This window comes from Rhinoderma darwinii, chromosome 1 (genome assembly GCF_050947455.1).
Source record: "Rhinoderma darwinii isolate aRhiDar2 chromosome 1, aRhiDar2.hap1, whole genome shotgun sequence".
Lineage (NCBI taxonomy): Eukaryota > Metazoa > Chordata > Amphibia > Anura > Rhinodermatidae > Rhinoderma > Rhinoderma darwinii.
The window spans coordinates 303,921,554-304,065,732 of NC_134687.1; the positions used below are offsets into that span (position 1 = coordinate 303,921,554).

Genomic DNA, 144,179 nt, shown 5'->3' on the forward strand with positions numbered 1-144,179 from the left:
CTGGCGGCCTTTATTAGACCCCCCGGCTGCCATTAGAGACACAGACACTCGGCGATCTTATCGCCGGGTGTCGGTGGGAGAGAGAGGAAGCTCCCTCCCTCTCTCCAAAACCACTCAGATGTGGCGCTTGCTATTGAGCGCTGTATTTGAAGGGTTAAACTAGCAACCTCGATACTGATATGGATCTCACCCGTTAGAGCAGGGACGCCCCCAGCCCTCAGCTACCAGAGGTAGCTGAGAACTGGGAGATTTAACGGCTCCCTGCTCTATTTGTTTATTCCAATGCAGTGCCGTAAAAAGGCTATTGTATCGGAATATAGCCCGTTAGTGGCCGCCGTACAAACACTAATGGGCGGTCACTAACGGGTTAAAGCAGGGCAGAATTTCAATGAAGGTCAGCATTTGTAAGGCCTAGTTCACATCTGCCTCCGAGTTCGTTCCGGAATTTTGAGGCAGATTTTGAGCTGCCTGTGCTTCTTTCCCCCCGTTCTTCACTGCGTTTTTTGCCTGAGGCCATGGAATCTAATACAAAGACCTCGTTCAAAAAACGCAGTGAAAAATGCGGTTGTTTGCAAAAAAGGCGATTGCAGACTTTTTGGTGCTGATTCCGACAAGGTTTCCACATCACAAAACTGAACTAACCCTTACTTTTCCTGCAAAATCAATAAAGTTGTTGTGGTCAGGATTTTCCTGTGATGTTTTCACAAAAATCATTCCAAGAACTGCTTTTATGGGAGCCCCACAAATTATATATAACGGCAAACCATACACCGGTCTCTCACCGATGCAGCGCATCGAGAAAAAAAGTGTTGGAAATCCTTAGACGGTGACTACGAAGCTCCTCCCCCTTTGTGACACCTATGCTTTGGAGAAAGTGACGCAGCGACTTCACAAATATAAGAAAACTGTTGTGAATACATTGATATATCTTTTTTTTTTTTTCTTTACACCCATGCGTAGCTGCGTTTGGGATACTGGATGCCACAGGTCTAAGTAACAGCAACATTTTTTTTTTTTTAAATAAAAAATGTCACATTTTACGGTAATGTGTGAATGGAGTTTATAAAAATCTCACTCAGGTAAATACATCTTTTCACCCTGGTTTTCCTTAACGACAAAAATGGTTGGAGGTTTTTCCAAACTGGAAATGTGAGGTAAAGTAGTGATAATGGGTCTCAATGGATAAGGGTCGCTGTCCCTATGAGTGCCAGTGCATACACCCGATCAAGTTATTCGCGCTATTCTTACACGTGTTCTCTATGGTGTCCATTACATATAACCATCATACGCAACAGCTGCATAAAGTCATACGTCACAGCATCGCTCAACACCAGCCGTCCACCCCCCTGGCAGCCTCTTCTACCGAAGCCACAACCCCCTCAGAGACGTCACGGGCCCGCCTCATGAGCTGCTGGGAGTTGTAGTCCGCACCTCCGTGATATCCCTCACTCTGTTCCTTCCTCTACTCAACACCGCAACCATTGCCGCGTTCAGTGACATGTCCTGACAGAACGTCCTCGTTCACGAACAGAACTACCAATCCCAGCGTGCTGTGCGTGAAGGAGACCGAAGGCCCCAAGTAGGATATCGGGGAGCAAAGTCGCTATGTCCCGGGGAATACTGCTGGTGCCCAGCTCCCAGAAGGCGTTGTTGTTCGAACTGAAGGGGCTGCAGGAGGAGCCAGTGGAGGGGTTCCGGGTCACCCTGGTTGATGAGGCGGATTTGTACAACTGGGAGGTGGCGATATTCGGCCCCCCCAACACCTTCTATGAAGGGGGCTACTTCAAGGTGAGGAAGGGCCAGGTGCCACAAGGGTGGGCAGTGCTATTCTAATATTACATAATTAATGGGGGGCAGATAATTGGGGTGACCATAGGACGGAGCTGACAACACCAGCACTGGGCTTTGTGGAGTAGACAATAGAGCTGAGGCCCCTATACTTGAGTGTGGAGTGACGGCACAACAAAACCTGTCTAGTGCTCTATCTACATCACATGGCCTGAAGGATGTGGCCATAATGTAGCAGCCTGCACTCTGCACTACTGTATGTGCAGGGACTCTCATCTATTCGTCCAAGAGCTTTAGGGTATGTTCACACGGCCTATTTTCGGGCGCTTTACGCCTCGAATTACGCCTGAAAAAACGCCCCTAATACACCTACAAACCTCTGCCCATTGCTTGCAATGGGTCTTACGATGTTCTGTTCCCACGATCCTTTATTTTACGCGTCGCTGTCAAAAGATGGTGCGTAAAATGACGGCACGTCAAAAGAAGTGCAGGACACTTGGGACGTTTTTGGAGGCGTTTTTCATTGACTCCATTGAAAAACGGCTCCAAAAACGGCCGTGAAAAACACGAGTTGTTAAAAAGAAAAAAAAAAAAAAAAAGTCTGAAAATCAGGAGCTGTTTTCGCCTGAAAACAGCTCTGTGTGTTTGGTCACTGCGTGTGAACATACCCTTAGAGGGTCAAGAATAGTGGGTGATAAAGCTTGGCGTGCAAAACATTACTAGGGTATGTGCACACACAAAACAAAAAACGTCTGAAAATACGGAGCTGTTTTCAAGAGAAAACTGCTCCTGATTTTCAGACGTTTTTTTATTCAAAGTCGTGTTTTTCGGCCGTTTTTGCAGCAGTTTTTCTATAGCGTCTATGAAAAACTGCTCCAAAAAACGTCCCAAGAAGTGACATGCACTTCTTTTTCGCGGCTGTTTTTTTTTCCGTGGCTGTTTTGAAAAACGGGCACGTAAAAAAACAACCCGTCGGAACAGAACGCTGTTTTTTCCCATTGATTTGATCTGAAAATATGCCGTGTGAACATATGTTCACAAGTAGAAAAAGAAGTGGCTGAAAATTACGGAGTTGCTAAAAACACCAGTTTTTTTTTAATTTTAAGCTTATTTTGAGATATCCTTCATAGTGTCAATGGAAAACCAGCTCCAAAAATTTCAGCAGTCGGACCGCCAGCTCATGTGAACCGCACCGTGTATTTCTCATTGAAATCAATGGGAAACTGTTTGCAGGCTCATTTCAAGTGTATGTTGGAGTGTAAGGGTATGTTCACACGAGGGCGTCCGTAACGGCTGAAATTACGGGGATTTTTCAGCTTGAAAACATCCCCGTAATTTCAGCCGTAACGGCATGTGCAGGCGCTTGAATGCCGCGTCCATTACGGACGTAATTGGCGCTGCTATTCATTGGAGTCAATGAATAACGGCTCCAATTACGGCCAAAGAAGTGACAGGTCACTTCTTTGACGCGGGCGTCTATTTACGCGCCGTCATTTGACAGCGGCGCGTAAATTACGCCTCGTGTGAACAGACAAACGGCTGCCCATTGCTTTCAATGGGCAGATGTTTGTCAGCGCTATTGAGGAGCTATTTTCGGACGTAATTCGGGTCCAAACCGCCCGAATTACGTCCGTAAATAGGCCGTGTGAACATACCTCAATATTGATGGGCGTTTTCACAGGAACAAAGGAGGCCAGCACTATTCCTAAAACCTTTACAGGGCACCATACCTTTAGATAAGAGTTGGTCAAAATAGCTGTTCATTGTTAGAAAATTTGGGATGAACAATCGCTTACGATGGTCAATGACCAATGTTAACCAATAAGGTTATTGGTCAGGTTTGTTTTTTTTTTGTTTTTTTTTTGGGCCAGTCACTGGCTGAAACAACGTGCAATTGGCTTCTTACTGACAATAGTAGGCCACTTTCCACAAGCAGATTTGGTTTGTTTTTTTATTTTTAACTGGTTCCCGACCACTGGCTGTGTTTTTACGGCCAGCGGTCAGTGTCCTTAAAACCCAAGCCATAGACTTTTTATGGCTCAGGGTTTTAACTTGCTGCCCACGTGATTGGGCAGCTGAATGTCGGGTGTCCGGCTGTCAGTGACTGCCGGGGACCCTGAGGAGTGGATAGAAGCATCTTTCGCTGCTTCTGTCTTCTCTGATGACTTGTACACAGCGCTCAATGAACGCTGTGTATAGGAATAGAGGCAGCGGCCGCGCCGCTGTCTCTATTCCTCCTGGTGTTCATGTGACTGGTCACATGATCACCGGGTGCCGTTACTGACAGACTGCTGCTGGGTCTAACTAGACCCAGCACAGCCCTATTAGTGACAATAGTCACTATGAGAGGGCTGATTTCCCCTGTAACTGGGGCTGCTGTGCAGCTCCAAATACAGGGGAAAAACATGGTGTAAAAGAAAGAAAAAATATATATAAAGTTCCCCAAAGGTCTTTTCTGACCTTTTGAGTGACAGACCATAGTAATAAAAAAAATAATAAAGTCAAGTGCAAAGAAAAATGAAATAATAAATACACATAAAATACCCACCCCAAAAAAAACGTTCCCCCCGCCAATCATTGTTGTAACGCTAGCGCTGACCCAATTACCCTAATATAGACATGTAATATATTAAAATTTACGGTAGACAATGACGATCACAAATAAAAGGTCTATTTTAGGGTAAAACTATGTTATTACCAAAAAAAAATAGCTGAAACGTAAAAAAGCTTATTTTTTTACTATTTTCAAACTTTATGAATAAAAATGCTAAAATAGCAAAAAAGATGTGTATAAAAACAATAAAAAAAGAAACCTGCATTGTCTACGGAAAAAAAAACGTGGCAAAAATCACGTAGTTAGCCCAACAAATAAAAAAGTTGTAGCCGTTTAACTAACACGTTCTAAAAAGGGCTAAACGGTGTCTGGTCCTGAAGGCACAAAATAGCCCGGTCCTGAACTGGTTAAACTAAAAAATAAATTTAAAAAATGTCTCTGATTTGCCTGGCATGCTGAGGGTCAGATTAGTTGTACGATTGATCGGCCGCATGGTGGCTTAATGTGTATGGCCATGGCAATAGCCAAACCCAGATTAATTTGTCCTATTGACAGGCAGTCATTAAAGGGGTTCTCCCGGGTTTTTATATTGACGGTCTTTCCCCAGGATAAGTCGTCCATATCAGACCAGTGGGGGTCTGACCCCTGGAACCTCACCGATCATCTAACTGAAAGGACCTCTTCATAGTTTGCCAGGCACAGCGCCATACACTTCCATAGCGGCTTTGCCTGTGATTTCAGTTCCAATCCCATTCAAGTGAATAGGACCAGGCTTCAGAGAACTGCAATCCCAGTCACAGCCACTACAGAAGTATACGGCGCTGTGCCTGCCAAACAATGAAGAGGCTGTGCCATTCGTCGCCGAATCCCCTTTAGGCCCCATGCACACGACCGTGCTCGTAATTACGGGCAGCCAGACGTTTTTCCGAGCCGTGCTCCCATTATAAAGTATAACAGCACGGCCCGTAAAATAAAAAAATAGAACATGTTCTATCTTTTTCAACAGCACGGGCACCTTCCCGTGAGAAAACGGGAAGGTACCCGTGGCCAACAGAAGTCTATGGGCCCGTTATTTCGGGTCGTAATTACGACCCGTAATAACGGGTGTTTTTACGGTCGTGTGCATGAGGCTTTAGGCTGTGTTCACACTGAGTTTTTTTGCAGGAGGAAAATTCCTCCTGCAAAAACTGCTCCAGACGTTTTTTTGCACAGTGGTTTGACAAAAACTCGTCAAAACACTCGTCGAGGTGTTTTTTTTTTTTTTACCCTTTCTGACTGATTTGAAATGGGGTTTTGGAGGCGGAAACCGCCTCCAGATACGTCATGTTGCTTCTTTTTACCGCGACACGTTTTTTTTTGCTTGTGGTAAAAAAAACTCGTCCAACTCCCATTGAAATCAATGGGAGGCATTTTCGGGCGGTTTTTCACGAGTTTTGCGGAGCGGTTTCCGCGCCAAGAAACTCGTCAAAAAAAACTCTGTGTGAACAGGGCCTTAGTCAACTGATCGTTTGGGGAGTCGGGCTGCCACCAATATAATATTGATGACCTATCCTAAGGATAGGCCATCGATATAAAAGAGCCAGAGAACCCTTAATTACGTTGTAATTCATTACTTTGGTAAACTAGAGGTTTTGTGCATGACTTTTTCTTTGGTCTTTAAGTTCCTGAGTTGGGCACCGACATCTCAGGCCCTGCACTAGCCATAAAGCAGTGAGTTAGATTGATCAATATCTGTCTCTCCCACTGTAACATACGACTGCGGGACCTGCTGTTGTTTTTTGCCACTTTTCTAGATACACTTTTCTAGCCCACTTTACTGACTCGCATGTTGGGCTTCATAAACATGGTGTTTGAAAAGCCACTTTATTCTATGTAATTACGTCAGGTGTTTATATATATAATATATATATATATATATATATATATATATATATATATATATATAAATTAGATAGATCTGCCCCAGTCTATCAGTTTTTTGCCTGGAGTGTTCCTTTTATTATGCCCCATACTCGAGGGGGATCTGGCCTACACACTTTTAGGTCATTGACTTGATGATGATCATTATGTTTTAACCGCTTCCCGACCACCCACAGTAAATTCACGTCGGAGCTTGCTGGGCTCTGCAGCGCCAACGTGAATTCACGGTGGGTGTTAAAAGCGTGATCCGGGTGTCTGAGTAGCGCTGACACCCGGATCGCGCTGTTAACCCCTGCCTCTAGTCCCGGAGACATGACTGGGACCTGATTGGTTTAGGTCCCGGTCATGTGATCGCAGGGAAAGTTTGTTGTAGCAACGAACTGGAAAGTTTGTTGCTACAACAAACTTTCCCGAGGACCGATTGTGGGTGCTGCCATCGGTTGTCATTGCAAAACCGGAGGCCATACAACGGCCCCCGGGTCTGCCATGCACAGCAGCCTATGAGTACCAGCCAGAGGCTGGTCCTCATAGGCTTCCTGTCCGTGTGACTTTCAGCGCCACACTGACAGTTTATAATACATTATACTACCTAGGTAGTGTAATGTATTATAGCAACGATCAATACTACAGGTCTTCAAGTAAAAAGTAAAAAAAAAAAAAAAACTAATAAAAATGTTTTATAAAAGTGTCAAAATTAAGTTAGAAGTCACAAAAACAAAAAATGCTTTTTTTCCTATAATAAGTCTTTTATTATAGGAAAAAAATGAAAATGTTAAAAAAAAACCACATATTTGACATGACACTTCTTAAAACGCCCGAATTGCGTCCGTAAATAGGCCGTGTGAACATACCCTTACCATTTTTAGGTACATGCGACTTTTTCATCTCTTTATTCCATTTTTTGGGAGGTAAAGTGACCAAACAATTGTGATTTTGGTACGGTTTATTATTATTTTCTTTTATGACGTTCACCGCGCGGGATAAATAACAAAATAATTTTGTACTTCAGGCCGTTACGGGCGTGGCGATACCAATTATGTATAGTTTATTTGTCTATCTATTTTTATTAATAATAAAGGACTGAAAAGGCCCTGTTCACACAGTTTTTTGGCGCGGAAAGCGCTCCGCAAAAACCACCCGAAAATGCCTCCCATTGATTTCAATGGGAGGCGGACGAGTTTTTTTTTTTTTGTTAAACGCGAGCAAAAAAAACGCGTCACGTTAAAAAGAAGCAACATGACCTATCTTGAGGTGGTTTCCGCCTCCAAAACCCCATTTCAATCAGTCAGAAATGGGAAAAAGAAGCCTCGACGAGTGTTTTGACAAGTTTTTGTCAAACCACTGTGCAAAAAACGTCTGGAGCAGTTTTTGCAGGAGGAATTTTCCTCCTACAAAAAACTCAGTGTGAACACAGCCTAAGGGAAAAATGGGGATTTTCACTCTTAAAACTTTTTTTTATTTTCTTCTTTTTACACAACTTTTTTTTTTTTTTTTTTTTTAACTTTATTACTTTGTCCCAATAGTGTACTTGGGGGCAGGAGGCCCTGATCGCTATTCTAACACTCTGCACTACATTCGTAGTGCAGTGTATTAGAGTTGTCAGCTACTCACTGACAGCAGCAAGCAAGGGGCCATTTTTTACGGTGTTCACCGTGCGGGTTAAATAATGTAATACATTTATAGTCGGGGTCGTTACCAAATATGTGTAACTTTTTTACTTTATTTTGTTTTTTTTAATAGTAAAGCATTTTGTAAGGGGAAAAGCTGGGTTTTTCATTTTTTTTTTCAAATTTTTTTTTTTTTACTTTATTAAACTTTTTTATTTTTTACTAGTCCCATTAGGGGACTTAAATATGCGATTCTCCGATCGCTATTGTAATACACTGCAATACTTTTGTATTGCAGTGTATTACTTACTGCCTGTCCGTTTAAAACGGACAGGCATCTGCTAGGTCATGCCTCCGGCATGATCTAGCAGGCATTCGCTCCAGGCAGACCTGGGGGCCTTTGTTAGCTCCCTCCCTCTCTCCAAAACCACTCAGATGCGGTGCACGCTATTGAAGGGTTAAACGGGTGAGATCAATACTAATATTGATCTCACCCGGCAGAGCAGGGACGCCCCTAGCCCTCAGCTTCCTCTAGCAGCTGAGAGCAGGGAGATTTGACGCTCCCTGCTCTGTTTACTTTATCCTGATGCAGTGCCGTAAAAAGGCATATGCATCAGAATAAAGCCCGTTAGTGGCCGCCGTTAAAAGGCGTATTGGCGGTCACTAACGGGTTAAACAGTTAGTATATAAATGATTACACATTGTTCTAATTTTTTCACAAGTCAGGAAATATTATAAATTAGATTCTAATTTATAACCTTTCCATGTGCTGGTCACTAGAGGGAGCAATTCCCAAAATTGCAGCATTGGCATGTGGTAGAGCAACCTCATTGCTTTATGCTGCATGCGCCGTTCCATTCACTATAGTGTACGCCGTCTGTGTGGGAACGGCTCCCGTTCGCATTCTCTATGGGGATGTATGTGCCATATTCCATCTCTGTATGTGTCGTTAATCGTCACATACAGAGATGAAAAAAAAAAATGGCAGCTCCGATAGAGAAGTAAAAGTCAGAAAAAAGTTAAACACACAAACACAAATAAATAAAATTAATTTTAATAACATACTAAAATCCAAAACATATAAAAAAAATTTTTGACACCTTCCCTTTAAGGCTTTGTTCACATCTGCGTCGGGGATGGGTTCTGTCAGACCATTCCGTCAGAGAAAAAAGTAATGCTTCCGTTGCTAATGGTTTCCATTTGTCTCCGTTCAGTAAGTTTTCCATTTTAGTAGTCGATTTGCGCTATTGATTCCTCAAAAAAAAACGGAAACCTTATGGAACGGAGACAAACGTAAACCGTTAGCAATGGAAGCATTACCATTGAAATCAATGGTAATGCAAATGGATAGCTATGGTTTCTGTTCATGGGTTCCCCTGAAGGAAAGGTCTGACGAAACTTCTGAACGGAACCCCGACGAGGATGTGAACGAAGCCTAAACAGCCTTTTACACCGGCCTACAATTGGCCGGTGCAGCGAACGCCGATTAACGAAACACTGTTGATTGGCGCTTGTTTGCTCCTGTCACACGGAGCTATGGATGGTGACGAGCGGTCGTTTCTACAATTTCTCCTCCCCATAAATTATCATTGTCACAGGGAGACGCGCTGCCGACAACGATAACATTTCACTTTTTTAAAACGATACAAACAGAGGATGATTGAGCGTTTGCTCGTTCTTTCTGCTGATCGCTGCCCTGTGTAAACAGGGCAATTATCGACAATAAGCGTTATACGAACGCTCGTCTGCACGATAATTTCCCAGTGTAAAAGGGCCTTATGATGTTACACGAAGACAATTAGTACATTAGGTGATACATCATTAAGATAAGCCGGGCCAATGAAACTGAGGTTATAGGGGTGATGACGAAGGACTCGTTCAGACGAGCGTGTATCATGGCCGTTAAAACAACGGCCGCCACAAGGACTTCTGTATTTCAATGGGGCCGTTCACACAGCAGTTCTAGTGATTTACTAAAACTAGTAGATAAAAAGAAATGGAGCTGTTGCCCATATTAACCAATCGATTGGTTGGTATGGGCATTTGGCCCATTTTTCATTTGCACTAGTTTTTGTTATAATTCTGTCACGATTATTAATTCCTGTGGATACATGCCGTGTCTATGGAGTAGTATATGTACACTGAGTTCCCACGTAGCGTAAACTCTGCGGAATTTCGGCAACGGAATTCTGTACGGAAATTCCGCAGCATTTACAGTAGCAGCAAAGTGAATAAGATTTAGAAAATCCCAGCCACACGCTGCGGAAAGAAAAAGCACAAATGTCGTGCGGAAAGTGTTCTGCGGTTCGGTTTTCAATTCTGCAGCAGGTCGACTTATGCTGCCTGTTCTGTGCGAAGATGCTGCGTGCTTGGCCTATAGACTTCAATGGGGAGCAGAAATTCTGCAACAGATTTATGTTGTGGTTTTTACAGTGTTTTCGCAGCTGGAAATCCGCAGGTACGCATATACTTTGCTATAACCAATGTTTAAAGAGTCTCTGTCACCAGATTATAAGTGCCCTATCTCCTACATAATGGGATCGGCGCTGTAATGTAGATAACAGTGGTTTTTATTTTGAAAAACCATCATTTTTGAGCAAATTATGAGCAATTTTAGATTTATGCTAATGACTTTCTTAATAGACAACAATATTTACTTTGGTCAGCGTCATACACTTCTCTTTACAACGCCCACTTGGTCAAATCGGTGACCAATCAGCGTCATACACTTCTCATTGTTCGGGTATGTTCACACGGTTTATTTTCGGCCGTTTTCCGTAAACGGCCGAAAAATTGGAAGCAGAACGCTTACAAACATCTGCCCATTGCTTATAATGGGAAAACTGCATTCTGTTCTGATGGGCCGTTTTTTTTACGCAACCGTTTTGAGAAACGGCCGCATAAAAAAACCAGCTGCGAAAAAGTGCATGTCCCTTGAGCCATTTTTCATTGACTCTATAGAAAAACAGCTCCAAAAACGGCTGTAAAAAACGCTGCGAAAAACGCGAGTTGCTAAAAAAAAAAAAGCCTGAAAATCAGGAGCTGTTTTCCCTTGAAAACAGCTCTGTATTTTCAGACGTTTTTGGTTAAGCGTGTGAACATACCCTTACAGTGTGATTGTGCAGTGAAAGAAGCTGGGCTGGAACAATGAGTAGTGTAGGACACCGATTAGTCACTGATTGGTCAGCCTCATACACTCCTCTGTACAACACCCAGTTGGTAAAAAGTAAAAACACGCCCAGTCGTCTATTAAGAAATGAATTAGCATAAATCTAAACTAGCTCGTAACTTGCTAAAAAAATGAGTTTTTCAAAATAAAAACCACTGCTGTTATCTACATTACAGCGCCAATCAGATTATGTAGGAGATAGGGCACTTATAATCTGGTGACAGAGCCTATTTAACACTAAATCCGCAGAAAAAAACGCAGCAATATGAGCAGGAAAAACGCACTGTTCGGTGCAGATTTCTGTGATCGATTTACCAGCGTTTCTCTAGAGATTCTGCTGCAGATTTTCTGTTGCAATGTATCCTGTGTGTGGGAACATACCTTAAAGAGGCTCTGTCACCAGATTCTCAAACCCCTATCTCCTATTGCATGTGATCGGCGCTGCAATGTAGATAACCGTAACGTTTTGTTTTTTTTAAAAACGTTCATTTTTGGCCAAGTTATGAGAGATTTTATATATATGCAAATGAGCTTTGAAATGGACAATTGGGTGTTTTTTTTCCGTTATGTCCAACATATGTGTATTGTGTTTTTAACGGGGCGTGTTTACGTGTATGACGCTGACCAATCAGTGACCAGTCAGCATCATACACTCATCTCCATTGATTTACACAGCAGCGATGTGCAGCCACATACACAGAGATTAACCCCTTCCCGACATGCGCCGTACATGTACGGCGCTGTCGGGAGGTGCTTCCCGCAAAGCGCCGTATATGTACGGCGCAGTGATGGTGCGGGCTCAGAAGCAGAACCGGCACCATCACCGCGGGGTGACAGCTGTATTGTACAGCTGGCACCCTCCTGTAATGCCAGGACCGGAGCTACTCTCCGATCCGGCAGATTAACCCCTCAGATGCTGCGCTCAATAGAGCGCAGCATCTGATAGGTTTTCACCCTACCGGCAACCCAGTGATGCAATCGCTGGGTTGCTGTGGCAATCGGACACCAGAAAATGGCGTCCGAGTCTGCCTTGTACGGGAGCCGATGAGGAACCGCCTGCGGCGCGTCCTCATAGGCTTTCTGTCAGTGAATAACTGACAGCGCTAATACACTGCACTACATATGTAGTGCAGTGTATTAGAGTAGCGATTGGGGCATCAGGCCCTCATGTCCCCTAGTGGGACGAGTCAGAAAAGTAAAAAAAAGATAATAAAAATGTGGTAAAACAATAAAAACACACGTTTCAAATAAAAATAAAGCTAAACTGACTTTTTTCCCATAGTAAGTCTTTTATTATGGGAAAAACCGTAAAAATTAAAAAAAACTATACATAATTGGTATCGCCGCGTACGTAACGACCCAAACTACAAAACAATTATGTAATTTATCCTGCACGGTGAACGCCGTAAAAAAAAACATGAAAAACAACGCCAGAATCTTTGTTTTTAGGTCACATCTCCTTCCAAAAAATGCTATAAAAAGTGATCAAAAAGTCACATTTACTCAAATGGTACTAATAAAAAACGACAATCCGTGCCGCAAAAAATAATCCCTGACACCGCTTTGTGCACGCAAAAATAATAAAGTTATGGGTCTTAGAATATGGCGACACAGAAAACAAATGATTTTATAAAAAAAGTGATTTTTATTGTGCAAAAGCTGCAATACATTAAAAAAAACTATATAAATTTGGTATCGCCGTAATCGTATGGACCCGCAGAATAAAGCTAACATGTATTTTAGGGCGCACTGTGGATGCCGATAAAAAAACCAATAAAAAACTATTCCAGAATTGCTTGTTTTTGGTAATTTCCTTTACCAAAAAATGAAATAAAAAGTGATCAAAAAGTCGTATGTGTTCTAAAATGGTACCAATAAAATCTACAGCCCGTCTCGCAAAAAACAAGCCCGCACACCGCTCAATCAACTGAAAAACAAAAAAGTTATGGCACTAGTAATGCGGTGATGAAAAACATCTCAATGCGCAGGCCGGAGGGGAACATTCCTGCAGTTTCAGGGCCCTAGTATTTAGGAACTAGGAAAGGGAATGGACATAGCGCATCCGCTGGAAGCGAGGGTGCCCGTATTATACCAGCGCAAAACTTTCCCAGTAATATTTCCCAAACTACGAAGGAGAAAAAGTCCCCAAAAGGTGCAGAGCGTTACAGAAGGGGATAAGAAAGAAAACCGTTTATCAGTCTGACACCGGCCTGCGCATAACGGATCGCTTCACAGCGTAACACACATCTATGCATAATTGTATTATTTACCCCATTATTATACCCTCTTATTATGCCCTGATGTACTCCGCACAGATTACATATACCCCTGATGTACTCCGCACAGATTACATATACCCCTGATGTACTCCGCACAGATTACATATACCCCTGATGTACTCCGCACAGATTACATATACCCTGATGTACCCCGCACAGATAACATGTACCCTGATGTACTCCGCACAGATTACATATGCCCCACATTATAAACGGAAATACCAGCAAAACTCAAACAAAACTACCAAGCAAAATCCATGTCCAAAATGGTGGTCTTTCCCTTCTTAGCCCTACAGTGTGCCCAAACAGCAATTTATGGCCACAAGTAAGGCATTACCATACCCGGGAGAACCCGCTTAACAATTTATGGGGTAAGATTCTCTAGGGGCACAACATATTGTGCGATGAATAGGCAGATCAGTGGAGAAATTGCAATTTTCACTTTGCAGCATCCACTGCGTATTCATTTCTGAAAAACACCTGTGGAGTCTAAATTCTCACTACACCCCTTGATAAATGCCTTTAGGGGTGTAGTTTCTAAAACGGGGTCACTTTTGTTTGGTACATCAGGGGTTTTGCAAATGCAACATGCTGTCCGCAAACCATTCCAGCAAAATCTCTTCTCCAAAAGATAAATACCGCTCCTTTTCTTCTGAATGCTCCCATATATGTAAACAGCTGATTATAACCACATATGGGGTGTTACCGTACTCGGGAGAAATTACTTTACAAATGTTGGGGTGCTTTTTCTTCTCTAATCCTTGTAAAAATGAAAAATGTTGATCTAAAACTACATCTTGTTGGAAAAAATATATATTTTTCATAGCTTAATTCTAATTAATTCAGCAAAAAACCTTTGGGATCAAAATTTTCACTATACCCCTAGATGATTCCTCAGGGGGTGCAGTTTCCCAAATGGAGTCAATTTTGGGGTGTTTCCACTGTACTAGTACTACAGGGGCTCAGCAAATGTGACATGGCGCCCAGACACTATCCAAAATCCAAATGGTGCTAGTTCCATTCTGAGCCCTACCGTGTGTCCAAACAGATGTTTGTGACCACATGTGGGGTATTGTTTTACTCGGGAGAAGTTGCTTTACAAATGTTGTGGTGATTTTTCTCCTTCAGTCCATGTGGAAATGAAAAAAAAAATACCTAAACCTACATTTTATTTGAAAAAATTTAGATTTTCATTTTTACGGCCTACTTTCAATAAGTTCTGTAAAACACCTGTGGGGTCAAACTGCTCACTGTACCCCTAGATAATTTCCTCATAGGGTGTAGTTTCCAAAATGGGGTCACTTGTTGGGGGTTTTCACTGTTTTGTCTCCTCAGGGACTTCGTAAATGTGACATGGCCTCCGCAAACCATTCCTGCTAAATTTGAGTTCCAAAAGCCAAATGGCGCTCTTTCCCTTCTCAGCCTCGCCGTGTCTCCAAACAGCCGTTTATTACCACATGTGGGGTATTGTTTTACTCGGGAGAAATTTCTTTACAAATTTTATGGTGCTTTTTCTCCTTTAGTCCTTGTGGAAATGAAAAAAAATTAGCTAAACCTACATTTTATTTGAAAAAAATGTAGATTTTCGTTTTCATGGCCTAGTTCCAAAAATTTTTGCAAAAATACTGGCCGGTCAAAATGCTTGCTACAACCCTAAAATTCCTCGAGGGGTGTAGTTTCCCAAATGGGGTCACTTTTGGGGGGTTTCCACTGTTTTAGTTCCACAAGACCTGTTCAAAGCTGACATGGTGCCTAAAATATATTCTAATAAAAAGGAGACCCAAAATCCACCAGGTGCTCCTTTGCTTCTGAGGCCGGTGCTTCAGTCCAGTAGCACACTAGAGCCACATGTGGGATATTTCCTAAAACTGCAGAACCTGGGCAATAAATATTGAGTTGCATTTCTTGGGTAAAACATTCTGTGGTACAAAAAAAATGGATTCAAAATGAATTTCTGGGAAAAAATAATGAACTTTGTAAATTTCACCTCTACTTTGCCTTAATTCCTGCGCAATGTCTAAAGGGTTAAGAAACTTTCTAAATGCTGTTTTGAATACTTTGAGGGGTGCAGTCTTTAAAATGGGGTGACTTATTGGGGGTTTCTAATATCTAAGGACCTCAAAGCCACTTCACAACTGAACTGGCCCCTGTAAAAATAGCATTTTGAAATTTTCTTGAAAATGTGAGAACATTTTTTCACTAACATAAAGTACAATATGTCACGAGAAAACAATCTCGGAATCTCTTGGATAGGTAAAAGCATTCCGGAGTTATTACCACATAAAGTGAAACATGTCAGATTTGAAAAATGAGGCTCTGTCAGGAAGGTCAAAAGCGGCCAAAGAGGGAAGGGGTTAACGTTAATCAAGTGTCCTGATAATGAATACACATGAAATCCAGCCTGGACGTCATGTGTATTCAGAATCCTGACACTTCTGACTCTTTTCTTTGAGATTTCCAGCAAGGGAAACGAAATCTCGTTTACCTCCGTAATCTCGCGAGATTACACGTGGCTTGCTGGAATCTCACAGAAAAGATTCTGAAGTGTCAGGATTCTGAATACACATGACTTCCAGGCTGGATTTCATGTGTATTCATTATCAGGACACTTGATTAACCCCTTCAGGACTGAGCCTGTTTTGGCCTTCAGGACGAAGCCGATTTTTAAAATCTGACATGTGTCACTTTATGTGGTAATAACTCCGGAATGCTTTTACCTATCCAAGCGATTCCGAGATTGTTTTCTCGTGACATATTGTACTTTATGTTAGTGAAAAAATTTGGTTGATAAATTCAATATTTATTTGTAAAAATTTGCTTTTTTCTCAATTTAAATGTATCTGCTTGTAAAACAGATAGTAATACCACACAAAATAGTTACTAGTTAACATCACCCATATGTCTACTTTATGTTTGCATCGTTTTTTGAACATTCTTTTATTTTTCTAGGACGTTACAAGGCTTAGAACTTTAGCAGCGATTTCTCATATTTTCAAGAAAATTTCAAAAGGCGATTTTTACAAGGACCAATTCAGTTCTGAAGTGGCTTTGAGGGCCTTATATATTAGAAAGTCCCCATTTTTTTCTATACCACAGAAGGTTTTACCCGAGAAATGTAACTTATTATTTATTGCCCAGATTCTGCAGTTTTTAGAAATACCCCACATGTGGCCCTAGTGCGGTCATGGACTGAAACACCGGCCTCAGAAGCAAAGGAGCAACTAGTGGATTTTTGGCCTCCTTTTTTTTAGCATATATTTTAGGTACCATGTCAGGTTTGAAGAGGTCTTGTGGGGCCAAAACAATAAAGACCCCCAAAAGTGACCTCATTTTGGAAACTACACCCCTCAGGCAATTTATCTATGGGTATAATTAGCATTTTGAACCCACAGTTTTTTTGCTAAATTTATTTGAATTAGTTTGTGAAGATGAAAATCTACTTTTTTTTTCTGAAAAAACGTAGAAATTTTTAATTTTTTCAAGGAATAAAAGAGAAAAAACACCACAATATATGTAAAGCAATTTCTCCTGATTATAGCAATACCCCATATGTGGTAATAAACTGCTGTTTGGACCCACAGCAGGACTCAGAAGGGAAGGAGCACCATTTGGATTTTGAAATTCAGATTTTGCTGGAATAGTTTTCAGTGCCATGTCGCGTTTTGAATTGCACTGGAGGGAACAAAATAGTGGAAACCCCCGGAAAGTTACCCCATTTTGGAAACTACACTCATCAAGGAATTTTTCTAGTGGTAAAGTTAGCATTTTGACCCCACGGTTGTTTTGCTGAATTCATTGGAATTATTCTGTAAAGGTAAAAAAAAAATTTCAGAAAAAAGGTAGCCATTTTTAATTTTTACAAGGAATAAAGGAGAAAAAGCACCCCAACATTTGTAAAACAATTTCTCCCGATTACGGAAATACACCATATGTGGTAATAAAGTGCTGTTTGGACCCACACCGGGGCTTAGAAGGGAAGGAGCGCTATTTGGCTTTTGGAGCTCAAATTTAGCTGAAATGGTTTTTGGGTGCCATGTCGCATTTGCAGAGCCCCTGAGAGCCCAAAACAGTGGAAACCCCCCAAAAGTGGAAATTACACCACTTAAAGAATCTATCTAGGGATATAGTGGGCATTTAGACCCCACAAGTCTTTTGCAGGATTTATGAGAATTAGGCCGTGAAAATGAATATCAACATTTCTTCCACTAAAATGTTGAATTTTTTTCAATTTTACAAAGGATAAAATGGGTAAAAGCTGCCCAACATTTGTAAAGCAATTTCTCCCGAGTACAGCAATACCCCACGTGTGGTCATAAATGGTTTTTCATTAGAAAGTAATTAACCCTTTCTGGACTGATCCATTTTTTTTCTTTTTTAATTTTTTCCTCCCCGCGTTCCAAGAGCCACAACTTTTTTTTTATTTTTCAGTTAATAGAGCGGTATGAGGGCTTATTTATTGAGGGACGAGCGGTCGTTTTTATTGGTACCATTTTTTGGTACATACAACTTTTTGAGCACTAATTTATTACATTTTTAGGTAGAGCGAAGGTGACCAAAAAAACTGAGATTTTTGCAGTTTTAAATTCTTTATTTTTCACGTGAGACGCTCCATACATCACCCCCCACACTAAGACATGCTATGTTGTGGTGCGCGAAGGGGTTAATGCGCAGCGCATGGTGCGGAGTGAAAATTAAAATTTTCCACTCATATGCCATTTTAGTGCACTATATGTTATGCCCAGTTTGTGCCACTGAAGACAAATACCTCAAAATATTAACCGGGTTCTCCCGGGTATGGCGATGCCATATCTGTGGACGTAAACTGGTGTTTGGGCACGCTGCAGGGCTCAGAAGGGAGTGACGCCATTTGGCTTTTGGGGCGCAGATGTAGCTTGGTAGTTGTTCTGTTTGGGGTTTTACTGGTGTTTCAGTTTGTAATGTGGGGGCATATGTAATCTGTGCGGAGTAAATCAGGGTATATGTAATCTGTGCGGGGTACATCAGGGTATAATAAGAGGGTATAATAATGCAGTAAATAAATAATAATCCGCAGATATGTGGCCGGTGTCGCACTGATAAATGGCACCCGATCTTATGTGCTTTTGGACACTCTGCACATTTTGCATCGCCATATTCTGGGAGCCAGAACGGTTTTATTTTTTGTCCACCGGAGCTGGGTGAGGGCTTATTTGTTGCGGGACAATCTGTAGTTTTCATTGGTACCATTTTGGGGTACCAGAAATTATTTTGATCACGTTTTATTCCATTTTTTGGCAAGCAAGGTGACCAAAAACCATCAATTCTGACAATGTTTTTTATTCGTTTTTTTATGGCCGTCACCCTGGGCTATAAATGACCATTATATTTTATACTGTGGGTCGATACGATTACGGCGATACCAGATGTATATAATTTTTTTATGTTTTGCAGCGTTTGTGCAATAAAATCACTTATTTATAAAATAAATTATTTTTTGTGTCACCATATTCTGAGAGCCATAAAGTTTTTATTTTTCAGTCAAAAATGCGGTGTAAGGGCTTTTTTTTTGCGGGACGGGTTGTAGTTTGTATTGGTACCATTTTGGCGTACATGCGACTTTTTGATCACTTTTTATTGTATATTTTGGGAGGGGTGGTGACCAAAAAATTGTGATTCGGGCACTATTTTTCGTTTATTTTTTTCGCGGTGTTCAACGTGCGGGAAAAATAATATTACAGTTTTATATTTGGGGTCGTTACGAACGCGGCGATACCAAATATGTGTACTTTTTTTAACGTGTTAATTTTTTTCCTATAATAAAAGACTTATTATAGGAAAAAAAGCATTCTTTGCTTATGTCACTTCTAACTTTTTTTACACTTTTTAAAAACATTTTTATTTTTTTTTAACTTTTTTTACTTGTCCCACTAGGGGACATTTAGACTTGCAGCTTTGATCGCTGCTGGAACACATTACACTACACACGTAGTGTAATGTGTTCTAACTGTCATTGTGACGTAACTGTCACACTGACAGGAAGCAGAGGAGGAACGGCCGGAGGCTGATCCTCCGAGGCTTCCGTACATGGCAACCCGGAGGTCATTGTCTGGCCTCTGGTTGCCATGATAAGGATCACCAGCCCCCGCAAATACATGTGGGGGGGCCGATCCGCTGTAAACCTCTTCGATGTGGTGATCGCAATCGACCACCGCATCGAAGGGGTTAATTGCCGATTTCAGCGGCAACAGGCCGCTGATCGGCAACGGGGAGAGCAGGGCTGACACCCTGCACAGTTAACCGCCGCTGCGGTGTAGCGCCGCGCGGCGGTTAACTGTTAAAGCGCGGACGTAACTGCACGCCCAGGTGCGCGAAGTTACTGCTCACCTGGACGTACAGTTACGCCAAGGTGCGGGAAGGGGTTAACGTTAATCTCTGTTTATGTGGCTGCACATCGCTGCTGTGTAACTGAATGGAGATGAGTGTATGATGCTGACTGGTCACTGATTGGTCAGCTCATACACGTAAACACGCCCAGTTGGACATAATGAAAAAAAAACGCCCAATTGTCCATTTCAAAACTCATTTGCATATATATATATATATATATATAAAAAATAGCTCATAACTCGGCCAAAAATGAACGTTTTAAAAAAACAAAAAACACGTTACTGTTCTCTACATTGCAGCGCCGATCACATGCAATAGGAGATAGGGATTTCAGAATCTGGTGACAGAGCCTCTTTAGCGTAAACACTGCAAGTTTTTTGCAATGGATTTCATTGCGGAAAATCCACAGCATAATACAGTAGCAGCAGAGTGGACAAGATTTGAAAAAAAATCTCATCCACACGCTGCGTAAACAATCAGCTGAAAATACTTTTATAAATTGACCTGCGGTGCAGTGTTTTTAATCTGCGGTATGTCAATTTATGCTTCGGAATCGCTGCTCTTCTGTTGCGGGTTTTCCCAATTGAATTCAATGGGGATGTAAAACCTGCAACAAATAGCAAATTAAGATTTTTGGATTAAAATCGATACAAAAGTTTATCGTTACAACTCGGGCGTTGTCATAGCGACGGTACTCACATGGGCTGCAGCTTCCTCCTAGGAGTCTGAAATGCGCGGTCAACAGAGGGACACGTCGCCATGACAACACAGACCGCGATTAGTATAAACTTTTTTTCAACCACAATTTGGTGCGTTTTTTTCCGGCGGAATTCCCTGCTTATCTGCCTTGTGTGAACGTGGACTAACACTGATGCCCCCTACAACTGAATACTTAAAAATGTGTGTGAATAAAGTATTTAGCTAAGAAATAACATTGTGAAGTTTTATCTTTCTAATTTTATTATGCATTTCACAGGCTCGCCTAAAGTTCCCCATTGATTATCCATATTCTCCCCCTGCGTTTCGATTCCTAACAAAAATGTGGCACCCAAACATCTATGAGGTAAGTATATGAAGATCTGAATTTACATAGGACATGTTATTGCACTATAAAACTAGCCCCATATTATAAGCAAGATAATATGTATACAAGTAAATGAGAAAACAGACCTTATCCTGAAATATTGATATTGATTTTATCTACACCTTTTTCCTTCACAATTAGGCCTGATTCACATGAGCACTGCACATCTCGAACATGAAAAACTGCAGTTTTTCACGTCTGAGGTGCTCAGTGCTGTGAGACGCGATGTCACGCATCCCCCATAGTTGAGTCTATGGAGGGATGCGTAATGCGCGAAAAGAACGGTCATGTCCTATTTTCGCACAGACCCTTCACACGGTCCGTTGAAACAACGGCTGTGTGAGCGGCCACATTGAATTACCTAGGTCCGTGGGACAGCCGCTGTTTCAACGTCCGTCCCACGGATGTTTAACACGCTCGTGTAAATAAGCCCTAAGACAAATGTCCCCAAAAAATTATTATCTGGATGTTTCAGAGCTCCTATCCTAGCAAATGAATACCCTGCTATTCCCCTTAAATGGACACTTATCAAACAACTTATGCTGATCTAATAGTATTCCTGATATATATATCAACTTTGTACTTTACTTACTGTTAAAATGTAGTTTTATCCATGCAAAGTTTGTGTTGTCACTGCCACTAGGTGTATCCATTCCTGTAATCTGCTGTACACCCCCTGTAGTCAAGCAAAATCTCTAGTTACAGAGCAGAGGTGACAGACTGCAGAAAGTGGAGGTGTGTCTCTTCACAGTCTGCCCATAGAAGTCTATGGAGAGAAGAGGGGGGAGCAGAGAGAGAGACAGACGGACACGCTGCCCATAGAAGTCTGAGGAGGGGAGGGGGTAGCAGGAGGCGGGACACACACTCTTCTGTATAGAGCCTGCAAAGGTGAAAACTGCAAAAAAATAAAAGTCCTATAATGGCCAGGTATTATATCTCATGTACACACATATGACTGCTTATTCTGAAAAGTCATCTAAAAAGTTAGGTACACTTTAAACCTTTTGCTGCCAGGGGTTTCTGGGCATCTTGTACCTCTGGTGACAACAATTGCTATACTTTTGACATCTACAAATAAAACCGAAATTGCTAAAAAAAAAATATCCTACTAATCCCCAATACCTATATACTTTCTGATATAAGGCAACTGGCACATTCTCAAATTGCCAATCAGTGCTTTATACCCACAGCACCATCATGGAATTTTGTTTCAAAGTGCAATTGTTTTTTATAAAATGTAGAATATTTGTGGCTAAAACTGTGACCCAGGCAGATAATTAGATTCTCCACAGAGTCTAAAAATATAATTTCATTATGTGCAAGAGACCAAAAGTCTGGTTTTAAACTAGAAATTTTAAAAAATAACAGCCCATAAAATACAAGGATTACACAGCTCGAAAAGTGAGTGCAACCCCAAATATCTCCTAAATGTAGACAACCTGATTGCCATTGTCTTGATGTGCTTGTGGCAGTCATGTCAACCTCCACGTAACTTTGTGGCAAACTGGAATGAAAAAAAAATTGTTTACTCACAAAAACAATGTTTGAATAATAGACCAATGTGCAAAATTAATATATACCACATACATCTACATCAGCGTGTGCTATCAAAAACACGAGTCCATGCAAGATTTGGCCATCATCCACAATTGTTAATATACTGCACGTGATGAACAGCTACTTTGCTACCAAAATCTACATTTGAGCTCACAATATACTGTGCATAAAAATAACAAGTAATCATTTATACACACAGCCACCTTCACACAACTTTGCTTTACACCGTGATCATGAGCAAAAATTACATAAATTCAACTTTGTGACTAACATGCGTACTCAGGCAGACAGTTTATGCAAACAAAATGCACTCTGCAAGGAATTGTAGGATGTGAGGAGTTAGAGGCTCTGTCACCAGATTATAAGTGCCCTATCTCCTACATAATGTGATCAGCGCTGTAATGTAGATAACAGTGGTTTTTATTTTGAAAAAGATCATTTTTGAGCAAGTTATAAACCATTTTAGATTTATGCGAATTAGTTTCTTAATCCACAACTGGGCGTGTTTTTTACTTTTTACCAAGTGGGCGTTGTGGAGAGAAGTGTATGACGCTGACCAATCAGTGACTAATCAGCCTCATACACTTCTTATTGGTCCCGCCCAGCTTCTTTCACTGCACAATCACACTGTAACAATGGGCTGGAACAATGAGAAGTGTATGACGCTGATTGGTCAGCGTCATACACTCCTCTGTACAACGCCCACTTGGTAAAATGTAAAAACACGCCCAGTTGTCTAAAACTAATTAGCATAAATTGTTTATAACTTTGTCAAAAATGATCGTTTTTCAAAATAAAAAGCAGTGTTCTCTACATTCCAGCGCCGATCAGTCTATGTAGGAGATAGGGCGCTTATAATCTGGTGACAGAGCCTCTTTAATACATATGTCAAATGTTCACAGTTGCTTGTGTAGAGCTAAACTGCTCCATTTCATTGTCTGCGAAATTCGCTGCAAAAAAAACCAAATTGCACGCAAGTTTTGAACACTGCCTAACCATCGATAATCGTAATTCCCTAAATTAAATCCAATGCATTAACGAATACCCGTTTTTGTTTTTTTTAGTGGAACTATTTGGAAACAAACGTTTATGGCAACTGTCGGTGGATGAAAATGTAGTTTCTGATCGACTGATATAATTTTCATCCATCAGAAAAATATTAGACGTTCCTTTCTAGTAGTAATCTTTATTGCTATTACTGTAGCACTAAAGAAGTAATCCCTGGATTTTATGCTAAAGATTGAGTAGGGACAGTGTCAAATATACACATTTTATTGATGTTTGTGCAACTTATTTCACACCGCGATCTGGACGCTGGTAAAGGTCTGGGTCATGGAGTCCATAAACTGTCTATTTAGACGTAGAGGGGTGATTAGATCATCTTCTCACTCCTTTTCTGAAGAAAAAAAAAAGACCCCCACTTTGTGACAATAAGAGAGCAAGGATGCGCTCTGATTGATAATGGGGGTGATAACCTGAAGAAAAGTTAATGTTACCTCTGCCCCTGGAGCCCTTACCCTGGGGTCATCTACAGCCACACAGGGACAGGAAGACGATGACAACTTCTCTTCCTCTCCCTGAATGTTGCCTGCACCCCCCCCCCCCCCTCCTTTACCGCATGGGCTGAAGTGAAAGCTGCAAATATTTGCATCTCCCACTTCAACCTGCTCTAACCCAGACTGTGTTGCAACACTTTGATTGCAGCTCTAGCTAAGACACAGCTTTAGTTAGAGCCGTTAGTAGTAAGGACAGATCAGATATGTCATTGGTTACTGAAGTCTATACTTGACGTATGAAATACCTCCTTGGCAGGGAAAGTTTTAATGGGGTTTCCTATCCAGTATTGCATTCAAAACGTTTTTTTACGCTTGTCTAAAATGTCTGTGTGATACCCATGGCTATGAATTCATTATTTTTGTCTTCTTTTCTGCTCTTGTAAATTACACCAAAAACGGTGAACATCACTGAGTATCTTGATACTGCCTACACATATAGGGGAATCCCAGGTAACATAACAGCTCAGTTTGTCTAGTACAGAGCCTGCCATGGCAAATGGTATGATTTATTTACTGGCAGGAAGGTGAGCTAGGATTGTGCTGGTTTAAAAGCAATCTGTGGTGACACAGTCCATACTATACTGTACAAATATGTTGCCTTCTAATCATATTGCATAGTCTGGCTTTTCTTGCTACACAGGCAAGCCCACATGACCCTTACTTTTTGCATGTATTTGTTTTGATAAATCGTTCCATTTGACTACAAATAGGGGGGCGTTAAGTTACACCCTTATTCGTTGGAAAAGACTGCGACTGAGAATGGTGTTAAAGGCTTGAGAGCAAATGTTAACATTTACCGATGCTAGTAACCAAAGTGATTGGTTAATTGTATTGGTATGATGGGTCCCCTAAATGCCTGATAAAAATTTAGCGCATAAGTATGCAAGGATAAATTACCAAAGCAATACTGTAGATATTTGTGTATTTTTGATGGCGCCACCCTTAGAGTTGCACTGATTTCTGACGTGAAGAGTATTGCGTTTTCATTTTCACTCTTTCCTTTTGTTTTTTCCAGAATGGTGATGTATGCATTTCCATCTTGCATCCTCCAGTAGATGACCCACAGAGTGGAGAACTTCCTTCAGAGAGATGGAACCCAACACAGAATATTAGGTAAGCCGTTGTGTACAGGTTCAAATGTAGCTCCATCCAACACAGTTCTCGGCGTAAATATGACCTGTGAACATGTAAAAAAAAAAACTCACATAAACAACTCCCTAAAACACCATAACGTCTTGCAATTTCTTCATTGAAAAAGAAAAATTAAACAACTATGCATAGTCCCGATCCATAGGTATGTGGACCCACTAGGCCGCCCTGCCGTAGGAGCTGGGAAAACAACAGTATGCAAAGTCCTAGCACAAGAGTACCTGTAATAGTCCAGACAGTAGCAGAGGCTTGGGCACAGACGAAACTTGACGGTAGATAACACCAAACATGACGGATGATGCCAGACGTGGTGTATGACCGCAGATGGCACAACACTACTTACGCCCCCTCTTCTTGGGTCCAGAGAGAGAGAGAAACTTTTTAACAAGGGTAGGGGCATTAAGGTTCTCTTCTGGTTCCCAGGACCTCTCCTCAGGACCAAACCCTCTCCAGTCCACCAAATAGAAAGTCCTTCCGCCTACCGTTTTGCAGTCCAGGATCTCCTTTACCTTGAACACATCAGAAGAACCGCTGGGAGCAACTGCAGTACTAGGAGCTTTACTGTAGCGGTTCAGAACCACAGGTTTCAGGAGAGACACATGAAAGGAATTGGGGATTCTGAGGGTAGGAGGCAGCCGAAGCTTATAGGAGACAGGGTTTATCTGTTGCAGGATCTCAAAAGGACCGAGGAACCTGGGAGCAAAGTTGAATGATGGCACCTTCAAGGGAATATTCCTTGAGAACGATCAGACTTTGGTTCCAGGAAGAAACTGAGGCGCCTCTCTTCTTCGTGTATCCGCTTTTCGCTTCATGCGATTGACTGCCAGCAGAATAGAGGACTGGGCCTTCTGCCAGATTTGTAGAAAGTCCCCAAATGCAGAGTTCGCTGCGGGTACCTGAGATGTAGCCGGAACCGGAAGAGGGATTCGTGGATGTTGGTGTAGACAATATAGAATGGCGTTGAAATAGTGGACTCACTTGTGTAGTTGTTATACGAGAACTCGGCCCATGGAAGAAGCTGTACCCAGTCGTCCTGCATGGAAATGAAATGACGAAGATAATTCTCCATGATTTGGTTAATCCTCTCGACTTGACCATTGGACTGGGGATGGTAGGCCGAGGAAAAGTCCAATTTCACGTCTAGGAGTTTACAGAGGGCTTTCCAGAATTTTTAAGTGAACCCCTGATTAGACCTTATACAGCTATGCCGACGCAAAAATAAAAAAGTTACAGCTCTTCGAATGTGACAATGGAAAAATGTAAAAAATGGCTTGGACATTAGGGCCCAGAATGCAAGCAGAGGGAAGGGGTTAAAGAAATAATGAGCAAAATATTTGCAAAAGTAGAAAATCTTTATTAAATATAATATACAATAACATAAACAGAATAAAAAGGATGGAACATATACGGAGAAGAAAGACAATGTGGTCAGATGTAAAAGACCAGTAACATATAGTAACAACCGACCGTCAGCGGCCAAAAACAACTCCTGTAACCCACAATAAGAAAATATGCTAAAGTATTAAGCCCACTTATAAGTAGTAACTAGTGGTAAAATGTCCGCTTATAGAAAAAGTGCGACCGGAGTACAATGCACATAGAATAGTGTAGGATGTCTAAATAGCCCAACACAAGAATGCAGGCAAAGAGACAAGGAGGTAAACTGCAGTGATCGTAAGACAACAATTTAAAGACATGAGCACATACCCTGAGACATGGTGGGGAGTGGAAATGGCAAACTCAGGACTGGATGAAAAAAGCGCCTCGACGCGCGTTTTGCCCACGCATCATAGGACACGCCGCACGTCAAGATGGTAGAGTCCCGCATGATTACCTCAAACATGGGTCACCGACGCTAAGCGGCACTCCCGCATGGGCGATCGAGCGTCTGTGCACACACCACATCCGCGGCAACCAGGATAAGGATAGAAATGTATGTATGGAAACTATTTAAGTGGGACGAATATGGAAACGGGGGAATATGAGTAAGATATAATATGATAATACCTTGGAGAAATGAATAGCAGTAATCATATATTAATACTGCGGATGATAAATAAATAAAGAAAAAAAAAAAAAAAAGATATTACAAAAAGTCCTGAAAAAATAAATATGTGTGTGTGTGTGTGTGTGTGTGTGTGTGTGTGTATATGTAGAGATAAGCAGCACTCTGCAACATATTCCAACACAGTAATGGGTGCAAGCAGGTAATCCAGATCCGTGGATTATAAGACCTAAACGAAAGAAATCCCACAGCACTCCGATGGGTCCAAAAAGTATGTGATTTAATCAGTCAACAGCTGCAACGTTTCAGTCCTGCTATGGGACCTTTTTCAAGCATGCTGTTGACTGAATAAATCACATACTTTTTGGAACCATCGGAGTGCTGTGGGATTTCTTTCGTGTGTGTATATATATATACTTTCCTTTCATATTACTGGTTAAACACTGAGGATATCCCGGTCCGGGATGAAACGCGTCAGCTGATCAACTCGCACCTGGCAGGTAGTGACGTCAACCTTGCCTTGTCTTGCAGTCTCCAGCGTTGCCAAAACTCAACGTGGAAACCAGCACAGCACGATACTGACTCTTCTGAGTAAGAGTGCGCTTCTCTTCCAATTTAATTCACCTTTGTGTGAAATCTCGGCTGCCCCTGAGTACAGGGTGGGCCATTTATATGGATACACCTAAATAAAATGGGAATGGTTGGTGATATTAACTTCCTGTTTGTGGCACATTAGTATATGGGAGGGGGGAAACTTTTCAAGCTGGGTGTTGACCATGGCGGCCATTTTGAAGTCGGCCATTTTGTATCCAACTTCAGTTTTTTCAATGGGAAGAGGGTCATGTGACACATCAAACTTATCGAGAATTTCACAAGAGAAACAATGGTGTGCTTGGTTTTAACGTTACTTTATTCTTTCATGAGTTATTTACAAGTTATGGGTGACATTATGGGTGTCAGGTCTGAGCATTCCTAGATGAACAGTTTCCTGGAAAGTGGATTGGTCGTCGTGGGCCAGTTGAATGGCCCCCTAGGTCTCCCGATCTGACCCCATCTGAAGGCAATTGTCTATGCTGTGAAGATACGAGATGTGCAGCAACTGAAACTACGGATACTGGAAGCCTGTGCTAGCATTTCTTCTGCGGTGTTGCTATCAGTGTGTGAAGAGTGGGAGAAGAGGGCTGCATTGACAATCCAACACAATGGGCAGCACTTTGAACACATTTTATAAGTGGTCAGAAACTTGTAAATAACTCATGAAAGAATAAAGTAACGATAAAACCAAGCACACCATTGTTTTTCTTGTGAAATTCTCTAAGTTTGATGTGTCACATGACCCTCTTCCCATTGAAAAAAACTAAAGTTGGATACAAAATGGCCGACTTCAAAATGGCCGCCATGGTCAACACTCAGCTTGAAAAGTTTCCCCCCTCCCAAATACTAATGTGCCACAAACAGGAAGTTAATATCGCCAACCATTCCCATTTTATTTAGGTGTATCCATATAAATGGCCCACTGTGTGTGTGTGTGTGTGTGTGTGTGTGTGTGTGTGTATGTATATATATATATATATATATATATACACACCTATCCATACATTTGAAAAAAAAAATGCTGTATACATATAACAGGCATACATATTAATAAAAATATATAAGGACATAAAATTGAAAAACCAGTAATATGAAAGGAAAGTATGGAAAAAAAAAAAATATATATATATATATTTCATAGGACAATGTATTCAATAAACCAAGATGGTAGACCTAATCTACCGAAATATCCCCAGATGGAGAAAAGAGAAGACACCAGAAACACTCAAAATAATTAGCATTATCTGATCGAAAATACAGCAAATAACCGATTCAGCATTGCAAGCCTATACTAAGGAATAACACAGGGACAATATAGTATACACTAAGTTGCAATATACATTAGGTCATAATAGCTGGGTGTAGTCCAAGGCTTGAACGATGCGACAGCTTGTTATCAAGCAACCTTGTTCTCCAGTCGGATACAGATCTCATAAGAACAGTCCCACTAACTAGAATGTATACTAGAATAAAAACAAGAAAAAACCCATAAAAGGATAAAATTCACGCAAGGTTGGAAATTAACTAGTGGCCTCATTCAACCCAAATGGTGCCACTGTATTGAGTAGAGTGATCCACTTAGGCTGGGTTCACACGACCATGTTACGTCCGTAAAGTACGGAACGTATTTCGGCCGGAAGACCCGGACTGAACACACTGCAGGGGTCCGGGCTCCTAGCATCATAGTGATGTACGACGCTGACAGTAAACTTTAACGACACATACAGACATGGAATACGACAGCTACAGTCCCATAGTGAATGCGAACGGGGCCCGCAGTTGAACTGTGCGACGTCCGGCGCCATTTTCCTGTGGACCGGAAGTCGAGGCCGGACAGTAAGATTACTACTTCCGGTCGCGGCTTCCGGACTTGTGCACTTGGAGCGGCGGTAGCGGACGGACCGGAGGGAGCGGCGGCAGCAGGAGCAGGTAAGTTATTTCTATGTATGTTCGTGTTTTAGTGTGTGTTTACTACTGTATGTTAACCTACTACACGGTGTTGGCTCAAAAAATGGCGACACACAGTGTAGGAGGTTTGACCGTTCAATCCCCTCATTTCTCCCGGCACTAGCCAGGATAAAGATGGGGGGGTTCTGAGAGCTCACTAGAGCGAGTGAGTTTTCTCAAATTTTGCAGCATAAAGCAATGTGGTTGCTTTACCACATGCAATGCTGCAATTTTGGGAATTGCTCCATCTAGTGACCAGCGCTGGGAAATATTATAAATTAGAATCTAATTTATAATATTTCCTGACTCGTGGAAAAAATAAAAAATTTGAACAATGTCTAATCACCTATACACTGTTTAACTAAAAAAAAAAAAATGTTTTTCTAGCGACACATTACCTTTTAAGGCTCAGTGCCCATTTTTTAAATCTGACATATTTCACTTTGTGGTAATAACGTCGAATGCTTAAACCTATCCAAGCAATTGAGATTGTTTTCTCGTGACACTTTGGGCTTCATGTTCGTTTGCAAAATTTAGAGAAAATGTAGAAAAAATAGCATTTTTCAGAATTTAAAAACTAGACCCCTCAAAGTATTCAAAACGGCATTTAGAACGTTTTTTTTTAACCCTTCAGGCATTTCACAAGAATTAAAGCAAAGTGGAGGTGAAATTTGCAAATTTCATTTTTCTTGCTGAATTTCAATTTTAATAAAAAAATTTTGTGTAACACATAAGGTTTTACCAGAGAAACACTACTAAATATGTATTGTCTATATTCTGCAGTTTTTAGAGATGTCCCACATGTGGCTCTAGTGCGCTCGTGGACTAAAACACAAGCCAAAGAAGCACCCAGTGCATTTTGAGGCCTCCCTTTTTTTTTTTCTTCGAATATATTTTAGGCAGCATGCCAGGTTTGAAGAGGTGTTGAGGTGCCAAAACAGTAGGAATCTCCCAATAGTGACCCCATTTTGGAAACTACACCCCTCAAGGAATTAATTTATGGTGGTTATCGTTTTGACCACACAGTTTTTTCACAGCACCTATTTTAATTGGGCTGTGAAATTAAAAAAAATTCATTTTTTCCAATAAGATGTAATTTGTGATCAAAATGTCCTATTTTCTCAGGGAACAAAATGCCCCATTTTGTTGCCCAATTTGTCCTGAGTGCAGCAATACCCCATTTGTGGTGATAAACTACCGTTTGGGCCCATGGGAGGGCTCAGAAGGAAAGTGTTTGTTGGAGCCCAGATTTTGCTGGAATGGTTTTCGGGTGCCATGTCGCATTTGCAGAGCCCCAGAGGTATCAAAGCAATGGAAACCCACCAGGTGACCCCTTTTTGGAAACTACACCCCTCAAGGAATTCATTTATGGGTGTTGTGACCATTTTGACCCCACAGTTTTTTCACAGAACTTATTTGAATTAGGCTGGGAATTAAAACAAATATTTTTTTCCAATAATATGTAGTTTTGGCTGAAAATTTCTTATTTTCACAAGAAATCAAATACCCCATTCTGTTGCCCAATTTGTCCTGAGTGCGGCAGTACCCCATTTGTGGTGATAAACTGCCGTTTGGGCCCATGGGAGGGCTCAGAAGGAAAGGACCACCATTTGGCCTACTGGGGATTTTTTGGTGCTAAGTCGTGTGTGCAGAAGCCCCTGAGGTATCAGTACAGTTGAAACCCCCGAGAAGTGACCCCATTTTAAAAACTACACCCCTTAAGACATTCATCTAGAGGTGGTGTGAGCATTTTGACCCCACAGGTACTGTGTAAAAGATAATGCGCAGCAGATGGTGCAGTGTGGTATTTGCAATTTTCTATATATCTATGCCATTTCAGTGTCCAATATATTGTGCCCATCATGCGCCACCAGAGATATACACCCCATAAACTGTAATGTGGGTTCTTCTGGGTACGGCACTGGGTGGGCACTTCTGTGCGGAGTGCGTCCGTGTAGATGAAAAATCTAAGGGATCTATGATAAATTTTAAAACTTTCATACAGAGCCCTGGTTTTTCCGGACACGTGTCACATTGATATATTGTGTCCTCCCTTATCCCCCTCTTATAGCAGACTTTGCACCTCTTTTGACTTTTTCCCTTCTTGCCAGTTTGGGGAACTTCTTCTGGAAAGTGTTGCCCTGGTACGATGCCTGTGGCCTCGCTTCCCGAAGTACTGGGTGCGCCCTACTTGGTCCCTAAAGGTTAGGTTCTTGATAATGATGTGCACGGCCAGCTTCTTTTACCACACCGCATGGCGCTGTATGGCTTCAGGACTTGATCTGACAAGTCCACCCCTCCTATGTACCTATTGTAGTCCAGGATGCAGTCTGGTTTGGGGTTCTCTGTACTGGTACCTCGTACAGGTACTTGGGTACTGGAGTGGCCATGTATTGTCAATACAATGACATCTCTCTTGTCCTTTTACTTGACACACAATATGTTGCTGCTAGATTTTGCCCTGCTCTCACCCCTTCTGAGTGTTTGCCCAAGCAGAGTCTTGGGGAGGCCTCTCAGATTTCTTCTAGCAGGGCCGCATGCCGCAGTACTTCTGGAAGCGAGGCACTTGAAGAGCGGGACGCTGGTATAAAAATTATCCAGGTAGAGGTGGTAACCCTGGTCCAGCAGTGGGTGCACCAAATCCCACACAATTTTTGCATTAACTCCCAGTAAGGGGGGGGGCATTCTGGGGGCTGAATAATGCTGTCCTTCCCTTCATTTATCCTAAATTTGTAGGTATACCCTGATGCACTCTCGCAAAGCTTATACATCTTCACGCCATACCTTGCCCTCTTACTCGGCAGCTACTGGCGGATTGAAGCCTCCCTTTTTAAAATGTACCATGGACTCATCAATAGAAATACAATTCTTGGGGGTGTATGCTTGGGAAAACCGGGCACTGAAACGGTCTAATAGGGGTCTCCGTTTATACAAACGGTCAAAACTGGGGCCATCTCAAGGTGGGCACTTCTCATTATTGGTATAATGTAAGAAGCGAAGTATTGCCTCATTTATTTTTTTTAGGTTCCAGTTCAGTTCTGAAGTTGCTTTGAGGGGCCTATATATTAGAAACCCCTATGAAACACCCCATTTTAGAAACTAGACCCCTCAAAGTATTCACAACAGCATTTAGAAAGTTTATGAACCCTTTAGATGTTTCACGGGAATTTCGAGCAAAGTAGAGGTGAAATTTACATTTTATTTTGTGCGAAAATCCTTTTTTATACCATTTTTTTCTATAACACAAAAGGTTTTACCAGAGAAACGCAACTCAATACTTATTGCCCAGATTCTGTAGTTTTGAGAAATATCCAACATGTGGCTCTAGTGCGGTAATGGACTGAAGCATCGGCCTCCGAAGCAAAGGAGCACGTAGTGGATTTTTTTAGGCACCATGTCCGGTTTGAAGAGGTCTTGTGCCAAAACAGTGGAAACCCCCAAAAAGTGACCCCATTTTGGAAACTAGACCCCTTGAGGAATTTATTGTAGTTTTTCATTGGATGCAAGCGGCTTTTTGATTCGTTTTTACTCTATTTTTTGGTGGCGTGGTGACTTAAAAACAGCAATTCTACAATTTTTATTTTTATTTTTTTTATTCTATTTTTTTTTTACAGCGTTCACCGAGCCCTATAAATGACATATTCACTTTATTCTGCATGGCGATACGATTTCGGCGATACCATATGTTTATATTTTTCTTATGGTGTTTGCACAATAAAATACATTTTGTAAAAAATCATTTACTTTTTGTGTTACCTTATTCTAAGAGGTGAAGTGACCAAACAATTGTGATTCTGGTACGGTTTATTATTTTCTTTTACGGCGTTCACCGCGCGGGATAAATAACGAAATAATTATGTAGTTCAGGCGGTTAAAGACGGGGCGATACCAATTGTGTATAGTTTTTGTTTATATATTTTTATTAATAATATAGGACTGATAAGGGAAAAAGGGGGATTTTTACTTTTATCACTTTTAAAACTTTTTTTTTTTCTTATTTTTACACCATTTTTTTTTTTTTTTTTTACTTTATTACTTTGTCCCACTACGGGACTTGAGGGCAGGAGGCCCTGATCGCAATTCTAATACACTGCACTACATGCGTATTTGTCAGGACCCACTAGGCTTCCGTCAATGGCATAGCCGGACGCCATTGTTAGGTGTCCGGTTGCCATAGTCACCATCGCCGGCCGCTATCGTGTAGCAGGCCGGCGATGGTAGCTTAACCCCTAAAAAGGCGCAATCATTATGGAACGAGGCTTTTAAGGGGTTAATCAGCGGGGACACAGATATCGGTCCCCGCTGTAGGAGCTGCGGCAACTGCTGTACGAAACAGTAGCTGTCACAGCTCCTGTATGTGTCTGGAGGACGGCCGAAATGGCCGTTACTCCCGTGACGTGCTATACCGTCATGGAGCACAAACGGGGTGGTTTCAATGACTGAATAGTACGTCACTGAGCGTTAAGGGGTTAATAGTTAGCTTTCTTCACTCTCCAGGAGTGAGAAGACTAAAGAGTTAAAACACAGCTTTTACTATGTTATCTGCCCAGATAGCAGCACACTGGCTCCGTTATCTCTAGGCTTCTGCTGGATGGAGGGAGGAGGGGGGGGGGGGGGGAATAAGTACAGACTGCTTCATTGTGAGCATTTCTGCACTTGCAACTTTAGTTTCATTAAAAAAAACACGTTTGTTTTATGAAGAAAAGTCACAGAGGTGTCGGCACTTAGAGAGAGCTGACACCTAGATTAGTGCCTTGCTGCTCACGCTGAAGCATCCCTGCACTCATTAAACCTGTTCCAGGCTGTCGACGTCTTTACACGTGCTAACTGCATGGGGCATCCAGCAGTTAGAACGTATATAACCGTATGGCAGTTGTGAAGGGGTTAACCAATTATGGGGTGTGTCTCTCTGGTGGCACAAGTCCGACACAACATAATGTGCACTGAAAATTGCAATTTTTACTTTGCACCATCCACTGCGCATTAATTTCTGCAAAACACCGGTCCTTTACAAGATGTCTCAATTCTGGGGGTTTTCCACTGTTTTGGTATCTCCGAGACTTTCAAATGTTGTGACATGGCCTCCGCATACCAGTTCAGCAAAACTTGAGCTCCAAAAGTCAAATGACGCTCCTTCCTTTCTGAGCCCTGAAGGTGTCCAAACAGCAGTTTATGACCGCATATGGGATATTTTTGGGAAATTGCTTTACAAATTCTGTGGTGCTTTTTTCTCCTTAATTCCTTGTGGAAATGAAAAAAATTTGAGCTAAAACTACATTTCATTGTGAAAGCTTTTCATTTTCACGGCCTAATTCCAATAAATTATGTAAAATACCTGTCGGGTCAAAATTCTCACTATATCCCTAGATAAAGTCCTTGGAGGGTGTAGTTTTATAAAATTAGGCTCAATTTTGGGGGTTTCCACGGTTTTAGTCCCTCTGAGGCTTTGCAAATCTGACATGGCGTCCGCAAACCATTCCAACAATATTTGAGCTTCAAAAGCCAAATGCCGCTCCTTCACTTCTGAGCCTTGCCATGTGCCCAAACAGCAACTCATGACCACATATGGGGTATTGCCGCACTCTGGAGAAAATGCTTTACCAATGTTGGGGTGCTTTTTTTCTTTAATTTTTTGTGGAAATGAGAAAATGTAACATTTTATTGAAAAAAAAAATTGCTTTTCATTTCCACAGCCCAAATTTAATAAAATCTATGAAACACCCGTGGGATTGAAATGCTCACTACACCCCTAGATGACTTTCTTGAGGGGTATAGTTGTGTATTTTTGTTTTTGGGGTGTTCTTTATGTTTTGGCACCTCTTCAAACCTGACATGGTGCTTAAAATAATTTCTAATAAAACAGAGGCCCCAAAATCCACTAGGTGCTCCTTTATTTCTGAGGCCGGTGTTTCAGTCCACTACCACGCTAGGACTACATATGGGATGTTTCTAAAAACTCTGGGTAATAAATATTGAGCTGCCTTTTTCTGTCAACAAATGCTGTTACAGAAAAAATGTATTTAACCCCTTAATGACAAGCCTATTTTGGACCTTAATGACCAAGCTATTTTTTACGTTTTTCAATCGTCGCATTCCAAGAGCTATAACCTTTTTATTTTTGCGTCGACATAGCTGTATATGGTCTTGTTTTTTGCGGGACAAGTTGTATTTTTTAATAGCACCATTTTGAGGTACATATTATTTATTGATTAACTTTTTTTTGGGGGGGGAATAGAAAAAAATCGGAAATTGCGCCGCTCTTTTTTGCGTCCTAAATCTACGCTGTTTACCGTGTGGTATAAATAACACTAACTTTATTCAGCGGGTTGTTACGATTGCAACGATACCAAATTTGTATAGATTTTGTATGTTTTACTACTTTTACACAGTAAAAACGCTTTTTTTTCAAAATTATTTGTTTTTGTGTCTCCATATATGAAGAGCCATAACGTTTTTATTTTTTCGCCGATGCAGTTGTATGAGGGCTTTTTTTTTTGCGGGACGACTTGTAGTTTTTATTGGTACCATTTTGGAGTAGATGCGACTTTTTGATCACATTTTATCAAATTTTTTTAAAGTCAGTATTCACAGAAAACAGCAATTTTTCCATAGTTTTTTATTTTTTTTACGGCGTTCACCGTGCGGGTTAAATAATGTAATAGATTTATAGTTGGGGTCGTTACGGACGCGGCGATACCAAATATGTGTAACTTTTTTTTACTTTTATTTTGTTTTTTTAATAGTAAAGCATTATGTATGGGGAAAAACTGGGTTTTTCATTTTTTTTTTTTTTCACATTTTTTTTTTTTTAATTAACTTTATTAAAGTTTTTTTTTACTTTTTTACTAGACCCACTAGGGGACTATAATATGCGATTCTCCGATCGCATTTATAATACACTGCAATACTTTTGTATTGCAGTGTATTACTGCCTGTCCATTTAACACGGACAGGCATCTGCTAGGTCATGCCTGCGGCATGATCTAGCAGGCATTCACTCCAGGCAGACCTGGGGGCCTTTATTAGGCCCCCGGCTGCCATAGGAGACACAGACACTCGGCGATCGTATCGCCGGGTGTCGGTGGGAGAGAGAGGGAGCTCCGTCCCTCTCTCCAAAACCACTCAGATGCGGTGCTCGCTATTTCGCACCACATCTGAGGGGTTAAACGTGTGAGATCGATACTAATATCGATCTCACACGGCAGAGCAGGGACGCTCCCAGCTGCCTCTAGCAGCTGAGAGCAGGGAGATTTGACAGCTCCCTGCTCTGTAAACTTATTCCGATGCCGCGACGTAAAAAGTCTATGGCATCGGAATAAGGCCCGTTAGTGACCGACGTAGAAACACGATGGGCCGGTCACTAACGGGTTAAAGTTGAATTTTTTTAGTTCCTGTGAAACGCCTGAAGGGTTAAGAACTTTCTAAATGCTGTTTTGAATACTTTGAGGGGGGCAGTTTTTAAAGTGGGTTAATTTTATGGGGGGTTTCTAATATGTAGACCCCGTCAAAGCCACTTCAGAATTGAACTGGTCCCTGAAAAAAAATAGGTTTTGGAAATTTTCTTGAAATTGCTGCGAAGTCCTAGAAAAATAAAATGACATTCAACAAAACAATGACAACAAAGTAGACATATGGGAAATGTTAACGTGTAACTATTTTGTGTGGTATTACCATCTGTCTTACAAGCAGATACATTTAGATCTAGAAAAATGCGCGTTTGCTATATTGACCAAATTTTATCATTAACATTGTACAATGTATAACAATAAAACATTTTCAGAATCCCTTGGATAGGTAAAAGCATTCCAAAGTTATAACCACATAAAGTGACGCATGTCAGATTTGAACAAATGAGGCTCTGTCAGGAAGGTCAAAACTGCCTGCAGTGCGTGCGTGCCTTGTTTCATACACTTGTACTGAGGCGTTACTGTGGGACCCCTCCGATGTCAATTGAAAGTTCTCATTACATTATGTAGCAGTAGCTCCAGTTGCAAATGACTACTGCCGCTGAAATTATAGTAGCAAGTTAACAATATTTTAAGTTGCAATTTGGAGCCCTGTTTAATATACATTTTGTCAGAATTCTATTGAGGTTGCCTTATGTAGAACCATCTGACTGTATAGCCTTCCAACCAAAATGAGTTGTGCCATTCCAGTTTTAGATCGGTCCATGCCGGTGAGATGCCACATTTAGTCTAGTGAAGAAGTTGGATATACAGGCTCTACTTTCCTGACGGTGCGACAACTTGACAGACAACTGATTGTTTAGGATTTTGGGTCATGATTTATTCCTTGCAACACTGGCTATTTTGTGAGGTTGTCTCCATAATATAACCACTTGCCATATGCTCTTTCGGGGAATATGAACTTCAAAGAGGGGAAGTTCCTGGCAGACTCTACCTGGCCATCTATTAAATAGTTCTCCATTCGTTTGGTCGCTGCAGGTGAAATATATGGCCAGCCACAGTTGCTCGTGGCAGTTCACCAGGTGTTTCAGAAACCAATACAATTATCTGTTAGGCCAGCCAGCTTTATTTAAAATAAAATAAAATGTCGATGTTAAAGGGGTTGTCAGCTATCGGACAACTGATGACCTATCCACCAGATAGGTCATCAGTATATGAGCTGTGGGGGTACGACACCTGCGGGCATCGGACGTCCATGCCGGAAGCAGATGGCTCCGGTCATGGAATAGTGGCTGAGCTGCAGTTCTGCAGCATGGCCGCTATACAACGTATGGAGCCAACTGCTTCCGGCTCCGTACATCAGATACTGTGCAATGACGTCCGGTGCCCGCAGGCAGCCGGAGCAGCTGATCGGTGCGGGTGTCGGAGCCGCACCGATGATATACTCCTGACCTATCTGGTGGATAGCTCATCAGTTGTCCGGTAGTGGATAACCCCTTTTAATGTCATTTTTTTTCCTTGAACTGTGTAAAAATTGAATGGTTCTTTCAGTGTCCACATCTCTAAAAGTAATGTGGATGTATAAATACATTATGTTCCAAAAAATGCTAAATGTTCCTGAATTTCACTGTAAAGGAACTGCTTTTGTCAACTTCGAAATACAGTTTAACAATGAAAATGTTTCTACACAGGACAATCCTCCTCAGTGTCATCTCTCTCCTGAACGAGCCAAACACGTTTTCTCCAGCCAATGTGGATGCATCTGTCATGTACCGGAAATGGAAGGAAAGCAAAGGGAGTGATCGGGAGTACATTGACATTATACGGTAAGCTGATGGCTGTAGTCTGAGGTGGCAAAAATGTTGCCATTGGATGTGGAGAACTTCCATTTTGGTGACCATAATATAGCCCTCCAACGAAGTCTATACACAATAATGGAGGTCTATTAACCCCTTCCCGACATTTGTCGTAAGTATACGACATGGAAAGCCAGTGCCTCCCGCAAAATGTCGTATACTTACGACAAATGCATGGCATCGGCTCAGAAGCTGAATCTGTGCCATCATCCCCGGATGTCAGCTGTATCGGACAGCTGAAATCCTGCTATAACGGCGGGGACCGAAGTTGGCTTCGATCCCCGCCATTAACCCCTCAAATGCAGCAATCAAAAGCAATCGCTGCATTTAAGGTGTTTGCAGCTCATCGATACCCCAGCAATGAAATCGCTGGGGTGTCAGTGGCTGCAATGGCAACCGGAGGCCTAATACTGGCCTCCCGTTGTGCCTAGCACGGAAAACTTCCAGCCCCCGCCCGGAGGTGGGGCCTGAAAGTCTTCTGTAGCCGCCGGCAAGATGGCGCCGGCTCAGGAGATGAGCCGTCGTCATCAGCGGTGGATATCCGCTGTATGTTACAGCTGACATCTACCTGTAACGGCAGGAAACCGCTCCGATCTCTGCCATTAACCCCTCAGATGCAGCGATCGGATGCGGTTGCTAGCAGATCGGCAGCTGTGCCCTGCAATCGCACGACTGCCGACTGCTATTATGACACCAGGAGACCTAACAATGGCCTCCTGTCTGCCATTACTGAAGCCGATTAGGCCCCGCTCGGAGGCGAAGCCTAATCGGCTTGCTGTCAGTGAATGACTGACAGATCTAATACATTGCACTGCATAGGTAGTGCAATGTATTAGAAAAAAAAATCTGACAGTTGGACCTTCAAGTCCCCTAGTGAGAAAAAAAAAAGTTGTAAAAAATATAATAAAAGTTTTAAGTAATAAAATAAAACACAATCGCCCTTTTTCCCTTATCAAGTACTTTATTATTGAAAAAAATAAACCATACATATTTGGTATCGCCGCGACCGTAACGACCTAAACTATAAAAATATTGTTATTTATTCCACGCGGTGAACGGCGTAAAAAATAATGACACAATTTCTGGTCGTTTTGCCCTACAAAAATTGAAATAAAAAGTTGCATGTATCCAAAAATGGTGCCTATAAAAACTATAGCTCGTCTCGCAAAAAACAAGCCCTCATATAGCTCTGTCGACTAAAAAGTTATGGTTCTCACAACATGGCGACAGAAAAAATACATTCTTTTTACAAAAGTAATTTTATCGGGCAAAAAGTTGTAAAACATAAAAATGTTCTATAAATTAGGTATCACCGGAATCGTACTGACCCGCAGAATAAAGTTAACATGTAGTTTATAACGCATGGTGAACGCTGTATAAAAAAGCCCTTTAAAAAACATGCCAGAATTGCTGTTTTTTGGTCACCTTGCCTCTCAAAAAATAGGATAAAAAGTCGCATGTACCCCAAAATGGTACCAATAATAACTACAGCTCATCCCGCAAAAAAAACAGCCCTCATACCACTACGTCTATGAAAAGAATTAAATTAGTTATGGCTCCAATAAGTCCGGAAAGAAGAAATATGCAGTTGTGCAAATCGGAGGGGAACATTTCGTCTGTTTCGAGAGGCGATTTATCGGGGCCCTAAAATTAGGGAACCAGGAAGGTGAGGGCCCAAACATATTTGCTAGAAGCGAGGGTGCCCGTATTATACCAGGACAACACTTCCTAGCAAAATTCCCTAAACTGCAAAGGTGCGGAGTGTGGACCAAAAGGGGGATAAGGAAGGACGCCATCAGTGCGACAACGGCCTGTGCATAAAGGATTGCTTCACAGCGTAACACACATCTATTGATTATTTTATTGTTTACCCCATTATTATACCACCTGACTATGCCCCTGATATACTCTGCCCGGCTTACATGTACCCCCACATTATAAATGGAAACACCAGCAATACTCAAACAAAACTACTACCAAGCAAAATCTACGCTTCAAAAGCCAAATGGCGCTCCCACCCATCTGAGCCCTGCAGTGTGCCCAAACAGCAGTTTACTTCCACATATATGGCACCGCCATACCCGGGAGAACCCTTTTAACAATTTTTGGGGTGTGTGTCTACAGTGGCATAAGCTGGGCACGACATACTTGCCACTGAATTGGCATATCTGGGGAAAAATTTTAATTTTTACTTTGCACCATACGCAGCACATTTATGGAAAAGACCTGTGGGGTGAAGTTGCTCACTACACCCCTTAATAAATGCCTTGAGGGGTGCAGTTTCTAAAATGGGGTCACTTCTGGGGGGGGGGGGTTTCTTTTTATTATTTACCATCTGAGCCTCTGCAATTGTGAACCAATTCTGTGTAAATCGACAAATTAGGCCTCAATTTCGCATGGTATTCTCTACCTCCTGAGCCCTGTCAAATGTCCAGGCAAAAGATTAGTGCCACATGTAGGGTGATTCTAAAATTGGGAAACACCGCATCATAATTAGGCTGGATTCACACGAGCACATTACGTCCGTAACGGACGGACGTATTTCGTCCGCAAGTCCCGGACCGAACACACTGCAGGGAGACGGGCTCCTAGCATCATAGTTCTGTACGATGCTAGGAGTCGCTGCTGGACAATGCGACATAGCGCCCAGAAACCAATCCAGCAAAATCTGTACTGCGAAGCCAAATGGCTCTCCTTCCCTTCTGAGCCCTGCCGTGTAACCAAAAATGAGTATATAACCAAATATGGAATTTTGCCGTACTCGGGAGAAATTCCTTAACAAATGTTGGGGTTCTTTTTTCTGCTTTTATTTTTTTTTTGAGAAAATGAACAATTTTGCGCTAAAGCTACGTCTTATTGGAATAAAAATGTAATTTTTATTTTTACTGCCCAATTCAAATAAAATCTATGAAACAGCTGTGGAGTCAAAATGCTCACTACATTCCTCAAGAGGTATAGTTTCCTAAATGGATTAACTTTTTGGGCGTTTTCATTGTTTTGTCCCCTCGGGCTCTGCAAATGTGACATGGCCTCCGCAAACCATTGCTGCTAAATGTGATCTCCAAATGCCACTCCTCTTCTGTTCCTTGCCGTGTGCCCAAACAGCAGTTTATGACCACATATGGGGTATTGCCGTACTCCAGAGAAGTTGCTTTACAAATGTTGGGGTTCTTTTTTTCCTTTATTTGTTGAGAAAATTAGAAAGTTTGAGCCAAAGCTACATCTTATTGAAGAAAAAGGATTGTTTTTATTTTCACTGCCCAATACTAATAAATTCTATGAAACACCTGTGTTGTCAAAATGATCACTACACCCCTAGATGGATTCATCAAGGGATGTAATTTCCTAAATGGAGTCACTTTTGGGGCGTTGTCATTGTTTTGTCCCCTCAGGGGCTTTGCAAATCATTCCTGCTAAATTTGAGCTCCAAAAGCCAAATAGCGCTCTTTCCCTTCTAAGCCCTGCCGTGTCTCCAAACAACCGTTTATGACCACATGTGGGGTATTGTTTTACTCGGGAGTGCTTTTTCTCCTTTTAGTCCTTGTGGAAATGAGAAAAAATTTGCTAAACATACATTTTCTTTGAAAGAATGTAGATTTTCATTTTCACGGCCTACTTCTAATAATTTCTGCAATAAACCTGTAGGGTCAAAATGCTCACAATACTCCTAGATAATTTCCTTGAGGGGTGTAGTTTCCCAAATGGGGTCACTTTTGGGGGATTTCCACTGTTTTGGCACCGCAAGAGCCCTTCAAACCCGACATGGTGCTTAAAATATATTCTAATAAAAAGGAGGCCCAAAGTCCACTAGGTGCTCCTTTTGCTTCTGAGGACGGTGCTTCAGTACATTACCGCACTAGGGCCAAAAACTGCAGAACCTGGGCAATAAATATTGTGTTGCCTTTCTCTGGTAGAACTTTGTGCTACAAAAAATATGGATTAAAAATCAATTTATGCAACAACAAAAAATTGAATTTGTAAATTTCTCCTCTACTTTGGTTTAATTCCTGTGAAATGTCTAAAGGGTTAAGAAACTTTCTAAATGCTGTTTTGAATACTTTGAGGGGTGAAGTTTTTAAAATGGGGTGACTTATTTGGGGTTTCTAATATATAAGGCCCTAAAAGCCACTTCACAACTGAACTGATCCCTGAAAAAATAGCCTTTTGAAATTTTCTTGAAAATTTGAGAAATTGCTGTTCTAAGCCTTGTAACATCCTAGAAAAATAAAAGGATGTTCAAAAAATGATGTCAAGCTAGTGTGGACATATGGGGGATGTTAATTAGCGATTATTTTGTGTGGTATAACTTGCCTGTCTTACAAGCAGATACATTTAAATTTCGAAAAATGCAAATGTTTTCAATTTTTCACTAAATTTTGGTGTTTTTCACATTTAAATACTGAATGTATCGAGCTAATTTTGCCAGTAACAAAGTCCAATGTGTCATGAGAAAACAATCTCCGAATCGCTTGAAGAGGTAAAAGCATTCCGGAGTTATTACCACATAAAGTGACACATGTCAGATTTGAAAAATGAGGCTCTGTCAGGAAGGTCAAAAGTGGCTAAAGAGGGAAGGGGTTAATAATGCATGGATGTATTAAAGGGGTTTTCCCACGAGGGACATTTATGACATATCCACAGGATATGTCATAAATGTCAGATAGATGCGGGTCCGACCTCTGGGAACTGAACCTATCTCTAGAACGGGGGCCCCCTAAACCCCGTTCTAGTGTTTTGTTCTCACGCTGCCTCCTGGCCACTTCCTGAATTTATGGTCGGGAGTTACGGACACAGCGTAGCTCACTGAGCTACGCTGTGTCCGTAACTCCCAAAGTATTGAATAGCAGTTACGGAAGCAGCGTAGCATGCGAGCTATGCTGTTTCCGTAACTACCATTCATTTATATGGGGCTTTTTTTTTTTTTTTACCTTTTTATGGTCCGAAATCAGCCAACACGCACAGAGGTAGAACTGGTTTTAGGGGCCCCGTTCTAGAGATAGGTGTGGGACCCGCATCTATCTGACATTTATGACATATCCTGTGGATATGTCAAAAATGTCCCTCGTGGGAAAACCCCTTTAAGCTTGCTCTTTCCTGTAACGTCCTTTTGAATGAAAATAGTTTGTTCTTCAGGTATCGGGAGTGGATCCATTTACGTTTCGAATACCCATGGAACATGTTTAGTTGACAGATGCACCATTAAAACCTCTCATGAATATGTTAAAGCGCCACCTTGCAGCCACTTTGACCATTCTATTGGGGGAACTGTGTTCTCATTCATTCTATAAAATAGATCCATTTCCAAATGAGCTCACTATGGCTTATAGGGTCATTTTGGTAATCGAGAGTAGTAAAGCAGCAGGGATGTCATTCCTGCAGTAGAATACAGACATTTACAGCAGCAGGTGTTCTCTGACAGGAATTGGCAGAGGCAGATTGTGCTTCATTTTAAAGATTAATATAGATTGACGGAGGTGCTAGATTATTACCAAAGTTGCTGGTACTGTTCAGCAATGAAAGGAAACTTCCTGCTGTTCCACAGAAAGATTCCTTGTAAGTCATACACGATTATAGCAAATTACTAAAGATATCCAGAATGCCATTGGCATAGCCTTCTCTATCTACTGTGTTCTCAATCACCTGTCTTTATTTCATAGGAAACAAGCTCTCACCACTAAGGCTGATGCAGAACATGACGGGGTGAAGGTTCCTACCACACTAGCTGAATACTGCGTGAAAACCAAGGCTCCAACTCCAGATGAGGGATCTGACCTTTTCTATGATGACTACTATGAGGATGGTGACATGGAAGATGAGGGTGACAGCTGCTATGAAGATAAGGATGATTCTGGCAATGAAGAATCCTGACAACCTGTTCCTCCAGTACTTGCATAGATCCCTATCTTCTTCTCATCATCAATAAAATAGACACTGATGATTTTCCACTCTTTATTTCTTTGACCATATTCTCACCTGGCACATGTGGTACAAGAGAAATAGAGGAGAGATTTGAGGCTTTGGCCTACTGAAATGCCAAGGATGGTTCCTGAGCTTACAGTAGAGGTTGGCTTAATGCTTGCAGTAAAAGCTTGTGCCACAGGATGGCAGTAGAGTGCTTTGCAAGTCCTGCTGCTATACTTACTCCACACCCTTTACCTTTGCTATTTCAGGCTGCAGTGCAGGACTGAAATTAGGCTTAAGAGGGTTGGTGTGAGAATTTTTTTATTTGGTTGCTTTTTATTTTGGGTGTGGGTGGAAGGTAAAGAGGGGTGCTTTGGTTGTGAAGATTTTCTCTTGGGCTCTGTTCACACCTCTGTTTGTTCTTTTTCGTCAGGCTTCAGTTGCTTTTTGTTAGTGAGCATAGCGTAGCATACTGCAGTATTGTATCCAGCAAAAAAAACTGATACCTGACAGAAACATGACTGATCCATCATAAATTAATGGAGAAAAAAAACGGATATATTGTAACTGATCATAACGGATCCGTCGTGGTTCCTGTTAACACGGAATTGATGACGCAAGTGTACACAGAGCCTTATTGTCTGACACTGTATTTACCGTATGGTGGGGTTGGGTTAGTAGCATTATTGTGTGGTTTTGATTTCTCTGTGTGGGATTTTCTGCTATTTTTCTGGTTTGTTTTAAGATAATTGAATAAAAAAATAAAGAGAAAATTACTTTTGCGTCTCTTATTATGTGTGATCTGGAACAGTGTAATATTATTCCCGAACAGGTTCTGCTGGTGGAGTTTATATATTTCAAGTATATAGTTTCTGACCTTTAGTGGAGTAACCTGTGGGTGTGGCAGTGCAATAAGACGTGCTTTCAACCTCTGATATAACGTATAGAAAATAAGCACTAATCACGACCGTGTCAAAAAGTAGAAAACTGGATTAAATATTTCTCCATGTCCATTGACAGAAAACAAAGGCATCACAATTGCCAAATGTGTACAAAATATTTCACCCATCTGGTGAGTCCTGGAAGTGTCCTGGTTATAATTCTGTCTTCGTCTTCCCAGTTAGATCCAGGGCTTTCGCCGATCGTTTATATATTACAAGTTATAAAATACTAGTGTTATCGTCCTTTCATTTTTATGGAGTGTTTTAATTGCTACGTGGAAACTTTTTGAGGTGAAGTGTATGCCATAAATGCAGAGCATGGATTATACTGGAAAAGTACTTATACGGACATCAGGTCTTAAAATATTGTGCTGACAGTAGACCGTATAATGAAAGGCTAGTAAGGGTTCACAAACATCAGATCATGATCTAAAACTGATCAGCTCTTCTACAGTTAGATGTGTGCCACATGCTCCATCCAGCCTTGTGAACGTTTTACCCCTGCACTAACACCGTAAATGATCTCTACTAGAAGAACGGACAGGCCAAAAGCCTGAGCGCTTCTGACAATATTCTCCACTTTTGTCGGTGCAGGGTTGTCATGGAGCTCAAAACCACTATATATATATATATATATATATATATATATATATATATTGCCACATATACGCATACCTGCCACTATATTCAAGCCAGGTATGATGTAGAAATTGTTGTATATGGTGATTTGTGTCCGCACATTCCTCTTTAAAAAAAAAAAAGGCAATAGATCTTTTAGAAGTGGCAAATCTGCCAAAAAAATGCAGTGATAGTGGCAAGAATAGTATTAGTGTCTAACCTCCTGGTGGGAAAAAAAATCAGTGACAACCCCTATACTAGCTGTAAAGGCTGCCAATCTTGATTGTCACTTTTGGAAAATTTAGAGAGTACTATCCAAGGGCTTATATTTTGTTATGTACTTCTCTATGGATATTTTTATTCTATAAAATATTATTAAACTCAATAGAACCAAGTATCTATACCAGTTTCCATGTGAGAATGGACTCTTAAATCTAAGGCCTGTAATATGGCCACATTTTAAAGCCCATATTACAGACCTAACACACACAACCTCATCGGTTCAACTGAACCGAACTTAGATCATGGATTCTACATTTTTCAATGCCTTGAGTACATTTTTAGCTGCTTGAATAAAATGGCCTGCTAGTGACGTTTTATATTTAGGGATTGCTGTGGGTCTCATAAGGAGCAGGGCCTCTGGCATGTTAGTCATTAACCCCTTCAGGACCTGGTCATTTTCTGGATTTTAGTTTTCATTTTTTCCTCCCCACCTTTAAAAAGCTATAACTTGCTTTATTCTTCTGTCATTATAGCCGTATGAGGGCTTGTTTTTTTGTGGGACGAGTCGTAGTTTTAACGGTACCATGTAATGTAGTGGGAAACTGGGGAATTTTTTTTTTTTTTTGTGGGATTGAATAGGAAAAAAAAACAATTACTGAATCTTTTGAGGGTTTCATTTTTACAGCGTTCACTGAGCTGTAAAAACTGCGTTAACTTTATTCTACCGCTCAATACGATTACGGCGATCCCAAACTTATATAGTTTTGTTTTTTTTTTAAATGTTTTACTACTTTTAAAAGGAAGAAACAAAATTTTTTTTTACTGAAAAATGTTATAAAACATTAAATAATGCTATAGTGTAATAGTTCATCATTTTACAGACGCAGCCATATCAATTTTGTAGGATTTCTTTATTTTTTTACGTTCCTTCAGAGGAAAAATGGGAAAAGGGTTTTTTGTTTTTTTTAAACTTTCAATTAATTAAATTTTTTTTTTTTTTTTTACAATACTAAAAACTTTAAAACAATTTTACACACTTTAGTAGTCCCTCTAGGGGACTCGAACCAGCGATCGTTAGATTAGAGTTACATTAGACTAATGTATTGCAGTGTATTGTCATTTTTACAGGTTCCTGTTAGGGTATGTTCACACGGCGGGGGTCCGTAACGGCTGAAATTACGGGGATGTTTCAGCCTGAAAACATCCCCGTTATTTCAGCCGTACCGGCATGTGCAGGCGCTTGAACGCCGCGTCAATTACGGCCGTAATTAGCGCTGCTATTCATTGGAGTCAATGAGTAACGGCACTAATTACGGCCGAAGAAGTGACAGGTCACTTCTTTGACGCGGGCGTCTATTTACGCGCCGTCTTTTGACAGCGGCGCGTTAATATACGCCTCGTGTGAACAGACAAACGTCTGCCCATTGCTTTCAATGGGCAGATGTTTGTCAGCGCTATTGAGGCGCTATTTTCAGACGTAATTCGGGGCAAAAACGCCCGAATTACGTCCGTAAATAGGCCGTGTGAACATACCCTTAAGCTGTGCCAGAAACACGGCTTAAGAGGAGATGAAGAAAGGCAGCCCTGGGGGCCTTCATTAGGCCCCTGGGCTGCCATGACAACCATTGGTGCCCCCCGATTGCTTTGTGGGGGGGCCGATGAGCTGTGAGAGGGGTTTGTAACGTCTTAGATGCTGTGATTTGTGCTTGATTGCAGCATCTAAGGGGTTAGACAGCCAGGAACAGCGTGATCGCTGTTCCTGGCTGTTATTCCCAGGTGTGAGCTGTAAAACAGCGGACACCCGCTGCAGACGGAGCGGGCTCAGTGGGTGAGCCTGCTCCGAACATTACCTCCCCCACCACGATGCAATAGTAAGTCGTGACGTGGGAAGAGGTTAATGACCTAGCAAGATTTGCAAACCCTGTCTATTCCTATTACACCTAAAGCCCGTTTTACACAAGCGTAGAGACCTATGATGATAGTTCGAGTCATCTGACCCGCTATAATTTCTGCGCCCATATTACACTTGTGTAAAATCAGCCTTAGGCCACTTTCACCCAGTGCAGATTTGGTTGGTATTTTGAATCCGAATTTTTAGCCCAAACCCAGGGGTAAAACACAGAAAAAGTTTGTAACGATTAAGGCTGGATTCACACGGGACGGAAATGCTGCGGAATTTCCGCAATGCTTTAGGTGCATGTTTTGCTGTGGATTTCACCCCTTCTACATTGAAAAGACTGAAATCCACAGTAAATATCCAGAACAGACTTGGGGCCTGTTCACATCAGCGTTGGCTTTCCGTTCCGGGGTTCTGTCGGAGGTTTCCGTCAGGTGAACCCCGCAACGGAAAGTCAAACTGAAACCACAGCTTCTGTTTCAGTCACCTTTCATATCAATGGTGACGGAAACATTGCTAATGGTTTCCGTTCATCACCATTCCGGCAGGTTTCCGTTTTAACGATGGAATCAATAGCTGAGTCGAATGCGCTATTGATTCCGTCGGAAAAACGGAAACCTGCCGGAATGGTGGCGAATGGAAACAATTAGTAAAGTTTCTGTCACCATTGATATCAAACGGAAGCTGTGGTTTGTTTGACTTTCCGTTCCGATGGAACCCTGGAACGGAAAGCCAACGCTGATGTGAACAGGCCCTAAGCCTGTTGCGGTTTTGAAAAAAACACAGCATACTCTGATTTCCGTCTGGAAAATGTTCAGCAGTATGTAGATGTATTTTTATGCTGCTGAATTAATAAACGCCTCGTAAAAATACGCGTTGTAAAAAAGTAGACACTACACAAATATGCTGTGAAAATACTGCTCTTGTTTTCAATGCACTCCTGGTTTTTGCCTAAAAATACAGTTGCAATAAGCTGCACTATGTGGAAGTGGCCTTAGGCTAAATTTGGGGTTTACTTTCATTAAGACGGTTTCGTGTGTGTGTGTGTGCACGCACGCACGCACGCACGCACGTGCGCGCGCACACACACACACACACACACACACACACACACACACACACACACACACACACACACACACACACACACCCCGTTCAAAAGTTTGGGGTCACCCAGACAATTTTGTGTTGGGAAAAAAGTGTTATGGACAGATGAATCGAAGTTTGAGGTGTTTGGACCACACAGAAGAACATTTGTGAGACGCAGAACAACTGAAAAGATGCTGGAAGAGTGCCTGACGCCATCTGTCAAGCATGGTGGAGGTAATGTGATGGTCTGGGGTTGCTTTGGTGCTGGTAAAGTAGGAGATTTGTACAAGGTAAAAGAGATTTTGAATAAGGAAGGCTATCACTCCATTTTGCAACGCCATGCCATACCCTGTGAATAGCGCTTGATTGGAGCCAATTTCATCAAATTATGCAAGAACTATTTAGGGAAGAAGCCGGCAGCTGGTATTCTATCTGTAATGGAGTGGCCGGCGCAGTCACCAGATCTCAACCCCATAGAGCTGTTGCGGGAGCAGCTTGACCGTATGGTACGCAAGAAGTGCCCATTAAGCCAATCCAACTTGTGGGAGGGGCTTCTGGAAGCATGGGGTGAAATTTCTCCCGATTACCTCAGCAAATTAACAGCTAGAATGCCAAAGGTCTGCAATGCTGTAATTGCTGCAAATGGAGCATTCCAAGACCAAAGCAAAGCTTGAAGGAGAAAATTATTATTTCAAATAAAAATCATTATTTCTAACCTTGTCAATGTTCTGACTATATTTTCTAGTCATTTTGCAACTCATTTGATAAATATAAGTGTGAGTTTTCATGGAAAACACAAAATTGTCTGGGTGACCCCAAACTTTTGAACGGTAGTGTATATTAAGTAGATTGTGTAATGATAACACATTACTTTTTTCAATTATATTTTATATTCACATATAATGTATCACGGCTAAGGGGTATGTGGACCCACAAGGCCGCTCCGCCGTAGCGGACTAGCAGCTGGCCAAACAATAGGCGTGAAGACACTTGGCACAGATTACAAACTCAACTCCAACACTATACTTCGTACGGGAACAAACACAATTACGGGATACAGGCTACGGGAACAGGATGCAACTAAGTGACCATTTGCTAAACGAACATGGGCAGACACAACAACCCTCAGGCACAGGAAGGGCAGGACAGATTAAAATAGGACAGGGAAGGATATAGTGGTGCACGCGCTGGCTCTTTAAGAGGTCAACAGGGCACGCGTGCGCACCTTATGGGAGCGGGCAGCAGGCAGGAGCAGTACATGCCGGCCTCCCCGGGGAGGGGAACGCCGAAAAAGAGGTAAGAGATGCCGGTGACCCCCAAGGGAAGCCGGAAAGCGGCAATCGACGGCCGCCAGCGTTACAGTACCCCCCCCCCCCCCTTTACGCCCCTCTTCTTAGGACCAGGGCGTAGAAGGAACATCTTGATGAGCGCATGGGGCATCAATGTTCTCTTCAGGTTCCAACGATATCTCCTCAGGACCAAACCCCTTCCAGTCTACCAGGTGGAAGACTTTTCCTCCTACCCTCTTGTAGTCCAGAATCTCCTTAAAGAGGCTCTGTCACCAGATTTTGCAACCCCTATCTGCTATTGCAGCAGATCGGCGCTGCAATGTAGATTACAGTAACGTTTTTATTTTTAAAACACGAGCATTTTTGGCCAAGTAATGACCATTTTTGTATTTAAGCAAATGAGGTTTGCAAAAGTACAACTGGGCGTGTTGAAAAGTAAAAGTCCAACTGGGCGTGTATTATGTGCGTACATCGGGGCGTTTTTACTTCTTTTACTAGCTGGGCGCTCTGATGAGAAGTATCATCCACTTCTCTTCACAACGCCCAGCTTCTGGCAGTGCACGGACACAGCGTGTTCTCGAGAGATCACGCTGTGACGTCACTCACTTCCTGCCCCAGGTCCTGCATCGTGTCGGTCACATCGGCACCAGAGGCTACAGATGATTCTGCACCAGCATCAGCGTTTGCAGGTAAGTAGCTACATCAACTTACCTGCAAACGCCGATGCTGCTGCAGAATCAACTGTAGCCTCTGGTGCCGATGTGTCCTCGCTCGTCTGACACGATGCAGGACCTGGGGCAGGAAGTGAGTGATGTCACAGCGTGATCTCTCGAGAACACGCTGTGTCTGCACTGCCAGAAGCTGGGCGTTGTGAAGAGAAGTGGATGATACTTCTCGTCAGAACGCCCAGCTAGTAAAAGAAGTAAAAACGCCCCGATGTACGCACATAATACACGCCCAGTTGTACTTTTACTTTTCAACACGCCCAGTTGTACTTTTGCAAGCCTCATTTGCATAAATACAAAAATGGTCATAACTTGGCCAAAAATGCTCGTTTTTTTAAAATAAAAACGTTACTGTAATCTACATTGCAGCGCCGATCTGCTGCAATACCAGATAGGGGTTGCAAAATCTGGTGACAGAGCCTCTTTAACTTAAGATTTAAATAGGACAGGGTGCACAGGGATAGGCTAGGGAGGGATATAGTAGTGAGCAAGCTGGCCCTTTAAGAGGTCATCAGGGCGCGCGCACACCTTACGGTTGCAAGCAGCGGGCAGGAGCAGTACACGCCGGCATTCCCGGGGAGGAGGGGAACGTCGATACGGAGGTAAGAGATGCTGGCGGCTGCCAAGGGACGGTTACCTGGACCAGATATTAAAAATTAGTTGACAATACTGCCAATTTGATCTAAGTTTATTTAGTGGATGAGAAATATGTCTAATAGCGAAATCTAGATATAATATATTTTATTTATATGATAAGTTAAAGCGATTTGAAGAGATAATGTACAGTTAACTATCTATATTGTGAACCTATGGTACCACCATGCTTCGGTTATATAGATAGCCACACTGATTGTACAATTGTGTGTATGACTTTCTATGAATATTAAATAATATAGACACTGGCTTTTGTTGGGTTGTATACTCTATTATTGTACCTCCACTTTCACTGAAAAATGATTATAGTCCAGGAGTGTGAACAATAATCGTTTTTCTAAATAACATATTACCGTTTCTGCTTCTGACAGACACATGAACGGTCTATAGTCTCCAGCCCTAGGGAAGTCATTGGGTAGAGCATCAGAAACGCTCTGCCCGAAGACTTTGGTTCTGGGGAAGCTTCGTAATTCACTGTCTATATATCAGGAGCCTCCCCAGGGCCATTTTCACCCGGGCCGAGGGAAGCTACCCGATATACACCGCGTTCCAAATTATTATGCAAATGTTATTTTTCGCTGATTTTCCTAAATAGTCGATGCAAATGACAGTCAGCCATCAACCGTTGGAGTATAATGCAAATTTTATTGAACAAATCTCCCAATGATAACAGATTTTTTTTTAGAAGTAAAAAACTCAAAATGCACTGTTTCAAATTATTATGCACAACAGAGATCAAAACATTTTAAAGGTTGTAAAGAGAACTAAAATGGTAATTTGTTGAATTTGCAGCATCAGGAGGTCATATTTACAGAAATCAAAAGCTCTTTCAATCAAAAAAAACTTAACAGGCCAAGTCACATGTTAGCATAGGACCCCTTCTTTGATATCACCTTCACAATTCTTGCATCCATTGAATTTGTGAGTATTTGGACAGTTTCTGCTTGAATATCTTTGCAGGATGTCAGAATAGCCTCCCAGAGCTTCTGTTTTGATGTGAACTACCTCCCACCCTCATAGATATTTTGCTTGAGGATGCTCCAAAGGTTCTCAATAGGGTTGAGGTCAGGGGAACATGGGGGCCACACCATGAGTTTCTCTCCTTTTATGCCCATAGCAGCCAATGACACAGAGGTATTCTTTGCAGCATGAGATGGTGCATTGTCATGTATGAAGATAATTTTGCTACGGAAGGCACGGTTCTTCTTTTTGTACCACGGAAGAAAGTGGTCAGTCATAAACTCTACGTACTTTGCAGAGGTCATTTTCACACCGTCAGGGACCCTAAAGGGGCCTACCAGCTCTCTCCCCATGATTCCAGCCGAAAACATGACTCCGCCACCTCCTTGCTGATGTCGCAGCCTTGTTGGGACATGGTGGCCATTCACCAACCATCCACTACTCCATCCATCTGGACCATCCAGGGTTGCACGGCACTCATCAGTAAACAACACGTTTTGAAAATTAGTCTTCATGTATTTCGGAGCCCACTGCAACCGTTTCTGCTTTTGAGCATTGTTTAGGGGTGGTCGAATAATAGCTTTATGCACACTTGCAAACCTCTGGAGGATCCTACACCTTGAGGTTCGCGGGACTCCAGAGGCAGCAGCGGCTTCAAATACCTGTTTGCTGCTTTGCAATGGCATTTTAGCAGCTGCTCTCCTAATCCTATTAATTTGTCTGGCAGAAACCTTCCTCATTATGCCTTTATCTGAACGAACCCGTCTGTGCTCTGAATCAGCCACAAATATTTTTACAGTACGATGATCAAGCTTAAGTTTTCTTGGAATATCCAATGTTTTCATACCTCGTCCAAGGTATTGCACTATTTCACGCTTTTCGGCAGCAGAGAGATCCTTTTTCTTTCCCATATTGCTTGAAACCTGTGGCCTGATTAATAATGTGGAACGTCCTTCTTAAAGCCCCATGCACACGACCGTAAAAAACTTCCGTTTTTGCGGACCGCAATTGCGGTCCGCAAAAACGGACCCATTCACTTTCATTGAAAGCGGACACCTTTCCATAGCGCTACGGAAGGGTGTCCGTGCCGTGGAAATGTTCCGGGAATTATGGAACATGTCCGTTCTTGTGCATTTTGCGGGCCGTGCTCCCATACTTTGTATGGGAGCACGGCCCGAAAATGCGGCTGTCAGTCGGCGGCCGGCCGTGCCCAGTCGGCGGCCAGCCATGCCCGCAATCGCGGGCTGTGATTGCGGGCACGGTCGTGTGCATGGGGCCTTAGTATTTTTCCTTTGATTGGGCACACCTGGCAAACGAATTATCACAGGTGTCTGAGATTGATTACAATGATCCAAAGAGCCCTAAGACACAATACCATCCATGCGTTTAATTGTATACTAGCCCGATGGAGCCAAAAGGACACTCTTTTGGTTTCTGTTGGGGTAATGGAGCCCTATAGACACGTTTACGTGCAAGTTGGGAGCCTTAGGCTGGATTCACACAGTGTTTTTCCGCGTTTTTGTGTTATTCATGGCGTTTTTTGCTGCGTTTTGTTAGTGCGGCCAGAAGTTACATTAGTCTATAGTAAAATATGCACTACACACAACTGTGTTTTGATTTTTTCCCAAACGCAGCATGCTCTGAGTAAGGCGTTTTTTTTTTCCATAGGCTTCTCTATAGGACTTCAGAATGCCAGAAAAAAAGCATGTACAAAATGACACTAAATACAAAATGCCACCAAAAACGTCTTCAAAAGTGCATGTTATATTTTAATAAAGGTGGTGTTTAGAAGCATTTATTTATGCAGCTCAAATTGCCAGAAAATTTGTGTGAAGCAAACCTTACAGACGTATACGCAAAATGGAGGGCATAAGGCTTTGTTCACGTGTCAGGGGTTCCATCTGAGCTTTCCATCACGGGAACCCATGAACAGAACCCTGACTGAAACAAATGGAAACCATGGGTTTCCGTTTGCATCACCATTGATTTTAAGTGCAAATGCTTTCCGTTTGTCTCTGTCGTGCAAGGGTTCCATAGTTTGGACAGAAGCAATACCATAGTCGACCCTTGCACAACGGAGACAAACGGAAACCATTTGCACTGGATCCTCCCCCATTGAAGTCAATGGTGATGCATACGGAAACCTATGGTTTCCGTTTTTTTTTTCAGTCAGGGTTCCGTTCATGGGTTCCCCTGAACGTAGCCTAAACATGACATAAACTAGGCCTTAAAGATAAAGCAGGACACTTCTTTTCTTATTACAATGGGAGTTTTATTTTAGAAGTGGGGATCTTTTGGATGCTATTGTTATTTACTGTGACTGCAGGTGACCAGTACTGCATTTACTAGTCCGGCATACCGGACCACATGTTAACAGCATCACCCCACCCCCACTACAACCAGTGCCCAAAGGTCTTTTAAGAGTCTAGCAAAGCCTTTATTACCATCACTAGTTTACAGACGCATAGAGCAGCATTGAACACAGCCATGGCACGTAAAGACTGAGATAAAGAAAAAAACGAATAGTTACAACCCAGCAATACGTAGTATAGTAGACTAGGGCCCGCATCTCTAGAGGCCATGTGGCCGCCGTGTCTCGTGGTGACTGAGGACGGGAGAAGCTTAGTAAAGACCGGAAGTGCGTAGCGTGAGTCCCCGCCCACTGACATAAGGAAACAGGTGACCCCCTTCTCATCTCCATTGGCTGCCATTTCGGTGAGGAGAGAGGACGCCGGTGACCTGTGTGTGGCCGGTGTAGACTGCAACATGAAGGGGTTCGGGCTCTTAGCCGCCGCTGTGCTGCTTGTACTGAGCGGGAAAGGAGCCGAGTGCTCAGGTAAACGTCGTGACTCAGAAGGGTACAGAGGTTGATCCAGGTCATCGGTGGCATAAACACCCTCTCGGCGTAGAGGCCAGTTACACGATGCGGTGTTTAGCGATCACTGAGGGGCTCACCTTTACCAGCCGTTACTAGTGTAGTGTGAACGGGTGGTTAGAGAGGCTGCGGCAGCTCGTTGTGTAGAGTCCCCGTTGTTTATATTCCATAGAGCCGCGCATGAGACCTTCATCTAATGTAACCGACTATCATCTGTGTGCTAAGCGTCCCTTACCCCTTTAACGACCCAGCCATTTTTATGTTTTACTCTTTCACTCCCCGCCTTCAAAGAGCCATAATGTTTTGATTTTTCCGTCAATGGAGTGGTAAGAAGGCTTTTTATTTTGTTTGAGGGACGATCTGTAGCTTTGATTGGCACCATATAATGTACTGGTAGACGGGGGATTGGGGAAAAAAAACTAAATTCCGCCATTGTTTTTTGGGTTTTGATTTTACGGCTTCCGCTGTGTGGTAAATACGACAACTGAACTTTATTCTGCGTCTCAATACGATTACAGTGATACCAAATTTTTATATATATATATTTCTGTTTTGCCACAGTCTCCAAGCCATAACTTTTTTTTTTTTTTTTAGGGATCTAGATGGTGCGGAGTTATTGCAAACCTCTTGGGAACTTGCAGATCTTTTCATCATACAGTGATTGAGCTTTATTTAGAAGAAATGGCGAGTCAATGGGTCTGATTGAAATCACTTGACCGTTTAGGAAAGTCTATTAACCTATTAATGGCGTTTGACCATTTTGAAACCATATGGAGGTTCACTTTATGGCAGCTACGACTACGGCTCTTACCGTTTTATAGAGCCCTTTTAGCAGAATAAATATACAGTAGTGCAGTTGTGGGGCACCCAATTCTTACACTGTCGTCATCCTGCCAAAGGATTTGCAGTTTACTTCAGTCTGTAATGTCTATGGAGCAGCAGGCACATTCCTTACTTTCAAATACCTATTCTGGTAACAGAAGTATATGAGGGAATTGCTAGAATTGTGATTCCCTTACATACCTGCACAGGTTCCCGTCCTCTTCAGATCCAAAACGCAATAGAACTAGCACGGCGCTGAATGGTAACCATGTCATTCCTCACTGAGGGAACTGCTTGAAAAGTGGATGGAACTAAAGTCATGGGAGTTTCTTCTGCTTGTTGTCTATAAACAGAAGTCTTTCTGACCAGAACAATCTTGGCGGTTGCTTTGTGTAAGTAGACCTTTAGTAGTGGTCTTCATTGGTTGACTTTCTATAAGTATTATTTTGGTAATGGCTAGTTTTATGGTGGTCGTCTTGCACTGTACCCATTGCTAATCCTTTGTATTCTGCTGTACGTGTAAGGTAGAAGAAATGTTCATACTTTAGTGAAACAATCCTGTATCTGGACATGTGATGTACTGGATTATATCTCTGGGCCTCTGCCGTTCAGTACAGTCAATCTAATTACGTGTGGAATTCTCTTGTTCTCATGAAATGAAGTTTGGAGTGCAGTAAGCCTGTTGGCCTGTTAATAATCCTCTGTAAAACGTTTGGCCGCCCTGGGACATGGCATGTGATTCCAGCTTGAAATCTCTTCAATAGCCTGCGTTCTTCAGCAGCAGCCTTACTTCGCTGTTTATTAGCCCAAACCTTAAGCTGCCAATTTGTGATGTTCTACTAGGGTCTTCACAAAGGCGTGTCACCACTGTTGAGAACAAAAAAAACTGCATTTATTCATGTGGGGGTGTTTTTCCGAAACTTTTCTAGATGTTCCTCAGTTGTACGGGAGCATCTAAAAAAAAAATAATTACATTGCAAACCACATGCATACCCCCCCCCCCCCATTGAAGTGTGTGTAATAGGGGAGGGGGGTTAAAACGCATGAGTAGTGAATGGGTATAACCACAGCAGCCACAATTAACCTAATTCTGGTTGTTTGAATTCCCACTCATACTTAGGCCTCATTTACACGAGCGTAATATACGCGCGTGCTTTTCACGCGTGTCGTACGCACCTATATTACTCTATGGGGCAGTACAGACGATGCGTGAATTTTGTGCAGCGCGAGTGCGTTGCGTAAAACTCACGACATGTTCTATAATCGTGCGTTTTTCGCGCATCACGCACCCATTGAAGTCAATGGGTGCGTGAAAACCACGAAGGTTGCACGGAAGCACTTCCGTGCGAACTGCGTGATTCGCGCAAGAGCTGTCAAACTCTGAATGTAAACAGAAAAGCACCACGTGCTTTTCTGTTTACAAACATCCAAAAGGAGTGTCTTAGAGATGAGCGAACCGAACTTCACCGGGTTCGGCTGAACTCGTTTTGACCGAACCCGGCAAAAAATGTTGCGCTACGCGATGTCAGGAGACAGTCACTGTACAGGGTGCTGAAATGGTTAAACTGGTTCAGCACCCTGGACAGTGACTTCCGATCCCAATATACGTGAACGTGTAAAAAAAAATAAATAAAATTCTGACTTACCGATAAAACTCCCGGCTTCTTCCTCCAGTCTGACCTCTCGGGATGACAATTCAGTCCAAGTGACAGCTGCAGCTAATCACAGGCCAAGCACAGGCTGCAGCGGTCACATGGACTGCCGCGTCATCCAGGGAGGTGGGGCCAGATGTCGAGAGGCGCGTCACCAAGGACACGGCCGGGAAGTTCTCGGTAAGTACGAACCTTTTTTTCTTTAAAGAGGCTCTGTCACCAGATTTTGCAACCCCTATCTGCTATTGCAGCAGATCGGCGCTGCAATGTAGATTACAGTAACGTTTTTATTTTTAAAAAACGAGCATTTTTGGCCAAGTTATGACCATTTTCGTATTTATGCAAATGAGGCTTGCAAAAGTACAACTGGGCGTGTTGAAAAGTAAAAGTACAACTGGGCGTGTATTATGTGCGTACATCGGGGCGTGTTTACTACTTTTACTAGCTGGGCGTTGTGTATAGAAGTATCATCCACTTCTCTTCACAACGCCCAGCTTCTGGCAGTGCAGACACAGCCGTGTTCTCCAGAGATCACGCTGTGTCGTCACTCACAGGTCCTGCATCGTGTCGGCACCAGAGGCTACAGATTATTCTGCAGCAGCATTGGCGTTTGCAGGTAAGTCGATGTAGCTACTTACCTGCAAATGCTGATGCTGCTGCAGAATCAACTGTAGCCTCTGGTGCCGATGTGGCCGACACGATGCAGGACCTGTGAGTGACGTCACAGATCTGCACTGCCAGAAGCTGGGCGTTGTGAAGAGAAGTGGATGATACTTCTCATCAGAACGCCCAGCTAGTAAAAGTAGTAAACACGCCCCGATGTACGCACATAATACACGCCCAGTTGTACTTTTACTTTTCAACACGCCCAGTTGTACTTTTGCAAGCCTCATTTGCATAAATACAAAAATGGTCATAACTTGGCCAAAAATGCTCGTTTTTTAAAAATAAAAACGTTACTGTAATCTACATTGCAGCGCCGATCTGCTGCAATAGCAGATAGGGGCTGCAAAATCTGGTGACAGAGCCTCTTTAAACAGGTTACTCCATATGGTGATCGGAATTCACTGTCGAGGGTGCTGAAAGAGTTACTGCCGATCAGTTAACTCTTTCAGCACCCTGGACAGTGACTGTCGTTGACTAGCCTCATCTCTATGATGGCGGCTGCGCGAAAATCACGCAGCCGCGCATCATACACTGATGACACACGGAGCTGTCAAGTGCCTTTTGCGCACGCAAAACGCTGCGTTTTTTCCGCACGCAAAACGCACACGCTCGTGTAAATGAGGCCTTAAAGGGGTTATTGGAGAATAATACTGAAACAAACATATATGTATGTGTCTGGTCACTACATGATGCCACTATAGCTCAGAAGTAATAACTTTTCATTTTCACTGTTGCCCATCTCTGTGCCCTACTGTTTTTGATTCTATGGGTGGGATTATCATGTAATAGACTACAGTTCCCATGATTCCTCTCTCCTCTTATAGACGCCTATATTTACAGCTACCTGCATGCCCCTCTATTACAAGGTGTAAGGTAGTGCTATCTTCACACACAACACAGGCTATGATTCTGACACTACACTATCTGCTGCCCAGTATGTGAAAGACCACAGGGGGAGATTGGGGAGCAAAGTAGATAAGAGTAATGTGAGGTTTAGGGCCTGTTCATATCACCGTTGCCCTTCCGTTGAGGCTTTCCGTCGGGTTAACCCCTCAACGAAAAGGCAAACGGAAACCTAAGCTTCTGTTTCCCTCACCGTTGATATCAATGGTGACAGAAACCTAGCTAATGGTTTCTGTCTGTCACTGCGCTATTGGTTCCGTCAAGAACAACGGAACCCTGTTACAAAGGTGACAGACGTAAACCATTTGCTAGGTTTCTATCACCGCTGAGTTCAATGCTGAGGGAAACAGAAGATGTTTCCGTTTTGCCTTTCCGCTGAGGGGTTAACCCGACGGAAACCTCAGACTGAACCCCCTCTGAAGAACTAAGGCTGTGTTCACATCAGTCGATTTCTGCTGAGAGGCAACATAACAATTTTTTCATAATGGGTAACCTCACACAAGCAAGAGATAAGAACCGGGTTCATGGTCATGTGACTTCAGGAGAGACTGGCTTAGGCCTTGTTCACACAGCGCTCAAAAAAACTGATGTGTAAATGGGTCAAATCCGCTAGTGTTTTTGTAAAGCACTTTTTGATTATGGGCGTTTCGTGTGTGCTTTCTGCATGTTCTCTTAGTGTCATTTGGACTCCCGTTGACTATGCGTAAACATGGCCTTAGGGACCTCTCGCCTACAGAGACAGTACATTGGTAAGTGATAGATCTTCCTGTATCTAAACCATCTGAACATTTATTTTTAAAAACTAGATACCCCCTGCATCTTCCCACTACAATAAGATGCCAAAAGCAGGCAACGCTCCACTTGGGCCTAAGGCAATATTGACAGTTATGCCTCATGCACTCAACCGTTGTGCCACTCCGGCCGTCTTCGACGGCATCTGAGTGGCACCCGATAGTCTTCACTGACCCATACGCTTTAGTGTGTGAATCGGGTCCATCAAAAATGGTCCGTCTCCGATCCAAGGGAAGATAGAACATGTCCTATCTTTCCTCTGAGCACTGATTTCCCCTGACTCTGACGGCACACACGGTCGTGTGCATGGGGCATTAGACTTGCTGTAGAAGTGCCATGTGTATAGAACATGCCAAGTGTGCTTAAAACTGAATCAACCATGTAAATGATCCGGTTCATCAATTTGCTATAAGTGGATGCCAAGACCCATGTGAGGTGGCTCCTTCTACCCTGTCAGGTTTCTCTACTATCAATGGCTGCCTGAGTTTCAGCTTTTTAGTTTTTTACAACCGCAGGTAAAATTGGAAGCCATTATTTTCATATGTGGCTACAGCCAGATTGATCATCAGTATTCTTTGTTAGAGTTTATAAAGTTAGTTTTATTGGGTACTGACTGTACCAGTTGTAATGAAGTTGCCATTTTTTTGTGCCATGTGAGGAGAACTTGCCCATGAAATCAGTACTTATGGACTGGCTGCAGTGTTTCTTGGTTTCATTCAAAGATTTACTTTTAGTTTCTTCAGTCATGTAGCAGACATTCTAGAAGTGTAATAAAGGTAGACACTAGCCGTGTTTTATGGTGCCTACATGTAACAAGAGTAGAATAAGACTGTACTATATTTGTATTTTCTTAACGTTCACTCAAAGTTCTTAAGGACTTTCTTTACGTCTTCCAAGATTAGTATTAGGTACTATAGTCATACAGTTTAGCCATCATATTAGAAGCTGCATGTACAGCAACCCACATATATTTGTTAGAATTGGGTTTTTTTGGTCAGTGAATTCATTCCCTATAGTAGCCGACCTCCTGATAGTGAAAACCATTGATAATCCAGCTGTATGTGGGATACGATGAATACAGTCTTCAGCCACAACTTGTTTGTTATTACACACCAAGGGTCTCGGGTTCCTGTCTAGTCTAACTTCTAAGTACTCAATGTACTTATACGTAGACACTATGGGGACTTCAGTTAAATAATGTCACATAAGGTCTGGTGGAGTAATAACTGGATGCTATTGATGCCAGTGGAAATGAGCTTAAAGGTCATTACAGCTTTAATACATGATACACGATGAACGGTCTGTCAAGTCTTGCTGACTTTGTTGTTAATCAGTAAAATGTTGTTTTTCAGTCATCTCAATTATAAGGCCAGGTTCCCACGTAGCGTAAATGCTATGCAAGTTCCGCATCATTTTACAGTAGCAGCAAAGTGGATGAGATTTTGTAAATCTCATGGCCACGCTCCACAAAAAATATGCAGCGAAAACGTTATTGAATTTAAATCCACAGCATGTCAATTTATGCTGCGTTTCCATCGCTTTTCTGTTGTGTTCCCCATTGAATTCAATGGTTGATGCAAAACCTGCACTGGCAAATAGCCAATCGTTGCAACTTTTGCGGCTGAATCGCAGCGCTTCCAGCGCAGAAGTCTCAACTCAGAGGAGGGAAGAAAAAAAAACTCCCTGCTTTCTTCCTCCAGTCTGGCCTCCTGGGATGACGTTTCATCCCATGTGACTGCTGCAGCCAATCACGGGGGCTGCAGCATTATCATCCAGGGAGGCCGAACTGGATGTCAAAGGTGGGACTTGTCACCATGACATCGGCCTGGGTACGTATGAACAATTTGGTGCGGTTTTTTCGGACAGAATGTGCTACGGGTTCCAGGTTGGATGCATTGTCGTTTTATGTATCCAATCTGTGGAAACCCAGTCTAAGGCCCCATGCACACGAACGTAAAGACGCCCATAATTATGGGCCCATAGACTTCTATTGGCCACGGGTACCTCCCCGTATGCTTACGGGAAGGTTCCCGTGCCGTTGAAAAATATAGAACATGTCCTATTTCAGGCCGTAATTACGGCACGGGCAGCCCATAGAAGTCTCTGGGGCTCCCGGAATTACGGGTGACTACGTGTGTGCACCCGTAATTACGGGACCGTTGCTAGGCTACGTCAGTGGATAGTCACTGTCCAGGGTGCTGAAAGAGTTAAACGATCGGCAGTAACTTTCAGCACCCTGGATAGTGACTTCCGATCACAATATTGATCAACGTGTAAAAAATAAAAGTTCATACTTACCCAGAACCCCCTGCTTCTTCCTCCAGTCCGGCCTCCTGGGATGACGTTTCAGCCCATGTGACCGCTGCAGCCAATCACAGGCTGCAGCGATCACATGGACTGCCCCGTCATCCAGGGAGATCGGGCTGGATGTCGAAAGAGGGACTCGTCACCAAGACAACGGCCAGGTAAGTATGAATTTCTTTTACTTTTACTACGGAAAGGGCTGCCCTTTCTCTTTAGCATGCACTGACAGAGAGAAGGGGCTGCCGATTAGTGCAGTGTAATTTTGCAGCGAAAACGTGCCCGTAAATACGGGTGCAATACTGGTGACACCGGACCCGTATTTACGTGCACGGTTCCGTAAATACTGGTGCAATACGGGTCGAATACATGTGATCAAGGACCCGTATTTACGGGAGGAAAAAAATACGTTTGTGTGCATGAGGCCTAAGAGTGCTTGGCATGACTGGGTTAGGTTTGCACTTCCACACAAGCCATCTTTTGTAGAGGATATTATTGGTGAGGGTGTTGTCATACTCCGTAGAATACATACTCCAGGGAAACTCCTATGCATCACTGAACTGCAGTGGGTTACCTTGTTTACATAAATATGGCTCAGTGCATGGTTTTGTTTGTTCTGCCATGTTTTGTTCTGTCGGATTTCCGTTGTGGTGGTCAGCATTTTGCCGGACAAAATGGCCTCACGCCGTGCTTGTTTGCTCCAGCTGAAACAACAATCCTAAGGCCTCATGCACAAACTATTTTTGTCCTCCCGTAAATACGGGTCCTTGGTCACACGTATTCGACAAGTATTCCACCCATATTTACGGGCACGTTTTCGCTGCAAAATTGCACTGAACTAATCGGCACCCCTTCTCTCTATCAGTGCAGGATAAAGAGAAGGGACAGCCCTTTCTGCAGTAAAATAAATTCATACTTACCCAACCGTTGTCTTGGTGACGCGTCCCTCTCGACATACAGTCCTCCCTGGATGAAGCGGCAGTCCATGTGACCGCTGCACCAAGTGATTAGCCTGTGATTGGCTACAGCGGTCACATGGGATGAAACGTCATCCTGGGAGGCCGGACTGGAGGAAGAAGAGTTCTGGGTAAGTTAACTTTTAATACTATTCACTCCAGTGGTAGTTACTGCCGATCAGTTAACTCTTTCAGCACCCTGGACACTGACTATCCCCTGACGTCGCCTAGCAACGCTCCCGTAACTATGGGTGCACACACGTAGCCACTCGAAATTACGGGAGCCCCATAGACTTCTATGGGCCTGCCCGTGCCGTTATTACGACCTGAAATAGGACATGTTCTATATTTTTCAACGACACTGGCACCTTCCCGTAAGCATATGGGAAGGTACCCGTGGACAATAGAAATCTATGGGCCCGTACTTACGTGCGTTTTTACATTCGTGTGCATGAGGCCTAACTATGCTAACGAGGATTTGATGCATATGCGTACAGCTCAACATTGTGCTGATAGTAAAAGCTTTAGGCTGTGTTCACATCTGCAGATCTGGTGAAAATGCCTGAAGAAATAGTGCAGCATGCTGAGCAATATCTTCTGTTAAAATGACTGACAATCCTTACCAAAACCATTAAAGTCAATGGGTTCTGTCAGATGCCTTCAGTGTAATTCATGCAATGGTTCCGGTGCGTGTGTTTTTGTTTTTTTTTTTTTGTTTTTTTTAAACTCTTCTGTTCCCATGACAGAATAGAAGATTGGAAAACCTTCGTGCAGAAGTGAATAAAGCTTTAGCCTGTTATTGAGAGAAATGATCTGTACAAGGTCACCCACTGGCCATGAATTCAGCAATGTTAACCCCTTAAGGACACGGCCAATTTTAGCCTTGAGGACAGAGCAATTTTTTTTACATTTCCCTCTTTGCATCCCGACGCTCATAACGCTTTTATTTTTTGTACGACATAGTTGTATGAGACTTTGTTTTTTGCGGGACGAGTTGTACTTTATGTACGTACCATTTTTTTGTACAAATACATTATCGTTTAATTTCTATACATTTTAATTAGATTAAAATGCAGAAATAAAGCAGTTGCGCAGCAGTTTTAATATTTTTTTTTTTACACCATACACCGATCATCATAAATAATGTTATACATTTGTTGTACAGGTTGTTACGGTCGTGGCGATACCAAATATGTCTATTTCATGTTTTGGGACTTATATTTTTAAAAGTTTATTTATTATAAAAAATGTGTGTTTCTGTGTATTTTATTTACCATTATTTTTTTTTTACATTCATTTAACTTTTTTTGTTAATCCCATAAAGGGATTTATCATTTTGATTTTGTAACTGCAATGTACTGGCATAGATCTATATGCCAGTACATTAGCCTGTTACTGATCGTACACAGGCAGTTGTTAGGGCATACCTCAGTATGCCCTAACAGGAAATATGTTCAGACAGCCCTGGGGTCCTTCACTGGACCCTGGGCTGTCTGGCCATACGAGTTGTGGGCTTTGATCGCGTCACAGTTATTTTCTGTGACGCGATCAATGTGCAGTCCCCTCTCCTTGAACGCCGCGATCAGCTGTCATCGCGGCGTTCAAAGGGTTAACAGCGGAGAGAAGATGTTTCTCTCCTCTCCGCTGTCAGAGCGGGGCCGTGGCTGTGTATTACAGCCGTTGCCCCGCTCTCGATCGCACACACAGAGACGGCAGAGACGGCTGTCACACAGGACGAGTATGCTCGTCCTAATGCGCGAAGTGCTCGCTGCTCAGGACGAGCATACTCGTCCTGTGTCGGCAACCAGTTAAGGCAGCATGTAGTCCTTGGGTAGTGTTTTAGCTTTACAGTGTGGCAACACCTGCATGACTGTCTTGGTTTTCTGCTGTAATAACTATTGTTTGTGTGAATAATGGAACCGAAGCTGATCAGACGCTAAGGAACCGCAGAAAGAACGGGCATGTCTTATTACGGCCCTGTTCTGCGGTCCGGGCTCATTGAAAACAATGACGGCGGCCATGTGCATGTCCCACGATTTGCGGGCGGCCTGCGGCTGACAGTCCGCAGCCGGCCGACCCGAAAATCACGGCCGTGCACACGGCTACGGTCGTGTGCATGAGGCCTAAGGGTCAGAGCATTAGGTGCGGCTGCTGAAACCGTGCCCACATGGGTGATGAATGAACACGCAAATGATCCAGTAAGGCCCCATGCACACGACCGTACATTTAATCTGTAATTACAGACCCATTTGTTTCCATGGCCGACTGACACCTTCCTGTATTTGCGGGAAGGTGTCCGGGCCATAGAAAGTTTCCATGAAAAATACGACATGTCCTGTTTTTTTATTTTACGGACCGTACTCTATAATGAGAGCATGGCCCGCAAATGCGGACGACTGTCTGCAGCCGGCTGCAGCTGTAATCAGACCGGGATTATGGCTATAGCCTTGTGCTGGGGGCTTAAAACTGGTGTTCTCGGCTAAATCGTGCAGCCCTTTGCCACTGCATGTAGGTGTCGTTTTGTGCAGCAGCTTCGCTGCATGTTCTCACCCTTTAAAGGGGTTGTCCGCTACTGGACCACTGATGACCTACCGAACAGATAGGTAAGCGGTACATGATCTGTGGGGGTCCTGTGGACTGGTCATCAGTTCAGTAGTGGACAACCGCTTTAAATTAAATAGTGCTACTTCTCACATTGATTTTGTTTTTGACACCTTCCCTCCTTTGGCCACTATTGACCTTCCTGACAGAGCCTCATTCAAATCTGACATCTTTCCCTTTGTGGTAATAACTTTGGAATACCTTCACCTATCCAAGCGATTTTGAGATTGTTTTCTTGGGACACATTGGACTTTGTTACTGCCAAACTTTGCTCGATACATTCAGCATTTACTTGTGAGAAATTGCAAAAATTATAATTTTTCTAAATTTAAATGTATCTGCTTGTAAGACAGGCCGTTATACCACAGAAAATGGTTGCTAATTAACATCCCCCATATGTCTACTTTAGATTGGCATTGTTTTTTGAACATCATTTTATTTTTCTAGGACGTTACAAGGCTTAGAACTTTAGCAGCAATTTCTGACATTTTCAAGAAAATTTCAAAAGGCTATTTTTACAGGGGCAGTTCAGTTGTGAAGTGGCTTTGAGGGCTTTATTTATATATATATATATATATATTAGAAACCCACAATAAGTCACCCCATTTTAAAAACTTCACCCCTTAAATTATTCGGAACAGCATTTAGAAAGTTTCTTAACCCTTTAGACGTTTCACAGGAATTAAAGCAATATAGAGATGAAATTTTACAATTTTTTTTTTTTTTTTGCAGAAATTCAATTTTTTTTATTTATAACACAAAGTTTTACCAGAGAAATGCAACACTGTTTATTGCCTTGATTCTTCAGTTTTAGGAAATATCCCACATGTGGCCCTAGTGTGCTAATGGACTAAAGCACCAGCCTCCGAAGCAAGGGAGCACCTAGTGGATTTTGGGGCCTTCTTTTTGTTAGAATATATTTTAGGCACCATGTCAGGTTTGAAGGGCTCTTGCGGTTCCAAAACCGTGGAAATCCTCCAAGTAACCCCATTCGGGAAACTACACCCCTCCAAGGAAATTATCTGGTTATAGTGAGCATTTTGACCTCACAGGTTTATTGCAGAAATTATAAAAAGTAGGCCGTGAAAATTAAAATCGCAATTTTTTTTTTCTTATTTCCACAAGGACTGAAGGAGAAAAAGCACCGCAAAATTTGTGAAGCAATTTCTCCTGAGTAAAACAATACCCCACATTTGGTCATAAACGGCTGTTTGGAGACACGGCAGGGCTTAGAAGGGACGGAGGTGCTATTTGGCTTTTGGTGCTCAAATTTAGCAGGAATGGTTTGCGGAGGCCATGTCGCATTTATAAAGCCCCTGAGGGGACAAATCTGTGTAAACCCCCCCCCCCCCCCACAAGTGACCCCATTTTGAAAACCACCACTTGAGGTGATTATCTAGAGGTATAGTTAGCATTTTGACCACACAGGTATTTCATAGAATTAGGCAGTGAAAATAAAAAATGCTTTAGCTCAATTCTTATTTTTTTTTTCTCAACAAATAAAGGGGGAAATAAGAACCCTAACATTTGTAAAGCATTTTGTCCTGAGTATGGCAATACCCTATTTGTGGTCATAAACTGCTGTTTGGGCACATAGTAGGGCTCAGAAGGGAAGGTGCGGCATTTCGCTTTTGGAGTGCAGATTTTGCTGATTTGGTTTCTGGGTGCTATGTCCTTTGCAAAGCCCCTGTGGGAACAAAACCGTGAACCTCCAGAAGTGAGCCCATTTTGGAAACTACCCCATAGATATGCCAATATGTGGTGCCCAGCTTGTGCCACCATAACAAGACCGCTCTCTATTATGCCGTTTCCCGGTTTTAGAATCGCCCTACATGTGGCCCTAATCTTTTGCCTGGACATTCAACCAGGCTAAGGCTGGGTTCACACAGTTTTTTTGCAGGAGGAAAATCTGCCTCACCATTTCGTTTTGGAATTTTGAGGCAGTTTTTCCTCTGCCTGCACGCCGATTTTTCTCTGCGTTTTTCGCTCGCATCCATTGTGCCGCAGGCATAAAATGCGGCGAAATACGCTTTCTCTGCCTCCCATTGATGTCCGAGGGGTAAGCGCCTGAAGAATAGGGCATGTCCCTTTTTCCCGCGAGTGGGTTTTTTTTCTCGTTGGAAAAACTCCTCTGCCTCCCATTGAAATCAATGGGAGGCATTTTCGGAAGTTTTTTGGCACGTTTTCCTACGCGTTTCCGCGTCAAACTGTGAACTGGCCCTATGGAGTGAAAGCGTACCATGTGAAATTGAGGCCTAATTTGGCAATTTACAAAGTATTTGTTCACGATTGCAGAGGCTCTGATGTGAAGTAATAAAAGAAACCCCTGAGAATTGCCTCCGTTTTGGAAACGACACCCCTCCAGTCATTTATTAAGTGGTGTAGTGAGCATTTTCACCCCACAGGTCTTTATTTCCCTAGATATGCCATTTCCGTGGCAAATATGTCATGCCCAACTTGTGCCACTGGAGACACACCCCAAAATTTGTTAAAAGGGTTCTCCCGGGTATGGCGATGCCATATATGTGGAAGTAAACTGCTGTTTGGGCACAATGTAGTGTTCAGAGCGGAGGGAGCGCCATTTGGCTTTTGGAGGGCGGATTTTGCTTGGTAGTAGTTTTGTTTGAGTATTGCTGGTAATTCAGTTTATAATGTGGGGGTACATGTAAGCTGGGCAGAGTACATCAGGGGCATAGACAGGTGGTATAATAATCCATAGATGTGTGTTACGCTGTGAAGCAATTCTTTCTGCACAGTCCAGTGTTGCACTGATAAATGTCCTTCCTTATACCCCTTTTGGTCCACACTCCGCACCTTTGCAGTGATTACAACTGATGTATCAGAAAATGGTTGAAATGATGGAGACCCATGTTAAAGGCAATGTGTTGCCAGAAAAACATGTTTTTTTTTTTTAAATTCAACATTTAGTGTGTGGGTGATTAAACATTGTTCAAATTTTTTTTATTTTTTTCACGAGTCAGGAAATATTATAAATTGGATTCAAATTTATAGTATTTACCATTTCTGGTCACTAGATGGAGCCATTCCCAAAAGCATGTGGTAAAGCAACCACATAGCTTTTCTGCTGCAAAATTGGGTAAAAAGCCCTCGCTCTAGTGAGCTCTCAGCATCCCCCCCTCCTTTATCCTGGCTAGTGCCGGGATAAACGAGGGGTTTGAACGGTGTAACCTCCTACACTGTGTCGCCATTTTTTGAGCTAACACACAGTGTAGTAGGTTTACATACAGTAGTAAACACACACAAACACGAACATACATTGAAATCTCTTACCTGCTCCTGCCGCCGCGGCTCCCTCCGGCCCGTCCGCTCCGTCTGCTGCCGCTGGTCCAAGTGCACAAGTCCGGAAGCCGCGACCGGAAGTAGTAATATTACTGTCCGGCCGCGACTTCCGGTCCACAGGAAAATGGCGCCGGACGGCGCCAATTTCAAATTGGACTGTGTGGGAGCGGCGCATGCGCAGTTCCCACACAGACGCCGTACACACAAGTGAATGGGACGGGAGCCGTTCGCAGTCCCTATGGGACTGTGGCTGCCGTATTCCATGTCTGTATGTGTCGTTAATCGACACACACAGAAATGGAACAAAAAATGGCAGCCCCCATAGGGAAGAAAAAGTGTAAAAATAAGAAAAAGTAAAACACAAACACACAAATAAATATAAACGTTTTTAATAAAGCACTAACATCTTGAACATATGAAATTTTTTTTTGTGATGACACTGTTCCTTTAAGATATTGAGGGGGGAGTTAGGCTGTATCCATATTGTTGAAGAAAAAAGATCGGAAATATAAATTAAGTCCTCAGTCCCCACTTTTTTTTAATGTCTAACATGTGGTATTACATGATCCCCAGTCAAACGAATGGCTGACCATGCTATATAGGTTAAGTTTAGCAAAGGAACCCCCTCTGATTTCCATATGTCCCAATAGAATTGTGGAAAGGGAATGTCCCTTTGAATCCTGTTATCCCTGCTTCAAGTGCCTACTTGACTTGTATTTGTTCTGCTCTGGTCTATTGATATATGCATGATATTGCCGGATGCCCTTTATACAGCCGCAAGTCACGGATCTGCAAAACACGGACTGTACACGGATGCTTCCGTGTGCGGTCCGTAGCTTTAACTGTCCAATGAGTAGAATGGCCCAGACTGATCAGCAAAAACAAAGGAATTGGATCAGTATTTATCTGCAATTACAGATCTGTAATTGTAAAAAGTTACGGTTGTGTGCATGAGGCCTCTCCACGGGAGAATTGCGGCCCTATTCATTCCTATGGGGCCATGCACTCGACTGGTTTTCACGGTCCGTTCATGGCCCATGAGCCCGCACCGCAGAAAGAACAGGCATGTCTTATTCCAGCTATGTTCTGCGGTCCGGGCTCATTGAAAATAATGGCCTGCGATTTGCGGGTGGCTCGCGGCGGTCACTCCGTGGCCTGCTGACCTGAAAATCACGGCCGTGCACATGGCTACGGTCGTGTGCATGAGGCCTAAGGCCTCATGCACTCTTCCATCACCGTTTTTTTCGGCCGTTTTGGACGGATCCGTGTGTCCGTTTTTGTTTCCGTGTGCACTCCGTCTCCGTTCTGTGTTTCCGTTTTACACGGACGTTTGGCTTCCGTTCCGTTTAAAAAAAACGGATGTGAACTTCATTTGAACCTGTCACATGTCCCAGGAAACACCCATAGAAAGGTTACAAGAAGTTTTTGGTGCTGTTTTCTGCAGCTTTCAGAGCATAGAGAACAGTTTGCAATTACTCTGCTTGGCTTACTTTGGTTTTTTGGGTGTTTTGGAGTGAAAATATGAGCCTATCTTCAGGAATGATTGTGTACTGTAGTCTGTGAGTCTGAACTTTGGCCCACCCAGCTGTTGCTATGGCAACGTATCCGTCAAAAAACGGACGGCACACGGAAGCCTTCCGTGTGCCATCTGTTTTTTTCACTGACCCATTGACTTCTATGGGCCACACGGTCACTGAATCACTGACCAAAGTAGGACATGCTCTACTTTGCACGGAACGGAACAACGGATCCGTTTAAATAACTGAAGTGTGCATGGGGCCATTGAAATGAATGGGTTCAGGGTGCTATCAGTGACAAAAACGGATAGCACCCTGAAGGAAAAAACTGAAGTGTGCAAGAGGCCTTAGGTCTCAATCACACTTCAGTGATTTTTTTTTTTTTTACAGTGTGCCATCTGTTTTTTTTTTTTTTTTTAACTGCACACTGACCCATTCATTTCTATGGGGCCATGCACACATCCTCGTTGTTTTTTTGTTTTTTTTTGGGGCTTTTTTTGTGGATTTGCTTGTAAATTCCACAAATAGAACAAGTCCTTTAGTTTCTATGGGCCATGGACACCTTCCTGTATATATTTGTGTTAGTGCCCAGGCCGTAGAAATTACCCACAAGTCCTATTTTTATTTCTTTTGCATTTACGGACAGCGTTCCTATAATTTTTCATGTGAGCATGACCCGTAGATGCGTGTGACTGCCCGCGAATGCGTATGACAGTCTGCTGCCCGTCTGTGCTGTTATCAGGGACCGTACACACAGCTATGGCCGTGTGCCGGAGGCCTGAGACTTTTGGTCTGTGCAGTATTTGACTCTGCTTTTTGCCTAAACTTCTCACTCCTCCCATCCCCCTTCTGACCTTTAGAACCTGTTTACCCTATATACAAGTGACATCAATAAAATGACCTGCTCTTCCAGCCGCTGTGTTGCGTTTGCTCTCCATGCAGCATTTAGATATATTTCAGATGCAGGAAAAACCACCGTCTTGCTTAGTTACGTGTGCAATTGACTATGTTGTTCCCTGTATCTGCACATTCTTGATACAGATTAGCTTTCTGCATAGTGGCTGCTCAGTGCAGGGTGAAGGTGACTTTGAGGTGGTTATGCTGGTGAGTCATATGACGGCATGTAACCTCCAATCACAGTGGCAATCTTATACAGTCAGTGTTGTACTATGTTACAATCAGTCCTCACACTATTCTGTTTCATTTTCTGAACATTTTAGCTTATTGTTCGAAGCTAAATCAATTTGAGTCCCTTGGCGTTCACGCTTCTGTTCCATGCTGTTCCTGTTCCTGCTCATGTTGATCTTGTGAAAAATCATTGCTTACAATGGACCCACCTATAAAGTTTCATGCGTCAGCCATATTCTCTACCACCGTTAACGTCCCAGCATAATCGCTGAATATTTGTGAGTTTCCCCATTGAATTCAATGGGGAGGTGACACCCGCAACAAATAGCAGATGTTACATTTTTATGTGGCGGAAAAGCAGCAATTCTGCCACAAAAAAACGCAACTCAGAAAAAATGAATCTTATGCTTACCCAGAAGTCTGTTTCTTCGTCCAGGGCTGACCTCCTGGGATGACTATTCATACCATGCGACTGCTGCAGCCAATCACAGGCTGCATTGGTCACCTGGGGTGAAACCTCAAACCAGGAGGCCGGCATGCAGAACGACGAGTTGCCATGGCTACGTAAGCATCAAACTTATTATTTTTTTTCAGTGCAAATTTTCGCAGCGGACATTTCGGCCAAACTGCACCACAATTTGTAGTTTTCTACCAGAATTCCCTGCAGGGCCCAGGGCAGATACGCTGTGTGCTTTTATGCAGCATATCCTAATGTAAAGCACTTGCTCCAATGAGCAGATACTCGCATGATGACTTCTTGAGGCTGAATTTGGTTTTTTAATGTCTACCTTAGAGGATCTGTCACTAGTTTATTAATTCCCTATTTCCTAACTAATCTAATAGGCGCTATGATGCTGATAACTACAGTATAATTTTTTTCCCAAAAACTTATTTGCAAAGTTATGAGCATTTTTCTAAATATGCTAATTTGGCTCTACTTTCCTAATGGGAGGTGAATCTTTCTTTTCACTCTGGGCGGCGTAATGTTTTCTGTATGACTCTGTCCAATCAGCCTTATACAGTTCTCTTCCCTGCCCAGCAAGACAGATTGATCATAGAGTATACCGCTTCCATTCCCGACTGTTTTCAACTGACGCCTCCGGTTGTTTCACAGCTAGAACTACGATCCTGGTGCCATATGAACTGTTCTAGGTGGTCCATAGCCAGAAATATAGCTGTTTGAGGTGACCCCCCCCCCCCCCCTTCCCTACAGCCTCAGGCTCTCACACTGTGTGAAGAAGCTTCAGGCTGATAGGACAGTGTGCGAGGATGTGAGGTAGCTCCACCTCAGGAGAATCGCTAGTGTTGATGCCCACTTGGCTAGTGTAGCCTCATTTGCATATAAAAAGCTTGTTACTCTTAAAACAAATGTTTTGGGACACAATTTTCATTAGCATGATCAGTGTGACAGTGCCTATTAGATTAGCTAGGAGATGGGGTATAACTCCACTTTTATGGCATACTGGTATTTACAGTTGCACAATAAATTGAGACCGGTTGCGGGGCACAGATGTATAATACATATAGGAAAACATGTGATCTGTTTAGCGTACCTGACAAAGTTCAACAGCTGGCTGCTAGTCCTCACCACCTCCTCCTAAATGTAACTGAACAAAATGCCAGTCGTCAGTAGTAAAGGGCAGCCTCTGTAGTGATATTGAACCCTGCTGCATCTGTTAAACACTGTATATTTAGGCTAGTTTCACACGGCATATGTTTAGGCTAAAAAATATGAGGCTGATTTCAAGAGAAATTAAAAATGCTTCAAGAAACTGAAAATGGAGGGGAAATTCAAAGTGCTTTTACAAAGCATATTTTTGAGGAGGTGTTTTAGATCAGTAGCATAAAATACCCCTCTTCTAAGCTACTTGGTGTATTTCCCATTAAAATCAATGGGTAGCGTATTTCAAGTGTACTTTACTTAATACAAGCACTTCATGCTCCAAAATATGCAGTGTGAACATGGCCTTTGTACTACGCCAAATAGCACTATTCTTGCTTACCGTTAGGGGCTTGTCTTTGCATTTGCTCTGTGCATTAGAACTGGACGGCTTCTAAATGACTTCAAATTACAGTAAACCAATCTCTACCCCTAAAGGCTCTTTTACAGCGGCCGGTCCAGCGAGCGCTCTCGTTGATCAGCGCTCGTTTGCTCCTGTCACACGGAGCTATGGATGGGGACGAGCGGTCGTTACTCTGATCGCTTGTCCAAACTATAGGACCAGCAGATGATAGAGTGTTTGCTCGTTCATCTGCTGATAGTTTCCCTGTTTACACAGGGCAATTATCCGTAACGAGCGTACTGTGAACGCTTGTCTGCCCGATAATCATCCAGTGTGAAACCCCATAATACACTTACATACAAAGTAAAAGCCTATATTGCACGGAATTCATGATATGTGATCTATTCGTATTAGTGTGTTTTGTATGCTACATGCATGGAAGCTCTATGTGAGCGGACTTGTCCTTGGAGACACAATGAATGCAGATTTTAATTTACAAATTCTGGGCATGAATATTTTATTCAACAAATGTGAAACAAAGAACCCCCCCCCCCCCCTTCACACCAGATTAATCGTCGTCCGTATTATGTCCATATACTCAAGGTGTGTAAAATACTAATATAGGATTCTTTCTTCTGTTTTGTGAATAAGGATCTCCCATTGAAGAATCCAAATACAGATGCATCCATATTATATCTGACTGGCTGCCATAGTTCTGGATATGACAGCAGCCAGCAACTAGACAGATTGACATTACTCCTACAAAAAAAGCTAGTGCACCCAACGGGTCAAGCCATAGTAACCAAATATTAATGTTTAACATTGACTGGGTGCTCACTTTTTACATTACATTTGTTCGGTGGAAAATATTACCGAATTGTTGGAAATTGAGTCATGGAGAACAAAAGGTTTGAATGTGGCATCATCTGGGAGCTTGGTGTTGAGTATCGGCTTTACTGGTAGAATATAACCAGTAAGAATACTTTTTACGCAGACCAGAGCAAGAAAAAAAACAGGATTGCGTTGCAAAAAGCCAACTTAAAGCACATCTGTCACTAGTTTAGTAATGCCCAATCTCCTAGCTAATCTAATCGGTGCCGTCACACTCATTATGCGAATTGTGGGAATTGTCCCAAAACAGTTTATTTTAATAATTATGAGCTCTTTTTCGAAGTATGCAAATGAGGCAATACTTGACAAATGGGTGTCAACACCAGCGATTCTCCTGAGGTGGAGCTACCGCACAGCCTCTGACGCTGTCCTATCAGCATGAAGCTGCTTCACACAGTGTGAGAGACTGAGGCTGGAGGGAAGGGGGATCACTTCAAATAGCCACATCTCTGGCTGTGGACCACCTAGAACAGCGCAACTGGTGGCATATGAAAGAGGAGATTCTAATCTTTCATATGGATCGCAGTTCTAACTGAAACAGCCGGAAGTATCACCAGTTGAAAACAGTCAGGAATGGAAGCTGTATACTATATGATCAGGCTGTGTTGCCGGTGCTTGAAAGAGGGAGAAGCTGTGGGATAATTGGACAGTCATACAGAAAATATTACACTGCCCAGAGTGAAAAGAGTCACCTCCTATTTTGCAAGCATAGCAACATTAGCATATTTAGAAAAATGCTCATAACTTTAGTGTCTTTTTCCAAAAACGTTTTTGTAGTTCTCAGCAGCAAAGCACCTATTAGATTACTTAGGAGATAGGGAATTAATAAACTAGTGACAGATCCTCTTTAGTGGGTTGTCCACACGCTGCGGAATTGCCACATCTTTTCCGGATAGATAAAACGCAGCAGAATACAGTAGCAGCATAGTGGATAAGATTTAATGACACATCCCCATGCTGCATAAAAATTCCAAGCAGAAATTGACCTGCGATGCGTATTTTTCGGACAGCAGCGCGTCAATTCCTGCTGCGGAAAGTGGCCAGAATTGCTGCGTTTTTCAGAGGAGATGTCTCAATCTCCTCCTAACAATGTGAAAAATACCGCAAAATACGCACCGGTTTCTGCCGTATAGAACGCAGGCAATGGTGTCTTTTCTGCAGCAAAATGTCTGTTTTTCAGCATAATTGCTTCTGAAGTTTTCTGCAGCAAATCCGTTGTGTGGACAAGCCCTAAAGAGGTTTACCCATCTCATAAAGTGCGTGTGTATTACACGTATTTAGATCAGTGTGTCTCTGCTGATCATAGTTCTGTTTAGTACAATGAGAGGCCCAAGTGTTGTGGCTATCATGCAGACTTCTTAACCCCCACCTTTTGTTCACAGCATATATAAAGTGTTAATCCACAGTCTGCGGGGCTGCAGCTGTGATGGCTGTTGCGCCCCTCCTGATCAGTGCCCGCACGATCAGCATGATAGTCATGATGCAGCTACTCCGTGCTGCTCATAATTTGCTTGCTTGTTCTTATATAGAAAGCAATTCATGTGTTTTTAGTATGTTGTGAAAATAGCATAAGGCTCTATTCACACGACGCTCCGAGTGTCAGCCGATAAAAACGTCAGCTTTGGACCTTTTTCCCGGCCGTTTTGCATCCGTTCCGGGCCGTGTTGCCGTTTTTAACTGCTGATTTTGACCCGTTTTGCATCCTTTTTTTTTTTTTTTTTTTTTTTTCCCCTGTCTGTTTTCAAATCTTATGAATTTCATTTGTAAAACTTATGCCACACACGGCCCCCCTGTAGGTAATGCCACACACGGCCCCCCTGTAGGTAATGCCACTGTAGGTAATGCCACACACGGCCCTCCTGTAGGTAATGCCACACACGGCCCTCCTGTAGGTAATGCCACTGTAGGTAATGCCACACACGGCCCTCCTGTAGGTAATGCCACACACGGCCCTCCTGTAGGTAATGCCACACACGGCCCCCCTGGTTCCAGGACAAGTCACTGAATTCAATGTCCATATATGGACAGTGCAGTCAGGGACTTCTCCTGCAGCGGAAACACTGACCACAGGGTCGGGAATTCCGCTTCAGAAGTGCCTGACATCACTGTGTCCATATACGGACAGTGAAGTCAGTGACTTCTCCTGAAGCGGAATCCCCAACCCCTGGACACAGTGTTGCCGAAGCACTGAGGAGGAGGAGGAGAGCGAGCGACGGTAGACACGGGCGTTACTTGGGACACGTTCCAGTGATGGCCGTGTATTACCCGGCCCCATAGACCTCTTTGGGAGCTGGGCAAACGGCCGAAAATAGGGCATGTTCCTTTTTTTGACGGCCGGCTTTCCCGGGCCGTCAAAAAATCGATCGTGTGAATAGCCCCATTTGGGGTCTATTGTTCCTACCGCGGCCGAGTGACGGCTGTTAAACGGCCGGGAAACCCTGTCGTGTGTGTGTATAGGGCCTAAGGTTGTATTTATATTTATTTATTTTTCCTCTTTATGACTGTCAAATTGCATCTCTACACAGAAGTTGCTCATTAAGTACCTGGACCGTAAGGGTATGTGCACACGTAGTGACCAAAAACGTCTGAAAATACAGAGCTGTTTTCAAGGGAAAACAGCCCCTGATTTTCAGACGTTTTTTGAGCAACTCGCTGCGTTTTTTACGTCCGTTTTTGGAGCTGTTTTCATTGGAGTCTATGAGAAAACAGCTCCAAAAACGTCCAAAGAAGTGTCCTGCACTTCTTTTGACGAGGCTGTATTTTTACGCGTCGTCGTTTGACAGCTGTCAAACGACGACGCGTAAATGACAGGTCGTCTGCACAGTACGTCGGCAAACCCATTCAAATGAATGGGCAGATGTTTGCCGACGTATTGTAGCCTTATTTTCAGACGTAAAACGAGGCATAATACGCCTCGTTTACGTCTGAAAATAGGTCGTGTGAACCCAGCCTTAAAATGTGCCATGATTTTTCTTTTTCATTTACCCACACAAATACACTGAATGAGGGGACATGTTGAGGGTTGTCATTGTATGCTGTTCCGATCTTAATTCGGGTAGTCTTGTCTAGGTCTTGCATATATGGTAAATTCTTTCGGTTAACCTCTTTCACTCCTCATACCCCACAGCTGGGTTCATTAAGTCTCCACTCACAGAGGTCAGACTGACAGGCGATTCAGTTGAACTACACTGTGAGGCTATCGGCCGTCCAATGCCTGAGATACAATGGTGGTTTGAGGCAGACTATAGCAATGAAAGCTTCTCTCAGCTGTGGGATGGAGCGCGAGAAGACCGTGTCCAGATGAACGCAACGTATGTCTTCCATGCTGCGAGTACACTCTATCTGTTCAACCTCAACCCACAAGATTCTGGGACTTATGAATGCCGTGCCAGCAATGATCCAGATCGCAACCATTTGACAAAGAGCCCTCGCATCAAGTGGATTCGTTCACAGGCTAATGTTCTTGTCTTAGACCGTGAGTGAGAAACCAGTTTCTGAAGAATCCCTGTGATGTCTTGAAGACCCACTCCCTTGTAGCCAAATACCTTCACTTAGTGTTGTAGTCCTGATTTAGCTGACTCCTTGAGAATGCTTGGTTTCCCTAATGTTGGCTTTGATCCTCGACTCCAAGGCACCAGTCGCACAATGTGGCGTACTTCCCATCCTACTCCTCTTATAACCAGATTTCCTGGTACTGCTCCGTTGGACCTCACTTCCTTCCCCTTGTACCTTGTTTGTTTGATAATCCCAGATGACATGTTACTTGTACTGTTGAGATACAATGAAGACCAAATTGCAGAATAAGCTTAACCGTTTTCTTAATCCGGTTATTCAACAGTTTGTTGTTTTTCCATGTACATTTAAAGCCAGCTGTGACTAAAAAGCTCACGTTTGAAAGCACTGCCGTCTTCCCAATCTCTGGATACAACCTGCATCAATTTTATGGATATCCTTTGTTTTGTGGACCATCCTAGCTGCTGTTATCCCATGTATTGAAACCACACGAAGTCCTAGTTCTGTCCCTGACCTTTAATGCTCCTTTCTGTAGTAGTGGTCAATGTCTCTTATCCCTTTTTCTGGAACACTGTGTTCTGGCTACATGCAACAACTTCATCCTGCTTCCTTCTGTTCTTCCTAGCTCCTAAAAGTAGTGTTTTTCTTGCTGTGACAATTGAACGTGGTGCCGAAATGGTGTCAAGTTTCATCATTGAGATTCTCTGCAGGTGGCTGTTGTAAACCAACAGGCTCTTGTCTCTCTGTTAACATTGTTAAAAGGAAAAAAATTGACAGATTTCTTATAACAATGAAACACTGCTATACTTTGTCAATATTGGCAGTATATGGTGGACAAACTGTAGAAAACAACCTTCGAGGAACCGTGTAGATGGGTTTCATATAAGAGTTTTGACCAACGTCTAAAATGTTTTCCACAGGTCCAACCATCGTAACTAGCTCCCCAGATGAACCAGGCGGAGAGATACTATCGTGCAATTTGACAGACTCTTCTTTTCAAGTTTCTGGTCACCAATGGTATAAAGGTGATAAGATTGTCCATGAAGACGAAGATGGCTCTCTGTTTACAACATATAAGTAAGTATCATTGGGAGAGTGAGAAGACTCCGCTTATTTGTAACTTATACAGGTATCCTGAGGCCTCTTTCACACTTGTGGAGTTGCTCAGTATTTTGCATTAAACAGGAATCGATGCTAAACTCAGGAAAAATGAGGCATCAAGCAGAATTCATTTTATGTTAACGCTGTTTGTATCAACCATAACATGACGTCCCTAGGAAGCGTGGTTTTCTCACAACACCCCTACACCACATCTATCACTTTTGTACTGCAGCCAGTAGAGGGCATGGTTTCTCCTAAGTTCTCAAAAGTTTGAAGGCCGCATATTCTGAGAACTGAAGGGGTAGAGGTGACCACTTTTAAAAGCCGTATTTGCCGGATTCTGACAGTATCTGTCACTGGGCAGCGTAAGAATTGAAAAATGAGTGGGCCTACTAGGGAAAGCTGTTCTGGAGCCCTTCAAACTTCATGGTACTGATAAACCGTTCTATGTGACCCAGCTTCGTCTCAGAGGAGCTGTCAAATTTTCCAGTGCATGCTAGTTAGAAGAAAATGCCCTTTTTGTCTCTTGAATTCATTTGTGCTGGTACGCATAATGGAAAATATTCAGAGAAATTTGCCTTTGTATATGTGCAGCCCTGCGCATTAGCATCAGTGTCACACTGAGGTGGTGGCACTTCACTCTCTCGGGAGAAGATGTGCCATCAAACCATCCATGTCCTCTTGAGGGATTTTCAGCATTAGAATTCCACTCTGTGACCTGAATTCCTATCTAACCCATGTGAACAAAGTAAAACAATCTGCTTGTCTTCTGCACTCTCACATTGCCATTATTATAACAAGCACTGCATGCAACAGTATTAACTATGGTGGCGTTTTTTTTTCAGCATTACTGAGGTGAATGTAGAGAGCTCTGGACAATATACTTGCAAGTTCTTGATGGTTCCTGACCTTACTGCAGTTATTGATGTGACAGGTAGCTTTTTATATTTTTAATCGTTTTATAGTGCTAAATAGTGGCCATCCTGGGAACCTGGCTTGTTTCCAAAAATTGTTTGTATCCTAAGCAGTTTTTCCACCAGTTTGGCCCTGCTTTCAACGTGGTTTCCGCATCAAAATCGGCACAAAAAAAACTGATCAGGGCCTTGGGGTGGACAAAATAGTGAATCAAAATATACAATATAATTGTCGAACGCAGCTTTTTATCATGGCTGTTTTCTTAAATGATTCTGGCACAACTTTTAGTAGGACTTTCATGTGTGTGTGTGTGTGTAGTAAATAAATGTGGTGTACTTTGATATTTAAGTCCTTATATCAAACATTTCTTGTAAGATTCACTTTACTTCAACTGCCCAGTACTTGGAAATGTGGTGTTTTTTTTTTTTTTTTTTAGTTCCTCCCCATGTTTTGGCTTATAAGAAAACTGAGCACAGCAATGAGGGAGACACAGGAGTTATGACTTGTAAAAGCAACTCCTACCCTCTTGTTGAACAGTGGATGTGGTACAGGTCATCTGAAGATGGAGGTGTCCAGGTATGAGTTTCATTACACAATAGTTGAAACCATATACTTATGACGATTGTAGTATTTCAGAAACAATGCTTGTGCTCTATTTCCTCATTGGTGTTTGGCAAAGTTTTAAAGGCTCTCTAGTTTGGACAACCTTTAGTGGAGAACATGACCCCACACTTGGCTGGGACCACTCATGAAAAGTAAAGTATTCGTGTGCCGTTGGGCTAGCCATGTAACTCATGTGGAAGCTTCTTTTGTTGAAGCTCTCCAGTCTACCAAAAAAGGAGGTAGCCCAAACCAGCTACTCTACTAATAGGGCTTATGGAATGGGACAACCCCCTGTTTTTAAAGTACTACACTGCAGCGTTAACGCGACAAAGTAATGCAAATTATCTTTAGCATAGATCCACCTTTTAGGGGTCGGAACATGCTAGGCGTAAACGCTGCTAATTTTCTGCAACAGATTTAAAGAGGCTCTGTCACCAGATTTTGCAACCCCTATCTGCTATTGCAGCAGATCGGCGCTGCTATGTAGATTACAGTAACGTTTTTATTTTTTTAAAAACGAGCATTTTTGGCCAAGTTATGACCATTTTTGTATTTATGCAAATGAGGCTTGCAAAAGTACAACTGGGTGTGTTTAAAAGTAAAAGTACAACTGGTCGTGTATTGTGTATGTACATCGGGGCGTTTTTACTTTTTACTAGCTGGGCGTTGTGAATAGAAGTGTATGATGCTGACGAATCGGCATCATCCACTTCTCCGTTAACACCCAGCTTCTGGCAGTGCACAGACACACAGCGTGTTCTCGAGAGATCACGCTGTGACGTCACATCGGCACCAGGCGACAGAGGCTACATCGACTTACCTGCAAACGCCGATGCTGCTGCAGAATCAACTGTAGCCTCTGGTGCCGATGTGTCCTCGCTCGTCTGACACGATGCAGGACCTGGGGCAGGAAGTGACGTCACAGCGTGATCTCTCGAGAACACGTTATGTGTCCGTTACCACCCAGCTTCTGGCAGTGCACAAAGAGAAGTGGATGATGCTGATTCGTCAGCATCATACACTTCTATTCACAACGCCCAGCTAGTAAAACAAGTAAAAACGCCCAGATGTACATACACAATACTCGCCCAGTTGTACTTAAGAAAGGCTAATTTGCATAAATATAAAAATGCTCATAACTTGGCCAAAAATGCTTGTTTTTGAAAAAAAAAAACACGTTACTCTTATCTACATTGCAGCGCCGATCTGCTGAAATAGGAGATAGGGGTTGCAAAGTCTGGTGACAGAGCCTCTTTAACTGCAGAAAATCTTCAGCATAATACAGTAGGAGCAGTGTGAATGAGATTTGAACTTAATCTTATCCACAAACAGCAGGAAAAAAATTAGCAGAAAAACCTTTCATAAATTGACCTGCGGTGTTTTTTTTTTTTTTTTTGTTTTTTTTTACCCCTTCCCGACATTTGACGTATCCATACTCCAAAGTCGGGTAGGGGAAGTATGGTGCAGGCTCACGGAGTGAACCCGCTTCATACGATGCCGGTGTCGGCTGTTTGTTACAGCCGACACCTTAGAGTAACTAGCGGCACCGCGCCCGAGCGCGATCCGGCTAGTTTAACTTGTTAAATGCTGCGGTCAACAGAGACCGCAGCATTTAAATCGTTAGAAAGTAGACTAATAGTTGCCTGTCAGAATCACGATATACTGCAATACATTAGTATTGCAGTATATCGTGCAAGCGATCCAACGATCGCTGGTTGATGTCCCCTAGCGGGACTAATAAAAAAAAAAGTAAAAATTAGTTTTGTTTTTTTTGTGTATATAAAAAAAAAAATAAAGTTAAAAAAAAAACATTTTCCCCCTAGAGCATAGTAAAAAAATAAAATAAATAAACATAATTGGTATCGCCGCGTCTGTAAAAGTCTGAACTATTACAATATATCTTAATTTAACCCGCATGGGGAATGCCATAAAAAAAAAATTGTAAACGCTAGAATCTCTATTTTTTTGGTCACCTAATCTCCCACAAAAAATGAAATAAAAAGTGATCAAACGTCGCATGTACACCAAAATGGTATTAAAAACTACAGCTTATCCCGCAAAAAATAAGCCCTCATACCACTTAATCGACGGAAAAATAAAGTTGTGGCTCTCGGAATTTGGCGACTCTTTTACACTTAGGTTTTTACTTGTAAAAGTAGTAAAATATAGAAAAAACTATATTTGGTATCTCCCTAGTTGTATTGACACAGAGAATAAAGTTAACCTGTTTTAATTGCACAGTGAATTCTGTAAAAACGTTGTTACTGTTTCTATGGTAGTTACAGCAGAGGAAGCATAATCTCGTTGTAACCTGTCATCTACAGCGTGATTACGCTTCCTCTGCTGTAACTACCACAGACAGAGTAACGAAGTGCAGGGATTGTGAATCGACATCCTGGGGAATGTCTATTCACTGTCTAAACACTTCAGTATGTGCTGTCTTATACTAACACATTATCGATACTGATCTAAAAGGATCCCTATGCGCTGTGTAAATGAATGGAGAGGAGTGCATGATGCTGATTGGTCAGCGCCATACACTCCCCTGTACAACGCCCACTTGGTCTAAAGTAAAAACACGTCCACTTGGGCTTTAACCCCTTCCCGCTCCTTGACGTACTATTACGTCATGGCAGCTCTATCGTTCGCGCTCCATGCCGTAATAGTACGTCTTGCAGTTAGAACAGCGGTGCGCGCGCCCGGCGCGTTCATGCGCTGTGATAGCTGCTGTTTCTGACAGCAGGCTATCACGGCATAATGGGACGGGACCATTTACTATGGTCCCGCCTCGCCGATCGCCGCTATTGGCTAGTCAGTGAGTAACTAGCCAATAGCAGCGATCGGTCTCATTCAGCACAGCAGTGCTCGAGCCCGGCGTTCCTGAGCTGTGATAGCTGCTGTTTCTGACAGCACGCTATCACAGCATAATGTGCCGGGACCATTTACTATGGTCCCGCCTCGCCGATCGCCGCTATTGGCTAGTCAGTGAGTAACTAGCCAATATCAGCGATCGGTCTCATTGAGCACAGCGGTGCGCGCGCTCGGCGCGTTCATGAGCTGTGATAGCTGCTGTTTCTGACAGCAGGCTATCACAGCATAATGGGCCGGGACCATTTACTATGGTCCCGCCTCGCCGATCGCCGCTATTGGCTAGTCAGTGAGTAACTAGCCAATAGCAGCGATCATTCTCGTCACTTCCTCTCTCTGACCTCACATCCTGCTGCAACCGCCCTGAACGCCCTGTTGGAGTTAGCGAGGCGTTGAGATCGGTTGTGAGCAGAGAGTCAGAGAGAAAAGAAGTGAAAAAAAGTGAAAAAAAGTTTCTAAAACAACGTTTTTTTTGCTTCCCACCACCCCATCCACTACCCACTCCTGTTCCCTTCCTCTTTGAGTTCTACCCACGTTTTTTGGTCAGTGATCTCCTATCACTGACCACTTTTCAGTCTTCAGGACCACATTTCTTGGTCCCTGGGGATTTTTTTTTCATTTTTTTCTATATAAAACATAAAACAAAAAAAAAAATATAAAAAGAAAAAAAAGAAACAAAAAAAAATAGTTAGTTTAGCCAATTTTGAAAATTTAACTGGTTAGTTTAGTATTAGGGTTAGTTAGTGTCAGGGAACCGTCAAAAAGCGTAGTTAGGTATAGTGTCAGGGAATTTAGCGTCAGGAATCGGTCACCGTAGATAGGCTTAGCGTTAGGGATCCATCACCGTAGTTAGGTTTAGCGTCAGGGAAGCTCGGAATAATTAGATAGGTTTAGTGTCAGGCACCCGTCACCGTAGTTAGGTTTAGTGTCAGGGAAGCTTGAAATAATCTAGATAGGTTTAGTGTCAGGGAATCGTCGCCGTAGTTAGGTTTAGCGTTAGGGAAGTCCACATAAAATTTAGTTAGGTTTAGTGTTAGGAACCCTCGCCCTAGTTAGCTTTAGTGTCAGGGAAGTCCACTTGCTCTCTAAAAACAAAACACACATTTGTGCTATCCTATTGCTCCCAGTTAGTGATTTATTTTTTTGCTGTATATAAATTTTGTCTTAGCACAACAAGCATGTCCCAACGGACATTTACTGCTGAAGAGGCGTATGCATTTCTGGCCTCCGACACAGACTCGTCGGATGGCGATACACTATTTTATTTGTCTACCTCCTCATCCAGCGATGAAGAGGAGGGACCCCCTAGGAGACGCCCCAGGACCACCACCATAGTAGAAATCCCTGAGAGAAGTGACCCCACAACAAGTGATACCCCTGAGCGAAGTGACCCCATTTGGACGCCCACACCAGACCATTATGAACCCCAAATCCCTGAGTACACGGGCAGCCCAGGGATCAAATTTAACACGGCAGGGTTCAGTGAGATGGACTTTTTCAAGTTCTTCTTCACTGATAACTTTATAGAGCTAATGGTCACCCAGACTAATTTATATGCCCAACAGTATATCACCAAGAACCCCAACTCATTTTATGCCCAATCCCAGAGGTGGACTCCTGTAGACGCAGCAGAGTTGGGCAAGTTCTGGGGACTGCTCTTGAACATGGGGCTTCTAAAAAAGCCATCCATTAGGACCTACTGGAGCACGGACATCCTATACCACACCCCGATGTACCGTATGGCCATGTCCAGGATGCGTTATGAGGCAATACTTCGCTTCCTACATTATGCCGATAATGAGCAGTGCCCACCCCGAGATGACCCCAGTTTTGACCGTTTATATAAACTGAGACCCTTATTAGACCATATCAGTGCCCGGTTTGCCCAAGCATACACCCCCGAGAAGTGTATTTCCATTGATGAGTCCCTGGTACATTTTAAAGGGAGGCTTCAATTCCGCCAGTACCTGCCAAGTAAGAGGGCAAGGTATGGCGTGAAGTTGTATAAGCTGTGCGAGAGTGCATCAGGGTATACATATAAATTCAGGATATATGAAGGGAAGGACAGCAGTATTCAGCCCCCAGAATGCCCCCCCTTACTGGGAATTAACGCAAAAATTGTGTGGGATTTGGTGCACCCACTGCTGGACCAGGGTTACCACCTCTACCTGGATAATTTTTATACCAGCGTCCCGCTCTTCAAGTGCCTCGCTTCCAGAAGGACTGCGGCATGCGGCACTGCTAGAAAAAATCTTAGAGGCCTCCCTAAAACACTGCTTGGGCAAACACTCAGAAGGGGTGAGAGCAGGGCACATTCTAGTAGCAACATATTGTGTGTCAAGTACAAGGACAAGAGAGATGTCCTTGTATTGACAACAATACACGGCCACACCAGTACCCATGTACCTGTACGAGGTACCAGTACAGAGACCCCCAAACCAGATTGCATCCTGGACTACAATAGGTACATGGGAGGGGTGGACTTGTCAGATCAAGTCCTGAAGCCCTACAGCGCTACGCGGAAATCGAGGGTGTGGTATAAGAAGCTGGCCGTGCACATCATACAGATGGCATTGTACAATGCGTACGTGCTACGTCGATGTGCAGGCCAGAGGGGAACTTTCCTGGAATTTCAAGAGGTGGTTATAAAGAACCTAATTTTTGGCGACCAGGAAGGAGGGGCACCCAGTACTTCTGGAAGCGGGGCCACACGCATCGTACCAGGGCAACACTTTCCAGGAGAAGTTCCCCAAACTGGCAAGAAGGGAAAAAGTCAAGAGGTGCAAAGTGTGCTATAAGAGGGGGATAAGGAAGGACACAACATACCAATGCGACACGTGTCCCGAAAAACCAGGGCTCTGTATGAAAGATTGTTTTAAAATTTACCATACATCCCTTGATTTTTAATTTACCCTGATGCACTCCGCACAGCTTATCCCCCTCATCTTTCCCTTTTGAGCCCTGCCATGTGCCCAAGCAGCAAATAACAGCCACATGTAGGGTATTGCCGTACCCGGGAGAACCCACATTACAATTTATGGGGTGTATGTCTCCAGTGGCACATGCTGGGCACAATATATCAGACACTGAAATGGCATATATGCATAGGAAATTGCAAATCTCACTTTGCACCATCTGCTGCGCATTACCTTTTACACAATAACTGTGGGGTCAAAATGCTCACTACACCACTAGATGAATGTCTTAAGGGGTGTAGTTTTTAAAATGGGGTCACTTCTCGGGGGTTTCAACTGTACTGGTACCTCAGGGGTTCTGCCTACATGACTTAGCACCAGAAAAGCTCCAGTAGGCTAAATGGTGGTCCTTCCCTTCTGAGCCCTGTCGTGTGCCCAGGCAGCTAATAACAGCCACATGTAGGGTATTGCCGTACCCGGGAGAACCCACATTACAATTTATGGGGTGTATGTCTCCAGTGGCACATGCTGGGCACAATATATCAGACACTGAAATGGCATATATGTATAGGAAATTGCAAATCTCACTTTGCACCATCTGCTGCGCATTACCTTTTACACAATAACTGTGGGGTCAAAATGCTCACTACACCACTAGATGAATGTCTTAAGGGGTGTAGTTTTTAAAATGGGGTCACTTCTCGGGGGTTTCAACTGTACTGGTACCTCAGGGGCTTCTGCATACATGACTTAGCACAAGAAAAGCTCCAGTAGGCCAAATGGTGGTCCTTTCCTTCTGAGTCCTGCCATGGGCCCAAACGGCAGTTTATCACCACAAATGGGGTATTGCCGCACTAAGGACAAATTGGGCAACAAAATGGGGTGTTTTATTCCTTGTGAAAATAAGAAATTTTGAACAAAAATTACATCTTAATGGAAAAAATATCATTTTTTTAATTTCACAGCCCAATTCAAATAGGTGCTGTGAAAAAACGGTGTGGTCAAAATGATAACAACAACCATAAATGAATTCCTTGAGGGGTCTAGTTTCCAAAATGGGGTCACTTTTGGTGGGTTTCCATTGCTTTCATACCTCTGGGGCTCTGCAAATGCGACATGGAACCCGAAAACCAATCCAGCAAAATCTGGACTCCAACAAACACATAGCGCTCCTTTCCTTCTGAGTCCTCCCATGGGCCCAAACGGCAGTTTATCACCACAAATGGGGTATTGCCGCACTAAGGACAAATTGGGCAACAAAATGGGGTGTTTTATTCCTTGTGAAAATAAGAAATTTTGAACAAAAATTACATCTTAATGGAAAAAATATCATTTTTTTTAATTTCACAGCCCAATTCAAATAGGTGCGGTGAAAAAACGGTGTGGTCAAAATGATAACAACAACCATAAATGAATTCCTTGAGGGGTCTAGTTTCCAAAATGGGGTCACTTCTGGTGGGTTTCCATTGCTTTCATACCTCAACACCTCTTCAAACCTGGCATGCTGCCTAAAATATATTCTAATAAAAAAGAGGCCTCAAAATGCACTAGGTGCTTCTTTGCTTCTGGGGCTTGTGTTTTATTCCACGAGCGCACTAGAGCCACATGTGGGACATTTCTAAAAACTGCAGAATCTGGACAATACATATTTAGTAGTGTTTCTCTGGTAAAACCTTCTGTGTTACAGAAAAAAATGGAATAATATTGAAATTCAGCAAGAAAAATGAAATTTTCAAATTTCACCTCCACTTTGCTTTAATTCCTGTGAAATGCCTGAAGGGTTAAAAAACTTTCTAAATGCTGTTTTGAATACTTTGAGGGGTCTAGTTTTTAAAATGGGGTGTTTTATGGGGGTTTCTAATACATAGGCCCCTCAAAGCCACTTCAGAACTCAAGAGGTACCTTAAAAAAAAGGCTTTTGAAATTTTCTTAAAAATATGAGAAATTGCTGTTTATGTTCTAAGCCTTGCAACGTCCAAGAAAAATAAAATAATGTTCAAAAAACGATGCCAATCTAAAGTAGACATATGGGAAATGTGAACTAGTAACTATTTTGGGTGGTATAACCGTCTGTTTTACAAGCAGATGCATTTAAATTCTGAAAAATGCAATTTTTTCTAAATTTTCTCTAAATTTTGCAATTTTTCACCAATAAACACTGAATATATCGACCAAATTTTACCACGAACATGAAGCCCAAAGTGTCACGAGAAAACAATCTCAGAATCGCTTGGGTAGGTTTAAGCATTCCGACGTTATTACCACATAAAGTGAAATATGTCAGATTTGAAAAATGGGCTCTGAGCCTTAAGGCCAAAACTAGGCTGCGTCCTTAAGGGGTTAAGCAACTCATTAGCATAAACCTAAAATCGCTAATAAAGTGGTAAATCGTTTTGTTTTTTTTTAAATTAAGCACTGCTGTCACCTACATTATTGTGCCGATCTTATGTAAAAGATACGGCACTTATAATGTGGTTAGTCTCTTTAAGTTGTGCAAACTTCTTCCTTCTTTTTTTTTTTTTTTTTGCAAGTGTCTTCTTGCTTAAATATAGTCTTGTCTTTGTTTTTTAGTCTGAAAAGTACAGTACATGTGCCTTTCTGTTTTCACATTACTCAGTTGGTGGCCCCTTAAAATATAGATTTTTTTTGGTTTTTTTTAGATACATATAATGTGGATCCTAGCCCAGTTACTTTTCCTGTTCTTTGAGCATGTTTCCCCACCTAGAAACCCCATGGACAAGATGGAGCTGAGGAAAGGGATCAAACAGTTTTTTGTTTTTTTTCCTGCAAGTAGAGAACAAAAGCACGCTTATATTATTGCCAGTATAAAGCGAAGCCTCCGGCAGCAAAATAATTAGGGTGGGGGTAACAGGAATGCAACAATATTTGGTGTGCTTGAACTTTGAGTCTTGTCTTGGGCCGAGCGCCTAGTGATATTGTGTATGTAGAGTGGTCAGGCAGACCAAACTTGAGTTTTATGGACTAAATGTTCCTGCAATATGTAAAATGTGATTTTCTATTTAGATTTATATTGTGCAAATACTTTTCTCTCTAGCCTATAGTGAATGGGACAGAACGCTATTTCATAAAGTCCACTGGAAATAAGACCGAGCTGCGGATTCACCAACTGGACATTGAGAAAGATCAGGGTGACTATATCTGCAATGGATCCAATGTGCTGGGCAGCCAAGGCGCCACAGTTAGCCTTCGTGTACGTAGCCGTCTTGCTGCACTCTGGCCTTTTCTTGGAATTGTCGCAGAGGTTCTGATTCTAGTCACCATTATCTTTATCTATGAGAAGAGGAGAAAGCCTGATGAGGTACCTGAAGGTAAGACGGTCCTTCAACTAGCAACACACATATTTTGAGGGGGGTAAAAAATGGACCTGTAATGCAGTAGAAATACTTCTGCTGTGCAAAATAGAAATGTATTTTCCAATATATTTAGGAACTTACAACATAGAACGCCCTAAACTGGAACCCAGGCTGTCTATGGTTCAGCGGTAGATAAATGATTACATGTGAAGATACAGAACACAATAATTCAATCTGTTTTCAAAGAACAGTCTAGACTGGAAGGTTCAGATGTTGCGTGCATTCATTATAGTATATATTTTTGATCTATTTCTGAACAGGAAGGGGGGAATTTGTTAAGACTGCTTATAAGATTTTTGTTTTTTTGCATGTAGAACAATACAGAAAACAGGTCATGTAATACTTGGTTAGATTCTGCCCAGAACTACTGAACATTGATTGTAGCAGTTCTCTCCACGCTAGCAAAGATTAACAATAACATGTTTGTTTTTGTCTTCCCATAGATGAAGATGGTGGATCTGCACCTCTGTAAGTTCTCTCTCTAATTCACCTTTCCTTTACAAACGTGCCTTATTTAGATATGTGGTTTCTAAAAAGCCCTTTCATGTGCAAATTAGGCTATGTTCACACTTGCGTTCAACAATCTGCTGGATCTATCATACAATGGATGCCACCTGACTGACCCATTGATGATTTACAATGGGGTGTGTCAGGTTCCAGTGTCAATCATTTGACATGAAAAATGGCAAGGCATGCCTTGTGAACAGAGCCTAAACCTGTAACTTGACCAACATACCCTGCCCGCAAATGGTCAACCCAAAAAAAAAAAAAAAGTAAGGTGTTTTCCCACAAACCAGACCTATTCCCTTTCTACAGGGTAGGTGACAATTGTCTAAGCATTGGGGGCCCCACCGAACTCTAGTACAGGGCTTTGTATCCACTGTTTGAATGGAGCATCGGTCGGCACGCACGCTGACTCTCCATTTAACTCTGAGAAAGCCAAGCACTGCCAGTCCCAATCAGTCCCATAGTTGATTGGAACACAAAGTACAAAACTAAGGCTTTGTTCACATCTAGCTTTGGTGTCTTTGTTGTTCTGCTTCGTCAAAGGAGCAAAACAAAAATATCAAACACGAGATCCATTGCATGATGGATACTTTTGGCGCCTGACGGATCCCATTGTTTTTAACGGTGTTCATTTGGTTTAGATCAGTGACTGAGGTCCCTAACAGACCCTTCAATGCGGATGTGAACAAAGCCTTAACCCCTTAACGACCAAGGACGAAAATGTACGTCATGGTCGGCTGCTAGTTCCCGCACCATGACGTACATTTTCGTCCGCATTTCAAACTGTCACTGTGTAAACACAGAGTGACAGACCCGCGCTGACAGCTGTCCTAGACAGCTGAGACATCAGTCTTGCCGGACAGCGGACCATCGCCGCTGATTTCGGCAGTTAACCCCTTAAGTGCGGCGACGGATTGCCGTCGCCGCATTTAAGTGGTTTGAAACACATCAGCAGCCCCCACGAAGTGATCGTGGGGGCTACCGATGCTTGTCACGGCAATCGGAGGTCAGATAATGACCTCCGGGTTGCCATGCACGGAAGCCTCGGAGGAACAGCCTCCGGCCGTTCCTCCTCTGCTTCCTGTCAGTGTGACAGTCACGTCACAATGACAGAGTACATTACACTACGTGTGTAGTGTAATGTACTCTAGCAGCGATCAAAGCTGCAAGACTAAGTGTCCCCTAGTGGGACAAGTTAAAAAAGTAAAAAAAAAGTAATAAAAATGTTTTAAAAAAAGTGTAAAAATAAAAGTTATAAGTGATATAAACACTAAATGCTTTTTTCCCTATAATAAGACTTTTATTATAGAAAAAAAATGAACACGTTAAAAAAGTACACATATCTGGTATCACCGCGTTCGTAACGAACCCAACTATAAAACTATAATGTTATTTTTCCTGCACGATGAACACCCCAAAAAAAATCAATAAAAAACTACGACAGAATCGCAATTTTTTGGGTCACCACCGCTCCCTAAATAAAGAATAAAAAGTGATCAAAAAGTCGCACGTACCCGAAAATAGTACCAATAAAAACTTCTATCCGTCCCGCAAAAAACAAGCCCTTACACAGCTTTTTTGACTAAAAAATTAAAAAATTATGGCTCTCAGAATATGGTGACACAGAAATTTTTTTTTTTTATAAATAAGTCATTTTTTTGCGCAAACGCTAAAAAAAAGGACCAAACCTATATACATATGGTATCGCCGTAATCGTACCAACCCGCAGAATAAATTAAAAATGTCATTTATAGCGTACGGTGAGCGCCGCAAAAAAAAACCCTAAAAAAACGGTGTCAGAATTCCTGTTTTTTGCTCAGGATTGCAAAAAAATTGAATAAAAAGTGATCAAAAAAAATCGCATGTACCCCAAAATGGTACCAATGAAAACTACAGATTGTCCCGCAACAAATAAGCCCTCACACCACTCTATTGATGGAAAAATAAAAAAGTTATGGCTCTTGGAAAGCGGGGAGTGAAAATCTAAAATATGAAAGCAAAAAATGGATCAGTCCTGAAAGGGTTAATTCATTTCTAATGAAAAAACGTATGACAACATGTGCGGTATTTCCGTACTCGGGAGAAATTGCTTTATAAAAAAATGGTTGTTTTTTTCCTCCTTTATCCCTTGTGAAAATGAGAAAATGCAACATTTTAGTGGAAAAAATGTTGATATTAATTTTCGCGCCCTAATTCCAATAAACTCTGCAAAAGACCCGTGGGGTCTAAATGCTCACTATACCCCTAGAAAAATTCCTTGAAGGTTTTTCCAAAATGGGGTCACTTTTGGTGGGTTTCCACTGTTTTGGTCCCTCCAGTGCATTGCAAATGCGACATGGCACCGAAAACCATTCCAGCAAAATCATAAATCCAAATGGTGCTCCTTCCCTTCTGAGCCCTGCTGTGGGTCCAAACAGCAGTTTATTACCACATATGGGGTATTGTCGTAATCGGGAGACATTGCTTTACAAATGTTGGGGTGCATTTTCTTCGTTATTCCTTGTAAATAATAAAAATTTCTATGTTTCAGAAAAAAAGTACATTTTAATTCTTACAGACTAATTTCAATATATTTAGCGAAAAACCTGTGTGGTCAAAATGCTAACTATACCCCTAGATAAATACCTTAAGGGGTCTAGTTTTCGAAATGGGGTCGTTTATGGGGAGTTTCTATCATTCTGGCAGCTCAAAGCTTCTCCAAATGTACATTGGGGCCTAAAACATTTTCAAGCAAAATATGAGTCCTGAAAGCCTCCGGGTGTTCCCTTCCTTTGGGGCCCTGCCGTGTGTCCAAACTACGCATTAGGGCCACAATGTGGGTATTTTTGAAAACAGGAGAAAGAGGGTGATAGATTTTGGGGTGTGTTTCTTCATTTTCATGGTCGCTTTACAAAGAAATCGGTCTTCAAACAAATACTTTTATGAAAAAAGTGAAATTATTTTTTTTTTCACCTGCTATGCATTACATTTAGCAAAGAACTGTGGGGTCAAAATAATTACTATACCCTTAAAGAAATACCTTATGGGGTCTAGTTTTCTAAATGGGGTCGTTTATGGGGAGTTTCTATCGTTTTGGCAGCTCAAAGCCTCTCCAAATATACAGTGGGGCCTAAAACATTTTCAAGCAAAATATGAGTCCTGAAAGCCTCTGGGTGCTCCCTTCATTTTGGGTCCTGCCGTGTGTCCAGGCAGCGCATTAGGGCCACAATGTTGGTATTTTTGAAAACAGGAGAAACAGGGTGATAGATTTTGTGGTGTGTTTCTTCATTCTCATGGTCGCTTTACAAAGAAATTGGTCTTCAAACTGATACTTTTATGAAAAAAGTGAATTATTTTTTTTTTTCACCTGCTATGTATTACATTTAGCAAAAAACTGTGGGGTCAAAATACTTACTATACCCTTAGGTAAATACCTTAAGGGGTCTAGTTTTCTAAATGGGGTCATTTGTGGGGGTTTCCATCACTCCGAGACCTATGAGCCTCTGAAAACCTGGCTTGGTGCCGGAAAACAAAATGTACTTCAAAATTTATAAAATTATTATTCAATTTGTAAGTCCTCTAAATTGCTGAAAATTTATTTTATTTTTTCAAAAGTGCTGCCAAAATGGAGTAAAGAGATAGAAATATATATTTTATTAAAAAAATTGTACAGTATGTGTATACATATGTGACATATTGCAGTTAAAAATAGGGGAAAATGGTAATTTTTACAAAATTTCTTCAATTTTTCTATTTTTTAATTAATTTCCGCAAATCGTATCAGTCTACTTTTACCACTAAAATAAAGTACAACATGTGACGAAAAAACATTGTCAGAATTACTTGGATATTCAAAACTTTCACAGAGTTATTCTCTGATAAAGTCAGACATACCAGATTTGACAAATCTGGCTTGGTCATTAAGGTACAAACATGCCCGGTCATTAAGGGGTTAAACAGAACATTTTAGAAGTTGTTTAGGTCACGTTCTATGTACTGCACAAGAGTCTTCAGGATCCTGTAGAGCAAAAACAAAATAGCGCGACCCTCACCTGGTGCCTAAAGGAGTAGCTTGTGATCTGATGGCACAGGTAGATAACCGCACTATAGAGGCACTTTTATAGAGGTTCTGCTGCTGTCCATAGTGTACTGATAACTAGGCTGAAACAGCAGAACAGGAAGTGTGGTCATGGAGGCACCAGTGAACTGGAGCTGCAGGGTCCTGACCTGTCAATTTAGGCACACATTACAAAGAAAAGCTGTGGCAAACTACAAAAATAGAAATTGTAATATTCCTAATTTCATTAAGGCAAATTATCATTCCACTTTTATGCAGTAGGTGGTTCTGACTTGCATTGTAAAGAGTATTATTTCAGGTTGTTGTCTAATCTGTGTGTCTCTATGTATAGACTAATGTGGTTTTTATTTCTGTCGGAGTTGGTATATAAAAAAATAAATGGCTGATAATGTAGATAGACTTTCATATAAAGATTGGTGAAGGCTGCAATTTAGGTAGCCATAATCTCTATTATGAATGCCTTCTAGAGTGGATGATTCTGTCAGAAGAAAGTTCATAGTTTCTCTATTACTCCCTAGGAAAAGCAATGCTGGAGCAAACCATGAGACTGTGCGGCAGAGAAATTCAAGCTGAGCCATAGGTAAGATCTATGTGCTATTAACTAGAGGGGAAGGAATTAGAGAGCTGTAGAGGAAAACTTCCGCTAGCATTTGGCTTAGTCCACTTAGGTGCATGTATTACTCCACATATTCTAAGGAAGAGGAGAACATGCACATCTGGACTTGAAGGGAATATATCCCCAGTAAAAATGCTGCAGGAAGGCCTTTGCGGTCAGTATGAAATTCTCAACACGTGTGTGTTAAATATCAGTCCAACATCGTTAACCTGATAACCAAATGTTTTTGGTAGAAGTGACGTTTCTACATAGCAAATTTACTTGTGGGTGTAGTAAAAAAAAAAAGAGCCAACAATTAGGACCTGCATGCCGCTTATTCTGAGTAATTGAAAGGGGCTTGTGCAAAATAATAGCAGCAAGGAGTTAAATTGCTGAAGTCGTTCATTCTGTAGAATAACCGGTAGCAATTTTGGCCCTTATTTAAGGTAGTAGGGCGGCACATATTGGTTATAGTGCATTTCCTTCTGAAATACTGGGGAAAATGGGTTGTTCCGATGAAAAACGTACTTTGATTGGAGAGGGAAAAACATAGAGAAGAGCAGCAAATTATAGGCTGCTCAGCTCTAATTATCTCCAATGCCTTGAAGTGGCAACCAAGACGTGGAAGGAAGCGGAAACTACTGTTCGAATGTAATCGAAGAATAGCTAAAATGGCAAAGGCTCAGCTAGTGATCGCCACCAGATAGATCACAGAAGATCTGAAGTTACCAGTGAGTATTGCTACAATCAGAAGACGAGAAGCCAAGTTACCAGCAAGAACTCCCCACAACGTCCCGTTGTTGAAAAAAACCAAAACATGTCCTGAATAGGTTAAAGATTGCCAAGGAACACATTGACTAGCCCAAAGAGAAATGGCACAACATTTTGTGAACTGATGATAGCACAATTGTTCTTTTTGGGTCTAGTGACCGCAGACAGTATGTCAGACAACCCCCGAGCACTGAATTCAAGCCACACTACACTGTGAAGACCGTAAAGCGTGGTGCTGCAAAATCATGATATGGGGATGTTTCTCATACTATGGTGTTGGGCCTATTTATCGCATACAAGGGATCATGGATCAGTTTGAACATATCAAAATACATGAGGGGATCATGTTGCCCTGTGCCGAAGAAGAAATTCCCTTGAAATGGGTGTTTCAACATGACAATGACCCAAAACAAACCAGTAAGCGAACATCTTTGTTACAGACATACAGGATTGAGGTAATAGAGTGGCCTGTCCAATCCCCTGACCTCAGTCCCATAGAGAACTGTGCAAGGTCGTCCAATCTTCCTGGACTGGAATACCTGTTCAGAGGTGCCAGAAGTTGGTCAATTCCATGCAACATAGATGTCAAGCAGTTCTCAGAAACCATGGTTATGCCACTAAATATTAGTTCAGTAAAGTGAAATCTGAAACATTCTTTCAGTTTGTACATAGCAATTTTCTTCAAAAAAATTATAAATTTAGTGGTGACAATTTTGTTTTTTTAAACAGCTGAATATTCCTTTTTCTTTACTTTCTGTAAAGGATTAACACAAACTGGATATATTTTGGTTTGGAATTGAATGTGTAGTATTTCCAGTGCATTTACGCATATTGTTTTTTCTAAACACTATTCTATACGGCTGGCCTGCTGTATGTCAGTCTGGCTATATCCTGCACCAAATATGTAACAACAAAAAATATTTCCTTCCAATGTGTCTTTAACCAATTTTCAAATGGACTTATATATATATATATATATATATATATATATATATATATATATATATATTTTTTTTTTAATGTTTTACAAAATAGCTTCGATCATTCTCTCAGCCAATTCCATCAGTTCAGCTGAACGAATAGCTGTTTCGGAAAAAACAGGTTGTTTTTTTTTTTTAATAGGATTTTTTTTATTATTATTAACTCTGTGTTCAGGCAATTTCCAAATCTATCTGGCACTTTTTTCTGCAAATGTGAATGCGTTTGAAAAGCCAGTCTTATTATATACCCCCCCCCCCCCTGTTTACACTAAATGCTTTGGTGAGAGTTAGGCCTCTCCCCCACTTCTGTTAAAAACCCAGATAGCACCCTGAAGAAAATAACTGATCACACAATGACACATTCATTACTATGGGGCCATGCACGCTTCTGTTCAGTGTCCATCTCACCCAATTGGAGCCTTTGGGTCTGTCAAAACAACGGACGGCACACGGAAGACATCCATGTGCCGTCTCTCTTTTATGGAACCGTTGCCAAGCAACAGCAGGGCGTGCCAAAGTGCCCTACATTCAACACACAAGTTGGATTTTAACAGACCATTTAAAATGGCAGACAAACAAGAGCAACTTCCGTTTTTAAAATGGAACGGATGTGGAGTGACCGGAAACCACACGGATGTCAACGGACACACGGATCTGTATTAAACGGCTGTGAAAACTGAAGGATGTGGGCATGAGGCCTAAAATCTGTTAATTGTTTCTGGGTAAGAGGATGAGATATACTGCTACACTGCAGAGTAAAAACTGAAACCAGTGAAAACCTACAAATGTTAATCCACTTTAAGTATACACTCCGTGCAAAACTTGGGCCTGCACTAGGCATAACAATGTGTGAGGGGAGAGGCGTGCCACAGGGCGCTTCTTTAATCTCTAAATCCATGTATCCTGCACCTCACTCGGCCCATGATCTAGGCAGGCCACTATCCGCTTGGCTTTTACTTCACGGTTTGTAAGGGTAGCCGGCATAAACGTCAGTGGCTAACTTTACTTGTGTGTTTGTACCTTGCAGATGAATAGAAGATGACCTTACTGAACAAGTTCCTGTTTGCACGCAGTTCAAGACTTCCCTGTCCCCTGGTATTCTACGTGGCACCAACAAATCCTAATTTGTTTATTTTCTTTCATGTAAAACATAGATTTTTTTCCCCAGATACATAAACCATGTGCTTGTGGTTCGGGTTCTGCTGACAGGGGCTGCTTGTTTTAGTTGTGCGGCAGCTGCCAAATGTATTCATTATTGGCACTTGGTATTTTAGACTCTGTAGTATTGGCCTTCTAAATTCCAGTTGTATTTCTTCTGTACTCCAAATCCATTTTCTTTTCCTCACTGTAGCCTGTTGAAAGGCAGCACTGTAAGGGCTTGTCCTCACGTAACTGCGTATTTTCTGTCGAATTGCAGACTGAAAATATACAGTAGCAGCAAGGTGGTTGTAACTTTACATATGTTGTCCACAAGCTTCAGTCCAGAAATTCACCTGCGGTGCGTAATTTTAGTTCTGCAGCATGTGCATTATTGCTGTGAAAAGTGCATGGATTTCCTGCGTTTTTATAATGCACTGTGGAATTTCTTACAGGAGGTGGAGATTAAATCTGAGAATCCCACATCACACAACTCTTGAGAATATACAGCAAAAATCCACTGGTTTCTGCAGAAAAAAAAAACACATGAAATTGTGCGGATCGCCTGCTAGTTGATGTGGAAATTTTCTCCAGCGGATCTGTGCCGTGTGGACAAGCCCTAATGCTTTTTTAATTTTCCATTTACATGGGGAGGGTTAATGCAGAACTTCTCATCCTGTTGTCCACAACCCTATGTATCTGTGTTTTTTGAAAGTTTGACACTGGATTGTAAATTTGTGTCTGAAGAAAAACCACACCAATAAAAACTTCCCACTTTTTTTTTTTTTTCTTTTGTTGCATTTTAATGGTGGTTGTTACTAATCTTTCACAAAATTGCTATCCTCATGCAGTTTTTCTTTGGTTTACAAGACATTCTTTGCACAGGGCCAACAGTATGTGAATGTCCCTGTTTACTTGTTGAAGATGTCATTCCAAAACCATGGGTATTTAATATAGCTGTGTCTTATTTGCTCGTATAAAATTGACCTAGCTTTGTAGCATTAGTGTGTTGCAACAGGGAAGATCCTTCCACACAATTACCCCCTTTTCTATTCTATGATGCTTATCACTATGTTCTGACTGAGATGTGTTGACTGTTTTTATGCTAAAAAGTTACTCTTACCGGTAATTGGATTTTCCATAAACCTCCACAACAGCACTCCTAGGAGGATTCCCTGCCTCTGGGGACAGGAAACAACATGGACACAGAAATAAATGGCTCTCCTCCATACCTTATCCAGTAATAACAAAGTACCTCTATTCAATGATTCAATATTTAGGTATAAACTACCCCAAAAAAATAAAAAAAACAAACCTGTGAGGGAAAAACCAATTACTGGTAAGAACAATTTTAATCTCTTCCTGACACCTCCACAATGGCACTCAAAGGAGGACTTTGAATTTAGGGAGGGATGACTGCCAAGAAGACTCTGCCCAAAAGATAAGATCTTTTTTTCAGACAGGAACTCATTTGTAATGTATAACGAGTAAAGCGGTTTACCCAGGTAGCAGACTGACAAATCTGGTCCCTAGAAGAGGAAGCCTCTTCAGTTCATGATGTGGAAACAGCTCTAGTAAAATATACTTCTAATGCCACTGGGGGCGATGCAGTCTTGTATCTGGTGGAGATAACCATTTTAATACATGGGTCAGTAGTGGATTCACTTGCGGCATTCCTTTGTTTTGATTTCCCCCCCCCATGAAATTGGACAGGGAAGGAGATTGTCTGTCTTACTGAAGTCAGCAGCTCTTTCTACATAGATGTCCTCTTGGCTAAGTGATGGTATTCCTGTTCTTTGCTAGAAGATAGGTTGGGGGAAAAAAAGGAAGGTAATAATAATAATCTTTATTTATATAGCGCCAACATATTACGCAGCACTTTACAATTTAGAGGGAACATGAAACAAACAATATCAGACATTACATAGTGACAAAGTTCATTTACAATTCAAACCTGGGGAGTGAGGACCCTGCTCGCAAGAGCTTACAATCTATGACGACATAAGGGAGACACAAAGTGTAATAGTGTTTGTTCTGTACAATGGTCCGGCCATTTTTATACACATGCGGTGGTGACATAAAGCTGCATGAGCCGGTCACCAGCCAGTATCCGTGTATGACGGACATGAAGAGAAGGAGTGTGAGGGAATCCTATTCTGATGACTAATCTAAATGGAGGGCCATGGAAAGGAGTCAGATTAGGGAATGTTATAGGCTGGTCTAAATAGATGTGTTTTCAGGGCACGTTTAAAACTGTGGATATTGGGAATTAATCTGATTGGGGTAGCACATTCCAGAGGACGGGGTGCAGCACGAGAGAAATCCTGGAGACGGTAGTGGGAGGTTTGGATTATGGAGGATTTTAATCTAAGGTCGTTGGCAGAACGTAGCGCCCGAGTAGAGTGGTAGACAGAGATGAGGGAGGAGATGTAAGGAGGTGCAGCACTGTGGAGAGCTTTGTGGGTGAGAGTAATAAGTTTGAATTTTATTCGGAAGGGGATGGGCAACCAGTGCAGTGACTGGCACAGATTAGAGGCGTTGGTGTAGCGGTTGGTCATAAAGATGAGCCTGGCTGCTGCATTGAGGATAGATTGGAGAGGGGAGAGTTTAGTGAGAGGAAGACCGACTAGTAAGGAGTTACAGTAGTCAAGACGAGAGTGAATCAGAGCAACAATGAGAGTTTTGGCAGTTTCCTCCGTAAGAAAAGAGCGGATTCTGGAGATGTTTTTGAGGTGAAAATGACAGGAGCGTGAAAGTGATTGTATGTGAGGAGTAAAGGAAAGATCTGAGTCAAAAATAACCCAGAGACAGCGGGCGTGCTGCTTAGGAGTTATGGTAGTGCCACACACAGAGATGGAGACATCAGGTTTAGGGAGGTTAGTAGATGGTGGGAACACAAGGAGCTCAGTTTTAGAAAGATTCAGTTTCAGATAGAGAGAGGACATGATGTTAGTAGTAAAGTTTCCCAGAAATATGCAATATTGAGAAGAAAAAAAATGGTTGACCTTACTGTAGTTGTGGCAAACCAGGATGACATGCCTGCTGGGACTTGTGGTTTGATCACAATTCATTGATGGTGCTCAGTGTTTCATAGCTTTGACATAGGTAGCTTGAAGAGGGGGAAAAAAAATAAAAACACACATGGTACCCACCATATTCCAATTGACAGTGATACTTTTAATTCCTAGTTTTAGAGGCGGCCAAAAAAAAAAAAAAAACAACTTGTGCGTACACTATAAATGGACTACTGGATGAAGATGTTCAGAACCTTTTGATGAAAGAATTCTCAGCTAACTTACAGTCCAAAAAGGCATTCAGAGTTTATATATGCACTTTTTTAGAGTGCTGGTTTTTAGGCCTTTTTCCGAAAAGCTGAAGCTTAATGCAATGCTAGGTTTAGAAGAACTGTCCCATGTATGCTGAGAAAAAGATGAATTTCTTCCAGACTCTTAGATATATTTTAGAAGTTACTTTTTTTTTGTTAGTTGGAATTGCACCATCTGAAAACCCCATATTTCTTAGGATTATTCATTCAACATCCAAGTCGCCAGCTGAAGGTGTGGGATGTTCGGATAACAAACTTGTCCTGGTGATAGAAGCTACGGTAGGAGATACCAGTAATTCCCTATGCCAGCTGGAGGAGAAGAGGGAACCAATATCTTCTGGCCTAATAAGGAGCAATCCTAATTATTAGTGGTCTCCCCACCCCTGACTGCTGACATCTTTACTTGGGGGCTTGGGATTCCTTTATGGAGATGACCTGATATTCGCCAGCAGTTTAGCGATATTCTTACCGCTAAGGGAATCACAGAGAAAAAACTGCTGTAAGGCTATTGAATGAGCTTGTGCCCAGAGTATTGCGGGGGATCAATGAGGCGAGGAGACCTAAGATTGTCATAATCTCGTGGATGGAGTGGTGCTGCCGTCTGCAGAAGAGAAATCTTTAATGGTGTGGAAATCTGTCTCTTCTGGGAGGTAAGATGTAATTTCCTGTGAGTTCAGCAGGACCCCCAGAAAACACTTTTGCTGGTTTGGAAGAGGTCTGGGTTTTTTTTTTTTGTGTGATTTAATCCACCTAGAGAAGAGCATGTTTAAAGGAGAAGTTTTAGACCTAGAAGCAGTTGGGAAGCTGAGGGGGCTGAGATAAGGAATTCGTCCAAATAGGGAATTATTTGGACACTGTACAGATGTAGAAAACCAGTAACTTCTGCCATTACCTTTGTGAAAATTCATGGAGCTGCTCGGAGCCTGAAAGGGAGAGCTTGAAATTGAAAATAATGAAGCTGCTTGTTGAAATACAAAGCCGTTCTTAAGAACATTTTGAGATTCTGACTGAATCGGGATATGGTAATAGGCATTGGCCTGTGTAACCATATGACAACCTGAAGATAGAAAAAAATTGTGGATTTTATGGTTTCGATCTTAAATTTTCTGTATGTTAACCCCTTCCCACTCCTTGACGTACTATTAGGTCATGGTAAGGGCATGGTTTGCGCTCCATGACCTAATAGTTTGTCACGGCAGGATCGGCCGCTTCGGCTGTCCTCCCGACACATACAGGAGCTGTGACAACTGCTGTCTCGTATAGCAGTTGCCGCAGCTCCTTCAGTGGTGACCGATCGAAGTGTCCCCACTGATTAACCCCTTAGATGCTGCGTTCAATAGCGATTGAAGCTTCTTCAGGTTTAAACCACCATCGACATCCCGCTACATGATAGGGGGTGGTGATGGTTGCTATGGAAACCGGAGGCCTAACAGTGGCCCTGGGCTATGCCACCTACGGAAGCCTAATGGGTCCTGACCAAGTCAGGACCCACTGCTTGCTGACCGCTTTAATACGCTGAACTACGCATGTAGTGCAGTGTATTAGAATTGTGATCGGGGCCTCCTGCCTTCTAGTCCCCCTAGTTGGACAAAATAAAAAAGTTATATTTTTTTTTATACAAGTTTTAAAGTAATAAAAGTAAAACCACTTTTTTCCCTGATCAGTACTTTTATTGTTGAAAAAATAAATAAACTATACATAATTGGTATGGCTGCATCCATAATGGCCTGAACTAAAAAAGTATTTAGGTATTTATCCTGCGTGGTGAACGCCATAAAATTATAATAAACCATACCAGAATCACAATTTTTTTTTAATCACTTCACCTCGCAAAAAATTGAATAAAAACTGATCAAAAAGTCACATGCACCCCATGAAAACTACAATGAAATCCTAAAGGTGTCTTGTCTCCAAAATAGGGTCACTTTTAAGTGGTTTCCCCTGTACTTGTACCTCAGAAGCTCTGCAAATGCGACATGTTGCCCAGAAACCAATCCAGCAAATTCTACATGCCAAATAGCGCTCCTGCCTTTCTGAGCCCTGCTGTTTGTACAACCAGCAGTTTATGACCACATATGGCAGAGTTTCCCAACCTTTTCAGGCTCGAGGCAGAAACCACTCGAAGACCATCAGCCCCCAACTCACAGTAATGACCATCAGCCCCCACTCACAGTATAATGACCACTCGGTAAGAGACCATAAAGCCCCCTCCAGTAAAGTGACCATCAGCCTCCGTCCCCCCAGTAAAATGACCATCCGCCCCCTCCAGTAAAGCCACCATCCGCCTCAGTTCTCCCGCCCCCTGATAAAATGACCATCTGCCCCTCTAGTAAAGTGACCATCACAGACAGAAAGTGTGCTTACTCCTGGGGAAGGAATAAATAAGGAGGTATAAGAGGAGAGAACTACAACTACCAGCATGTCCAGGATGTTATGTGATATCAGAGAAAGTTTACAGGAGGAGGTATAAGAGGAGAGAACTACAACTCCTAGCATGCCCAGACTGTTATTATGGGATATCAGAGGACATTACAGGGAGGAAATATAAGAGGAGAGAACTACAACTCCCAGCATGTCCAGACTGTTATTATGGGATATCAGAGGACATTACAGTGAGGAGGTATAGGAGGAGAGAACAACAACTCCCAGCATGTCCAGGACGTTATTATGGGATATCAAAGGACATTACAGGAGGAGGTATAAGAGGAGAGGACTACAACTTCCGGCATTCCCCTGGCTCCATTTCTCACACAACTGCTAAGAAAGTAAAGAAAAGAACCACTTACTCTGCCCAGCGTTAATGGCTCCTCTCCCTCCGTCAGGCTTTTAGTGGGAAGCGGTGGGTGGTACTTGTAACAGACGTCAGCGCGTCACGTCTGCTACAATGTCGGGGGTGGAGCTTGTAGAAAAAAAAATGTAAAAGAAAATATTTCTTTTTATTTTGGCCTGGATGAGCCGCGGCACCCCTGCACGGCTCTCTCCACCCCGGTTGGCAACCACTGACATATGGGGTATTGTCGTAATCGGGAGAAATTGCTTTACAAATGTTGCGGTGCTTATCCTTTATTCCTTGTCAAAATTTAAAATGTGTACTCTTTCTTGTAAAAAATTGATTTTTAATTGCACAGCCTAATTCCACAGAATGCAGCAAAAACCTGTGAGGTCTAAATGCCGACTATACACCTGGATAAGTTTCTTGAGGGGTGTAGTTTGACAAATAGGGTCACTTTTGGGGGGTTTCCACTGTTTTGGCACCACCTCTTTGAACCAGTTATGGTGCCTAATAAAAAGGAGGCCTCATAATCCACTAGGTGCTCCTTTGCTTCGGAGGCCGGTGCCTCAGTCCATTAGCAAGCTAGGGCAACGTTTGTGATATTTCTAAAAACTGCAGAATCTGGGCAATAAATATTGAGTTGCGATTCTCTGGTAAAACCTTTTTGTTTTACAGAATTTTTTTTAATAAAAAGGATGTTTTGACCCAAAATTTTTTTTGTAAATTTCACATCTACTTGCTTTAAATTCCTGTGAAACGCCTAAAGGGTTAACAAACTTTCTAAATCCTGTTTTGAATACTTTGAGGGGTCTGGATTTTAAAATGGGGGTTTCTAATATAGAAAGTTCTACTTCAGAACTGAACTGGTGCCTAAAAAAAGAGGCTTTTGCCATTTTCTTAAAAATGTGAGAAATTGATGCTTATGTTCTAAGCCTTGTAACATCCTAGAAAAATAAAAGAATGTTCAAAAAATGATGCCAACATAAAGTAGACATATGGGAAATTTGAACTAGTCACTATTTTGTGTGGTATTAATATCTGTCTTACAAGCAGATACATTTAAATTCCGAAAAATTCTATTTTTTCAAATTTTTCTCTAAATTTTGCTATTTTTCACAAATAAACACTGAATAGATCAACAAAATTTTACCACTAACAAAGTCCAATGTGTCACGAGAAAACAATCTCAGAATTGCTTGGATAGGCATAAGCATTCCAGAGTTATTACCACATAAAGTGAAATATGGCAGATTTGAAAAATGGGCTCTGAGACTTAAAGGGACAGTGTCATTATTTTTTTATTTGTATTCATTTGTGTTTATTTAATAAAATATATTGACTTTATTTAGTTTTTCACACAAAGGTTTTTTGTATTAACACTTTCTTACTGTACTGGGGGCTGCAATGTTTTATTTCATCTTTGTATGTGTCTCTTAACGACACCTACACAGATGGAATACGGCAGCACAGGGCATAGGACACAATGAACGGGAGCCGTTCATTGCGTCTGCCATCTGGCTCTGTACTGCACAGGCGCAGTTCAGAGCCACCCGGCAGAGAAACTGGTTTGTAGGGAGATAGCAGGCATTATGAAGACCGGCTGCACTGCAGGTAAGTGGGGTGTGTGTGTGTGTGTGTGTTAGAGTTGTCTGTGTAGCAGAGCTGAGTGTGTGTGTCTATCTGTGTACCAGTGCTGTCTGTGTGTAGCTGAGTATATGTGTGTGCCTGTGTGAAGCAGTACTATGTGTGTGTGTCTGTGTAGCTGAGTATGTGGAAAGGAATTGAGTCAACATTTCTTTATTTACACAACGCGTTTTTAAAACCGCATGTGTAAAAAAGTGTGTTGTATGTACTAAACGCGCACGTTACCAATTATGTAAATAAAAAGCGTAATCAAGCGTTTTTTTATGCGGTTTTTGGCAAGTAAAATGCACAAAAAAAACTGTCAAATAACACACCATGTGAACCTGTCAACTGAAAAGTCATTCACTTCAGTTTCATCATTCTAAGGGTATGTTCACACGCAGTGATTTCAGCCGTTTTTCGGGCTGTAAACGTCCCGAAAAACGGCTGAAAAATCGGAAGCAGAACGCCTATAAACATCTCACCATTGGTTTCAATGGGAAATACGGCGTTCTGTTCCGACGGGGCGTTTTTTACGTGGCCGTTTTCCAAAAACGGCACGTAAAAATATGCCCGTCAAAAGGAAGTGCATGTCACTTCTTGGGACGTTTTTGGAGACTTTTTTCATTGACTATAGAAAAACAGCTCCAACAAACAACCTTTTCCTGGCTTGTAGGAGAGGGGGTGAGATTCCCTCCCACATTTACGGCAGCTGTGAGTCAGGTTGCTTTGCCTTATTCACCTTGCTGTAATTCTGGGAAGTGCTCCCTCTGGTGGCCAACATAGGAAAACATGTCAAATTATTGTTTAATTTTTAATACAAAATAAGCACAATGATAGAATTCTTACGTTCCGTTAATTTTCAAAATTGACTGCCTGAAATAGAACGATTAAAATATTGTTTAATGGGTAATTCATTAAAATGAGCTATCCTAGCCCTAAATACAGTACAACAGGCTCAGATAAGGCGGTCAGTAATGAAGAGAGGTATACTAATGTCGTAGCCGCTATATGAAAATGTGTCTCCATATTCTGCATAATCAACAATGCTATAGGGTTCTGGAGTCTGATCCCACAAGGATCTTTAATAGTCAGCTGAAGGATATTCTGGACCTAGCTAAAACTCTTAACCTGATCAGCGAGAAAGAATTCAAATTTATGCTGACCGAATTCCCGCAGGTTGCAACATTTTATAGTTTACCTAAAATCCACAAAGGGACGACCCCCCTCAAAGGTCGCCCAATTGTATCCGGGATAGACAGTTTGACGCAAAATGCCAGTGTATATTTGGATCAGATCCTCAGACCATTTGTAGTGTCACTACCCTCATACGTTAGGAATACGATGGATGCCCTGAGGAAACTGGAGGGCATCCGTCTCGATCATGATGTGTTTCTTGCTTCACTGGACGTTGAGGCGTTGTATAGCTCTATTCCTCATGAGCAGGGATGCCGTGCCATCGACTATTTTCTGAGAGGAAAAGGTACACATTTTAAGGCCCACAATGAATTTGTTATCTTGTTATTGAGATTCATATTGGAGCACAATTTCTTTCTGTTCGATCAAAAGATCTACCACCAGCTCAAAGGGGTTGCTATGGGGAGTCCATGTGCCCCCACTTACGCCAACCTATATTTGGGTTGGTGGGAAAAAGAATGTGTCTTCACGGAAATAATGGAACAATGGACCTCCTGCATCCTATGGATTAGATTCATAGACGATATTCTGATATTGTGGAAAGGAACTAAGGCAGAATTCGTGGAGTTTGTGGGGGTCCTCAATGTGAATAATCTAGGTCTTTTCTTTACGTCTGAGATTAATGAGAACAAGATCACATTCCTTGATGTTATGATTTATAAGACACCTTCAGGAGCCATTCAAACCAACATGTATAGGAAATCTACTGCTACAAATATTCTCCTGAGATGGGAAAGCTGTCATCCTTTAAGCCTGAGACGTGGCATTCCAAAGGGCCAATATCTGAGGGCACGCCGTAACTGTTCGACCATATCCGATTATAAGATATCGGCACGTGAACTAGAAAACAGGTTTCGGCGCAGAGGATATCCGAGACAGCTATTGAAAGAGGCATACCAGAATGCACTAGGCAGGAATCGGGATGAGTTACTTAACCCGAAACCGAAGAAAGTGGAGGAGGAAACAGCCAGGGTCATCGGCACTTTCGACTCTGCCAGTGTGGAGGTTCGGTCTATCCTACAACGCTATTGGGGCATTTTGCAAGCTGACCCAGACATTGGGGGTTTGGTAGGAAAGTCTCCATTGATTACTTATAGACGTGGATGTAACATAAAGGATCGGCTAGTGCATAGCCATTTAAATATCCAGGAGTCAGCTGGTACATGGTTGAATCGTGGTCTAAAAGGAAGCTACAGATGTGGGTCCTGTAAGGCATGTGCGTCAATAATATGCAGCAGCAAATTCAGTAGTACCACTACAGGGAAGAGTTTTGAGAATAGGTCCTAAATTAATTGCAAAACCAAGGGGTTGGTTTATCTGATCACCTGTGATTGTAAACTGCAATATGTAGGGAAAACGATAAGGGAATTCAGAAGGAGGATTAGGGAGCATATTGGTGATGTTAGGCGACAAGAGGACACCCCAGTGTCCCGTCATGTCTGGGAGTGTCATAAAGGTGATTCCTCAAGCCCCAAATTTCAAGGGGTGGAATGTATTAGACACACTGAGAGGCGGTTATATGGATAGGAGGATCATGCAAAAAGAAGCGCAATGGATCCATCGTCTACAGACCATCTGTCCCCTAGGCCTTAATGAACAGATCTCATATGCGTGTTTCCTATAGGAGAACTCCATATATCTAACATCTTAAAATTATAATTTAAACCTGTACTCCTCGTCTGATATCTCTAAGTGGCTCTGTTCGTTGGTGGCTAATGTTTTTTCTGCCATATTTTCTCTGTTTGAATGTAAATCTATACAGCATGCGTATTATAGTTGGCCCGGGTGTTTTTATGTCGATGTTTTCGGCATGCGATTCTAATATGCGTTTTTTAGCAACAATTGGGCGTGCATCTGGTGTCCCTGGATCGTATATACGTTATAACACCGACCATACTCTCTTTCTGAAACTTGAATGAGCATAATAGTATTCAATCTAACTAGTCACCGAGTTTCTTCCTTTAATCCAATGTTTGGCGTTTTGTGTTGCGGTTATTTTCTTTGTCTGAGATGTTACTTGCACCACGGTAATGGATCCATGCAGTAGTATATGTCCGCCTAGAGATCTCCAAGGTAACGTGGGACGCTGTAGCGTCCAAGGTAAAGCTGATTGGCAGCTAGAAAGGAGGCTCGGCACTTATCCTGCAACGTCATTAAATGACGTGTTCACTGCGGGTTGGTGCCTGGCCGAAGCTACGTCAGTAGAGTGGGTGGGCTTTGGCCTGTCAAATAGACCGGAACTTCGCCGGCGCGTGTGCGGCCAATGCATTAGAGTCGTACACGCGCCGTGAGGTTTAACCAGCACACGATTGTGCTAACCGGCAGAAAACAGTGAAATAATAATTATACCGAAAGAATTGATAATCCCTGATGATGTGTCACCTGCACGTGTGGCACTGAAACGCGTTGGATTGTCTGTAGTCAGTGAGGGGTGTCAGTAAAATATATCTTAAGGAGAGAGGCTTTGCTTGGTGGTTGGAACAACATTATCACATTAGTATACCTCTCTTCATTACTGACCGCCTTATCTCAGCCTGTTGTACTGTATTTAGGGCTAGGATAGCTCATTTTAATGAATTACCCATTAAACAATATTTTAATCGTTCTATTTCAGGCAGTAAATTTTTTCATTTTTAATACTTTCCACCATGTGGAAGAAATAAAAAATACAGCAAAAAACGTAAAAAATATAATAGAAATAAGTAACTTACTTAAAAAAAAAAAAAGGTTTAATTTGCAACACATTCCCTTTAAGGCCAAAACTAGGCTGCGTCCTTAAGGGGTTAAATATTGGTTGAGGGCTTTAAGATTTCTTATGGCTTTTGCTCAGCCATCTGTTTTACCACAAGGGCAGGAGATGTCCATGCTTCCCAGAGGGACAGGACACAACTGGATAAGGTATGGAGGAGGGGCCTCTTATTTCTGTGTCTATGTTGTTTTCTGTCCCTCGAGTGGCGGGGAATCCTCCTATGAGTGCTGTTCTGGAGGTGCCAGGAAAACACTATTGCGCACCTATATACCTCTCGTTGATACTAGCATTACAAACAGAATCAAATATAATGGCCTGGCAATAAACTCTATTAGATCAATAATGGGATCAATGCTCCAATAACACAAACAACGAGGTACATGAGCTATGTATACATAACACTACCGCATTCACAAGAAAAAACCCGCAAATGGTAATAGAAATCTCTACACTGAATTACGAGAAGAAGAAAAATCCCCATTTGGGTACAATCACTTGTATGTTTTTTTTTTTTTTTAATCAGTTCAAGTTTATTAAACAAACTCCACATCAGTACAGGTCATTATACAATCTGATAAGCTGTGAAAACATAACTTCAAAGACCCAAGCATGTATTTCCAACAAAACAATCCCCTTTCCCCAACTCCCCACTCCTCCCCGCAACCCCCAGCCGGACGTCTCGTTACAGGCTTCCATACCCTATCTCCTTCTCCTCCCCAGTTCCGCTCCCCATCCCCCTCCAACTCCTCATATGCACACACCCGTCAGTACCACCATTCCCATATGTGGGACCCCGCCACCCCTGCTCCAGTGCCCCATGTGCCAGTAGTATTCCCTGGAACCTCAGGACCATTCAGACTGAAACAGCCGCGCGGAGCGCCAGGAGTTCCGAGGAAGCACACCAGAGTGATCAATCCACCTAGCCCATTGTTTTTCAAACTTGTTCCCCCTCTTGGAATATATCCTATATTCCATCAGAACCTGAAAGTTAAGCGCACCTATAATTTCTTGCTTCGAGGGTGGTTCCGCTTCCAGCCAGTGTTTTGCTATTCCCTTCCTAACTTGGTATAATATTTTCGCAATTGCCAAACAGGACAACCTATCCCCCTCCAGATCACCAACATACCCCAGCAGCATTACCACGGTATCCAATGGAATCTGCACCTCAAACACTCGGCCCAGTAACTCTGACATTTCTTTCCATAAGGTCTCCAAAATCCCGCAGGACCAAAACATGTGAAGGATGTCTGCCTTTTCTTCCGGACATCTAGGGCACCTGGCATCCGCCCGTAATCCCTTCCTTTTCAGAACCCAGGGGGTCCTATACACCCTATGTATCAGAAATAATTGGGACCTCCGTTGCGCTACATTAATAGACATCACTTGTATGGTTTACCACAGCCGGGAATATCAAATACCACAGTGGCCAAATGTTAGATTGTAGGAAACAATTTTAAGAACGCCGTTCATGCAATACATTTGACAAATGGACTTTGTCCATTACATCACAGAATTTCCTATTCAATGTAAAACGCCATGGTTGCAAAAAAGCATGTCAGATAAAGATTCATAATGACTGATTCTCAGATATGCTGAAAATGTTAGAACCAAGATGCAGATGTCTTAGGCTGTGTTCACATCTGCACATGTATTCTCGTTGTTTTGTCGCGGAAACAGAACAACGAAAAAAATGAAAGCGCCAGATCCATCAAATGACCGACACCAATAGCTCCCATTTTTTTTTTTTAATGGTTTCAGTCATGGCTTCCGTTAATTTGCCAGAAAAAATTAGCACTTCATGCGCTGTTTTGTCATGTAGATATAATAGTCTGCGATGGAAGTTTCTAAGGGCGCCTCTGACACAGATGTGTGAACATAGACTTACAAAAACTGGTTTTTTTTTGTTTGTTTTTTTTTGCTTTCCTGAAGAACCTATTTTACCATAGCCGTCTCCCCAAAAACCCTGTTTCTATTGGTATAGTGCCACGGTGACCACTATGTGTCTTGAGAATCCCATGTGGCTCCTGATTACCCATCCATATGCGAAATGTGTCCAGGATTCAGTGAGAGAGTCTTGAATCCCTGGCACTGTAGTAGACCTTAGTACACCTGTGGTCCTCCTTTGCAGCCTGCAGGGAATTCCGTCCGAAAATTCACACCAAATTGTGGTGCAGTTTTTCAGGCGGCATGTCTGCTGTCTAAATCCTACAGGAATTTTAAAAAAGCACACATTTATACTTACCCCGGCCATAGTCCTGGCGAAGCATCTCTCTTCTGAGCGTAGCCCGCTCTCCTGTAATGACACTTTTAATCCATATGACCGCTGCAGCCTTTGATTGGCTGCAGCAGTCACATGGGATGAAATGTCATTTGCGGTTGCTGTAGCAGAATTGCAGCATTTCTGCTGCAAAACTCGCAACACATAGCTCTTTATTGCGGGTTTTACCTCCCCATTGAGTATAAATTGTCATGCTGTGGCTTAAACCATATTGTTTTTTTATTTTTTTTCGTGTGTGTATGAGATTTTTTCAAATTTCTGCCTATGTACAATGCTGTGGATTTTCCACAATGATATCCGCAGTGTTTACGCATAGTGGTCCTACACTCAAAGTGATGGCTATATTCAAGTGGCTGCTGGTTGGTCTGATATAAGTTCCTGTTGAGGGTGTATTCACATGATGCCATTTTTGCCACGTGACTGAAAACCGCATGTGGTTTTATCGCGATTTTACAAATCGCAGTAAAAACACATGCGATTTTCAGCCGTAGGCAAAACTGCACTGTGTCAATACACCCTAATGGTGGTAGAGAACAGTGCAAGATCATAGAAGAAAGAATTGTTATATTATAGGCAGTGGCGGATTAAGTGTACCATGGGCCGTGGGCTGTTGATACAACTTGGGCCCCCCTCACACAGAGTTCACAGCAGCACAGAATCTGCACGCGCCTCTCCTGAAATACTCTGTGCTGCTGTGAACTTTGCTCTTACCATTACGTGGTGACTTGCCAATCATGTGAAGGTGTTATTAAGGACAGGAGTGGAGGAGAGGTAACAGACTGAGTGCTACGTAATGGTAAGAGCAGAGTTTACAGCAGCACTGAATCTGCACGCTCATCTCCTGAAATACTCTGTGCTGCCTTAAACTCTGTGGACAGGTCAGGATCCTGTTTCTTTTAAATGCTGCACTGTAGCGCAGCCTTATATAGTGGATCGAGCGGGTTCCCCAGCAGCATTTAAAAGAAACAGGATCCTGACCTCTCCACAGAGTTTAAGGCAGCACAGAGTATTTCAGGAGAGAGGCGTGTGATTGGCTGCAGCGGCGACATGGATGAAACGCCATCGCTGGAGGCCGGACAGGAGGAATTAAGTATGAACGTATTTTAATTTATTTTTTATTCCATTAAAATTGTATTTTCCGCGCGCCGAGCATGTACTGTCAAGGTTGCTGAAAGAGTTAGTGCAGCCCATTAACTCTATCAGCACCCTGGACAGTACCATGCTCGGCGCACGGAAATTACAGGTTCGGTCCAAACTAGTTCGGTCCGAATCGAACTTTTTAGTGAAATTCGGCGAACTAGCCGAACCAAACTTTTCATAAGTTCGCTCATCTCTAGTCATAATGATGGCGGCTGCGCGAAAATCTCGCAGCCGCGCATCATACACTGATGACACGCAGCTGTTAAGTGCCTTTTGCGCACGGAAAACGCCACAGTTTTTGCGTGAGCAAAACGCACACGCTCCTGTAAATGAGGCCTAAAGGGTAAGTCAATTTTTAACAAACTTCTAACATGTCATAGTGACATGTCAGAACTTTTGATGGGTGGGGGTCCGGGTGCTGAGACTAAGCGGCAGAAGTGCTCATGTGAGCGAAGAGCCACTTCATTTCTGTTTGGCTTTTTCCGGAAAGCCAAAGTAGCGGTGTACAGGCTCATTGACTTTCCATGAGCCCGTACATAAGCTGCTCAGCTTTCCGGAAACAGAAACCAAGTGGCTCAGCGCTCACACGAGTGCTTCCGCCGCTTAGTTTTAGTGATCAGAGGGAGTCGGCGAGAGACACTGCTTCCGTAACCATCATTCAGTTTTATGGGACTTACGGATGGTGGATATGTCATACATTTTTCTTATGGGAAAACTGAGGGCTGTATGGGGGGATTATATTGCAAGGGGAGGTGAGTTTGTCTGACTTCTGGGGGCTCTATAGGGAGGTCTGAGTGTCTGATTCTGATATCTCTGTGGGGGGGGGGGGGGTAGCAAATTATTGTTCCCCCATAGAGTCCTCTGCAGTGAGTTACACGCTCAGCCCCCCCTGCTGTATAATAAATACTGAAATACTGAGGGCTTTATAGGGGATGGGGGGTTATTCCCCCCTTAATGGAGTCCTATGGAGTCACTTAGATGTAAATGAAGATGGAGACGAACATGAACACTAACCTCCTCATCGCTCGACCACCGCCCTTCTCGTCTGTTCCTCACTGGCGGTACGTGAAGCGTCAGAGGGGCGTGTTCTATCATGACTAGCAGACGCACGTCTGCTAGTCCAGACGTTGATATCCATCCCCCTCCTCATCAGCACTGCGCTGCCCTCTGTTGCAGTCCGCCCGCCCCTCTCTCTCAACGGCCATTAGCGGCGCTTCTTCTGAACGGCCATTAGCGGCGCTTCTTCTGAACGGCCATTAGTGAGTCCTTAAGTGATTTAAAATTATGTGCGTTTCGGGTTGCGATGGGCCCCCTGGGAGCCTTGGGCCCCGGGCGGCCGCCCGAAATGCCCATAATATAATCCGCCACTGATTATAGGGTCACTGCTCTGACGGGCATATCGGTATGGGCAGCATTGTATCAGCAACTACTTAACGGACACTGTTATAGGATTGGAATTATTTTATGGACCCTATATGTAGCTTGCACAATATTTTACAACTATTCCATATGCTTTGTGCTGGAATTAATATTTGCTCAGTGCTACTTCAGGGAATAGCGGTATAATAGCTACACTACGTGGCCCTAGTGTGCAGACACTACACTGTGAGCACAATTTGTAACCACTCTTTTGCATCACTTACACCGTACAATCTGAGTTTGCTTTGGAGGGGTGATTACGGTTAGGAGGCTAGGGTGGATCTCTTAATAAATTGCTGTGGCCACTATGTGGCCATGGTTTAGGCTCCTGTATGGCACCTATCTGGTCACCCCTGACATATTGCCACCATGTGACCGTGAGGATAAGTACAAGCTTTAGTTCTCCTAAAGCACTTATGCCTCTGTCAAGTGAAAGATATTATTATGCTCGTTAAATCCCTTATTAACCCCCGGGGTGATGTTTTTTTTTTTCTTTAAATGCCACCAATTCGGAGTACATAACACCTACTAAGATAGTTGGGCTAATACATGCATATAGCAACCTAAGTGAACTGTGTGACATGCAAATATAGACACCTATATAAGAAATCACACATGAACCATTACTAGCGAAAAATTGACAACATTTTATTGAGAGATAAAATACTTAAAAATAGTTATATTGCCAGTAACATTACCCATGAAAAAAGGATCCCCACATAGGTCGGGTCCCACAGCCTCATATAGTAAAGTGCAAATAAAGTGCATAGAAATTGTTTAATAGAAAGTCTATGTACCCGTACATCGGCTTTCCGGAGAAAGCTGAACAGAAAGGAAGCGGCGGAGCGCTCACACGTGGTTTAGCGTTTGGTGGGGGTCTCAGTGCTCGGACCCCCACCAATCAAAACTTCTGACATGTCACTATGACATGTCAGAAGTTTGTTAAACGTTTAGCTGCACTTTAATGACCATTGACGGATATATCCATAACGATTAGGTGCTAGTTCCCGCATTGTGACGGATATATCACTCTGATCTCGTGGGCACTGCCAAGAGCTCTCGGATTCTGGCAGTTTAACCCCTTAGATACAACTGTCAATAGCGGCATTTAAGATGTTTGACAGAGGGAGGGAGCTCCCTCTGTCACACCATTGGCACACCCACGACGCCCTGATGGGTTTCCATGGCAGCAGGGGGCCTAACAAAGGTAAAGCTTTATATTAGTAAAAGTGCAAAAAATGTATAACACATACGATTGCCATATATATGTAACTATTTGAACAATGAAGTTTACACGTTAATTAAGCTACCGGGTGAACTGCGTCTCAAAAAACAACAAAATTCCTTTATTTTTATTTTTTTTTCATTCTCCTCCCACAAAAAATTCCCATGTAAACCAAAATAGTACCAATGAAAACTACACCATGTTCCGCTAAAAACAAGCCCACATATGGCTACATCGACGGAAAAATAAAAAACAGTTCCGGCTCTTGGAATTCGGCGTTGCAAAAACATTTTTTTTTAATGTAGAAAAATAAAATTAAAGGTTTTTATTGTGCAAATGTACGAAAACATATAAAGCCTTTACTTATTTGGTATCTCCATTATCAAGCAGACCCATAGAATAAAGGAAATGTGTTATTTACGCCGCATAGTGAACAGCCTACGTTTATAACGTGAAAAACAATGTTAGAGTAGCTGTTTATTTTCAATTCTTTCCTAAAGTAAAGTTAATCAGTATATTTATATGCATCCAAAAATGGTATAATTGAAAAATATAACTTGTCTTGCAAAAAACAAGCCCTTATACAGCTATGTCGATGGAAAAATAAAAAAGTTTGGACTCCTGGAATGCGACAGAGAAAAAACAAAAAAATAATCTTTGGTCATTAAGAGATGAAATTTACATCGTTCGTTATGATTACGGTTAGAGATGAGCGAACCGGGACAACCGAACCCGGCTTATGAGTCACTGATTTTCCGGTACGCGACATCAGCAGATAGTCACTGTCCAGGGTGCTGAAAGAGTTAAGCGATCGGCAGTAACTGTTTCAGCACCCTGGACAGTGACTTCCGATCACAAGATACATCAACGTGTAAAAAAAAATAGAAGTTCCTACTTACCGATAACTCTGTGCTTCTTCTTCTTAGAAAAAAACCTGAAATTTCGCCACTCTTTTTCGCGTCTTAAATCTACGCCGTTTACCATGTGATATAAATAACACAATAACTTCTTTCAGCGGGTTGTTACGATTGCAACCATACAGAATTTGTATAGTTTTTGTATGTTTTACTACTTTTACACAGTAAAAACGCTTTTTTTTTTCAAAATTATTTGTTTTTGTGTCTCCATATTTGAAGAGCCATAACTTTTTTATTGTTCCGCCGATGCAGTTGTATGAGGGCTTTTTTTTGCGGAAAGACTTGTAGTTTTTATTGGTACCATTTTGGAGCAGATGCGACTTTTTGATCACTTTTTATCACATTTTTTTAAAGTCAGGATTCACAGAAAACAGCAATTTTTCCATAGTGTTTTTATTTCATTTTTTACGCCGTTCACCGTGCAGGTTATAATGTTATAGATTTATAGTCTGGGTCGTTACGGACGCGGCGATACCAAATATGTGTAACTTTTTTACTTTATTTTGTTTTTTTAATAGTAAAGCATTTTGTAAGGGGAAAAGGTGGGTTTTTCATTTTTTTTCACATTTTTTTTAATTAACTTTATTAAACTTTTTTTTTACTTTTTTACTAGTCCCACTAGGGGACTTTAATATGCGATTCTCCGATCGCTATTATAATACACTGCAATACTTTTGCATTGCAGTGTATTACTGCCTGTCCGTTTAAAACGGACAGGCATCTGCTAGGTCATGCCTCTGGCATGATCTAGCAGGCATTCGCTCCAGGCAGACCTGGGGGCCATTATTAGGCCCCCGACTGCCATGGGAGACACAGACACTCGGTGATCGTATCGCCGGGTGTCGGTGGGAGAGAGAGAAAGCTCCCTCGCTCTCTCCAAAACCACTCAGATGCGGTGCATGCTATTGCGCACCGCATCTGAGGGGTTAAACGGGTGAGATCGATACTTATATCGATCTCACACGGCAGAGCAGGGACGCCCCCAGCCCTCAGCTGCCTCTGGCAGCTGAGAGCAGGGAGATTTGACGGCTCCCTGCTCTGTTTACTTTATCCTGATGCAGTACCGTAAAAAGGCATATGCATCAGAATAAAGCCCGTTAGTGGCCGCCGTTAAAAAGGCGTATTGGCGGTCACTAACGGGTTAATATGCCGTTGATCCCCATCCTTTGCAGCTAAAACAGCTTCCACTTATGGGAAGGCTTTCTTCAAGATTGGAGTGTGTCTGTGAGAATTTTTGCCCATTTATCCAGAAGAGCATTTGTGATGTCAGACACTTATGTGGGATGAAAGAGTTTGTCTCGCAATCTCTGTTCTAGTTAATACCAAAGGTATTCGATGAGGTTGAGGTCAGGGCTTTGTGCGGGCCAGTCAAGTTCTTCCACAGCAAACTCACCCAACCATGCCTTTATGGACCTTGCTTTGTGCATTGGGGCACTGTCATGCTGAAACAAAAAAAGGGCCTTCCTCAAACTGTTCCCACAAAGTGTGAAGTAAACAATTGTCCAAAATGTCTTCTTATCCTGAAGCATTAAGAGTTCCCTTCATTAGAACTAAGGGTCTAAAGCCAACCTAGAAAACCAAGCCCAGCTTTACAGTTGGCACAATGCAGGGAGGCAGGTAATGAGGGGGGCACCCGAGCTATTTGCTTGAGGGACACATGGTCGCATGAGCCCCAAAATATGTGTTTTATTGGTGTTTAGGTCTGTTATGTAGCATGGATTTGTGTTTGTGTATCCCCCCCCCCCCTTTCCCTTCTTTTTTCCAAATGTAGTTGAATAGTACTTTACGATATTGACGTCCAATATGTAAGCTGGTGGTACGAGCGTGTTCCAGTTGTTTCTATCTCCAGGTAGATGTTTCCTGGTGAACAGCTGATTGGACGAGGTCAGCTGTGCTAATTGCACGAGCAGGTTCCAGAATGTTCTATTTCCAGGCAGTTTTTCTCCTAGGTACAACTGATTGGACATTAGAATCTGTTCTATAAATGAGTGAGTTTCTTCGTGGTCAAGCAGTTCGTCTGGAGCCTGGACCGTCGCCCACTCTACCTCCCTTATGTTCTGAATTTCCCTCCTGTCACGATGTTTGTTAGAGGGGTTTTGTCACCTAATGCTGGGCGGACTTGATCTTTTATTATAAAAGCTGGATTTTTTTATTGGTTTTCTTGATTTTATTTTTGTTTATTTATATATTTTAATTATTATTGAATTTATGTTACCCTTAATAAACATTGTGGCCTTTATTATCCAATGATTCAGTTGTCTGTGTTTTTTATTAGTTTGTAATTTTTGTGGGGTCTGTGCTACAATGTTTTACTAGAATTCGCTAAACGCAGACTCGTCCATCAGACTGCCAAATAGAGAAGCATGATTCGTCACTCCACAGTACATTTCCACGAGTCCACTGGCGGCCTGCTTTACACCACTACATCCGACTCTTGGCATTGTGCCTGTTGGCGTAAGGCTTGCAGCTGCTCGGCCGTGAAAACCCATGCCGGCGCACAGTTTTTGTGCTCATGTTAATGACAAAGGAGTTTTGCAACTCTGCAGTTGAGTCAGCAGAGCGTTGGTGACTTATGCACTTTGCATCTCAGAACTCGGCGACCCCACTCTCTAAATTTACGTGGTTTGCCATTTTGTGGCTGAGTTGCTGCGGTTTCTAAACGCTTCCACTTTGCAATAATACGACTCACAGTTGATCGTGGAATATCGAGGAGGAAAGAAATTTAACAAACTGACTTGTTGCAACGGTGGCTTCCTATTTCGGGACCGCTCTTGAATTCAGTGTGCTCTTTAGAACAACCCATTCTTTCACAAATGTTTGTAAAGGCCGACTGCTTGGCTAGGTTCTTGATTTTATACACCTGTGGCAATGGGACTGAATAAAACATCTAAATTCAATGATTGAGAGGTGCGTCCCAATACTTTTGTCCATTTAGGCCGAGGTCCCACGTAGCGTAAACGCTGAAGTATTTCCACAACTGAATTCTATGCGGAAATTCCCCTCATTTACAGTAGCAGCAAAATGAATGAGATTTATAAAATCTCATACCCACGCTGTGGAAAAAAAACAGCGAAAACGTTGATAAATTGACCTGCGGTGTGAAATTTAAATCCGCAGCATGTCAATTTATGCTGCATTTTCAGTTGCAGGTTTTCCCCATTGAATTCAATGAGGATGCAAAACCTGCAACAAATAGCCAAGTGTTGTGACTTTTGCAGCTGAATTGCAGCGAATCGCAACTCAGGAAAAAAATAACTTCATACTTACCCACAACTCCCTGCTTCTTCCTCCAGTCCGGCCTCCTGGGATGACGTTTCATCCCATGTGACCACTGCAGCCAATCACAGGCTGCAGCTGTCACATGAGCTGCAGCGTCATCCAGGGAGGCCGCGCCGAACCCGACAGCAAAGCAGGGATGCGTCACCATGACAACGGCTGGGGTAAGTATGAAAGTTTTTTGTTTTCTTTAACTCTCTGCAGATGCTCACCTATCAGATTATGAAAAAAAATGTGTTATTTTTTTGTTTTTGTTTTTTTTCTTCAAAACTGGGGTACAGCTAGAAAGAGAAATCAAAGATATATATTTTTCTTTATTTCTACTGAATTTAGTAATTTAGAACTAAAATTAAATAAAAAGGAGGAAGCATAAGAAATATATACGAGACCGTAGAGATTTTTATATAAACCAGGTGTATTCTTGGAAATATCGTCCCATAAAAAAATCATTGTGCATGCTATACTAGCTTCTCAGAATCTGAGATTTCGGGTACTGAAAGCATTAGTGCTGGGTGAAGGTTAAGTACAAAAAGGAAAATGTAAAATAACAGATCTTATCCTTTCAAGAGAACACAAATCCAGAATAAACCTAACCCTACTAGGCACACTTAGTGAATCCTCAGCAGTCACAATGGCAGTTGGATACCACCAATCGGGGTCCCACCGCCTTCCAAATGGCTATACCATCTTCCCTAAGGTCATTATTATCTTCCTCACATGGATCAAACCCCACTAATGACATTGTCACTTATGGGCAATCAGAATGGTGCAAATATGACTACAACCGCTATGTCCAATACGTTCCCTTTTTTAGTCCCTCCAGAGGTACAACTCAGAGAGAGAAATGGGAGTACAACGGCAAGTGAGGTCACACAAAGATCAATTATTGAATACTGTAGAGAGAGACAAATTGACTCCCACACAAATGTAAGGGCCAGTTCACACAGAGTTTTTTGACACGTTTTTTGATGCGGAAACCGCGTCGAAAAATGCACCAAAAAACAACCGAAAATGCCTCCCATTGATTTCAATGGGAGGCAGAGGCGTTTTTTTCCCGCGAGCGGAAAAACCAGCTCGCGGGAAAAAGGGACATGCCCTATCTTCGGGCGTTTACGCTTCTGACCTCCCACTGACATCAATGGGAGGCAGAAGAAGCGTATTTCGTAGCGTTTTTTGCCCACAGTGCTGAATGGCCGCGGGCAAAAAAGCCAGCGAAAATCTGTGTGCAGGCAGAGCAAAATCTGCCTCAAAATGACAAATGGAATTTTGAGGCAGATTTTCCTCCTGGAAAATACTCAGTTTGTGAACCCAGCCTTAGGGTATGTGCACACACACTAATTACGTCCGTAATATACGGACGTATTTCGGCCGCAAGTACCGGACCGAACACAGTGCAGGGAGCCGGGCTCCTAGCATCATACTTATGTACGATGCTAGGAGTCCCTGCCTCGCTGCAGGACAACTGTCACGTACTGAAAACATGATTACAGTACGGGACAGTTGTCCTGCAGAGAGGCAGGGACTCCTAGCGTCGTACATAACTATGATGCTAGGAGCCCGGCTCCCTGCACTGAGTTCGGTCCGGAACTTGCGGCCGAAATACGTCCGTAAATTACGGACGTAATTAGTGTGTGTGCACATACCCTTACTGTTACGTGAGGACTTATTTTGCACTCCAACTCCACCTTTTGACCATTTTTTATCGTGGATAAAAGATGTTATCCTCTTTGCGAGGAAGTTAGCCCTTCACAAATACCATACCATTTTGGAACAAGATCCCAGAATATTGGCCAATAGAGAGAACGAATGTATTTAAACTTTTGAGGATCTTGAGAGGGAAAACAAACAGGAACCTGTTAGGCTGGGTTCACACGACCTATTTTCAGGCGTAAACGAGGCGTATTATGCCTCGATTTACGCCTGAAAATAGGGCTACAATACGTCGGCAAACATCTGCCCATTCATTTGAATGGGTTTGCCGACGTACTGTGCAGACGACCTGTAATTTACGCGTCGTCGTTTGACAGCTGTCAAACGACGACGCGTAAATTGACTGCCTCGGCAAAGAAGTGCAGGGCACTTCTTTGCAACGTAATTTGAGCCGTTCTTCATTGAAGTCAATGAAGAGCAGCTCAAGATTTACGAGTGTCACAGACGTCTCGCATAATGCGAGGAGGAGCTTTTACGTCTGAAACGAGGCAGCTGTTTTCTCCTGAAAACAGTCTGTCTTTTCAGACGTAAAAGCCTCTCATCGTGTGCACATACCCTTACTCGGAGAGCTCCATATACTACCCTAAGACCGAAGTAAAACAAACATTCCCCTATCTCGCAATATGCTAACATTAACGCATTTGTTAGAATGGTGAGTCAAGAGTTAGAAGGAATTAGGCAGGGTTCCCATGGGCCGGATACGCTGCGTAAAAACTGCGCAGCATATCCGACCTGGAACCCGCAGCACCTTCTGTCCGAAAAACCGCACCATTGCATTTTTTCAAACGATATTTAAGGTGCGGTTTCATCCCATGTGACGGCTGCAGCGGTTACATGGGATGAAACGTCATCCCAGGAGGCTGGACTACAGGAAGGAGAGCGTTTTGGGTAAGTATGATTTCTTTTTTTTCCCGGAGTTGCGATTTTTGCAGTGTAATCGCTGCGATTCAGCCGCAAGAGTTGCAACACTTGGTTTCTGTTGCAGGTTTTGCGTTCCCATTGAATTTAATGGGGAAAACCCGCAGCAGAAAATCAACAAAAACGCAGCATAAATTGACATGCTGCGGATATAAGTTCCGCAGCGCAGTTCAATTTATTAACATATACGTTGCGTTTTTTTTCCGCAGGGTGGGCATGAGATTTTCATAATCTCATCCACTTTGCTGCTACTGTGAATGCTGCGGAATTTCCGCACAGAATTCCGTTGCGGAAATTCTGCAGCGTTTAGGCTACATAGGAACCCGACCTTAAACCCAAAAGATCTAAGGTTTACTCCAATCTGGATCAGCAAGTAGAAAATATACTTAGGGACCTAATGAAAAATAATGAACTAATTATAAAACCGTCAGATAAAGGTGGCAATCATGGATCGGTCAGATTATATTTCTATGGTTTATATATAAAACTAGATCATAGGAATACCTATGCCGTTTTAGACTGCAACCCTACTGAGCAATATTTACACGACTTGACACACCTCTTTTTTTTTTTTTCATAATTTGGATTTTTATTGCAACGTTTACAAACACACAAGAACAAGAACAAAGTGCGTGAATACTTTCGTAATCAATCATAACATATCATATCAAAACATATCATATCATATAGATAGAAGCGAACGCTTATGTACATCAATATGCTTGTTACTCCGAGGCGGTTGTCACCTACATTTAGAAAAATATACAGTCGGGCACATGGTATATGAGGTAGAGAATGCCCCTCTATATTTGCAAGGCACATAGTTCCTGACTGGAAACACATTGTGGAAAGTGACCAACCCCTCCCTTAACAGGTAAAAAGAGGAAAGATTGAGACAAACCAAAAGAAGACAAAAAGAAAGGAAGGACAAGACGGACAAAAGAAGAGCAGGGGAAGGAAGATGAGGAATATTAATGAGTGCTAGGAGCAGAGACATTACCGCAAGAGGAATATTGAACCGCCTCTATTGCTGATGAAAGCCCAATCAGGACCTGGCTATATAGACCACCATGTGGAATTCTCTAGCTCTTAAAGGGAATGTGTCGCTAGAAAAAAATATTATCTTTTTTTTAATTAAACAGTTAGTAAATACATGATTACACATTGTTCTAATTTCTTTAATTTTTTCAACAGGTCAGGAAATATTATAAATTAGATTCTAATTTAAAGAGGCTCTGTCACCAGATTTTGCAACCCCTATCTGCTATTGCAGCAGATAGGCGCTGCAATGTAGATTACAGTAACGTTTTTATTTTTAAAAAACATTTTTGGCCAAGTTATGACCATTTTTGTATTTATGCAAATGAGGCTTGCAAAAGTCCAAGTGGGCGTGTTTAAAGTAAAAGTCCAAGTGGGCGTGTATTATGTGCGTACATAGGGGCGTTTTTACTACTTTTACTAGCTGGGCGTTCTGACGAGAAGTATCATCCACTTCTCTTCAGAACGCCCAGCTTCTGGCAGTGCAGACACAGCCGTGTTCTCGAGAGATCACGCTGTGACGTCACTCATTCCTGCCCCAGGTCCTGCATCGTGTCGGGCACATCGGCACCAGAGGCTACAGTTGATTCTGCAGCAGCATCAGCGTTTGCAGGTAAGTAGCTACATCGACTTACCTGCAAACGCCGATGCTGCTGCAGAATCAACTGTAGCCTCTGGTGCCGATGTGTTCTCGCTCGTCCGACACGATGCAGGACCTGTGAGTGACGACACAGCGTGATCTCTCGAGAACACGGCTGTGTCTGCACTGCCAGAAGCTTGTCGTTCTGAAGAGAAGTGGATGATACTTCTCGTCAGAACACCCAGCTAGTAAAAGTAGTAAAAACGCCCCGATGTACGCACATAATACACGCCCACTTGGACTTTTACTTTAAACACGCCCACTTGGACTTTTGCAAGCCTCATTTGCATAAATACAAAAATGGTCATAACTTGGCCAAAAATACTCGTTTTTTAAAAATAAAAACGTTACTGTAATCTACATTGCAGCGCCGATCTGCTGCAATAGCAGATAGGGGTTGCAAAATCTGGTGACAGAGCCTCTTTATAACATTTCCCTGTGCTGGTCACTAGAGGGAGAAATTCCCAAAATTGCAGCATTGGCATGTGGTAAAGCAACCACATTGCTTTATGCTGCAAAATTTGAGAAGACACATTCGCTCTAGCGGCCTCAAACAATCCCCCCTCCTTTCTCCTGGCTAGTGCCAGGAGAAAGGAGGGGATTGCATGTTCAAACCTCCTACACTGTGTGCCGCCATTTTTTGAGCGAATACACAGTGTAGTAGGCTTACATACAGTGGTAATCACACACTAAAACACGTACATACACAGAAATAACTTGCCTGCTCCTGCTGCCGCCGCTGCCGCCGCTCCCTCCGGTCCGTCCGCTCGCTTCTGAACACATGTCCGGAAGCCACGACCGGAATTAGTCTCTTACTGTCCGGCCGCAGCTTCCGGTCCACAAGATCTTCCATTTGGACTATGTGGGAGCGGCGCATGCGCCGTTCCCACACAGACGGCGTATACCATAGTGAATGGAACGGCTCCCGTTCGCATTCTCTATGGGGATGCATGTGCCGTATTTCATCTCTGTATGTGTCGTTAATCGACACATACAGAGATGAAAAAAAAAATTGCAGCCCCCATAGTGAAGTAAAAGTTAGAAAAAAAAAAAAAGTAAAACACACACACACAAATAAATAAAATTAATTTTAATAAAACACTAAAAGCAAATTGATGTAAAAAAATTTTTTTTCGCGACAACCGTCCTTTAACTGAAGCTAAATGGTTAGGAATCATAACAGAAGTAGAATTTAAATTCCTTTACTATCCTCACCCAACAATTTCGACTTCTTACCCACTACCAAAGTTCCACAAGCAATTTCGCCCTGTCCCTGTCAATGATTGCCTAACCCAGGGTATTAGCATATACGTGAATAAAGTGCTAACAACATTTGTTGAAACTTTACCCTCCTTTCTAAAGGACACCAAAGACACTGTCAACAGGATCCATGAAATCAATGTCACCATCCCTACCTTTATTGCAAGTCTCGATGTTGAATCATTATATAGCAATATAAACCATGAATTGGGTCTAACTGCCATCTCACATTTTCTAAATTGCAGAGGCATACAATTCACTTCACATAATAAATTTGTTTTATTACTTTTGGAATTTCTATTAACACACAATTATTTTATGTTCAATGGTAAGTTTTACCACCATTTAAAAGGAACCACTATGGGCACGCTTTGTGCACCAACTTAAGCAAACTTATTTTTGTGGTGTTGGGAAGATTGTCTCCTGGCTGGAGGCCATGTCTTTTCATTCTCCTGATACTCCGGTAAAGTTAATGTGAGAGTAAGTGACAGCACAGCGTGATCTCGTGAGATCACGCTGTGCTGTGAGTACAGATGGACATGAATGAAGAGAAGTGTATGTTGCTGATTGGTCAGTGTCATACACTTCTCTTTACTACTCCCACTTGGCGAAAAGTAAATAAACGCCCACTTGGGCATTAAGAACAAATTTGCATAATACTTAAAATGCTCATAACTTTGTAAAAAATAAAAGTTTAAAAAAACAAAACAACACATTATTTATCTACATTACAACGACTATTAGATTAGGTAGAAGATAGGGCAGTTATAAACTGGTGACAGAGCCTCTTTAAGATCATCCTGGATCCTGGTGGCAGTGTACATACAGACATATTTCGTAAAACCATCAACAAACAGCTTCTTACACTGGGATAGCTGAGAGGGTATTCTAGTAAGCTATTATTTGAAATCAAAGAGAAACTGCACCGAAAACTCCTGTTTTCAGGAGTTTGACTCATTATATCGAAAATTTCGGGCACGCGGGAACCAAAAAAGAGTTGCATGGGGCCCACGCCAGGACCAGGTTGAAAGAGTGAAAGGATCTTTTGGGTAGAAAAAAAAAAACACTGCCTCAAAGATGATAATATGTATAGGCAGGGGCGTAACTAGGAAAGACTGGGCCCCATAGCAAACTCTTGACTGGGCCCCCCCCCCCGGGTGCCACAAGCAGCCCCCCTTATAAATAGTGCCCCCTGTAGAATGTACCATACAGCCCCCGTGTAGACAGTGGTATATAGCCCCGCCTATAGACATTGTCACACCCTATTTGTAGATAGCGCCCCCATCTCCCCACCTAGTGCCATACAGCTCCCACTGCGTATAGCGCTATACAGCTCCCACTGTATATAGTGCCACACAGCCCCCCTACCTTGTATATAGTGCCACACAGCCCACCCTTAGTAGAAAGTGCAGCACAGCCCCCCCTTAGTAGAAAGTGCCACACACAGACCCCTGTAGATTGCGCCACACTCAGCCCCCTGTAGATAGAGCCACAGCCCTCCCGCTTGTATATAGTGCCATACAGTTCCCCCTTGTGTATAGTGCCACACAGCTCCCCCTTGTGTATAGTGCCACATAGCCCCCCCTTGTGTATAGTGCCACACAGCCCCCCCCCTTGTGTATAGTGCCACAAGGCAATACGCATCCGAGAAAGTTGTATCAGCCAGGGAGATGTCACTCAAACATGGAAAGTTAAGTTTGGAGACAGGACTACGTGACTCTTCAGGATAGCGGCACCGCCCCATGACCCTCTAATGAGTAATTAGCATATAGTGTGCGCCGTTTTAAAAGTGGATTTTAAGAATTTTGCTGCATCTGAAAAAAACATACAAGGGAATGTTTGGAAATATTGTCAGGTCATGTATTACCGCATGGTGGCGGTTCAAGGGGTTAAAACTACCTGTCAGATTCCCATTAAATATACAATGAATTGAGAACAATTCCATCTGCCCTGCAATTTTGTTATTATAAATATATCCTATATAATTACAGATCCAGAACCAAGCTCTGACATATATACAGCACCACAACCAAGCTCAGTACATAAATACAGTACCACAACCAAGATCAGTACATAAATACAGCACTAGAACAAAGCTAAGTACGTATAGACAGCACCAGAACCAAGCTCAGTACATAAATACAGCACTAGAGCCAAGCTCTGACATATATACAGCACCAGAACAAAGCTCAGTACATATATACAGCACTAGAACCAAGCCCATACATATATACAGCACCAGAACAAGCCTCAGTAGATACATACAGCACCAGAACCAACCTCAGTACATAAATACAGCACTAGAACCAAGCTCAGTACATATATACAGCACCAGAACAACCTCAGTACATAAATACATCCCCAGAACCAAGCTCAGTACATATATACAGCACCGGAATCAAACTCATTACATATATACACAGCACCAAAACCAATCTCATACGTATATACAGCACCAGAACTAAGCTCAGTACTTACATACAACATCAGAACCAAGATCAGTACATATATACAACACCAGAACAAATACAGCTCAATTTAGTGCAACCCCTGCCATATAGGTTTGTACTGCGTAAAACTGCAGCTCCCAGCATGGGCCGAACAATGGTAAGGATATGCTGGGAGATGCTGTGTCACAAAAAAAAATCATATCATAATCATCTCGCTGCAGATCAGACAGCGACTACAGTGCGGATTAGAAGCAGAATAAACATTTACATTAAGTGACTCACCGGTGACGTCTCAGATTCTAGTTCTTTTCTTCTCCCGTCGGTCCAGACATCTATGATGGATTTCTACCGGCCATGACCCATTTCTGCAGTTTTCCGCTCAGATGTCTTCAGCTTCTCCCTTTTAAAACATTTCTGCACCTATAAACAAAGTTAAAATTCTCAACACCTCTAAATATAATAAACCACCATACACTGCACCTCTAACGATTATAGCGCCATACATTGTGTCCCTGATTATAATAGTACCATACACTGTCACACACACACACCGTGCCCCCAGTAGATAGTGCCCCCATAGCCACCATGCTGCCCTACATATAGCTTCCCCTATAGATAGTGCTCCACGTATAGCCCACCTCTGTAGACAGTGCCCTTCATATAGCCACCCTGTTGCTAGTGCCCCACAGGTAACCCACCCCTGTATATAGTGTCCCACATATAGCCCACCCCTATAGAAAGTGCCATAAAAAATAGCTCCCAAATAGATAGTGCTCTACATATAGCCCACCCCTGTATAGTGTCTCACATATAGCTCCCCCTGTATATAGTGCCCCACATATAGACCACCCTGTAGATAGTGCCCCACATAAAGACCCCCTGTAGATAGTGGCCCACATATAGACCCCCCGTAGATAGTGGCCCACATACAGACCCCCCTGTAGATTGTGCCCCACATCCCGACATACAGACAACCCCTGTAGCTAGTGCCCCTATAGCTAGTGTATATAGTGGCCCACATATAGACGACCCACCTGTAGATAGAGTCCCCACTATAGATAATGCCATTAACAATTTTATGAGAAAAAAAAAACTTTACATACTCACATGATCCCATTCCTGTTCGCTGGCGATGCAGAACTGCAGATCCGCACCTCTGGGATCCGCACCTATCTCTAGAACGGGACCCTGTTCTACCTTGCTCAGCTCCCGCTGCCTCCCAGGCACTTCCTGATTAGGTGGTTGGGAGTTACGGAAACAGCCGAGCACGCTGAGCTATGCTGTTTCCAGAATTCCCATAGAAGTGAATGAGAGTTACGGAAAGCACGTAGCACAGTGAGGTGTGCTGTTTCCGTAACTCGGTAGCTACGGAAACAGCATGGTTCACCGTGCTGCGCTGTTTCCATAACTCCCATTCACTTTTTTGCGAGCTCGGCTCTTTCCGTAATTTGTTGTTACCCACCACTTACTGGGTCCCACCTTTTTTGATATAGTCTTTATTATACAGGTCGTTATGCTTGCGGCGATACCATATATGTGTATTTTATTTGTAACACTTTTGCTAAATAAAACCCCACCTTGCGGAAAAAAATGGAGCTTAATGATACAGTATATTTAATTCAGGTCACCTTAGAATATTTTATTTTCTAGATTTCTACTAGTGTACCTCAATTTCTCTATGATGAATAAAACATTTTTTGAATTTTCTGTGTATATAATAAATATATTGGACTGCTTACATTAAACCCATTCCAAGTTACTATCACTGAATATCATATGACTAATCCTGTTTATAGTTTGACTTGTTTACAGTAAATGGTAAAGCAGAGAAATTTTTCCGTGCCATGGATTTGTGAAATATATGTCAAGTATATGGACAGCTTCTCACCAGAGCCGGTTTATAGGAAGGGGAAAAAGGGCTATTGCCCAGTTACCTCCTGCGCTTCCTAGACAAAACATTGGAGTTGAAAAGTTTTTAATGTACCTCTGACATTATAAAAGTTTTGAAATTTCACAGGATAGGTGAGTATGTATCTTTTACACTATATATAAGTGTTAGGGTATATGCACACAACCTATTTTCAGACGTAATGGAGGCATTTTACGCCTCAAATTACGCCTGAAAAGACGGCTCCAATACGTCGGCAAACATCTGCCCATTGCTTGCAATGGGTCTTACAATGTTCTGTGCAGACGAGCTGTAATTTTACGCATCGCTGTCAAAAGACGGAGCGTAAAATTATGCCTGCGTCAAAGAAGTGCAGGACACTTCTTGGGACATAATTGGAGCCGTTTTTTATTGACTCCATTGAAAAACAGCTCCAATTACATCCGTAATGGACACCGCGAAAAACGCGTGCAGTTGTAAAAACTTCTGAAATTCAGGAGCTGTTTTCGCCTGAAAACAGCTCCGTAATTTCAGACGTATTTTGCGTTGCCGTGTGAACATACCCTTAGAGCTGTAATTCCCCATCTATCAGCATTGCTGACTAGAAGAAATTTGGTGACCGAGCTTTAGGGTTAGCAACCATACGTAAGCAGGATTTTTTTTTCAAGTTCAGATTTTTTTTTTCATTATTATTATTAATAAATAAAGGCACAAAGTAAGACTTTTATGCAACAGTTGCAAAATTTTTCAAGCAAACGCCTCTCTGTATGTACCCACCTTAACGTATATATTTATTGTTTGGCACATGCCACCTGAGCCCCTGCACAAGCCCTTAGCAACAAAGTGGTTAATGGTAACCACCATAATGAATGAGTTGGTTTGAAAGCCTTTAAAATTGAAGGGGAATTCCACTCAAACCTTTTATTTCACAGTTCCTGAGTTTTAAAGGTCCCTTGATAAGACATTCATAACGGCAGGGGTACACAGTGGAGGTAATGAATAATATACAATCATTTTACTATATATAACCCTCGTTTTTGTTTTTCATCTTAGATGGAGACAGTTTTTAATAACACGAATGCGTGGAATGTTTATAGGATGTGACTCCGCCAATGGTCTTTGTGTTGTGTGCCCTTTACTGTAGAACTTTTCTTTCATGCACAGTGGGGAACTTTGGTTTAGCAACTCATTTGCAAGGGATTATTAAAAACAAAATTTGGTACACAATAAAGACAGAGGAGACGTGCTGCTTAGACATGGCTTCACACATGAATGGGAAAATCCAATTGCCAGATCATTTTAAACCTACAAAATACAGCTTGCTATTTGTATCATAAGAAAACAATAGAGCCAGAATGTGGTTATTAACTCCATAGAATGGAGAGAATACTGACAGGCTTTATCCTTCTCCCCTTTAAGGCACCTTCACATCTCGTTATTGCATTCCGTCAGAGGTATACATCGGGAAGACTCCCGACGTAAACCTCAGACAGGCTACAACGTGTCACACTGCATAGGCATACAGTGGGATACATTGCCCCGAACAGCAGCACCCTCACACACACTTTGGACAGAGAGCATTAGGAAGCACTCTGCCTGAGGAAGCTCCTGATGCCAATATTTATATATCGACAGTGACGTCAGGATCTTGCCAGGGCATAGTGCTACCTGATGCTCTGCCCAGGGACTCCGGCCACGTTGAAGCTCCTGACGTCACTATCCATATAGGGCAGAGCCCTTTCTTGATGCTCTGCCTGGAGAGTCTGACCCAGGGGAGGTCCTAACATCAATGTCCATATATGGACAGTGACGTCAGTAGTTTGTGGGCAGAGAACTTCTGATGCTCTACTCGAAGATTCTGGCCCTGGGGAGGCTCCTGACATCCCTGTCCATATATGGACAGTGAAGTCAGGAGCTTCCAAAGGGCCAAAATCCGCAGGCAGAGCACTTCCAATGCTTTACCCGTCTATGCTATTCCATCCTTCAAAAAAGGTATACTGAAGAATACCAGTCCAACAGAGGCCGAAAGGACACTCTTTTGGCATCCGTCGGGCTAATGGAACCCTATGGACAGCTTTCCCGATGTACACGATAAGCTTAGGAACTTTTCTTTTTAAATAATGTTTTTTGCAGTTTCTTCATTCTGCAGCTTTTCCATTATGATGGTACCAAACATTGGGGCAGATTTAATAATGCTTTTTAAGATTTAGACATTGTAAACTAATTAAATGTCACAGTGACGCACATTGTATGATACATTTTTGTGCATCTTGTTAGACACTTTTCTCTTCCTTATACCACCTCTTGATTGGCTTAGTTTGCATTTGGTGCACGTTGGCACATTTTAAGTCACGTCCCCTTATCTACACACTTTTGAAAAGTTTCTAGTGAGGCGCAAACATCTGTTCTTTTTTACGCATTTGCTATATAAGTAGGTCTAAAACTTGATGCGACATTATGCGCCGGAGTTATGAGACACATTTTGGCACATTTTAATACAAGGTCTAGACGCAATCCCATTAGTAAATCTGCCCAATCAACTTTTCTCCAGCTTATGTCCTATTTTACTTATTTTGCCTTCTTGCATTGATCCCATTCTAGATCATGAACTGTTCTATAAATGTTCAACATCTGATCTTGTTCAATATGCTAGTCAAAAAGTCTAGCATTTGCTTTTTTTTTTAATCTGTATTGTGGAAAAAATATAAATTATAATTTATTGTTTCCAAGTCTCCTTGAAGCCTCCAGTTATTAACGGAAACACTTGTATTTTCTTACAAGTTAGAATCCTCAATATAACTGTTACTCACCTCTCACCATACCAGCGGTTTGTCCCTGCTGGAGGCTGCAGATCTGTTCCTCCAGTCTGCAGCTCTTCTCCTTCATGCTGTTGTGTGCCCCAGGTTGCCATGGCAACCAGCACTTTTCGCCTGCAGATTAGGGTACAGCCTTGTATGGCTTTGTTCCTAACTCTGACCTTGCCTCTGTTTTGGATATTGCTTCTGTCTTGCTCCTTGGATTTGTCACATGGTACCTGTTGTCCTACTCCTGGTTCTGACCCTCGGACCCTTTTCTATGATTCCCGTTTTATTCTATGGCTTGTCGCATCCTGATCGCTTCTCTTTGACTACTATTGGCTTCGTTCCTGACTTCTCTACAGTACCTTCAGTGAACTTGATGCCAATTGGTGACTACTCAGGGGACTGCAACCAGGAAATCTCACTGGGAAAGTTCTCACCTCCTTGTAGGTGGTTAAGAACAGCCTGACGACGCTATAGTTCCTACAGCGCACATGACACCAATCGGTGACTATTTTGGGGACTGCAACCTGGAAATCAGAAAGTCCATACCTCCTTGAGGGGGGGGGGGGGGATTCAGGGTGAAGAAAGAGAAGATTCCTAAGACTTCGCAGCCCAGTTTAGCCAGCGCCAAACTGACTGGAGGATCCACATTTCTGGTGAGAAGTGCAACAATGTGATTTATTCACCAAAGATCCACATCATTTTGGCTCTAGATCTTTCTAAAGCTAGATGAATGCCTCATGTGGGCTGAAACATTGTGGGTGTTTTGAATTGCGTAGCACCCCCTTTTACTTCATTATTTAGCATCTCACTACACTACTGTTGTATTTCCTGTATAGACAAAAACTGCACACAAAGATTTGTTGCTGACATAACATATCATCCAATATCTTTTAGTTTTAAGAACGCTATGTATGGTCAGCACAAGGAAAGTTATTAAGATCATAAAATTAAAATGATTATAGTCCATGTCCACCTTTGCAATCAATTTTTATTTTATTGTTCTAGTGCATTTAAAATGAAAAAATAAGCAATCTTGTAAATCATCTTTAATAAAAAATATCCTATTGTTTTGTGTGCCTCTGACACACACAATCTAACCCTAAGGGTATGTTAACACGGCTTATTTTTAGGCGTTCTTCGAGCCGTAAACACCCCAAACAAAGTCTAAAAAAACTAAAGCTGAACGCCTCCAAACATCTGCCCATTGAATATCAATGGGAAAAACTGCAGTTCGTTCCGACGGGGCATTTTTTTATGTGGCCATTTAGAAAAACGGCGCATAAAAAAAGTCCTATAAAAAGAAGTGCATGTCACTTCTTGAGCCGTTTTTTGAGCCGTTTTTCATTGTCTCGATAGAAAAACAGCTCTAAAAGGTCTGTAAAAAAGCATCAAAAAATGCTTGATGCTTAAAAAACGGCTAAAAATCAGAGGCTGTTTTCCCTTCGAAAACAGCTCTGTATTTTACAGCCATTTTTTATTCAGTCTGTGAACATACCCTAATACTGATCAAATCTAAGTTGACTGATGGATTCGGCTTACAACAGAATTATGCAGCTTCTATGTATAGTGGATCCAAAGAAGCTGCAGCGCTAAAACGAAATATATTGGAAAAAAAAATAACTATATTAGAAAATGTTTATTATGCCCAAACAAGCAATCAAATGTTTTTTTTTTATAGCCGTTAAATTAAGTATGTTGAATTTTTCCAGTGGATTCATTTGATCCTCCCATGAGTGAAGCAGCACCATAGGGTGCAGCTGCTCCCCCACCCTATTTCATCATAATTAATATTCAGATTCAGATAAGCTGACTAATAATTTTTCTATCTTTAGGTGGATGATATGCTTGTTGGATCCCCCTAGTTTCTAGTTGAGAGCATGGTTCAAAATAAGTAATGTTAGATTAGTCTCCTAAAATTTACCTCTACCAGTTATATTTTCTGTCTGTAACATGAGATAACATACATATATAATATAAGAATATAATGTCACTTGAAGCCTCATACACAAGTTTACCCACTAATACTGGACTGGATAAATTAGTCAATGCTGAAAGAATTTTGTATGAATTTATTTAAGCTGGGCCAATGGATCATGTGATATCTTTGCTACTTTGTAATGGTCTGACAGATATAGAGTAACTAGGTACTAAAAAAATATTGCCTTATAAATAAAGTCAACGTTTATTAAGGCATTCATCTAAAGCGCCCTACATCTGACAGTATTTGCCGAGATATTAGTACATGATTAAGTTTAGCTGTCAATTTTGGCCTTCAGTCGCTTATCTATATCTAAGCAAATGGAAATGTAACAACTTTGCTTCTACCATAAAATATGAGTAAAATTTCAAAAGCAGAAGATAAGAGGGTGCACGTGGTTTTAGTGAAGTCTTAAGCTGCATCACCGTTGACAAGTCTTTGCAGGTGCCTGTCTGCAAGTTAAATGGGGAATTTGAGTAAGGCCTCATTAATCATAGTGATATATGGCTTATGGAAGTTAGTTACCCTAGGGTACCTCCAATTTATGCAATTTATGACTGTATATAGAAATCTTTGTCTAACACTTGATTGTCCTATATATTCTATATATTGTCTGAGTGTGAAAAATAAAATGTCTTCAATCAGTGGCATAACTAGGGGTTTAGCACAGGAAGGGGGGCCAAACACATCTGGGTTGGCCCTAAACCCCAACCCAGTGGGCCCCCACACAATATAACGACCCCTTAGTGGCCTCCACAGTATTATACCATTATAGCTGCCCCCACACAGGATAATGCCCCTTTAGCTGCCCCACACACAGTATAATGACCCTAAAGCTGCCTCCCTTCACAGAATAATGCCCCAAAAACTGCCCCCACACAGTATGACCCCTTAGTGCCCCACACAGTATAATGCCCCATAGCTGCCCCCACACAGTATAATGCCCCTATAGCTGCCTTATACAGTATAATACCCCATAGCTTCCCCTCAATACAGTATAATACCCCTATAACTGGCCTAATACAGTATAAGGCCCCATAGGTGCCCCCATACCGTATATTGCCCCATAGCGGCCCCCATAACCAGTATAATGCCCCCATAGTGCCTAATAAAAAAAGAATACAATTAATACTCACCTATCCCCGTTCCCACTACGAGTGGAGGAGATCCCTCTGCTCTGTGAAGTGTGGTTTGGCACAGACAGACGCGATTACATCACTATATCGTGCCTGTCTGCGCTGAGCCACTTACGACCAGCAATACATAGTGAATGCTGGAGCAAGGAGCTGTCAGCTCCCTGCTCCAGTTTTGGTTTAAACTGCATTTGCATTCTGGGGATGCAGATACAGTTGAAAGATGCCACCGCTGGGGGAAGGGGGGGCATTACACACAGAGTGATCTATTTCCAGTATTTTTTTCTTTTAATGTTGATGATTATGTTAACAGTTAATGAAAACCCAAAATTTAGCCTCTCAGAAAATTACAATATTATATAAGTCCAATTTCAGAAATGATTTTTAAAACAAAATGTTGGCCTACTGAAAAGTATGTACAGTATATGCATGCAATACTTGGTCGGGGCTCCTTTTGCATGAATTACTGCATCAATGCAGCGTGGCATGGAGGCGATCAGCCTGTGGCACTGCTGAGGTGTTATGGAAGCCCAGGTTGCTTTGATTGCGGCCTTCAGCTCGTCTGCATTGTTGGGTCTGGTGTCTCATCTTCCTCTTGACAAAATCCCATAGATTCTCTATGGGGCTTAGGTCAGGCGAGTTTGCTGGCCAATCAAGCGCAGTGATACTGTGGTTATTAAACCAGGAATTGGTACTTTTGGCAGTGTGGGCAGGTGCCAAGTCCTGCTGGAAAATGAAATCAGCATCTCCATAAAACTTGTCAGCAGAGGGAAGCATGAAGTGCTCTAAAATTTCCTGGTAGATGTCTGCGTTGACTCTGGACTTGATATAACACAGTGAACCAACACTTGCAGATGACATGTCTCCCCAAACCATCACTGAACACTTCACACTGGACCGCAAGCAACTTGGATTGAGTGCCTCTCCACTCTTCCTCCACAGTCTGGTACTTTGATTTCCAAATGAAATGCAAAATTTACTTTCATCTGAAAACAGGACTTTGGACCATTGAGCAACAGACCGGTCCTTTTTCTCCTTAGCCCAGGTAAGACGCTTCTGACGTTGTCTCTGGGTCATGAGTGGATTGACACAAGGAATGCGACAGTTGTAGCCAGTGGCGGATTAAGTAGACCATAGGCCCTGGGCTGTTACCCAAACTTGGGCCCCCCTTCCGCACCGCCGCCCAGCCGCGCCGTAACTATTTTTAACACTACCTTGTTGGGCAAGCATTAACAAATGGGTGTTACGATTCCCCTCGTCACAGGGCTGTGTCCCTACATACTGACAGTATCACACTGTGCAGGGACACATCCTCCTGACAAGGGGAATTGTCTATCAGTCCTGGACTGCAGAAAGTCTTTTTGTAAAATACAAGGATTTCCTATAATAAACATGTCAGGAGAGATGACAGATTCTCTATAACTCTAGTGACTCACAGGTGACGACATCTCAGATTCTAGTAGTTTTTTTCCTCTTTTCTTCTCCATCTAGTCCAGAGCTCATGACGACTTCTCCCGGCCATGACCCATTTCTGCAGAATTTGCCACTCAGATGTCTTTGGCTCCTCACTTTTCCAACATTTCCACACCTATAAACGAAAATAAAATTATCATGGTGCCACATAGTGTGCCCCTAAATATAATAGCACCAAACACTGCGCGCCTGAATATAATACCATACACTGTAAAACACCACATACACACAGCCCCCTGTACACAGTGCCACACACAGCCCCCTGTTTATATCATAGATCCCCCTATAGCTAGCACCACACACATACCCCCCGTAGAGAGCGTTACATACAGCCCCCTATAGATAGCGCCATACAGCACTCCCCCTCTTGTAAATAGCGCCAGAGAGCCCCCCTGCAAAGAGCGCCACATACATACCGCTGTGGATAGCGCCACACAGCCCCCCTTGTATATAGTGCTACACAGCCCTCCCCCTTTGTACATAGTGTCAAACAGCGCTCCCCCCTTGTATATAGTGTCACACAGCGCTCCCCCCTTTGTATATAGGGCCACACAGCGCTCCCCCTTGTATATAGGGCCACATAGCGTTCCCCCCTTGTATATGGTGCACACAGCGCTCCCCCCTTTGCATATAGTGCAACACAGCACTCCCCTCCCCCCTTGTATATAGGGTCACACAGCACTTCTCCCCCTTGTATATAGGGCTACACGGCGCTTCTCCCTTGTATATAGGGCCACATAGCGCTCCCCCTTGCATATAGTGCACACATCGCTCCCCCTTTGTATATAGTGCCACACCGCTCCCCTCCCCCCTTGTATATAGGGTCACACAGCACTTCTCCCCCTTGTATATAGGGCTACACAGCACTTCTCCCCCTTGTATATAGGGCTACACAGCGCTTCCCCCTTGTATATAGGGCCACATAGCGCTCCCCCTTGCATATAGTGCACACAGCGCTCCCCCTTTGTATATAGTGCACACAGCGCTCCCCCTTTGTATATAGTGCACACAGCGCTCTCCCTTTGTATATAGTGCACACAGCGCTCCCCTTTGTATATAGTGCACACAGCGCTCCCCCTTTGTATATAATGCACACAGTGCTCCCCCTTTGTATATAGGGCCACACAGCACTCCGCCCCTTGTATATAGTGTTACAGAGCACTCCCTCCCTTTGTATATAGTGTCACACAGCGCTCCCCTCCCCCTTGTATATAGGCCCACACAGCGCTACCCTCCCCTTTGTATATAGGGCCAACCAGCTCTCCCTCTTGTATATAGTGTAACGGAGCACTCCCCCCCTCCTTGAATATATACACAGCGCTACCCCCACCTAAAAAAAATAATATATATATATATTAATTACCTTGACCCGTGGCGGCCACTCCAGCTGGACGCATGTGAATCCTCCGGACTAGACGCATACGCAGACCGGCGTGATGCAGTACCTCATCACACCGGCCTGCACAGGGAGTCTTCCCAGCGCCTTATAGGCTGCAGGCCTAACGTGGCCTGCAGCCTATAATATTCATTTGTATCTGAGTCCTGTGGACTCAGATACAAATGAATGTGGCTGCCGCTAGCACCGGGGCCCCCTCCGGTGCTAGCAACACCACCAGGCATGAGGGGGCCCGTGCGGTCATGTGTGGTTCGGGCGGCTATGGGCCCCTCGGGAGCCTTGGGTCTTGTGCGGCTGCCCAAACCGCCCTAATGATGATCCACCACTGGTTGTAGTCAATGTCCTGGATACGTCTGTGTGTGGTGGCTCTTGAAGAACTGACTCCAGCCATAGTCCACTCCTTGTGAATCTCCCCCAGATTCTTGAATGGCATTAACTTGACAATCCTTTCAAGGCTGCGGTTATCCCTGTTGCTTGTGTACCTTTTTCTACCACACTTTTTCCTTCCTCTCAACTGTCCATTAATATGCTTGGATACAGCACTCTGTGAACAGCCAGCTTCTTTAGCAATGTCCTTTTGTGGCCCTTTTACAGCGGCCGATAAGCGAGCGCCGATCAACGAGACATCGTTTATCGGCGCTCGTTTGCTCTAGTCACACGAAGCTATGGATGGGGACGAGCGGTCGTTACTCTATTCGCTCGTCCCCATACATTATTATCATGTCGGCAGCCCGTCTCCCCGTTTACACAGGGAGATGTGCTGCCGACAGAGATAATATTTTACTTTTTTAAAACGATACGACCAGCAGATGATCAAGCGTTTGCTCGTTCATCTGCTGATCGTTCCCCTGTTTACACAGGGCAATTATCGTTATATGAACACTATATGAACACTAGTCTGCCTCCAGTGTAAAACCCCCTTTACCCTGGAGGGTGTCAATGACTGTCTTCTGGACAACTGTCAAGTCAGCAGTCTTCCCCATGATTGTGTAGCCTACTGAACCAGACTGTTGGACCATTTAAAGGCTTAGGAAACCTTTGCAGGTGTTCTGTGTTGTTTAGCTGATTAGAGTGTCACACCATGAGTCTACAATCTTCAACTTTTACCCAATTTTCTAATTTTCTGAGACACAAATTTTGGGTTTTCATTAATTGTTTGCCATAATCATCAACATTAAAAGAAAAAAAATGCTGGAAATAGATCACTCTGTGTGTAATGAATCTATATAATATATGAGTTTCACTTTTTGAATTGAATTACTGAAATAAATTAACTTTTTGATGATATTCTAATTCATTGAGAAGGACCTGTAGTGCTGTCAGCAGTTTTGAATGGAGTGCTGCTGCAGAGCATGGGCACCATCTGCAGGGGAAAGGTTGTGTTCACGTGTTGCAGTCAATTTGCGTTTCGAACATAGCGAAAATCTATTGTGAACACAGCTAAATGTGCAACTGCTCTCAGCTTCCCCCAGCAAAAAGAGGTGATGGACGGTGGGTTTTAGCTGCAGCATCTGGAGCAATCAGCTGATCACCAGTGGATCCTCATTTAGAGAAGCCCTTTTACAGGCTATATAGAAATGTGTCCCTACTGTAGGTATGTGTTTCTATTCATCCACTACGGAATATGTTATCACTATATACATAACAGGGAATATATAATAAATAAATGTGTATCACATCGATGGGAAGATTTCTATGACATGGCAAGTAGCTGAAGCTGGAGGCCCGGGTTCCAGTTCATATAATGTGCATTAGCTGAACAAAGCAGATGAAAGATTAATTTTTATCACTAAGTTTATTTAGAAAATGAAAGATCATTGTATAGACTTGAATTTAGTGCTTGCTAGGAATGCAGGTCCTGGAAACATGAAACCCTTTAAAACACATACGCGTGTGGAGCTATGCTATATTTTTCTGTCCCCAATGACAGGAAAAGCCTGTCACCTCTAATGCTATGCACAATGTCGTTTGTGTGCCACTTCGCCTGCTCTGGAGCTGATATCTATCGCTAGGTGTCACTAGAAAAATGGAGCTTCTATTTCCAGTATCTGCACTATTAGGATGGGGAGGGAGGGTTAGTGGGATATTTATACACTTACACACTGGGAGGGAGGCTTCAAAATGTCAGCGCAAAACAGATTCCTTGGAGTAGATGTAATGAGCTCATAGGGATTTGCCTAATTATCTATAGATTTAGCCACCTTTCTTCTCCACGACACCCCATACAGCTGTACGCAAACACGCCATGTGTGCCAGTATACTGCAGGTTGTGTCAGTTTGCTGTCAACTAGAGTAGGAGATTTCAAGGCTACAGAATTACCAGTGTCACATGAATCACTCCCTAATGTCCTATTGAGGTCAGTGATATCCTTTTTTCTGTTTATTGGTCAGCCCCTTATAAAGTACAAACCTTATAACATCATAAAAAGTGCTGCCAAAATCAGTCCCAGTATATATATATATATATATATATATATATACAGTATACATATATATATATATATATATATATATATATATATAGAGTTATAGATATATATATAATTTTTTTTATAGTAAGCCCAAGTTACCAATATTATCCTGGGTTTGAAAGGTCCCACAAAAACGCAGTAATACACAAAGGTAACTACTAAAAGGAGACATGAAGAAAATTAAAAACGGTCCTTTTGTGTACATTACAGATGTGAAAAACCTTTTTTATATCTAATTTCTATGCTGATATATAATCGCTAGTAGTTTACAGGCCTAAGGCTGCACTACTAAAAGATACTAAGGACATTTCTTGTTCTTAATTCTGTCAGGTGCCTTGTTGTCATGATATAACTGCCACTATTCAAGCCAGGTAGGATGTAGATATTGTAGATTTGGTCTGTATGACAACAAGGCACCTGAAATCATTATGGGAATGTCATTAGATCGGCCCTGTACACACGGAGGTTTTTTTTTACACAGGGAGATGTGTTGCTCAAAATTTTTTCAGGGATTTGGAGGCAGATTTTGACTTGCCTGCAAATTTCTGCCATGATTTTCGCAGCATTGTTCGCCCACGGCCATTGAGCGCTGCGGGCGAAAAACGCCTTCTCTATTTCCCATTGATTTCAATGAGAGGTCCGAGGCAGAACCGCGGCAAGTAAGAGCATACCGCTTTTTCTTACCGCGAGCGAGAAAAAAAATACCTCTGCCTCCCATTGACATCAATGGGAGGCAGTTTCGGACATTTTTTGCTGCTGATTCCGACGCAGTTTCCACGTCGAAATCAGCTTCCAAAAACCTTGTGTGAACTGGTCCTAAGTAGTGCAGCCTCAGGCTTTGGATTTGCAGGATACAGATAAAGTGTAGTACTAGTTCCAATAAAGGAACATAATTATAGGCATCATTATGAGGATATGCTCACTCTGCTGTTCTCAGAGAATATTCATATAGACTCATGCAATGAATCACACACTATGCACATTGTCCACAAACATTTGCTGCATGGGAAGCTTTTATATTAGATGCAATGACGTGCTGTGAGATGCTTATATATGTGTGTCAAGGCATGGGGGCTAACCAAAACTCCCCTCTACTTATAGATTTAATGTTAAACTAAACACATACGCATCTTGTTGAAGGAAAATGCTCATTAAAATGTTTTATTTATTTATATGTACCTCACAGTTCCTTTTAAGTATGTCCTCTAAGCAATGATTCTGATAAAATATTAGGTTTCCGACACCAGCCAAAGAATCCGTGCTCCACAGGGAACCATACACTTGGGGAAAGCTCACACGTCTTCTGCCATAATAATGTCAAAGTGGATGCTGTTCCCTTCTGCACTGTGTAGAAAATCTAATATGGATTTTCTGCTGTAATTTAACTGTGCATCAAATGTCTATTATTTTCGGTTCTTATGTTTAAATTCTTTTAAGATTTCTGGAAACGTTAGTGAAGTGCAGAATATTAGTAGCTTTCAGGGCATTTTGCAGAGAGCAGGAGACTTAATGTTTAATTAAAGGGGTTCTCCAGGCATTTTATATGGGCTATCCTCAGGATAGGTCATCAATATCAGATCTCAGGGGTCCACTTAAATGGGACCGGAACTGCAATCGCAGGCACAGCCGCTAGGCCATCTATATAAAATGCTTGGAGAACCCCTTTGAGTATGTTCACACAGGGAGGATATGCTGAATGAAAGCAGACAGCGTATCTGCCCTGGTTCCCGCAGGGAATTCCGGTGGAAAAACCGAACCAAATTGTGGTGGAGTTTTTTGGGCAGAATGTCCGCTGCGGAAAACAGCACTTAATTTTAAAAAAAAGTGTTCATACTTACCTGTAGCTATGGCGACGCGTCACCCTGACTTCCTGCAGCCCGGCCTCCTGGGATTATGTTTCATCCCATGTGACCGCTGCAGCCTGTGATTTTTCTGAGCTGCGCTTTTTGCGGCTTAATCGCAGCTTTTCCGCTGCAAAAATTGCAACATCTGCTATTTTGTTGTGGGCTTTACATCCACATTGAATTCAGTGGGGAAAACCTGCGACAGAAAACTAGCGATTCCACAGCATAAATTGACATGCTGCGGATTGAAAAAACGCACTGCAGGTCAATTTATGAACATTTTTTCGGCGGGTTTTCTACACAGCACGTGAATGAGATTTGTTCAAATCTCATCCACTTTGCTGCTATTGTAATGCGCTGCAGATTTTTCGCAATGAA

General features: G+C 42.4%; 2 protein-coding genes across 3 annotated transcripts; both read left to right on the forward strand.

The window, feature by feature from the left end:
• Nucleotides 1–1,310: 1,310 nt before the first annotated feature.
• On the forward strand, nt 1,311–44,777 carry CDC34 (cell division cycle 34, ubiquitin conjugating enzyme). Its single transcript, XM_075825455.1, has 5 exons — nt 1,311–1,788; nt 20,660–20,746; nt 24,896–24,993; nt 38,673–38,807; nt 44,495–44,777. The coding sequence occupies exons 1-5, from the start codon at nt 1,606–1,608 to the stop codon at nt 44,703–44,705; spliced, it is 714 nt and encodes a 237-aa protein (XP_075681570.1). The 5' UTR covers nt 1,311–1,605; the 3' UTR covers nt 44,706–44,777.
• An 11,008-nt stretch (nt 44,778–55,785) lies between these two features.
• Nucleotides 55,786–99,159, forward strand: BSG (basigin (Ok blood group)). 2 transcript variants are annotated; one of them, XM_075825457.1, is made up of 8 exons: nt 55,786–55,969; nt 79,974–80,130; nt 81,000–81,088; nt 81,506–81,645; nt 90,511–90,784; nt 91,273–91,297; nt 95,912–95,973; nt 98,767–99,159. In XM_075825457.1, exons 1-7 carry the CDS (start codon nt 55,900–55,902, stop codon nt 95,964–95,966), a joined length of 810 nt encoding a protein of 269 aa, XP_075681572.1. In that variant the 5' UTR covers nt 55,786–55,899; the 3' UTR covers nt 95,967–95,973; nt 98,767–99,159. The 2 variants fall into 2 exon arrangements, with proteins under 2 accessions (XP_075681572.1, XP_075681571.1); XM_075825456.1 differs by lacking the exon at nt 55,786–55,969 and adding an exon at nt 78,736–79,015.
• Nucleotides 99,160–144,179: the final 45,020 nt, after the last annotated feature.

Bases quoted from the DNA above. Each gene is read 5' to 3' on its own strand.
- BSG (XM_075825456.1), top strand. From the start codon at position 78,751: ATGCCTGAGATACAATGGTGGTTTGAGGCAGACTATAGCAATGAAAGC. The intron at 80,131-80,999 runs GTAAGTATCATT...TTTTTTTTTCAG, and splicing joins TCTCTGTTTACAACATATAA to CATTACTGAGGTGAATGTAG. The intron at 91,298-95,911 runs GTAAGTTCTCTC...ATTACTCCCTAG, and splicing joins GATGGTGGATCTGCACCTCT to GAAAAGCAATGCTGGAGCAA.
- CDC34 (XM_075825455.1), top strand. From the start codon at position 1,606: ATGTCCCGGGGAATACTGCTGGTGCCCAGCTCCCAGAAGGCGTTGTTG. The intron at 20,747-24,895 runs GTAAGTATATGA...TGTTTTTTCCAG, and splicing joins GGCACCCAAACATCTATGAG to AATGGTGATGTATGCATTTC. The intron at 38,808-44,494 runs GTAAGCTGATGG...TTTATTTCATAG, and splicing joins GAGTACATTGACATTATACG to GAAACAAGCTCTCACCACTA.